General features: G+C 39.9%; 1 protein-coding gene across 1 annotated transcript; it reads left to right on the forward strand.

Moving 5' to 3' along the window:
* The first annotated feature begins 22,512 nt into the window (after positions 1 to 22,512).
* On the forward strand, positions 22,513 to 118,462 carry LOC149169321 (uncharacterized). Its single transcript, XM_089425155.1, has 4 exons — positions 22,513 to 22,763; positions 22,862 to 22,954; positions 115,345 to 115,484; positions 118,277 to 118,462. The coding sequence occupies exons 1-4, from the start codon at positions 22,688 to 22,690 to the stop codon at positions 118,460 to 118,462; spliced, it is 495 nt and encodes a 164-aa protein (XP_089281281.1). The 5' UTR covers positions 22,513 to 22,687.
* Positions 118,463 to 144,179: the final 25,717 nt, after the last annotated feature.

Raw genomic sequence — 144,179 nt, forward strand, 5'->3', positions numbered from 1 at the left:
ATATGTTATGCAGTTAACCAGCTTTCACAAGCTATGGTTAAGACTACCAAGCTCTTCTGGAAGGCGGGCAAGCATGTATTGCGCTACTTGAGAGGCACATCGGGATATGGTTTATGGTACAGACAGGAGGATGAGGTGAAGCTATGTGACTTCACGGATGCAGATTAGGCAGGGAGCCCAACGGACAGAAAGAGCACATCAGGAGGGGTCTTCAGTATTGGATCGACAACAATTTCTTGGTACAGCAAGAAGCAGAGATCCGTGGCACTCAGTTCAGCGGAGGCCGAGTATATGGCAACAAGTTTGGCTGCACGCGAGGCTATATGGATGAGGAAGATCCTGGTTGGTTTGTTCGGTTCTCATTTGGATCCTACTGTGATTTACTGTGATAACCAGAGTTGCATTAAACTCTCGGCTAATCCTGTATTTCATGATAGATCTAAGCATATTGACATCAGGTACCATCATATCAGAGATTGTGTGCAGTGAAGGATCATGTTGCTTTCATACATTCCAACGGAGGATCAGGATGCTGATATTCTGATGAAGGCTCTCACCAGGAGCAAATTCGAGTACCACCGAGGCAGGATAAGGGTTGCTGATAATCCATATCTTGTCGAGAGGGAGTGTTGAGATTGCAACAAGATGATGGAGCTTAGTGAAAAGAGTCGCCTTCACTAAGTGGGCCCGCAGGCAAATTATGGCGCAAGTTCTATTTTTGATCCCAGCAGGGATGATCACAGTGTGGGTGACCACAGTATGAGTGATCACAGTGTGAGTGATCAAAGTCTATTTTTAGACTGGCTGTCAAAAATAGAAAAGTCAAATATTATTGTCTCATAATAATATTTGGACTATAAACTTGATCTTATTCTCTTGGAGCACTTCAGGATGAGCTACGGATGTGGTACATGTAGATCCCAGAAGGAAATACGTGGTTACCTATGGGATGACTAATATTTGCATGCAGGACTTCAGTTAGAACTCAAGTGAGTTGAGTTTAGTGGACTGGAGGTGCAGTTGATGGAGTTGTGTTCAGTTTAGCTTTGTTAAACTGGTTGTATTTAGTCTAACTGGAAAATAGACTAGAGATGAGTTGGGTGAATTAGTTATTAATTAATTCACAAGTTATTAACTCATAATGCAACTATAGAATACATCAGTTAACTTAGTTGCATGTCAGTGCATGTTCAGTTCAGCAGGGACTGGTGTTAGAGGATCAGATTGCTATCAGTTGTGACTATAGTTGTGCATTATGATTTGCACAATCAGAGGGATTGAGTATGCCAATGAATTGGCCAATATCAAGAATTGTAGCCTGTGCTCACATCCAACAGAGTGTGAGTGATTCTTTGCAGGTGAAATACGAGTTTGGTAAACCATTCTGATCAGTTCTTGAGCAGGTATTGAGCTGGAGAGGCAAGCAAGCAGTGGAATAGATTTGGAGATCAGATCTGAGCTGTATTGTGTGTAACAGGTGGAGCTGGTACTAGATTGCTTGTGATAAGAATTGTACTTTTTAATGTTACATGGTCTCAATCATTAATATACAGATAGTGTGGGGTTTTTAGCGAGATGCTTTCCCCGGGTTACATACTGTGTTAATGTGTGAATGCTCTTGATGTTTTATTGTTATTGATGTTGTTATATTGATGATCAACGTAGAGGAGCTTATGTATTGTGTATGTATTCCGCAATAGTACATGATCAGGATAATCTCTGTTGAATATGTGTTAAATTATTCAAAATTTCTACATGGTATCAGAGCTGTTGATCATCAGATCTACTATTCAGGAAGTGTTTACATTCTATTTCTTCAGGCAGAGTCTGTAATCAGGCCAAGTAGCCTCTGGATTCATCCTTCCTTTGGAAGGTGAGATATCGGGTGAATGCCCATACAGTCAATCTCTGTATGAGAAATATTGTGTTCTCACAAATCTTAGATCCGAGGCGGTTGAGTTGGTCGCTGGTGGAATTCGAATTTGCAGCAGTGTTTTCTTGGTGACAACGCAGCAATGTCTTTCAACGAATTGCGATTGGAGTATGCTCTTGAGGGCAACTCAAACTATATTGCATGGAAGGACAGGATGGAGGCAGTATTGGATGATAACGGGCTGAAGGAGTTCATAGAGACGGATGTCCCAAAGCCTACTGATGCTACTCAAGCTGATGCTTGGCAAAAGAAGACCGCAAAATGTCGAAGGATTCTGTTGGAGGGCGTGAAGGATCACATTGTGTCCAGCCTCCATGGAAAGGCTACTCCATATTTGATGTGGAAATCATTAACAGAATTATTCCAAAGCAAGAGCGATCAGAGGAAGCTGGCGCTCAAAGATAAACTCAGAAACATCAAATGCGAGAAGGGTGACAGTATACCCAAGTATCTCACGAAGTTCACTCAGTGTCGAGATGAGATGGGAAGTGTGGGGGTTACTGTCGATGATGAGGACTTGGTGAGCTTGGCTCTCCTTGGTCTTCCGAAGAGTTGGCATTCCTATCAGGACTCTGTCAATGGTCGGGAGAAATTGCCAGGATGGGAAAGACTATGGTCAAATCTTGTGCAGGAGGAGATCAGGCGAAGTACCAGGGACGGATATTCGTCAAAGGGAGCTGATGAAGAGAATTGTGCTTTGGCTACCAAAGCAAAGAAAGGGAAGAGCAAGAAAGCTTCTCAGTCTGGTGCGAAAGGCAAGAAGCAGGATATGTCCAAGGTGAAGTGTTTTCATTGTCACCAACACGGACACTATGCCACTAATTGTCCACAGAAGAAGAAGAACAAGCAGGCTGCTAGATCTTCAGCAGGAGAGGCTCTAGCCTCACAGTTTGAGCTTGATTTTTCATTGATCACATGCTTGGTTTCAAGTGTGATGGGATCAGTGTGGTTCTTGGACAGTGGTGCGTCTTTTCACATGACGGGAGATAGAGATTTGTTCTCTGATCTGGAGGACAAAGATCTTGGAGTGCACATTGAGATGGGCAATGATGGTAGATACAATGCGACCGGTATCGGTACCATTTCCTTTGAGAGGAAGTCTGGTAAACCCTTCGTATTGAAGGAAGTCATGCATGTTCCAGGATTGAAGAAGAATCTCATCTCAGTGGCGATGTTAGAAGACAAGGGGTATGATGTTGTTTTCAGCGAGGGAAAGGCTTTCCTGCGCAGCAAGACAACTGGTGAGACCCGGAAGATAGGGGTTCGAGTGAGGAACCTTTATCAGTTGCATGTAGATGGATGCACAGCAATGGCGGGCAAGGCAGAAGGATTGGTGAGCCAGGATGATGGCGAGTTGTGGCACAGGAGATTGGGTCACCTTCACCATGGAGCCTTGAAGATACTGCAGCAGATCACTACAGGGCTTCCTAAAGGCACACTTGCGCAGTCAGATCAGTGCAAGGGGTGTACTTTGGGGAAGTTTGTGAAAGCCACCTTTCACGAGAAGGATAGTCGCGCCACGACGATCCTTGAGAGAATTCACACAGATGTGTGTGGACCTTTCTCAGTTGCTTCGAAAGCAAAACATAGGTATTATGTGATTTTTGTTAATGATTTCTCTCGTAAGTGCTAAATCTTCTTCATGCAGAAGAAGAGCGAGACATATTCAAAGTTCTGTGAATTCAAAGCACTGGTGGAGAAGGAGTCAGGGAAGAAGGTGAAGGCTCTTAGGAGCGATAATGGTGGTGAATACATCTCGGACGAGTTCAAGGATTTCTGCAAGGCAGAAGGGATTCGAAGAGAGCTCATAGCTCCCCATAACCCACAGCAGAACGGGGTAGCTGAGCGGAAGAACAGAACGATTGTGGGTGCTGCACGGGCAATGTTGCATGATTAGGGCCTACCCCTTCACTTGTGGGTGGAAGCATGCAATACAACAGTTTATGTGCAGAACCATTGTCCTCATAGGATACTTGACATGAGTACACCCGAGGAGGCTTATTTTGGTAAGAAGCCTGATCTTTCTCATTTGAGGATTTTTGGTGCTAACGTTTACATGCATGTGACGAAGGATGCCAGGAAGAAGTTGGAGCCGACCGCAGAGGTTGGGATATTTGTGGGGTACACTGATATGCCCCACAACTATCGTGTGTATTTGCCAAACAGTGGTAAAACTGTTGTGCGACGGGATATAAAATTTCAGGAGGAGAAAGCCATGAAGTGTTCGCTTGAGAGGGAGCTACACTTGCATGCAGATGAGGAGCTATTAGTTCCTAAGGATGAGCTTCAGGACGTGGATCAGCCACAGGACGAGGTTCATGGAGTGGAAGAGACCACTCATGCAGCGCCAACCATCAGAGGGCGAAAGCGCTTGACAGAAGCTGAGCGACTGGCTCAAGATGCAGAGAAAGTTGTAGGACCACCTACAGCCCAACGCAGGCAGAGACAGTCACCTGATCGGTACACTGGATAGATGGCTCTGATGAGCAAGTGTGTTGTGACTGAGCCATCCTCTTTTGAGGAAGCTGTGGAGGATCCCGCATGGGTAGACGCCATGGTGGAAGAGTATGATTCTATTGTCAGAAACAGTGCAAGGGAGATTGTTCCTAGACCGGAAGGGAAATTAGTGGTGCGTTCGAGATGGATCTACAAAGTTAAGCAGGCAGCTGACGGGAGTGTGGAGAAGTACAAGGCAAGATTTGTTGCCCGAGGCTTTTCACAGATAGAGGGGATCGATTATGAGGAGACCTTTGCACCTGTCGCAAGGTATTCTTCCATACAGACGATTCTTTCTCTCTCAGCGCAGATGGGATGGCACATTCATCAGATGGATGTGAAGACTGTGTTCCTCAACGGAGTCATTGAGGAGGAGGTGTACATTGAGCAGCCCGAAGGCTTTGAGGTCTTCAGCAGCGAGTCGCATGTGTGCAGGCTCATGAGAGCGTTGTATGGGTTGAAGCAAGCACCACGTGCTTGGTACCCACGGATAGACAGCTATTTCACAGGACTTGGATTCTCCAAGAGCGAGGCGGATCCTAACCTATACCAGATTGTGGTGGAGGGTACGTTGCTTATCGTTGTACTGTATGTTGATGATTTGATTCTAACGGGTGATGAGCTGTTGATACTGTCATGCAAGAAGGATCTTGCTACAGAGTTTGAGATGAAGGATTTGGGCCTCCTTCACTATTTCCTAGGATTGGAAATATGGCAGCGCAGTGGTGGACTATTTGTTTCTCAGGGCAAGTATGCTCGGGAGATACTGGAGAAGCTCAACATGCATGGCTGCAAACCTGTTGATACTCCTCTTCCTGGAGGTTGGAGGAAGGAGGATGCCACTTCGGGAGAAGAAGTGGATGCCACTGTTTATCGACAGTTGGTGGGGTTGCTAATGTATTTGGTCAATACACGACCTGATATATGTTATGCAGTTAACCAGCTTTCACAAGCTATGGTTAAGCCTACCAAGCTCTTCTGGAAGGCGGGCAAGTATGTATTGCGCTACTTGAGAGGCACATCGGGATATGGTTTATGGTACAGACATGAGGATGAGGTGAAGCTATGTGACTTCACGGATGCAGATTGGGCAGGGAGCCCAACGGACAGAAAGAGCACATTAGGAGGGGTCTTCAGTATTGGATCGACAACAATTTCTTGGTACAGCAAGAAGCAGAGATCCGTGGCACTCAGTTCAGCGGAGGCCGAGTATATGGCAGCAAGTTTGGCTGCATGCGAGGCTATATGGATGAGGAAGATCCTGGTTGGTTTGTTCGGTTCTCATTTGGATCCTACTGTGATTTACTGTGATAACCAGAGTTGCATTAAACTCTCGGCTAATCCTGTATTTCATGATAGATCTAAGCATATTGACATCAAGTACCATCATATCAGAGATTGTGTGCAGCGGAGGATCATGTTGCTTTCATACATTCCAACGAAGGATCAGGATGCTGATATTCTGACGAAGGCTCTCACCAGGAGCAAATTCGAGTACCATCGAGGCAGGATAGGGGTTGTTGATAATCCATATCTTGTCGAGAGGGAGTGTTGAGATTGCAACAAGATGATGGAGCTTAGTGAAAAGAGTCGCCTTCACTAAGTGGGCCCGCAGGCAAATTATGGCGCAAGTTCTATTTTTGATCCCAGCAGGGATGATCACAGTGTGGGTGACCACAGTATGAGTGATCACAGTGTGAATGATCAAAGTCTATTTTTAGACTGGCTGTCAAAAATAGAAAAGTCAGATATTATTGTCTCATAATAATATTTGGACTATAAACTTGATCTTATTCTCTTGGAGCACTTCAAGATGAGCTACGGATGTGGTACATGCAGATCCCAGAAGGAAATACGTGGTTACCTATGGGATGACTAATATTTGCATGCAGGACTTCAGTTAGAACTCAAGTGAGTTGAGTTTAGTGGACTAGAGGTGCAGTTGATGGAGTTGTGTTCAGTTTAGCTTTGTTAAACTGGTTGTATTTAGTCTAACTGGAAAATAGACTAGAGATGAGTTGGGTGAATTAGTTATTAATTAATTCACAAGTTATTAACTCATAATGCAACTATAGAATACATCTGTTAACTCAGTTGCATGTCAGTGCATGTTCAGTTCAGCAGGGACATGTGTTAGAGGATCAGATTGCTATCAGTTGTGACTATAGTTGTGCATGATGATTTGCACAATCAGAGGGATTGAGTATGCCAATGAATTGGCCAATATCAAGAATTGTAGCCTGTGCTCACGTCCAACAGAGTGTGAGTGATTCTTTGCAGGTGAAATACGAGTTTGGTAAACCATTCTCATCAGTTCTTGAGCAGGTATTGAGCTGGAGAGGCAGGCAAGCAGTGGAATAGATTTGGAGATCAGATCTGAGTTGTATTGTGTGTAACAGGTGGAGCTGGTACTGAATTGCTTGTGATAAGCATTGTACTTTGTAATGTTACATGGTCTCAATCATTAATATACAGATAATGTGGGGTTTTTAGCGAGATGCTTGCCCCGAGTTACATACTGTGTTAATGTGTGAATGCTCTTGATGTTTTATTGTTATTGATGCTGCTATATTGATGATCAGCGTAGAGGAGCTTATGTATTGTGTATGTATTCGACAATAGTACATGATCAGGATAATCTCTGTTGAATATGTGTTAAATTATTCAAAATTTCTACACTTCTAAACATTTAATCACAATCTCAGTGTTCCCATCGGAATGAGGATGGTAAGATGAACTTTGAGACAATTGAGTATCAAAAAAGGAAAATAATTTAGTCCAAAATTTTCGAAAGAAAATTGGATCTCTATCACATACAATAATATTTAGTATTCCATGTAGTTTTTGGACTATTTCCATGAATAGTTATGCCATATTACTTACTTTAAAAGCATGAGAAAGAGAGCAAAAGTGGGCATACTTTGTCATTTAATATACCACTACCATAATGACACTCTTTCCTTGACATTTGGGTAAACCTATAATAAAATCCATTGAAATTTCTTCCCAATGTTGGCTTGGCATGGATAATGGCTAAAGAAGTCTTGGGGACTTGATAGTCTCTCCTTTATTTTGTTGGCATAACACACATTTTGCCACAAAATTTTCGACATTTGCTTTAAGACCTTCCATTTTTTTCTTGATCCTATAGTATGTATTCAAGAACCCTGAATGTCCTCCTACAAGAGTAGTGTGTAATTCCAAAAGGACCTTTTTTTTATTATTTTAGAATCCTTACAAAAATATAAGTGATCTTCATACAACAAAAAATCATTTTTCCACATAATTTTTTCTACTACATCGAGATTCTCCTATAGTTTTGAATGATCCTTCATATCTTCTCATCTTGCTTTCATTCTATCCTTAGTTATTCCACTCAGTTAGGTTGTGGAATGCAAATAACACATGGTAAACCATTTGTGTCTTCCTCCTTCCTTAAGAGTACATCTGCCACTATATTTTATTTTATTTTTATTTTGTAAATAATTTCAAATTCATAGCCCAACATATTCGTGACCCATTTTTGTTTCTCTTATGAATACAACCTTTGCTCCAAGAAGTACTACAAACTATCATGATCTACTTTTATTTTGAAGTGTCCTCCTATTAGGTATGGACATCATTTCTTAACTAAATGTAGTATGACCAACATTTCCTTTTCATAGATTGGTTTGAGTGGTTTCATTCCTTTAAGTTCACTACTTTCAAAGGAAATGAGCCTTCCTTCTTGCATCAAAACTACACTAATGCCATGGCCTGAGGCATCACATTCCCCAATGAAGATTCTTGTGAACTCTAGTGTCACCAAGACAAGAGTTGTACATAACCTATTTAAGCTATTTAAACACTTTGGTTGTTTCTTTGATCCAAGGAAATTCTTCCTTATTCAATAATTTTGTTAGGGGTGTTGTTATTTGACCACAATTATTGACAAACTTGCAGTAATATCTTGTTTCCTATGAATCCTATGAGTTTCCTCAAGGTATTTGTGATTGGTCATTCCCTCATAGCTTTGATTTTGTTAGGATCCACCTTGACACCATCATGTGATACAATATGACCAAAATATTCCACGTCTTGAACCCCAAAGGCACACATGGAAGAATTTGCATATAGTTGTTTCTCTTCCAGTAGTGTCAAGACCCTATCAACATGTTGTGCATGCTATTCCTAGGATTTGTTGCAGATTAGTGTGTCATCAAAAAATACTAGCATATATTTTCTAAGTGTTAGCTTAAAAGGTCACCCTCTTGGGTCTATTAGAAGGGAACAACATTTGGAAGACAAGATGTGGAAATTGGTCAGTGGAAATCTCCAGAAACCCATAATTGGTGCCTTCACTGCTCCCTTTCCATTATAAGCTAACAACACTAGGCCCAAAAATGCTCTATGTAGTTTGGCAAGGTACGACAATTGGATAACAACGCACTAGTTGCACTACAATAGAGCACTAGAGAAAGAATTTGCATGGATAAGCTTAAACTAGGTCAAAGTTGATCACTCTAAGAGGATAATGATCAAATGAAAGAACATGGTAAAAAATATGTATAGGTTCAATGTGATCAGTACATAGATATGTCTATAAAAGAAATGCCTCCATAGATTAAAAAAGAGAGGAGGAAAATAACATGTGTTGAAGTGCTGTTAGATTGTAAACCTAGAGGCTTCTTTATGATAAGCCATCATCATTGTTAGAGTGAACAGTGAGTTTTTGGTGAGAGTAGGACCACACGAAGAGACCATTGAGAGCACGATGATGTACCACATTTCTTTTGGTATACTATAAACATTACATGCTTCCCCCCCCATTATTTCATTCTCTCGTGTTGGTTTGATGCTAATATGTTGATTATGAATATGTGCTAATGCTGACAGGTTTTCGTATAGCATAGGTTTGGTAAAAAAATTCTTCTGTGCAAGTATTCAGTATAGGAGCAAGAACGGAGAAAAGATCTCTGGTGTTCCCCCAAGTTAGATGCACCAACTAACGAGATCTCTCAATAGAAGGTATGTTTCCTTCTCCCTCTATATGATTTTTGTATAAGCATGCATGTTTTGGGATTGGCTTGTTTGACACCTTGATTGCAACTCTTCTAGTCTCGGCAAGTCCTCAAAAAAATTTCTTGGTTAAAGTAGCTTACCATTATAACTAAAATTTCACCTTAAATACAATTAACAACTCCACCGGGGATAGTGGAGTGGTTTCTTTTTTATAGTCATTGTTTGATTTTTTAACAACATTTCTTTAATTTCCTCATCATTATATAGTGTCTAAGATTCATAGGATAACTTTGGATCTGAAGCCCTAGTGCTGGAAAACTCCAGATCTAGGTTTTTCCCTGCTAGTTCTCTAAGCTAAATTAATCCACACAAAATCCATATGAATTCTAGTTGAACCCTCATTTTGGCCAAAAATATGAATCTCCTTCTTTGGCAATGAATCCTTGTGAAGAATTTGAGTGATTCTTCCTTATCATTAGCTAGGGCAGATTTGTTTCACCATCCAAACCAATTATCTTAAGGGTTTTACCCCCTACACATACAAACTACAATAACTCTCCAAATTGACTTGAGAAAATAATAATGCATAATGAAAGAGTGCCCTCCAATCTCTTTTATCATCAGAATACCATGGGTCACAAAATACCATGGCTCATCAAAATACCACAGATCTCTCTTTTATAATTTTCATGCAACTGACATTTAAATAGTAAAATTAATTGATCCCCTTTTTTATCATTTATAGCCTACGAGAATCAAATAGGTTACTAAATCGTTCTCTTAGAGTAAACATTCAGAGAGGGACATTAAAGTCCTCCCTTCCTACGATTTCTTGTCCTCAAGCAATTGCAAACTAGGATGTTGAAAAATATGCTCTCCTTCCCATGTAGAATCCTCTACTCGCAAGTCTTTCCACATGATAAGATACTCTTTGATCACTACACTCATTAATTTCCTTTCCCTAATGTCCAAAATCTCCTTAGGGATTAAAACTACTTATTCCTCCTCATCCAATGAGGGTAATTCTGCTCAAGTAATAACCTATTGGCCCAACTCCTTCTTGAGGCATGATACATGGAAAAAATTATGAATCTTGCTCCCTTATGGAAGCTCAAGCTTGTAAGCTACTTCCCCCACTCTCCAGACTACACTGTTGGGGCCATAAACACATGGTTTCAACTTTTCTACACCACTTTTCTTTAGAGAATATTTTATGTATGGTTTAACCTAAAAAAAACCAAGTCTCCTACCTCAAAACTACGTTCGACCTTGTGCTTGTCTACATACAAATTTTGTTGGTTCTAGGAAACCTGCAATTTTTCCTTAAGAACCTTGAGGATATCTTGTCTCTCCTAAGTCCATTCTTTGGTTTTGGGAGCCCTATTGTCCCTAAATGCCAAATCCATAAATGAAGGAGCATCACAGCCATATAATGCTTCGAATGGGGTCATACCAATGGACATGTAGTAGTTGGTGTTGTAGCAATGTTATCCTAGATGCAACTACTTAATCCAAGCATTTTGTTGTCCTAACACATAGTTATGCAGATTTACATCAACCCACTTATTCACAATATCTATTTGGCCATCCTTTGAGGGTGATAACTGGTACTAGGAGTTAACTTGATGCCATCCAATTTGCACTGCTCCTATGAAAATACATAGAGAAACTTGTTGTTGTGATCACCAACAATGTACTTAGGAATTTAATGGAGTCTAAACACCTACCTAAAAAACAAATCTACCACCTTTGTTTCCTTGTGCACCAATGAAATCATAAAGAAATTCAAGAACTTGGATAACAGGTCAACAACTACATAAATTCAATCTCAGTGCTACACCTTCGGTAAACTTGTGATGAAATCCATCGACACACTCTCCCACTTCTATTTTGGAACAAGAAAAGGATGAAATGAAACCGCGAGATGGATATGCTCTTGTTCTACTGACACATTGTACACTCCCTCACATGTTACAACACGTCATCCTTGAAGGCCTTCCATGAGAACTTCTCTCTAATATGTATGTAAGTTTTGAAGTATCCTTGGTGCCTTGCTAATGGTGTATCATGAGTAGCCCTCATAATATTCTCCTTAAGTATGGACTTATGGACTAAGTATATTTTGATCTTGTAGATGACAGTGTCATCCACCACTCTATACCTGTCATCATGAATGTGCCCATCCATCAACTCACAAGAAAACTTATTCTTGGAGTATTCGCTAATAGTTGTGACTTTCAATCAGTGGAAATATCCATAAGGAACATGTTGCCAGTTCTCTGGAAATGGCATTAGCAACAATATTTTTCTTTCCCTTCATATACTCAATGTCAAAATCATAATCTTATATCCTTCTCACCCATTTTAGTTGCCTCTCATTCAGGTCCTTCTATTCTAGGGAATACTGCAAATTTTTGTGGTCAGTCCTAACCACAAATATACCACCTACCAAATAGAATATTCACTTCGCCAAAGTGTAGATAATGGTGATCATCTCCTTATCATATAGATGGATTAGAGCCTCTATAGTCCCCTAAACTCATGACTCTCAAATTCTATCAGATGTATGTTTTGCATCAATATGGTGCCTATACCCTCTCCCAAAGCATCACACTCAAGCACAAAGGGCTATGTGAAATTAGGAAGTGCCAGTATTGGACACGTGCTCATCACCTCCTTGAGATTGTCAAATGTTTTTTGTGCCTCCTTAGTCCACCTAAATGCCCCTTTCTTCGAAATATTATTTAAGGGTGCACCCAACTATGAAAAACCCTTAACAAAGCATCTACAATAGCTACATAATTGAAAGATCCTTGCAACTTTGTAAGTGTCTTAGGTGGTGACCAATCCAATATGGCCTGGATCTTCTCTTGATGTTCTTGCACACTTTTTGCACTAATCACATGGCCTAATTATAGAATCTTTGTCATACTGAATTCACATTTTCACTCCTTGGCATAAAATAATTCTCCTCCATAATACCTAGTATCTCATTTAAATGCCTTAAGTGTTCCTCCCATGTCTCGTTGTAGATAAGGATATCATGAAATACGACCAACATAAACTTCTGTAATTGCTTGTTGAAGATGTGGTTCATGCGGGACTAGAAAGTGACAAGTACGTTGGTCAACCCAAATGGCATGACCAAGAACTCGTAGTGCCCATAATGACACCTGGAAGTAGTCTTGTGAACATCTTTCTCCTTGACCTTGATTTAGTGATATCTTGATCAAAGATCAATATTTAAGAAGTATATTGCCCCATGTAACTTGTTTAGTAGTTTCCAATCCTTGGAATGGAGTACCTATTTTTTATTGCCTTATTTTCCACAACTTGGTAGTTAAAACAAATCCTCATGGTTCCACCCATCTTCTTAACCAAAACTACTGACAATGTGAATAAACTAGAGTTAGGTGTGATATATCCCATCTTTAACAACTCCTTGATTGTTTTCTTTATCTCATCTATGAACTTTTTTGGATTCCTATAGGGAGTAGTAATGATGAGTTTGGCCCCTTATTCTAACTCAATGGTGTGCTCAAAGCCTTTGTTAGTAGGCCTCCCTAGAGGTACCTCTCTAAAAACTCGACCATGTTTTCTCATTAGTGACTGAATGTCTTCATGATAGCGCTAGTTGCTATTAGGTTTCCATGTTGTAATCAGACACTATATTTCCCAAGATACATCACCATGATTGCATATGATTGCCATATGCTTGGTTGTAACAATCCTAGTATCACCATTGGACATGCCCCTCAGAACTACCATCTTACCGTATGCTACAATGAATTCCATCTTCATTGTCTAGTAGTCCTTCCAATGTTTCCCTATAGAAATAAGCCAATTAACACCCAATACGACATTAATGTTTGCCAACTCCACCACATAAAAATCATCGGTCATATTGTAGTTGCCCGTCTTTAGCTCCAACCATGGAACCCTATTTTTGCATGTCATACCATACTGATTAACCACGACAACATCGAATCCCTCAAAGTCTTCTATAGGAATGCCTCTCCTGGCTACCAAATCCAATTCAATGAAGTTGAGGATTACCTAAACATCAATCAAGATAGTGACATTTTGTCCCTGTACTAATCCTCTAACCCTGAAAGTGTGGTATCTAGGGTCATTTGATAGAGCGGATATAGTTCCAGCCTTAGTCTCCACACAAAGCTTCTTAACAGTTGTAGTGTTATGCTCATCAACTTGAGCCTGTCTTGCCTCTCCTTCCCTATCATTGTTTGAAATCACCTCTATGCACTACACCTTTCCCTTCCCCGTGCACCTGTGACCTAGTTCCCAAGGCTCTTTATAGTTAAATCATAGTTTCTTCTTTCTCAATTCCTTCTAAATCTCATTATCCAATTTGTCTTTCTCGGTCCACTCCTTTGGGAAGGGATTATTTTCTTTGTTTTTATGAGGAAGGAAAGGTTTAGGAGAATATTTATTCTTTGGTACTACATCCTTGGTGTCCTGAGTTCTAATAATAACATATTGTAGAGTATTTGTTTTGAGGGCCTTAACTTAACCACATAGGGGTTCAAAGAATCCTTCAATGAATTACATAATCAAACTCTACTCTAACATATTTGTCACCATGATTGGGAGCCTTTGAAACTCTAAAATGTAGGCATCTATTATACCTATCTGCTTGAGTTGTGTCAATTATCTAAAATGTATATATGGGTCCTTCTTATCAAATCAATCAATCAACCTTTCTGTGAAGTCTAGGAATGAGATAATGCTAGAATGCGCCAAAGTGACTAGCCCATGGTACCACTACTCATGAGATTCTCCCTCCAAATGAAGTGTAGTGAATTTAATGGCCTCTGTCTGCAACATAGGGTTGAGCTGGAAATAAGTGTCTAAATTTTGAATCCATACTCTTGTAGTGCATTGGTATGAACCATCTAAGAAAGGGATGGCCAATTTCCCCAAGTTCTATGAAAGATCATAATTTTGTGAGCCCTTGTTGTACTCTCTTAACACGTTTTTGTAATTGATGGTACAAAAATCTTGTAAGGACATGGCTACGTGGAATTCCTCACCAAGAGCTCAATACACCCTCAAATCATTAGAAAACCCTTCACCTTGTCCTTGCTGAACCTAATATCTTGTTGGTTGTTCCTCCACTAATTATGGTAAGCAAGGTCTAGGAGCTACTCTACTTGTTGTTCAAGGGCTATTCTAAATTGGGGTATGGGTGTTGCTCCCTCTAGTACGGTTCCCATTATTACTATTCAACCCTCTTGACCCATTGTTGCCCTAATTGTTTTGTTTCCCTTGATTGTTTGTTATAAGATAGGTGATAATTTGAACCAACTATTATTGCCCCCTCGCAAGGTCATTTAAAATATTCATAGTGCTTCCCTCACGTTGTTCATTCATATCCCCTATGTATTCCTCTTCTTCTAATTCTGAGTGAAGATGGTTATCACCCTTTCTTTCTCTCATGTAGGTGATGTATTCCCTATCCTTGGAAAGCATCACGATAGAATGCACTCATAGGCAAGCAAGACAACTAGCTATGATATCACTTAAATGTACTAACTAAACTTGCAATTTCTTGATTTCTAACTTGTATATATTTCATCAAACACTTTACATGTAATCAAATATGAAGCATTGCTAACACAACAACAACACAACAAATGTTCCACAAGAAAAAATACCATAGTAACTGTAAAAACCCTTTTGTCACAATAATAACACAATAAATATTTTACAATAAAATTTTATAGTAGTAAACTCACAAATAAAATTAGATTTGTTTATTAATTGGGTAATGAAATTACATGTTAAGCAACCCTTTAAGATACAAATTGATCTTTGGGAATCTGGCATGATTTTACAAGGAACAAAAGATGAAGATGATGTCACTGAAATATCCCTTACAAATTTTTTAAGATGACTTTGTTGGAACAAAATTATTGAGTTGATTCGACTGTGCTTCTTGATGCCACAACCAAACAATTATTAGCTTAGTTTGCTGGGCAAAACAACGTTGGGCTTAAAAAATAAAATTAGGCTTGTACGACCTATAAAAGCCCACAATTTTTTGTTGATAATCTAATAGATTCAGCCTCCCTTGATTTCCATGAAATGATAATGGCTAAATTGGCCCGCACAACCTTTTGAATGACGATACATTGATAAGCTCAATTTCCTTGGCTTCCATGAAATGATGATGGTTAAATTGACCCACACAAACCCTCTGAATGTTGGTACATTGATAAACTCAACTCCCTTGGCTTCCATGAATATTTTAAAGCTAAATCGATCCACACAAAATGCACACAAATTCTGGGTGAACTCTCGTTTTGGCTAAAAATATGAATCTACTTCTTTGGCAATGAATTTTAGTGAAGAATCTGAGTGATTCTTCCTTATGATAAAGCTAGAGTGGGTTTTTTTCATCACTGAAACTGATTACCTTAAGAATTTTACCCCCTTACACACACAAGCTACAAGAGCTCTCTAAATTGACTTGAGAAAATAATCATGCATAATGAAATAGTGAGCTCCAATCTCTTTTATCATCAGAATAAATTGATCTATACCATGGGTCTCTCTTTTATAACTTTCACCCAACCATCATTTCAATAATTAAATTAATTGATCCCCTTTTTGACTGACTATAGCATATGGGAAGTAAATAGGATATTTAATTGTTCTCTTGGAGTGATCATTCAGAGAGGGGCATTACAAATATAACACTGCAAAACTTATATTTGAAGAGAGGAATCTAACACAATTCTCACAATCTTGTCTCATCACAAGGTGAGATTTCTTTCTTTACTAAGTTGGTAGAGCATATCCCATTACATTGTTTTATCTTGAAATGTTAGTGGCATAATTTCAACAACAAAATATGAGGATTAGTAATGTTTAATGATGTGATATTGTTAAGGGATTAAGTATAAAGCATATAAAGAATACCTTTAAAATTAACCATTCACACATGGAAAGTGGACCCATTACTCTAATTTCATGGTTAAATATATAAAATAATTAATGATTGTAAAATCACTCTGTAGATTGACCCAGAGGGCAACCCAATTAGTGATCAAAATAATGTGAATCTGTGATAACTATGAGATCCAAGGTTCAAATCCTCCTAGTTGCTGATTTACGGAGAGGAGGACAGGCCGTAGACCCCTAGAGGCTTATTGGTAGCCCCATGTCACGTGCGTTGCCAAGTTCCTTTCGGTTACAAAAAAAATCACTTGGTAGATTTCATACATAGATTGCATATATTTTGTATAGATAACACTTCATAAATAATACAATACCAAGATATTCAAACTTTGATGCCTCATTGGGCTTATAGGGATTACTCGTCACAATTTACAACATATTTAAATTTTTTGTCACACATGCTAACATACCTTTAGAGAATAGAACCCAACTGAAGAAAAAGTTAAACCTACCAACTACCATTCAAATTATTGTCTTTCAACTATTTTTTTACTTTTATAAATATAATATTTATAAATAAAATGTAATGAAAAACAATTCACAATTACATCTTTTATGATTTAACACTCTTATAAAAAGGTGCCCATTTAGAAATGTATAGAGTTTTAATGTACATACCAATCCTTCACATTAATGCTAGTCTTTTATGTGTTAAAACTAATTATTGCAAAAGAGTACTTGTATGTTTATTTTATATGAATAATATTTTGACCAAAAAAACACTCATTAGCTGTACATTTAATCATTTTAAGTTTTACTAATCATCATGTATTTTCAAATTTCTATGACAGACATTAAACTATCATAAAACAAACTTATTAATATCAAACTTTAATATATTAAAATATTCACATAATAAAATTTAGTATACTCTAATATAAATAATATGGTATAATAATCTTTTTATAAATATTATTATATAATAATTCGAGCATGTAACAAAAAGCAATGATCCGCTCATTTATTATTTAAAATGTACAATATTTCTTTTCAAATATATAATATTTTTATTTCCAATTTGAGTTGTCTTTAGTGCGACTTTTTGGAAGTTTTTCTGGTGGGTTCTTCAGGTCTAGTTTCTTTAAAATCTGGTAGGAATTTATTGAAATCACAAGTTTGATGCGTAACCCCTATACAATCAAAGTGCTCTAGGGTTTTTCAGGGTGCTGAATCCATATATACAGTAAAAAAACTAGTTTAAATAACACAAATCAAGATTTCACCTCAAATTTTTTCTGCTAGATTCCAGCACCGGAAAGTCCAAAAAGTCGCACTAAAAACAACTCCTTTCCAATTTACTATTTATTAATACTATTATATAATAATTCGAGCACGTAACAAAAAGAAATGGAAAATAAATCAATATTAAATCTTAAAAATGGCAAGGAAATCTCAGATTTTGTGGAAACAAGTCATTTAGGCCAAGTTAAAATTGCTTCAGCAGACAAAACATGGAAATGGATTTGGGTAAATGAAAAACAATATCGAGGCATTTTAAAGCGCGGGCTTGCTTGCTTTAAATGGGAACAAAGAAGAAGAAAACAATCTCAGAGAAAGAAAACAAATAAGAGGAGCAAAAATAAAGAAGAGTCAACCATTTACAGTTCCACATATACACCTCTTACTTGGTCATCAAATCTCTATGTCTAGGAACTGATGAAGGCCATGGAAAAACTGGAAACTTTGGAAGCCAAAGAACAAGGAAGAGACCGCAAAATTTCAAAGATCACACTTGCAAATCGATGTTTAAGGGATGGTAATAAGATTTTAAAAGAGTAGGTAACAATGCTACAAGAGGCTTTAGAGATAAGAAAACAATAATGGGAAAACATGAAGACAACATAGCAAACCATGAAAGAATCAATAGCATCAAACACGGAAGTGATAATCTCTAAAGCAACTCAGGTAGATACAAAAATATCTCAGCAAGTAGTCCTCGAAAAGAAGGAAAAAGAGAACAAGAGGACAAACATTCTAAAAGAAATCCAAACCAGAGCTAATGACTCTAATGGTTACATAAGGATGGAGGAAAAATAAGATGTAAGTGCTCGTAGAGCACATGAAAGAGAACACAAAGAAAGAAAAGATAGAGAAACACACTTTCTTATCAGGGGAATAAGAGACTATGGAAAGAATGAAAGCACTCTCAATTTGACAAGGGACTTTTTGAAAGAGAAATTACATTGGAGAGGGCAAATTTTCCAAGCAAGGAGGGTGGGAAAGATATGTGAAGAGAGGCCTCGACCCATAAAAGTCATCATGGCAAGTGTGCAAGACAAACACCATCTCTTAAGCAAAAAGAAACTCTTGAAAGGCTCACACTTCTTCTTAGATGAAGATTTAACTAGCAAACAACAAGAGGAGAGAAGAGAAGAAGTGGAGAAAATTAGAGCAGCAAGAAACGAAGGGAAAAGAGCATGGTTGTACAATGGTAAAGTTGTTATTACAGTGTTTGGGCCTCATGACAAAACAGTGCAACAAGATGGCAGTAAAGAAAAAATAGTTAATTCTATAATAGGGAGGAAAACAACAAGATCAACATGGATGAAAAGGGGTGAAGACTCAAATTTGAGTCTTGTGTTCCAAACCACATAACAATCAAATCCTACCCAAGTATACCTAAGTCTAGTTTGTTGGAACTGTAGAGGTTACCCTTGGAGGAGGGGACTTGGGATAGGGCTATTGCATAAGGTAGAGACATAATTTGTCTCATAGAAACTCATGAACATGATGGTTGCAAAACTCCTACGTTTGATGCTTATTTGAAATTAGCAGTTTGGAACAAGGCAACATGAAATGGCAAAGGGTACAAAGGAATACTGGTTTTAGTGAAAGAAAAAGAAGGTCGTCATATTTAGTTAGTGAAAGAAGATACAAATAAACAATATTTATGGTTCAAAATAACATAGAATGAGAACCACATAAGAATTGCAACAAACTATTTTGCACCTCAAGTCTCAAAAACTTACAAAAATAAGGGGCTAGACAACAAAGACCTATATGCAACTTTAAAGCAAGATATTGTCGCATATTCTTGATAGGGAGAAGTTCTTTTAGTGAGAGATTTCAATGCTAGAACAACAAATCAACAAGCTAGTATTATTTGTTGCAAAGAGGATCACAATCCTATTTGGCTCATTCAAGAGGAGAATCCACAACGGTTGAGATGTTCAGAAGATGAAAAAGTTAGCAATCATTTTGGAGAGGAGTTGCTCACATTGTGTGGTTCTTTCAACTTAATTATATGCAATAGTCTAGATAGATGGAAAATGTTTGGGAACTTCACTTGCAACACATACAATGGGGCAAGTGTCATTGACTATGTTATTTGTTCACAAAGCTTAATAGAAAGGGTATATGAAGTTAAGATTGGAGAGCACATGTGGGACTTAAAATCATTCCATAACCAAATTTATATAAAGCTATCTTGGTTAGAAGAAAGACAACACAAGAGGAAAACCCGATGTTCTTGACAATCGATATCAAGGGGCAAAATTTTTCTAACACAAGAAAATTTCACTATCTTCAAAACAATGCTGAAAAGATAAATTCAGAAGGAGAAGATTGGTTCCCAAAGCCTCAACATTCATGAGTTAACAAATATAATTCAGGGTGCGCTTGAGAAGTGCAAAAGAGAAAAAAAATAAGAAATCAGAATCAAATTGTTTTCTTGTAAATGCTTGGTTTAATGAAGAATGAAAATGACAAGGAAAACCTTGAAAAAGGAAGGTGAGGAGAAGACAAATGTAAAGTTATATAAGCAAATTTTAAAATGGAAAAAAGATGAGTTCATGCAAATAAGGCAAGAAGAGTTAATATATCCAGGCAAAAATAACCCAAAGCTTTTTTGGCAGGAACTTCAACCAAGGAATAAGTAAATTGAAAATAATATTACAACCAATCAATGGTTTGACTATACAAGACAACTCTATGAGAAAGAATCAGAGATTGAGCCTCCTCCCAGGTTTGGTAGGAACTTCAACCAAGGAATAAGTAAATTGAAAATAATATTACAACCAATCAATGGTTTGACTATACAAGACAACTCTATGAGAAAGAATCAGAGATTGAGCCTCCTCCCAGGATCAACACAACCACAAATATTTTCACATTACAAGAAGTGGAGGCAGGAATTAAGAAGTTGAAAACAGGTAGGGCAAAGTACTTGGTTGAAATTCAAGCAGAATATCTAAAGTGGTGAATGAGCATTCTTACTCTGCACATCATGGAAATATTCAACAATGTCATTTGACAAGGATTCCCAAGAGATTGGACAACTAGTTTAGCAATACCCCTTTTTAAAAGTGGAGACATTAATAATCCTTCCAACTATAGAACCATTATGATCAATCCTTTGTTTGTAAATCTCTTCAACGACATGGTAGAAAATAGAATCAGTAAGTGGGCAGAAGTAAAAGAAAAGAGGGCCAAAGGGCAAGTAGGTTTTAGGCCAAACATCCTACAGTAGATCATGGTATCATGTTGAGACACATTATTGAAAAGGTTTGGGGGGACAAATAAGAAGTATGTTGCTGCTTTGTTGACTTTGAAAAGGCATTTGACACGATCCCTAGAGATAAGTTGTGGAGTAGAATGGAAGAACTTGAAATTATTTTGCATTATAGAGCCACTGTCCATAGGCTTTATGAAGAGGTGAAAGTCAAAATTAGAATTTCAATAGGCATTTCAGAAAGCTTTAGAAGTGACATCGAAGTCAAGCAAGGTTGCCCTTTATCCCATACTCTTTTTGGTTTATATATTGACAAATTGGAAGAGTGGCTAAATCTGCAAGGTGGGGATGGTGTTTGGTTGAGGGAGTTTGTGATAAAGCTTCTTTTATATGTTGATGACCTTGTATTGATTGCTAAATCGGGTCAAAGATTGTAGATGCACCTATATGCCCTTGAGAATTTTTTGTAAAGCAACAGGGATGCAAGTCAATACCAAAAACCAAAATAATGATTTTCTCTAGTAAAAGGAAGTAGAGCCAACATACATTCTTTTTTGAAGGAAACATTCCCGAAGAAGTAAATGAATACAAGTACCTTAGGATTGATTTCAACAACAAGCTTAATTGGGAGGATTGCAGAAAGAAGAGAATTTGAGGAGGGTGGAAAGCATTATATGCTCTTCAAAACAGATGTAGAGAGACAGAGTTATGGGATTGGAAAACAATTAAAGTGCTTTTTGGGCTCCTAGTTTCTCTAGTGATATTATATGGGTTAAACTATGGGCTAGCAATATCCTTGTCTCAAAATGGAAGCAAATTGAGAAAATCCAAAAATGCTTGATCATGAGCAAGTTCAAAATAAAAAGTTCAGTTCCTTATGAGATAATGTTGAGTGAAACAGGAGCAGCTCCCATAGAAGCAATTGCTATGGTGCGTATCATAAGGTACGTAAAAATAATTGAGCAAATGAGAGTAGGTAGATGGCCTAAAGTTATCTTCAATGAAGGTATGAGTGAAAGAAAGAAATCATGGATGAGACAAAACAACAAATGGATCCAAAAATGGAATATTTACCTCAATGCTTGTTCCACTAATAGCAAAGAGTTAAAGAATTTTGTTATGGAGAAGTTCCGTAAGTGTATATGGGGAAAAGAGTTGGGCAGAAAAAAGAAGTACTATGTTCAGGAATTCAACCCCACTTGTGATCTCCAACAAAAAGAGTACATTGGAGCTAACATTCCATGGAGAGCAAAGATTCTTATTGCTCAATTAAGAACTAACTTGCATCAACTTCGGTGTGAAACGGGTCGATGGAAAAGACCTAAAGAAGCTTGGGAAGAACATGTGTGTACTTTTTGCATTTCTGGGGCAGTGGATATGTTGGGATCGATTTTTTGACATTATCTTTTCAATAAAAAAACTATTAGAAAATTGAGTCAATTCATCATTAATTTGAGTAAAAAAATGAATGAATAATAAAGACTAAAAACAAAAAATAATAATCCCAAAAACTATTTTTAATTTCACCATCATTAAAAATATAGCCTATCTCATTTATTATTTAAAATTTACAATATTTCTTTTCAAATATTTACTATTTTCATTTCCACTTTACTCTTTCCTAAAAATTTAAAAGAAAATTCAAACCATTTCCAAAATTCCCATGTTCAGAATACTCATACAACATCGCAACTAAGCAAAACTAAAAAAATTAAACTGCTTAAAATTTTCCAGTCGGATCTTTTCAGATATCCTCACCTGCATATGTTTTAGTTGTGGAGAATGATAACTCGCTGATAAAAGTTTGGAACAAGAGAGGAGATGAGATGGTATCCTGCGTGCTTCGAAGTTGGCGTCTACCATTTGCCATGTCCAATCAACTAAGTGGGAATGATTGTACAGGTTGAAAATTGCCTCTAACCAAATAATGTCTCCAGTCATAGTTGTTGATATGCTCTTACATTGACGACCGTCCGTCCAAATAAATTGTGTGCTTGCAGAAGACTTTGGCAACAGCGCCGAAAGATGTGCCCATGTCCAAGACCTCTGGAAGTGGCGACTTGTCCTTGCTTACGATGGTACCAAATATTCAGGCAAGGTCTCTTTTTTAGATTAGTTATTAGGTCCAACTTGGAAAAAATGCACCCACTGTAGTTCGTTTTGCTGTCTGAAATTGGCTATCAGACATCAGTGAAAGCCTAATTACAACCTTCAACGAAGAAAACCCAAGTCCGTATTTACAATGGCTTTGCGAGACAATCTCATATAACAATGGAGGGCAATAGGAGAGTAATGATGATGGGTATTGTGATGAGCACTAATGGATAAGGGTAGTTAGTTTTATTATTCCAACATGTTATCTTGAAGACTAGAGTAATTAAGGATTGGCATTGTGGATTAAAGACCAGTACCACATACCCTTTTTTTAACCGTAAGTGCCTAACGTTAATCACCTTTTAACATTTCAAGGGTTAGGCTCTTCCATACACTGTACGCGGGAATTGAACCCTGATGGGACTGTACCAGCACCCTGCTTTCACCGATCAGGCTTGCTTCTTGTGGCTTGATTAGAATAGTTAAGATTCTGTTGTTACTGTAACATTATAGGATGTGACTGTAGCAGCAACCTGCTTTCACATATCAGGCTTGCTTCTTGTGGCTTGATTAGAGTAGTTAAGATTCTGCTATTATTGTAATATTATAGGATGTGCCCAAAGGTTCCAGCTTTTGTAGAAATAAGTCCCTCAAGTCTCATATGGACAACACTGATTGGTGTTTGTATGGTGCCTCTTAGGCTTTCATCTCACAAAGCAATTTTTATATTCACATCTGTTACATGGCATATCTCTATGATGGGATTTGATTCCACGTTAATACTCTCCTTTTGCTATATGGATAAAGTTTTCTTGAAATTTCGAGTTATATCTAGTCTAACTAGTTCTATTTACAATGGAGAAATTTCACCGTGAAAATTTTGCTACATTGATGCTTGGAAGCTCTTGCAAATATTTGACAACAATAAATCCAACATAGACATGGGTCAAGAAACCGCATCTGTTTACTAAATAGAAGTCAGGGAAACATATATAGCAGATTACTTTTCTTATATTCATCAATTTCCTTACCATGCTGGCCGGGGAAACATAGCCAGTCATGATGTTACTGAAATTTTGCTGAAGTCTCTCTGAATTCCTCTCTTGAGCATCCTCAAGCAAGAATATCTCATGTCAGAGTCAATTTTTTTGTTGCCACTTGTATTATTCAGGAGTTACATTGTTCTAGGCTTCCAGCCTCTTCCTTACTCTCAGATAATTTCTGAGAAATAAGGTTGTCATGTTCATGCTTTACTATCCGTGGATTGGATAGAAGATCTTGGGTCCTCGGGTCCCTACTTTAGTGATCCTTTTTTCTACCTTTTCTAGCTACTGCTTTAGGGTCCATACAACAAAGCAACGGTAACGTTCTGGTTCTCATTCATGTCAACTAGATCATTGTCTTGTGTTGACTCAACACTTTTCTGTTCCTCCCGTTCTCATCAAGAATACTGCCTACAATAGAGAGCTTGTGACAGCTTGACATACATCTGCCTCAGCTTGCTTCAAACCGACATCCATTTGCTTTATCTTGTAATAGTACTTTATAGTGCAAAATTGGGTATGCGATTATAATCCATCTACAGCCTATCTCTTATTGGAGCTAGCTCAAAACAAGTAGATGTTGTCTTATAAGTTGTTGCTTATTTTTGACCTTCAGGTCATTGTCATCCTCATCTTTATCAATAATATCCTTTGTTAATTCTATAGCCCATTTCTTCACTGTCAGTGCTGGTCTTTTTACCAGTTGTCCTTTGTAGTATGTACATCCACTTGCATTACTACATTATTTGCATTTCATCCATTTGAACAACTCCCTAGCAAACAAGTTCAGTCAATTCAGTAACTGCCCATTATGCTGAATTGTGACCGTCTGTAATTGAGATCAATGGGTTGAATGGGGTTTAAGGGATTGATTACTCTTTATCTGAGTCAACCTTTCTAGGTAGGTTCTTTATAAGGACGAGCTCTACCAAGTGTGCATGAGTGATTCAAACACTATGGCAAGTTACCTCATGATTATTGATCTTGGAGATGAGGTCCTTGCCATTTGTACAAATATAAAAAGTGAGGACTTTACTTATTGCGCGAAATGGCTTTTCCTCCTATTTGTGAAGCCTTTGTTCAAGCCTCAAGGTGTCTATGTTTGAGAAAAACTCCTAACTAATGTGAAACTTTGGGCTATCTTTACTAAGGAAGAAACAAGATGGAAATTGTTTCAACCCGAATAGAAGATGCCCAAGACCTTGCTCTCATCAGGAAGATGAAGAAAGGCAGAAAGAAAAAGAGACTTGTCAAGGGTGAAGAGGAGGGGACATCCTCTTTTGACTCTGCTGCAAAGATTTTGAGTCATGTGAATTGTTACAAGTGCAATATAAAAAGGAACTATGCAATCAATGCTTAGAGGAGAGAAAAGGGAAGAATAAGCAACAACATAAGCAATTTTAGGGAGCCTAGACACCTCCATTGAAGTGGACAAGCTGGCATCCAAGTTAGAAACCTCCTTTTCTATGGGTTTATACCTTTCTAGTTTCTACCAACACTATCTTAGATGTTGTTTGGTAGGTAGACAATGTAGCCTTGAAAATAATGAATAATAACAATTATGATTGTCTTTCAAGTTTGTACATTGAACATTTGATTGAACTTGCCCTTGGACTATTAAGTTTGATGTATGGAGGGTTGTCCACTGCTGAGAGTATTATTGATAGAACTGAGTGTATCTTATCACAAAAGGGCTGGATGCTTGATTAGTAAATTGTGAGAGCTTTATGTATTGAGTTAGTTGGCCATTTAATTTGTTGTCCCATTGATTGAACTAAAACATGGATGAAACTTTTCTAAATTCCCTTAATAAATTAGCAGCAGCAAACAACAGACCCTTCTCAAAAGGGGTCTATGCCATTCTTCAAAAAGAAGAACCAAGGGATCTGCAGAAAGAGCTGGAGATTGGACACAAAATCCTTGCACTTGGGACAGATTTAAAACACATGAGGGTCACATGGAAGGTCCTTTTGAAACTAGATGAACTGGATGCACTCCTTTCCGACGTGAACCAGTCAGAGGACGAGAAACTAATTTGGCTCTAAAACCAGTTATGTTTGCTCTCATACAACACAAGTTCTTGGAGGAACCTTGTGAAGGGGCCAGACTTCTAGTTGCATCCTGTCTCAACAACATTATGAGATTGACCGCACCTATACCTCTTTACAACAATGATGTTATGAGGAGAGTTTTCAGATTGATAGTAGATACCTTTCAGGACTTGGATAACACTGTGGGTCTTACCTTTGGGAAAAAGCTCCAGATTTTGGAAGATATGGCCAAGCTCTGAACCTATGACATCATGTTTGATCTAGAGTGTGATGACCTGATTTTTCAAATGTTCCAATACTTCTTCAACATTAAGAAACATCATCCAGACATGGTCAAAGCACACATGCAGTCCATCTTGTCTTCAGTTATGGGAGACCGTGATGCCATCTGCAAGAAGTTACAATCTAGGTTGTTGGCCATTTGAAGAAAGGAATAGATGGTCTCACTCGCTGCTTATGAGCTAGCCGAAAGGTTGGTTGAGTAGAACATTACACTGTTCCAGAGACAGTTGACCAGGAAGGAGTTGCTTAGGATTGGAGGACTATGTAGCAAGAATGAGTTAAGGAGGAAGGGAATTTGCTTCACCTGAAGGGAACCTTGGGGTCCTGACCACTCATGCAAGGTTGACACAGAGGAGATGGCAGGGGCAGATCAGGAGGAGATTCCTTCTGACTTTCCAGTTGAGGATTCTTCTTTTTTAGTTGAGTCCATGGATTCTTATGGGGATGCCTCTGAGGAGCACGAGAAGTCATGTGGAGTTGATGAAAATAGCCCAAATATGCATCCATGTGTGGTAGAGGAGTATGATGAGTAGCCGATTCTTCCCATGAGGGAAGGAGATCAGGGAGTAGATGAGCGACTGGTGTTTTAAATTTTAGCATAGAAAGCGCATAGAGGAGCATGAGTCAAATGATATAAAAAGTGTGCAGGATGGGACATTTTTGGACAGTCAGCTAGTGGCTCATGTTGAGCCCATGATGGAGGATGAGCAGACACCCTTGGGCCCAACCATTGCAGAGAGCATGCAAATGTGTAGGCAACCACCAGGGAGGTAGTATTTGCAGATATTGGTCATTAGGAGGTGTTGGGACCCGACAGGACGATTTTGCAGGGGACGAGTGGACCGATGGAGCATGGACTTTCTGTTCAGATGATGGAGGAGATGTTGGAGATGGTGGTGCATCCATCTTTGGGCCTACCCATTGATGAGGTGCAAACATGTGCAGTGGTGTTCAAGAGAGCTGCAGTATTTCCAGGCTGCAACCCTCTCCAGGAGTACATAGACATGGCTTGTAGCACATCTTGCCCACTTTTGCCTATTATAGAGAGAGGGGTAGGTTTCCTTAGACAAATCTTGTTGATTGACCAGGTAGAGCATCTTGTGTTGAGCAGGGACCCATATTAGCCTAGTAGACTTGTTCCTTACACTGGTGTCCATGCATTGGATTGGCGAGAGATCATGAGTTGGTATCCTATTGATGGTGCAATTTTCTTAATTAGGGGTGTAGTAGAGCGGGGACCCCTAGACATGTCAGATACTACATGCCCCAGTTGGCAGCGGGATACAGGTCGACAATTCTTCAACATTCCATCCTGTCATCAGGAGAGTGGGATTGGCATTGGATTGAGTCAAGGGTTGGATTGGAGAGAAGTTCTAGAAGGGTCCATAATAATTAAAGTAATAATAAAATGGGAGGTTCTAGAAGGGTCCATTAGATCTATAAAAAGAGGAGGGGGAGGCCATTAGAGGACATCTTGGATTTGATATTTCTACTTGTATGAGAGGTTGAGAACTCGGTTTTCTACTCCATTGGTAGCCCCAAGGTGGAAACACTCGGGTGATTCAGTGAGATTGGGCGAGTTCACATCTCCCCTTGGTGAATTCATCCAGAATTCACAGGAGAGCTCAACAATGCAATTTAGTTCAGATTGGAGGGCCATTATAGCATTGGAGCATTGGAGCATATTCGCGAGGCCAATTTCTCATCTCAACTATTTTGTGTATCAATATGTAAGTCCCAGCCTCTAGTATAATAAAAGCTGAGATTGTTCCTGTTCATTTTGTTGTTATTTTTCCGTATGCTAATGGTTACATTTTTACATGGAAATGTTCTATTAAAATAATGGAAATTTTTATGGAGTAAATTTTGTGCAGTTAGTTTTCTACAAAATATCCCATTTGGCACATTACAACAGAGAGTGTGGTAGCAGTTCCCCAAGACCTTGATCAACAGACGGAGTATAAGAAGGAAATGGCGAAGGCGAAGAGGCTGATTCTGGATGGTGTCTGAGATTGCCTAGTCTCACATGTGGCAGAGAAAGGGACGACTAAGGAGATGTGGGATGCCTTGTCTGAGCTATTTTAGAGTTCTTCCGAGCAGTGGAAGATGTACCTCCAGGAGAAGCCGAGGAACACCAGAATGCAAAAGGGCGAGAGCATTGATGCTTTCTCACTTAGATTCAAGAAGTCTGAGATCAACTGTCAACTGTTGGGTTAACACCTCAACCCACAGAGCTTGTACGATTGACACTAAACAGTGTCTCGGAGGATTGGCAGGTATTTGTGTAGAGCATCTTAGGCAGGGATACCGTACCAAGGTGGGACAAAATGTGGTCTGATCTACAACAGGAATTGAGGTGGGCTTTGTTGAAGAGTAACATTAGTGGCAGCAATAGCGAGGGTGTGAAGAGTGAGGAGGAGAATGTGGCCCTAGAATCTAAGGGTCCTAGTCAGGGGCAGGGGGAGTAGAAGAAGAAGAAGGACCTGCTAAAGGTCAGTGTCCTCTTAGGAAGAAGGACAAGCAAGAGAAGTAGGACCAGGCAGCAACGTCTGTGAAGATTGACGAGATTTCTTCCAGGTTGGAAGAAGAGTTTGTCGTGTTTGTAGCCATACCTCCAGGAGAGAGGTGGGGTGACTTGGAGCTGTAGTCCCAGAGATTGCAGGGATTGGGCAGGGTCCATTGAGGTGTCCACCTCATGGATCATTACTTGGCTATTGGGGCCCACATATTCAGTAGCAGGATGGATCAATGTTAGTTGATGTAGTCAGATTCTAGGGTGACAGTTGCAGGCTAGAAGCAGTTAGGTGCTGAGGAGCACAATACAGTGTTGGCAACAGTGTAGAGTGGCATAGTGCAGAGTCAGCAGCAGCGCAAATTCTTCAGTGACAATGCAAAGACTAGTAGCAATCAAGACTCAAGAGATAGATGCATCATACTGATCATAGTTGATTTAGTGTTTTGGATGCTTCTCAGTTGCATTTGTTGCAATTGCAACAACAACAACTGAGAGGGCGTTGCAGTGCATATGTAGAGTTGACAACAATATGCCAGTGTCATCAGCAACATGGATGCAACATCAAAGTTGTGCAGTGGTTAGTGGGTAGTAGCAACCGAACATCAACATCGTCAAAGAGGATGATACAGAGATAGAGTGTGCAACACTAGAACACAGTCCTCGCTAATGAGTGTTAGTTTTTGTAGCATTGGATTTGTTCTAGTCACAAAACTTGGTGGGGAGGCTAGAATACATGAGATCTCCATAACCCAAACTTCGATCCTGGAAATTCCACCCAGAGATGACTTAATTAGATTATTAATCTATTTTTTAATGTTTCCTAAGTCTAGACTCTAAACTTAGGAAAACTAGTTAATTAAACATAATTAATTAAGTCAAGGTGAGAATTCTCTAGAAACTCACACGGATCGACTCTGATATGATCTTGACCATTGGAACCCCAACAGAGGATTATAAGAAGAAGTCGATGGGCACTTGGAGAATACGCCAGGGACCAGTGAAGCACCACTTGTTTTAAACCCGCAGGTAAGGGCAGGTCTATGGCTGGGCCGGGTCAACTGCATAGAACCCGTGGTCTAGACCTGGACCCAATGGGTTTTCCCCAAGACCTGACTACTCGCATCAAACCCGTGGGTAACCTATTAGACCCCTATTGGATCTGTATAGGACTCATCAGGCATGAAAACCCACAAACTGTCCAAAATTTTGATTTTTTCTTTTCTTTTTTTGGAAATGAGGTGGAGGAAAAGGGAAATTGGAGGGAAAAAAAATGCTTTATAAGCACCTCTCTCCCTTCCATTTCTCATTCACTTGTCATTTGAGTGTTTGCCTAATTTGTGTGAGTGTTGAGAGTGAAGCTAAAGGAGCTTGAAGGAGTTGTTGGAGGAGGCTAAAGGAGGCTAAAGGAGGCTTCATCGGATCAAACTAAGCTTCAGGTAGGCTTCATGAACCTAGTTAGAATGTTTTCCATGTATTCATTTTTGTTTTTAATTTTTTTATGTTTGCAATTTTTTCTTTTTTGTTTTTTTGGGGTGGCCTGTGGCTGAGTTTCTCAGCCACATAGGGCTATTGTGTGTGGCTAAGAAACTCAGCCACACAACCAAAAATATTTGCAAATTAAAAACCAATTTTTGTTTTTGTTTTTGTTTTCTTCCAGATTTTGTGACCATGCCACCAAAGGGTTTCAGACAGTCTCATGATCTGGCATGGGCACATGGTCAACGAATAAATGTCGGTAATGACCACAATATCAAGTGCAATTATTGCAATGCCACAATGCATGCATGCATAAACAGGCTAAAATACCACTTAGCGAGAATTCATGGGAATGGTGTGGGATGTTGTCCAAGTTGCCCTGATGAAGTCACTACTGAAATGGTAGCTGCTTTGGAATCCATTAAAGAATAAAGTTCTAATAGGGCAAGAAGGAAGGATGAGATTGTTAGGATAGGTAGATCTTCATCTTAGAGTGAAACACAATTTCAAAGTCCAGGTATTGGTAACTCCTCTTCAAGTGATGTGGCAAACAGGTGTATAACCTCTTCTTTCTTTAGTCCTTGTACAACTCTAGGATCTCAACCAACCTTGGACAATTTCAATGAAAAGAAGAGGAAGGATGCAGATATGGCAGTGAGGAGCTTTTGGTACCATAACAGTCTTTCATTCAACTATGCAAAGTCTTATTTTTATCAGCCCATGGTGGATGCCATTGCATGTGCTAGCCCTGGATACAAAGCCCCATCTTATAATGCACTTAGGGGGAAAGAGCTAAATGAGGAGCTTGAGTGTGTCAAGGAACAATTGGAGAGCATTAAAAGTTCATGGAAATTTACAGGCTGTACAATTATGTTTGATGGGTGGACAAATCAGAGAAGTAGAACAATAATAAATTTTGTTGTAGTTTGCCCTAAAGGAACCATGTTCCTAAAATCCATTGATGCATCTGCAAATGTAAAAGATGCACATTTTATTTTTTCATTGTTGGCTGATGTGGTGGAGGAAGTTGGAGTTGCAAATGTTGTCCAAGTAATCACGAGCAATGCGGCAGCTGGAAGGTTGCTTTGTGCCAAATATTCCACCATTTTTTGGACTCCATGCACTGCTCATTGCATAGACTTGATGCTAGAGGACATTGGGAAGTTGGAGTGGGTGCAAGATGTTGTGCAAGAATGAAAGCATATTACCAAGTATATTTATAATCATGCTTGGGTGTTGAACCTTATGAGGGAATTCGCACAAGGTGAGCTTAGTCGCCCAATTGTCACACAGTTTGCTACAAACTTTCTTTCCCTCCAAAGCCTTTTGTATGAGTACCAAGCTTTGAGAAGAATGTTTTGTAGCCAACAATGGGTATTCTGGAAAGATAGCACAAAACTAGAAGCAATGTCTATGAAAACATCTGTCTTTGTTGATAGTTTGTGGGACAAAGTGACTGAGATTGTCAGCTTCACTGAGCCCCTCGTGAAAGTCTTGAGATTGATGGATGGAGAGAAACCTGCAATGGGATATATTTATGAGGGCATGGACAAGGCCAAAAAGGCCATCCAAATTTTCTATAAGGGAAATGAATCTAAATATCTCCCTATATGGAAAATTATTTATTCCAGGTGGGACAGGCAACTACATTCACCATTGCATGTGGCGGGAGCATATCTCAATCTGAGCTTATTCTATAATGAGGGGTCTAGCATTCAAAGAGATCCCGAGGTGATGAGAGGTGCCATGATATGCATTGAGAAGATGTTTCCAGATCAAGATATTCAAGACAAAATCAACATACAACGAGATATGTACAAGGAAGCATCTGGCATGTTTGGATTAAGCTCAAGCCAACATCTCAAGGACAAGAAAATGCCTTGTAAGTGCAAATTGTTAGAACTTAGCTTGTAATTTTTCTAGTTCTCTTTTATATGTTTGGCATTGCAAACTGATAACCTTTGTTGTTATTTTTTTACAACTCATTGGTGGATAGATTGTGGCACTGAGGCACCACAATTACAAGAATTCGCCATCAGAGTTCTGAGTCAACCTTGTAGTGCTTCTTCTTGTGAGCGCAATTGGTCAGTGTTTGAGCACATCCACAACAAAAAGAGAAATAGGTTGGAGCATGAGAGGTTGGAGAAGTTGGTTTTCATCTACTACAACCTTCGAATGCTCACAAAACAAGTGCAACCAAAGGATATAGATCCAATTTTATTGGACACTATTGACTTAGAGCCTGATTGGGTTGTGGAGGAGAAGGCCCTTGATTTGAGTTGGCTTGATGAAGAGACTGAGGATCTCTCTCGTTTGCCATCTCAAATGGAAACTCCAAATACACCCACCTCATAGTTTCTTCAACCTTTCGATGTTACCACTAGCTCCACGAGGGCTTATTTTAGGCGTGGTCGTCCTTGAGTAATGAGACTCAAGGTTGTTATGAGACAATCATTTATCATTTATGACATGTATTTGAATTTTGAACTTGCTAACATTTTTTATTTTGATTATGGAATCATGAGCCATTTTCTTATTCAATATCTAAATGTTTTGCAGACAAAAATCAAATATGTTATGTTGTACTTTTATAGATATGAGATGATGTTATTGCATATATTGTGGTTTTTATAACTTATAAGGATTGGAATTGTCATTAGTTTATTTTTTGTGCTTAAAATTTACCATATTTAAAGATTTTTTTTTGTATTTTGACGAGTCTTATAAGGGTCGTTCCCGAGTTTTATACAAGTCTTATAAAGGTCGTTCCTGAGTCTTATACGAGTCGACGAGTCAATGCCGTGATGAGTCTTATATGAGTACGAGTCGTGCAACATTGCCAGGGACACTGGTGGGGTTCGATTTCCTTGGAAGTTCGATTTCCAGAGAGCAGCAACAATTGCTGGAAAGCCAGAGATTGAAGCAGAGACAGTGAGGGGTAGGGACAGTGAGGCTAGAGGAAGTTTTCCAGACCCATCGAGTGTATTTGTAGAGAGGCCGAAGTTTCTCCAGGTGGTTGTGCAGTCCTAGTGCAGAAGCCTCAAAGGGAAGTTCTATTTGCTGAAGAGGGAAGATGTTTTCAGATCTAGAGGCTGGGCAGAGGTTCAAGAGTGTCAGAGAGACGTTTTCTCAATCAACAACAGGCAGGACGACTTGATTAGTAGACGATTCGGGCAACATGTGTGGCAGGCAGCTTCAGAGTGACGTAGAGCCGACACAGGCCCAGTTGGACGACTTGCTTTTTAGAGGCAGTCTAGCGTCGGAATTGCCCGGAGAGAGTAATTTCCCTCTAGATATTTTTGCTAGTATTTTCTCTGCAGGTTAGCCAGATTTCGACATTCAGATTATCGTACTCAGAATTTCTCATTGTCGCATAATAATAAAATCCTCAATTGCTGCATCGATTTCCCAAGTTGGGTTTTTCTGGGGACAATTGTGCAAAAATAACAATGTAAATTTTATGTGTGTTCTAGATTTTCTTAGTTTCCAACTGTATTTTCTTCTGCAATATTTTTGTGAAGTTTGCAGTAGTGATTAATTCGTTGTTTTCGTAAGCAATAAACTGCATAATTAAATTACAGTTAGGAGAATTAAGTCCAGTCGCTGCAATAATATTTTGTAGCGAAATTTTCTCAGCTGCAGAATAATTTCGTAGTGCGAAATTTTCACATCAACATAAACCTCCAACTAGGTCTCCACAAAAGGCTCATAATGCATACTGTGCACATCATTCTCGCAATGTTACTTGGGAGCGGGAGCGACATTTTCAAAAGCTCTTGGTTTGGGAGCGAATCCCGGAGCGATTTTTTAAAAATATATATTTTTTATATTTTTTAATTTTTGATACATATATGTCAACAAAAACATGTAGAATGATGAATTAGATATAAAAAACATAAAAAAAACCTAGATTGATCATTGCACCATATCGCATCAATCATCTAGAAGTTATAATCTTCATCAACCATGTCCACAAGTTAGTAACATACATATTACAACTGCAACATATTGAGTCTCGTGAATCATGATTCATCAAATTCAATCTTAAAGTTTCAACTTCAAGCTTTCAAAATTGAAAATTCAATATATAACATTTATCATCATTGATCGCCAAAGTTGTACTTGTAAGCTAAGTTTAACCATTACAAGAAATAATATCTTAGATATTTCTAAGTTCTAACTTCTAACTGTTAACATGAAATGAAATGTTATAAAATGAAACATGAATAATGAAATGAAATGAAACAACTTTAGTCTTTCACGAAGCATCATATTCATAATTCACAATCATTACCAATGAGTTATAATTGCCAACTTCAAACTTCAAATTTTCATTGTCACAGTCATATATTGTTTACAAAAAATATCATTATGATATGAAAGAGTCAAGAGTCAAGAGTCAAGAGTCAAGGACTCAAGACTCAACAGTTATGAAAACTAATAGAAACTAGAAAAGACAAGTAAACTGTAAATCTACATGTGGCCCTTGCCACGAGAGTCTCCAGGAGTATAAGCAGGTCGTGGTGGTCTTCTAGGAGTCTCCTGCATAGACCGACGACCAGAACTAGAAGGCACATGCCCTCCACGTGAGGGTGTAGATGGAGGTGGCGACAGCAAAGGAACAAGACTCGGAACTCGAGCACTGCTACTGGATGGTGGAGGTGGCATGGCTGCTGCAGCTGCTTCATCTTCATCCCTTATAAGTTCCTCTTCCAGTTCTTCAAGATGTATAGTGCCATCCTCCAAATTGTCTTCCTCTGGGTGGTTGTCCCAAATTCTATATGTGGGATCCTCATAAGCCTGATCACAGTAATGACTCAACAACCTCAAGTTGTAGTCCACATAAACCAAGCTTTCTGCTCGATTTTCATTGAGTCTGTTTCTTTTCACATTATGTATGAAGCTGTAGGTGCTCCAACACCTCTCTGTAGAAGAAGTATTTACAACCTGTGATAGAACTTTTTTTGCCAATTTTGGCAAAAGTCCCTGCCAGCCATATGTTTCCCACCATGTGAGAGAATCAAATCTGTCTCTGTCTTCCATTGCATGGAAGTTACCAAACAAACCAGTGCCACTGAAGTATTTGCCTATTTCAAGGCACGCAGCGGCACATTCCTCCCTGTCAGGTATCAACTTTTCTAATGCTTGCAAATATCCACTAGTTACCTCTGCATCTAAATGGGGTTTGGTCATAATCCCACCCCCTGGTGCAGGCTGGCCCAACCAAGATGCAGAGTAGTATTTTGGCGTAAGGATATACGCCAAGCAATGCAGTGGAAGATTAAGTCTATTCCATTGTTCACACACACAATCGTGAATCAGTTTGTACAAGTCGGGATCTCTGTTATGAACAGTGTCTTTTATTTGCCCCAACATGGTATCCATCTGCTCATTCACCTCGCCAATCACTGGTTTGTCTGTATCTGCAAACCAAATCATGTGATAAATGGGCTTGGTGAAATCCAATACTTGCCTCACATTTGTCCAAAACTGACCATCAAGAGCGGCCTCCTCCACCAGTTCAAAACCTCGCCTGTCAGCTGCATTTGTAGCCCTTTCCTTTAGTACCTGCCAATGTGGACTTGATACCATGCTAGCCAATGGTTCTCTTACCTTCAAAAGGCGCCTGAAGGTGAGGTAATAGCTACCAAATCTGGTCTTCACAATCTTCAACAACTCCAATCTTGAGTGACTGCGGAAAAGGCCATGGGTATTGCTATGATTTGTAATAAATTTTATCATTTGTTTGCCTTTCTTGTACAAATCACCAATCCATTTGTATTGTGCATTTTTGTTTTTGACAACATCATGCATCAGAAGGTTCAATGTGTGAACCAAACATCCAGACCAAAATATGTTGGGGTATTTATCCTCAATAATTGCTCCCGTTGCCTTACAATTAGGAGCATTATCAGTGATGACTTGGATGACATTGTATGGCCCAATACGGTCAATTGTTTCAAGTAATGCTTCTGCAATGTTGATGGCGGTCTTGAACTTGTCTGAGTAATCATGTGCAGTTAGAAAGATGGCACCACTAACAGACACAACAAGAACACTTATCAATGGCTTGCCTTTTACATTTGTCCATCCATCAGATACAATGGACACCCCATGGTCAGTCCAAGAACTTGTCATTCTATTCAAAGAATGTGATATTTTTGCTTTTTCATGATCAAGTCCAACGGTTCTTGCCTTGTCATACCCAGGGCTCTTGTATCCTTTAGGGGCATCATTTATGGCAGAAACCATTTCGTGCCAATAAGGTGAGCGAAGAACATTGAATGTTATCCCACATGCATAGAGAAACCTGTAAACCTTTGAATCCACATCATTCCTACACCCCTCATCAAGGAAATATGATATGGTTCTACGCCTTAAAGCTGATGACCCTGTGCCTCCATATCCACTGCCTTGGGAGGATGCTGAAGGAGTTCTTTGTGCTTGTGATTGTGAGCTTGGTTCAAAGAAACCCCTTGATCTTTTAGATTTGTATTGGGCTTCCCTCTCTTCCCTTATGTATTTGGCTCTATCTACCGCTGACACAGCTGCACAAGTTTTGATCCCTATTTGTTTATCTCCATCCCATGGCCTTTTCCCGCAGAGGTGTTTTCCGGCACGGGTGTATGAACCTGTGTAATTATTGTTGCAATGGGGGCAATGAAATTTAGTGGTTCCACCCCTTTCCCTGCTTCAGGCCTGTTAACATATTTCAACAATGGGGTTTGGTCTTGTTTAGTTTTTTGAGAGTCATGTTCACCCTCCTCCAGCTCCTCCTCACCGGGGTTTTCATCAAATCCACTTTCTCCAGCATCTTCATCCCCCTCTTCATTTTGGCCCCTCCGTTTCCTACTCTCCAGCACCATAATAACCATAAAAGGGACCAAGAAGAGGAAAATGCCAAGAAAAATTGCCAGGTCCATGATGTTTGATATTTGTAGGCTTTTGAATCTGCAAAATTTAATGGGAATGGGAATGGGAATATGAATGAGAAAATTAATTTAATTTATTTAGATTAATTAATTTAATTTATTAATTTTATTTAGATTCATGATTTTTTTACTAAATAAATTAAACTAAATTAAATTAAACTAACTAAACTATACTAAATTACTACCTAACTAAGGTTTAAAATACCTAACTAACGTAACTAACCTCTTTGCAGGCTTGCTCCTCGCTTCTCCTCGCTCCTTTGCTCAATCTCCTTCGCTCTCCAGCTTTTCCTCAACTCATTCAAGTGACAATGAATTTGTTTTTTGCCCCCAAGTCGTTTTAAAACAATTTTTTTTAAAATGAATTTTTTTTCGCGTCTGTGATTTTTTTTGCACCCGAATCGCTCCGGGCGAGCGTGTCGCTCCTGGAGCGATAATTAAACGCTCGAGAGCGATCGGGAGCGATCGTTCCCTGATCGCTCCCGAGCCGTAATTTTCGCTCCGGGAGCGATGGGAGCGACGCTCCCGAACTCGCTTCCGATTTTGGCAGGGAGCATAATTTTTTTTTTTCGGGAGCGCGCTCCTGACCCGCTCCTGCCCGGAGCGCGGATTGGGAGCGGGTTCGAAGGGGGGGGGGAGCGCTCCCCCGCAACTCTGCATCCTCCTCAACTGACTCATGCTCCACCATATGCTACTCATGTTGAATTGTCTCTGGTGACTCATCACCCTGAATGTCTCCCATAGGGTCCACTACCTGCTCACTATCCACACTGAAATATAAATCTGGCTTGCTGTCAACAACTCCACATGACTGTTCATGCTCCTTAGAGGCATCCTCATATGAACCCGTGGGCTTGTCCAAAGAAGAATCCTCATCTTGAAAGTCGGAAAGAATCTCCGCCTTATCTACCCCTGTCATCTCCTCAACGTCACTCAAGCATGAGTGGTTAGGTCCCCAAGGTTCCTTGCACATGATGCAAAGACCCTTCCTCCTTAGCTCATTCTTGTCATTACCAATCTTCTGCATCTCCTCCTGGGTCAATTGTCCCCTAAACAAACCAATGTTTTGCTTAACCAACATTTCCGCTAGTTCATAAGTAGTAGGTGAGACCAATTGTTCTCTCCTCCGAATGGCCAAAAATCTAGATTGCAACCTCATGTAAATGGCATCATGGCCTCCCATACATGCGAACAAAATGGAGTGCATGTGTGTTATGACTGTGTTAGGATGATGTTTCCTAATGCTGAAGAAGCATTGTAATATCTACAGGATCAAGTCATCACACTTCAATTCAAACATGAGGTCATAAGATCTAACCAAGGCCATGACTTCTAGAATATCTAGCCTCTTCCCAAAGGTAGGGCCCTCACTATTATCCAAATCTCAAAAAGTCTCTGCTATCAGTTTGAAGACTCTCCTTATATTGTCATCACTGTAAGGGCGTATAGGTGCGGTCAACATCATGATACCATTGAGAAAAGAGGCAACTGGAAGTTCGACTTCTATATAAGGGTGCTCCAAATACTTGGATTGTACTAAAGCAAGCATGGCTGGCTTTAGAGCCCAAATCAAGCTCTTCCCATATTATTGATACACCTTGGAGAGGAGTGAAGCAAGTTCTTCCAATTGTTGAAAATCCTGTGAATCTCAAATATGTTCCAAGAGTAAAGATTTTGTATCCCGTCTCATGTTTTTTCTGTGGCAGTTGTTGTTGTAGCATAGTAAGTATCTCCTTGGAAAGGGTTCTGTTAATTGCTGTTGCTAGTTTATTAAGAGAATTGATGAAGGTCTTATCCATTTTTTTGTTCAAACAAGCTGGCGTACCTTATCCAACCAATAGGACAACAATAAACTTTTGATTACATGACCATCTGACTCAATACATCGACCTCTCACATCAAAAATACTCATCCCTAACGAGTCACATTCAACAATTACATAGAGGTCCAAATATAATATGAACACCTCATGTAGACTCACCATACTCTCACTAACTTTGCAAATACTAAAAACTTTCTTTGAGAAATTTTAACAAACAATCAACATGCAATACCTTTGTCAAACACTTGCAAATAAAGTGGAAACACTTGTAACATAAATAAATATGATGCCACACTGCATGCATGCAAAACCCATGTGAAATGAAGTAGACCCAAGTGATGGAAATGACCCAAATAGATAGCACGCACTGCCCAGAAAACATTTTTGTTGCCGCTGAAGAAGGACAAGAGTTTCTGCCCTCAAAACTAAGAAAATATTGAAAATTTAACCCGAGGCTCCTCACAACAAATCCATAAAAACCTAAAAATGGTTTGGCTTAACTCCAAGCCAAGATCAAGCCCACCAAATGGTGTGAATTACCTAGTTTACCAATAAGGCGCATTGTTGAAGGAATGTTGATTTAGAACCCAAATACTGCCCGAAAAGTTCAAAAATTTTAAGCACAGATTCCTCTCACAAAACCTAGAAAAATCTTGGGCAAATTCCAGCTGACCTAGAAAGCCCCAATTAGTGCATATTCCCCTATCTGCCCAACTTTGTGCACTGCTCAAAATAAGATAGATTCGTATCACAATGCTCCAACTTTTCAGTGTTGCAGACCCATTGCAAAATCAACAACGCAAGTGAGAGAAATCTCTTGTAAAACCTCCGGAAAATAAACTAGGCTCTGACAAATAAATTGGGTTCTAGCAAATAAACTCAATCCAACAGATAAACCGGCCCCAATAGATAAATCTGGCTCTGGCAAATAAACTTGGCTTCAGCAAATACACTGAGCCCAACAAATAAACTTAGCCCCAATAAATAAATTTTGGATCCGGAAAATAATTATAGTAAATGGAACAATAATACGACCTTAGCAAATAAATTTCTTCAGAAAATATCTAGAAGTAATTTTGCTAAAATTTTAATAAATTCCAGCAAAAATTGGACAACCAGTGAATCACAATTTTTTATTGAAAAATGTCACAACAGGAAACCTGACCAAATTTATTAATAATACTAAGGAAGAACCTCTTCACCAATAAATTCAATTGCTACAAAATAATTCAACCCAACAAGAGGAATTCAACCCGACAAGAGAAATTTGGCACGCCAAGATAATTGTGGCCCAGCAAAATAATCTCAATCTAGAAAGATAAATTCATCCCAACAAAATAATTTTGGCGCATTAAAATAAATATTTCCCAACAAGATCATTAATTTCGTCCGTGCAAGCCAATATTACTCCATCTAATATGTTTTCTTCGGCACTTTGGGAAATCACTTGCAACAATTATTCTCCAGTAGATAGATTAAAAAATTTAACCCACAAACTTTGCTCCTTGTTCTTTAAGAACAATACAACAACTTTGATATTAACTCACAATTGGCCAAAATCATGCTCTGATACCACTGTAATATCCCAAATATAAAATTTTGCAGACAATTGCTTGAAAATTGAAACTGTCAATTCCTTAAACCATTTGCACAAATTGAACCATAAAATCAACAACAAAAACATGAAATAAAAACTACAACTAAAGATTTGACAAGATAATCATGTAAAAACTTAGCCTTATTTTATTAAATAGAAGAGTACATATAATGCCAGAAATGGCTAAGAGAATGGCCTCCCACAATTATCTGCTACAAGATGAAACTGGGCCTCCAAAATCTCAATGGAAAATAATAGTTGCAACCTATGAATTCTGGATGAATTCACCAAGGAGAGAGATGGGTGCTCGCCCCCTCTCATTGAATCACTCGAGGTTTTCCGTCCTGGGGCTACTGAAGTTGAGAGAGAGTAATTTCCCTCTAGATATTTTTGCCAGTACTTTCTCTGCAGGATAGCTCAGAATTTCTCACTGTCGCATAATAATAAAACCCTCAGCTACTGCATTGCTTTTCCCAAGTTGGGTTTTTCCGGGGACAATTGTCCAAAAATAACTGTGTAAATTTTATGTGTATGTGCTAGATTTTTTTAGTTTCCAACTATATTTTCTTTTGCAGTAATTTTTGTGCAGTTTGGTGCAGTGATTAATTTGTTGTTGTCGTAAGCAATAAACTGCATAATTAAATTACAGTCAGGAGAATTAATTCCAGTCGCTACAATAATATTTCGTAGCGAAATTTTCTCAAATGCAAAATAATTTCGTAGTGCGAAATTTTCACATCAACATAAACGTCCAACTGGGTCTCCACAAAAGGCTCATAATGCATACTGTGCATATCCTCCTCCTCAACTGACTCATGCTCCACCATATGCTGCTCATGTTGAATCATCTCTGGTGACTCATCACCCTGAATGTCTCCCATAGGGTCCACTGACTGCTCACTATCCACACTGAAATATAAATTTGGCCTGCTGTCAACAACTCCAGATGACTGTTCATGCTCCTCAGAGGCATCCTCATATGAACCATAGTTTTAAAAACCGCTCAGAAAAACCAGTAACCGGTCAAACCGACCGGTTAGCTAGCTGGCCGGTCCGAACCGGCCTAAAAACCCGGTCAGACCCTTCATTTGCCCGATTTTTGGCCCTAACTGGTGAAAACTGGTCGGTTTAGGACGGAACCGGCCGGTTCCGTCCTAAACCGGCCGGTTTATGGCATGCCCACCGAATCTTGGAAAAAGGCGTTGGTGGTTTGTGGTTTAGTGGTTTTGGGGGGGAAGTAAAGGTATTTTCCCTCCAAAAATGGTTAAATGATCTTGTTTTTGTGCAATACAACCTTCGACTGAGGAGGAACCAAATGATGAGCAAATCACCTGATCTAGATCCCATTGTGTTGGACGATATTGATCCAACATCAGAATGGGTGGAGGAGACTGAAGATCCTGTGTTTGAGGCTGATTTTGATATCGACATGGCTTTAGCGGGGGATGAGGCAGATTATGTGGCGGCATCAGAACTAGGATCAGTAGCGGCATCAAGGAAAGGCAAGGAACCAATGGAAGGCACTAGTCGTGCAGGTCGACAAACTCGTGCTTCCATTAGGTCCACTTCTATTGTCATTGGTGGCATTGATACTGATGTTGCAGATCAGGCTGAGGCATCCTCAGACTCTGAACCAGATGATGTCTATGTAGCTCCTGATGATGATCCTGTGTCTAGTAGTGGTGATGGACTTGATGATTGATCATGTGTACATTGTAGACTTGTAGTAGGCCAATGGCCTCATAGCTTGCAACATTGTTTTTGGATTTTATAGGCCATTTAGAGCCTCATTTCTTATGTATTTTGCTATTTTGTCGATGATATGTATTGCACTCTGTGCCATTTTGATATATTCACCTTTGCATGGTATATAAATGAGCAAACTTTGCATATTTTGTCTCTATTGGCTTGGAATCATGGTTTTACATCTTAAAAATAGTTTTGTTTCATTAAAAATTAATTATTTAATGTATTTTTTTAAAACCGGTTCGTTTAGACCAAACCAGTCCCGGTTAGATCGGTTCCGGTCGGTAAACCGGTTCATTAGGTGGACCGGTCCGGTCACCGGTTCCGGTTTTAAAAACATTGATATGAACCCATGGACTCGTCCAAAGAAGAATCGTCATCTTGAAAGTCGGAAAGAATCTCTTCCTTATCTAGCCTTGTCATTTCCTCAATGTCACTCAAGCATGAGTGGTCAGGTCCCCAAGGTTCCTTGCACATGATGTAAAGACCCTTTCTCCTTAGCTCATTCTTGCTGCATAGTTGGTCACTACCAATCCTCTGCACCTCCTCCTGGGTCAATTGTCTCCTAAACAAACTATTGTTTTTCTTAACCAACCTTTCCGATAGTTCATAAGTAGCAGGTGATACCAATTGTTCTCTCCTCCAAATGGCCAACAATCTAGACTGCAACCTCATGTAAATGGCATCATGGCCTCCCATACATGCGAACAAAATGGAGTGCATGTGTGTTATGAATGTGTTAGGATGATGTTTCCTAATGCTGAAGAAGCATTGGAATATCTATAGGATCAAGTCATCACACTTCAGCTCAAACATGAGGTCATAAGATCTAACCAAGGCCATGACTTCTAGAATATCTAGCCTCTAGCCCTCACTATTATCCAAATCCCGAAAGGTCTCCACTATCAGTTTGAAGACTCTCCTTATAATGTCATCACTGTAAGGGGGTATAGGTGCGGTCAACATCATGATACTATTGAGACAAGAGGCAACTGGAAGTTTGACTTCTATACAAGGGTGCTCCAAATACTTGGGTTGTACTAAAGCAAGCATGGCTGGCTTTAGAGCCCAAATCAATCTCTTCCCATCTTATTGATACACCTTGGAGAGGAGTGAAGCAAGTTCTTCCAATTTGAGAAGGTCTTTTATTGAAAATCCCATGAATCTCAAATTTGTTCCAAGAGTAAAGATTTTGTATCCCATCTCATGTTCTTTTTGTGGCAGTTGTTGCTGTAGTATAGTAAGTATCTCCTTGGAAAGGGTTTTGTTAATTGTTGTTGCTAGTTTATTAAGGAATTGATGAAATTCTTATCCATTTTTTAGTTCAAACAAGCTGGCGTACCTTATCCACTCAACAGGATAACAATAAACTTTTGATTACATGACCAACTGACTCAATACTTAGACCTCTCACATCAAGACATACTCATGCCTAACAAGTCACATTCAACAATTACATAGAGGTCCAAATATAATATGAACACCTCATGTAGACTCACCATACTCTCACTAATTTTGCAAATACTAAAAACTTTATTTGAGAAATTTTAACAAACAATTAGCAAGCAATACCTTTGTCAAACACTTCGCAGATAAAGTGGAAACACTTGTAACATAAATAAATATGATGCCACACTGTGTGAATGCAAAACCCAGGTGAAATGAAGTAGACCCAAGTGATGGAAATGACCCAAACAGGTAGCACGCACTGCCCAAAAAACATTGTTGTTGCCGCTGAAGAAGAACATGAGTTTCTGCCTTCAAAACTACTCAGAAAATTCTGAAAATTTAACTCGGAGCTCCTCACAACAAACCCATAAAAACGCAAAAATGGTCTGGCTTAATGCCAAGCCAAGATCAAGTCCACCAAATGGTGTGAATTACCTAGTTTACCAATAAGGTGCACTGCTGAAGGAATGTTGATTTACAACCCAAATACTGCCCAAAAAATTCATAAATTTTAACCACGGATTCCTCTCACAAAACCTAGAAAAATCTTGGGCAAATTCTAGTTGACCCAGAAAGCCCCAATTAGTGCATTCCCCTATCTGCCCAACTTTGTGCACTACTCCAAATAAGATAGATTCGTACCGCAATGCTCCAAGTTTTTAGTCCTGCAAATCCATTGCAAAATCACCAGCTCAAATGAGAGAAATCTCTTGTAAAACCTTCGGAAAATAAACTAGGCTCCGACAAATAAATTGGGTTCTAGCAATTAAACTCAATCCAACAAATAAACTCAGCCCCAATAGATAAATCTGGCTCTGGCATATAATTCGGGCTTCGTCAAAAAATTGAGCCCAACAAATAAACTCATCGCCAATAAATAAATTTTGGATCCAGAAAATAATTACAATAAATGGAACAATAATATGAACTCAGTAAATAAATTTCTTCAGAAAATATCTAGAAGAAATTTTGCCGAAATTTTAATAAATTCCAACAAAAATTGGACAATCAGCGAATCACATTTTTTTTATTGAAAAATGTCACAATAGGAAACCCGACCAAATTTATTAATAATACTGAGGAAGAACCTCTTCACCAATAAATTCAATTGCTACAAAATAATTCGACCCAACAAGAGAAATTCAGCCCGGCAAGAGAAATTTGGCACGACAAGATAATTGTGGCTGAGCAAAATAATCTCAATCCGGAAAGATAAATTCGGCCCAACAAAATAATTTTGGCCCAACAAACTAATTTTGGCGCATTAAAATAAATCTTTCTTGACAAGATCATTAATATTGTCCTTGCAAGCCAATATTACTCCATCCAATATGTCCTCTTCGACACTTTGAGAAATCACCTGCAACAATTATTCTCCAGTCGTTAGATTAAAAAATTTAACCCACAAACTTTGCTCCTTTATTCTTTAAGAACAATACAACAACTTTGATTTTAACCTGCAGCTGGCCAAAATCATGCTCTGATACCACTGTAATATCCCAAATATAAAATTTTGCAGACAATTGCTTAAAAATTGAAACTGTCAATTCCTTAAACCATTTGCACAAATTGAACCACAAAATCAACAATGAAAACATGAAATAAAAACTGCAACTAAAGATTTGACAAGATAATCATGCAGAAAACTCAGCCTTATTTTATTAAATAGAAGATTACATATAGTGCCAGAAATGGCTAAGAGAATGGCCTCCCACAATTATCCGCTGCAAGCTAACACTGGGCCTCCAAAATCTAAACGGAAAACAATAGCTGCAACTTGTGAATTCTGGATGAATTCACCAAGGAGAGAGATGGGTGCTCGCCCCCTCTCGTTGAATCACCCGAGGGTTTCTGTCTTGGGGCTACTGAAGTTGAGAACCTCGTTCCCAAAACCTCTCCACAGAAAATACTCAAATCCCAAATGTCTCCAAATGGTTTCCTCCTCCTCTTTTATAGATCTCCATAGATAGATCCCCAAGCCTCTAGAAGCATCTCATTTTATTATTTTGTTGTTATTCTAGAAGCTCCTCCATTGACTTTATCTTAAGTGACCTTTTAATTTATTTTATTTCACTTAAGTCACTTTTGGCCTTTTTGCCTCCAATTAATTATTTTTCCTTAATTAAATTACTAATTAAAGTCATTTTTAATCAAGGAAAATGGTAAATCTCCCACCATACTCTCTTCGATCACTGGAAGTCACTTCTTAGCATCCATCCTATAGATCTTCTCATTCCGGTTTCAATGAGCTCTTACACTTGAGGTATTCCATCAAACATTTCTCCCGGAATGCCATCTCAAGCGAAATTAATTAAGTCAGGCTCAATAATAACCCTTTTTTTTGGAAGTTGTTGGAATGCAACAAAACAAAAGGTAAATTATGTGGATTATAGAATATGCTAAGCGAATGCCATCAGATCTCGTAAAAACTCCTCAAAAATCCCCAGGAACCCTTGATGACATAAACCTGCTCCGATGACTTGATCATCCTGTGCCCTGGAAATCCATCCTGGTTGTACTATAGAGGAAAATAAAAGTGGGGACACAACAACCACAGACTTGAGAATTAGGATTTTGCTTATTAGCATTGTTGGGTTCATCTCATGGATGTTGTTTAGTTGATTTTTCTAGATAGGATTATGGTTGAAGATATGGATCATTATACTCTCTTTTGCTGAATCATTCAATGATAATCTAAGAAGAAGAAGAATTTGAAAGGGTTTTTCCTGTAGTGGTTTTTCCCCGGTCTCCGACCAATCCTGGTGTCTCTATGTGTGAATGCTTTTCTTTTATTGTTTTTTATGTTCTGCTGCGTTGATGATGATGTTGTTCTTTCTATATAATTGCATATGTTGCTGAATAATGTTGTAAAACTGAATAATGATATGATGTTATGGGGTGAATTTAATATGCAAATGAAGAAATGAAATTATCTAAAGCAAAGAACAATATAGTCGTAAGAAAATTTAACACGTGGAGGCATGAGTTACCTTGTTGGGCCTGCATTATCCATCACTCTAGTGCACCTTCTTTTTGATAATGCTTTGTGTTACCGCTCAAACTAGCAGGGGACCTAAAGGGGATTCCTAAAGGGTCAAATGCTAGACCAAGGGCAACAAATGGAGACTTATCCCATTGTCACCTTAGCTAAGGCGCCCTACTATTTACGGACTTTCACCGATGGGAGGAGACCTGATATATGTGGAGTCACAAATGAAGGATAAATCAACAAGTGGATATGAAGTGACCCAAATAATCCCTTTCCAGAAGAGGTTCAAGAATGGAGTTTGCTTGCTTTTTAAGCAAGGTGAAAGAGTTTCCCAATCCCTAAAATCCTTATTGAAATTGGTATCCCAGATGGTTCTTGAAGAATTGTCTTTTCAAAGGAGTGGAACCACACGGGACCAGATGGGCCCGACCCAGGTCAAGAGGCAAGGATTTAGCAACCAATGATGTTCTTAACCCAGACAAGGAGAGGGAAAGGATCAAAGAAATAATTTTCACTTAAAGGTGTTGAATTGATCCTATGAGGCACTAGCCTTGGGGATACTAGGGCAAAGTTTGATCTCGGAGCTAAGGCTTGGCTTTTATCACAACTCCACTATCAAAATGACTTCAAAATTGGAGGAAGCCTTGAGGACACACCAGCGTAGGAGAGACTAGGAGACCAAACTTTTTGGAGAGCTACTTTGCCGGGAAAATGATGCCCTTGATGACCCAACTTGGCTAGACCTAGGAAAAGGTGAAAAAGAGTTGATTTTTGTGTGATCACCGCTTGGTAGATCAATGTTTTAGTATTGGGAGAATGGAGTCTATGATAAATATGAATGAGGACCTTGTTTCTTAGTCAAGGAGGCCTTAAGATTACCTCGCTAGCCTTCTAGGGCAAAGGGAAGCAACCTTACAACTTTTATACTTCGACTTGCAAAAGGTGATGGCTTATCAAGATGAATTCGTTGATAGAATTATCCCTAGGAAATTTCATTCAAATTACATGGCCCATACATTGAGAGATGCTATATAGAGACAAAATTCCACAATTTAAGTAGTAAATGCATGCAACAATTAGCCCTAAAAATAGCAAAAATCCCAATCCAATGTATATGACAAAGTAAAACAAGAATAACATTAAAAGCATGTACTTACATGTAATAGAACATATCCAACTATCCACAATTTGACAATAGAGAAGCTCCAAGATAAGATAAACCAAATCTAGACATCAAAATTCATCCATAAAGCTCCAATTCATCCTCCAAGAAAAGGTGCTAAATTCTCAAGAGAGAGAAGAGATCCAATTCAAAGTGATGGTGAGAAAATGAACTCATCTCACTTGTATTTATACACTAATGAGGAGTTCAAATTAGTGTAATAGGCCTACATAAGCCCCAAAAATAAAATAATATGCTAATATTCTAAATTTTGGTGACAAGCCCACCAAACTGGCTTACAAATGAAATAATAAACCTCTTAAGAGGTCAGATGATGAATAACACATCGTAGGGCCCTCCAAGTGGCTTGAAGAGGTCCATAGGTGCCATAATGAAGAATATGACCCTCAAAAGTGATGGACAAGGGTTTGGCCCCTTGTTCTCCAAACAATAAATGTGTGGTGCACAATAACAATCTCATGGGTCTCCAAATGAGTCGAAGATGCATGTAGATCATCTGCAAGGGCTCTGATGATGCCACATCATCCTACAAGTCCAGTGTCAGCTACCAAGTGTATGGTACATTTGTGGGGCTGGTTGGGCAAAGGTGAACCAGGTGCATATTCCTCGTCCAATAGGTGAATATCGAGCATATTTGAACATCTTCGAGGATCCATGGAGTTTTGTCTACTGTTGTGGAGGCCCATGGCTCTCAACACACATCCTACTTGTGCCAATGTAGCCCTCTAGAGGATTAGGACCCCGTATAGAGAGACCAAATCCAAGATGGAGACTATCTGCAATCCTGCATAAGATCCAATGCATCCCCTAGCCTTCCAATACAACAAGTCATTAGAGAAATCGAGTAAATGAGCTTACCAACCATGGACCACAGGTGGGGACTTCATAATGGCCTGTCCATCCAGAATGGGCTTTGGGATATGCCAATGTCTCTCAAACTCCAAATGCAGTTAACCAAGTACCCTATTAGGTGGTTTCAACTTCTAAAGGGGATAATATGCTCAAGGCACATCCTTTAAAAGGTGGTGGTATGTGATATATAGGTGAATGAAGTAGGGGATGAGAAGGGGCAGCCTTGGGCAACATGTTGGGTTGCAAGGGTAGCTACTAAAAGGGAAGCCAACACTTGGGCTTATAATATATAGGAGGGAACAATCGTGGTACATGAGGTGCCCCGACCTTGATTTTTCCATCATTCTTTATATGCCTTTTGCTTTTTTATGATTTTTCTTTGATTAACTGCTCGGGGCTCAAGGGGTAAGAACATGATGAATGAGATGTAGCAGTGGATACCCCCTTTTAGGTTAGGGCGGTTCATTACCCACCAAGGGTTGGGACAATCATGGGTTCCTATATGATGAAGGAGGCTCCTAGAACTTGTAGGAACCAGGGTGATGGCCATGATGATGGGGTAGAGCTCATGTATTAGCTTTTGCCCACATGCTAAATGTGTTTGTCCCCACCATATTTTGCAATTTGTGGTACATTTTCTTGTTGAACGTGGCCAATTATGCTTTTATCTTTCTTTTTAGCTGCATCAACCTTTGGGGCATCATTCCAAGCCTGACCCAAGGTGTGGGCAAGGGGAAAGGGGTGAGCTAGCCCTATGTGGACCTAGTGGGGAAATGTTGACCCAGGTGGGAGAAATCATGAATGGAAAGGGGGTAATATATGCAAATAAGGGAGCGAGACCACACAACCAAAATAAGGGTTTCCTGTGAAATACCATCCCTAAAGCCAAATGGTTAGTAAAAGAGATCCCATGAGACTCGATTCCAAGGTTAATATCTAAAAGGGGTCTAGGGGACAAGAGCACAAACCTAGCCCATTCTTTCTGCCGAATCCCCCCTTTAATCCATGCCCAGAAGTGTCCATGATAAGCAAACTACAATACTCAGTTACCAAATGACAAGGCATACCTTTAGGTTCGGGAGGCCCACCTACCTTCAAACATATGATCATTGCAGATGTGTGAGGGACCAAATGGCTGGCTCAGGTGGCAGAGAAATGGCACAATGAGCTAGCTGGTGACTGCAAGGTGCTTCTGGTTGTCGTCTGAGGACCATTTTAGAGATTTCTCCTAAGGATATCACCCACAAAATGGTGGGTAACATCTGGCTCCAACTGGGACGTGATCTCTCGAAGAAGTGGACGAAGCTACTCGAATGGGAGGTGATGAGAACTCCAACAATCACTTGGTTACCGTAGACCTGGCATCTGCACATATAATAGATGAAGAACATAGGGCAACATGCTTTCACGACGTCTCATGATTGCACATGCTAAATATTAGGCCATAAAAGCAACAAAAAAATAAAATATGCAAAGATGCATCTGTTTACCATGAGAAATATCATATGATGTTAATTCTAATGCAAAAATCATGATGCAATGCATCCTACTCTACCATGCATATGATACAATGTCAAGTCTCAAGGAAAGAGGTGATATGACTTAATTTGACCGGCTCGGGCCAAAGTTCGTTGTTAAGTTTGGCAATGTAGTAATAATCCTCCCCAACCTTTCCATGAATCCTGACAAGTATTGGATTCCTATCAATCAAGACTAAATCCCCAACCTTATATTCTTTTTTAGGCTTGCAATTTTTTCTTGTTTTAGAGATTGGTCGCTTGAGGATACAAACTTCTTGAGTTGGGAGAATAGGAGAAGGCTTCTTGATTTCACATATTTCGTAGTAAGTTCCAGACTTGATCGCATGATGCAAGTAGGTTGGTTCCCTATAAAGGATAAAAGGAGTGCCATCGGATTGTGGAATGGTCGCATATGATAAGTCCACTTGAACATGGCCTCCAATGGTAGCCCCCCATTTCCTAGATAATAGCATCCCCCACACATCAGGAATATCAATGACAATAACATCCATGAGGAGGGATATATTGGGATTCCTAGCTAAAGAAACCTTAAGGTCTTTGATGATACCTTCCACTTCCACAGGTTTGGAATTAAAACCACACACCTTCTTGTACGGTCGAGTGATGCTGAGACCCAATTGCTTCATAACTGTTAAAGGCATGATATTTGCGGAAGCCCCTGAGTCTAACATACAATTGTGTAAGAAGAGGTCATTGATAGCCAAAGTAAGCAAGAAAGGTTCATGCCTAGGGTTTCGGTCAAGAATATGAATGTTTTGCAATTCTTCAGGTAGTTCTTCTTCCTGAATTCCCAGGGACTTCTTAATTTGTTGTTGTTGCTTGGGAAGCTTAGCAATCTCTTTCAAAGGAATGGGTATAGTCATTCTTCCTACGACAATTCCTATGTCGATGTTGAGTTTAACTTCTTTCCCTTCTTCCCTCTTCTTGATATTTTCTTTTCTTGGAGGATCCTTTTTTGGATTGGCTTTTGTTGGGGGATCCTTCTTGGGAGGAATTTCAGGGAGAGATTCTTTGGGAGGGGCTTGTTTAGGCGATGGATCTCCTTTAGATGGTTCCTTGGGAGTTGAGGGGTCTTTGTTATTTTCTTTTCGTGAGTATTGGACCTCTTTGAACCTTCCCTTGCTATCAGAGTTAAGAATGGATTCTTCCTTTTCCTCTTTAAGGGTGACTTGACTAATGGGAGGATGTGTATACAAACCCCCTAGCAAAATGTTGAAGATATCAAATTCCACAACGTTGGCCTGCTCATCAGTTTGTTCTTCCTCATTCTCTTCTCCCTCACTTTCCTCATCCGTAGATGAAGACTCTGGCTCAACAACATTAGTTGGAGCCAAAGTGTTTGGGATTTGTTAAGAGCTTGGCCTATCTTCTTCACTTTGCGTTTTGGGAAAAGACTTTCCTTTCAGGATATAACTAGATTTTTGTGCCCTTTTCGAGGCGGTGATTTTGTTCATGATAACCCTATCACGCGCATTGGCTTATTCGGTGAACTTCTCCATCTTTTTAAGGATGGCAACAAGAGTTTCCTCATGTTGATCTTCGGATCTCTCCTTTTTGACCTCATCTTTAGCTCTAAGATGGTCATTGATATCAACCTTTGAGATTCGTATGTTCTCTTCAACTTCCATTGCTATCTCTTTAGCTTCAGCCAAAGTGGAAGGTTTCTTATCCCTTAACACATAGGTGAAGTGGCCACCCACCGCTTTTATGAACTTATCAAGAATATTGGCTTCGGATGGCTTCAAATGATCAGGTATATCTTTGACTACCCTATCAAATTTTTGAATGAATTCTTGCACATCCTCCCTTCCCTTGGTTATTTGGTAGAATTTTTCGATATTGAAGGTCCCTTGGGCATTGCATGACCACCTCTTCATGAATAGGTCTTCAAATTCATCGGAGTCTTGTATGCATGCAGGGGGAAGGCTAAGGTACTAATCTCTTGCTTGTCCCTCAAGTGATAAGGCAAAAAGCATCATGGGCCTATCTTCATGAAAGATCATTCTGGGGGACATTTGCCGATAAAATTCTTCAATAAAGCCATGACCACCTTTTCATGAATAGGTCTTCAAATTCATTGGAGTCTTGTATGCATGTAGGGGGAAGGCTAAGGTACTAATCTCTTGCTTGTCCCTCAAGTGATAAGGCCAAAAAGCATCATGAGCCTATCTTCATCAAAGATCATTCTGGGGGACCTTTGTTAATAGAATTCTTCAATAAAGCCATGAGCAGTCCAAGTAACATCCCCTTTGAATTTGGGTAACCATCGGTTATATTTTTCAGGTAGCGTTTGGGATCATCACTCAATTTCAAAGGGGCAAAGACACTAACCAAGTTTCTTTCACTCTTGGTCATCTTAGGTTGATCTTGTTTTGGGTCAGTGTTAGAACTAGATGGCATTTTGGAGATGGATCACTGACCTTCTCAAATTCAGGGAAAAGAGTGGTTCCAACAGGTGATGGAGTTCGCTTTCCCTTTTTTGTAGCAACCCTAGTTAAAGGAGAAATGTTATCGCCTTCAAGTAAACTAGGGGTTTGGACAATGAGTGGAGTTGCTAGAGGAATGCTTTATAGATGTTGTCAATGAATCAATTCCTCAATGATTCACTAGGGAGGTAGATCTGCTTCCTCCCCGACAATGGCACCAAAATGTTACCGCTCAAACTAGCAGGGGACCTAAAGGGGATTCCTAAAGGGTCAAATGCTAGACCAAGGGAAACAAATGGAGACTTAGCCCACTGTCACCTCAGCGGAGGCTCCTTACTATTTACAGACTTTCACTGATGGGAGGAGGCTCTGTTGTCGCACAAAGTGTCTAGGCACTGCGACAACGCTCAGAGTAAGGGCTGTGACTCTAATCCTTACTCACTTCGTTTAGACTCTCTCCTAGACAAGTCAAGGGGGGTAGTCCCTAAGACGAATGAATGAGGATAGCTTGTGGAACACAAGCTCTAGGAGACTTAAAGATGAACAACTTGATGAATGTAAACAAGTCCTGGTTAATTGAGATGAATAGATCAAACAATCAATACGAATAAGACACAACCTCAAGATAGAAATGATTTTAAACCAGTGCCTTTATATTTTATTAATCATAGACTAAATAAAAACAGGTTATCCAGATCAATTTATAAATGTGGCGAAAGTGACGATTATGATGATTAAATGTAAATGCCCAAAATTGCAATATATTCTAGCAATTAAATCCCATGAAGAATTATGAAAATTCACTGCTAAGCAATGATTCTAGATTAAAAATGATTTTCTTCAATAACCCAGATCTAGAATTTATCTTTCTCCTATAGTCAATGATTTTAAAACATTAATCGCACTTGACAATAGAGAAATCACTACCACAAAATTTAAAATTTTACACTTAACACAAAAGACACCAAGGAACTTCAAATTAGAATTTAATTATCCCTTAGGTAAGTTTAATGCGCTAAGCTTATGAAGCAAAGTTTAATGTGGCAATTAAATTTTTTAAATGTGACCAAAGATTAAAATCAAAAGTACTTAATTAATTATTATTATTATTTTTTTTTTTTATGGGCCATAGGCCACATAAAAATTAAAACTTCTTAAATGTGAAAGCTTAGGTTCCCCTTTTGATTTATTTCATTGAATTTCAAAGTCACCAAATATTATTTTTTTAAATTTTAATTTTTTTAGATTTGTTAATTTTTTTTTTTTTAAATGAAATCAAAATATTAAAAATAAAATAAATCAAAACACAAAGTCATAAGAAATAAAATGAAAAAAATATAACCCAAAAAAAATAAATCAAAATAAACAAATCGAAAAGTCAAAAACAAAATAAAATAAAATCTAATGCAAATCCTAAACTAAACTAACAAAAACAATAAAAATCAAAGCTAAACCCTAAACCTAGCACATAAACATAATTCAAATGAACAAAATAAAAAAAGGTCGAATGTTTTGAATGCATTGAATGTTTGGTTGCAGGTCTGGCGGCGGAAGGGAGGAACGACGACAGTGAGTGAGGAATGAGGGTCGAGGGAGCTGCGGCAAGAGTTTGACGGAGGAAAGAGTTGAGGGTTGAGTCTTGCAGGTATACTTGACGGCGGAAGGTGGCAACGACAGGTAGCGTTAAGAAGTGGTTTGACGCAGGCTTGCAGGAAGGAACGTGGGAGAGCAGGGAGCAAGGAGTCGCGGGTGGCAGAGAAAAAATTCGAAAATTTGCAGCAATTCAAAAAACTCCAGGCAATAGAGAAATGGTAGCCCAGAATTTTTTTTCAGAAAATTTTGATTTAAAATGATGTATCCTTTTATTTGAAACCCTTATAAAATTTCTAGATCTAAGAATTTTTAAACCCTTGGACTGCAAAAAATTTGAATAATATCCCTGCAAAGTGACATTGAGGCCAGATCTTACCCTCTAGGGCCTAGATCTGGCTTCAAACAAAAAATCTTCCTTCAAATCTGCACCTGTAATGACAAAAACGAAACACCCAGAAACGATATATACAATGATGAAATTTAAAAAAAACCAAAAAAACTAGTTAAATTACAATAGTATAAGCTGAAGGCTCTAAGTAGCCAGATCTATCAGAAATTAAAAGATTTTTTAAATATTAAAGGAGGTGCTAACTCGAAACCCTTTATGCATAACCAAAAAAAAATCTTATGATAAGCCTATAGCTAATTTAGATGGGCTCTTCAGAAAATACGGATCGAGAGTTAGCTGGTCAAATTGAAAACTTTGCCTAACGCCCGATGATTTAAAATCAAGATTTCCCTGCAAAACTCGATCCAACCATTAAAAATAGAGCAAGAAAATAATAATTGAACTTAGACAAATAGAGATACCTGCTATTACGTTCAAAATTTAAGTTATTATTCAAACCCCAACTCTTTAGAAGCTACCATCAATGGCTTTAGAAACAATTATGCATGAAAACAACACATCTTATAGTATTCCCATGAAGAGTAACACCAACAAAATTTAACCCCAAAGACTTTCTTTATTATCCAGAAAAAGATTACATCAGAGCTTCTTGCTAAGCACACGACTCAGAGATTGGATGGATCGACTGACAAATGACCTCCTATTTAAAGATAAATCCTCCAACGGCTAGTTCGAGTGATTCTCGTCAAATTAATCTTGACCGTTGATGAAGATCAAAATGTCTTTTAATTTCATCCATTGAAATATTTAATTTTTTAGGAAATTCGAAATTTTCATTTAAATGCGTTTTAATTAACTCAAAAATTTAATTTTTGAGTTAATTTCTCAAAAAATTTGACTTTGACTTAATCCCAGGGATCAAAGATTTAAAGTTTATCAAAATAATTAATTTACCTTAGTCCGTGGCCCTCTTAATTTTTTTTTTTTAGGACCGACGAATTTTGTCTTTCGAGAATTTAAATTTACCTAAGACCTAGAATTAATTAAATTTCTGGCTTAGGATTTTAATTAGTTTTTGGCCATAAAATTTAATTAATTAACCTATAAGTGGATAAATTATTTTTCTAGCCCTAAAGACACTTTACATCATGAGTTTCATACTTTTTTAAATCATAAGGGGGAAAACCCATTTGTAAAAGACCTTCACAGACTACCCATTTCTGCGACACAATTATAATCCAACAGACCAAGCAATTTTTAATAAAATAACCTAACCAAATAGTTAGGATTATTCCCAAATCACTTTTACATAGACTTGATCTAGAATATTAGGACTTGCCTAAGATCCTAACGACAAAATCCCATTCCAACTTTGGAGTAAGACTAGAGGGGAAAACTTTGCCAACCATCTGAGAATGGATCGATGAGACAAAAAATCTCCCAAAATGGAGATCGTCACTAGAAAGGTAGGTTTACCTAGGTCGTTACATACATGACACAGGTCTGCTAAGATTATTTACATTATACACATGCAGAATGGGTTTACATAACATCTTGGAAGTCAGGCTGATGATGATAGTTGGACAACACAAACACATCGATCAGGTGCTATCCTTTTTGTGAAAAAACGGGGTGTACTGCTATGGGTAGTTGACACGTAGTGGTCAACATCTGGCTCTACTTGGGGACACGTTATTGCACTAGAGCAATGTGAGAATCCAGAATCTGCATCCATGCAACACACAATATAACATAAGTAGCGTCCATCTAAAAATCATCATATAACATTAGGCACAGGAAGATATAAGCTCTTCATTTATTAACTATCCTAATAACATGAAAAACACAAATCTATTTTTTTGCTTAAGTATGGATCCTTCTATATCATTGAGTCAAAAAATATTTTACAGCATAAACAACTGTCCTCTTATCGACGAAGAGACAGAAAGTATAAAAAACAAAAGCCTCCAAGGGCTACCCACTACAGCATTACATATAAAGAATTAAGTCTAAGGCATTATTGACAAGACCCCCGACCAACCTATGGAAAGCCCGCCAGCTATCGCGCGGCCTCCCTCCGGAAAACCCCTGTCCAACAAACCGACCCATCAGAACAAGAAGATCGACGGCCGAGAAAAAGACACGTTTCAAAAGAGCCCGAATTATACCAGCCCTGCCCCACTAAGTTGCACTTTGTCGGACCACCGTTGATTCGCCGCCCCCGAATCCAACGGATGAGAAGGATATCGCGACTGATAACAAGGAGGAAAGATAGTCCGCGATGGAGGGCGGTTTTCTGCCCCCCCTTCCCTGCCACGTGTCGCCAGTTGAATGGGATCGCTGCGAAAATGCGAAAACCATTCCCACTCTGAGTGCCGCGCGATCAGCCCGAAACCACCTGGGAGGTGGTTTTGCAAACTGGACACCATAAACTGAAACCCCTGGTTGCCGAAAGACCTGGTTCCTTTGGCAAATGCCGAACTATCTCGCCTTGGATTGGGAAAAAGCCAGGGTGAATGTGTTCCATCGGGCCGAGACTTAAGAAAAACATCTGAGATCTGCACCACCCATACACCTTGAGTCTGGTCTACCAGACAGGGTTCTGTTTCATCTGCCAACATTACCCAAACAGAAGGTTTACCCACGGGAAATTCAAATCAAGCTATTCCCCATGGTATTGAGTCTAAACACCTGCCTATCATCTTCCGCCTGATCACAGCATAGAGCTTTCAGTCTGCTAGGTCTCAAATCCTGCCACTTCGTCAACCCATTTTTCCTTGTGCAGCTGACCCCCTGGTTGGCCAGAATATCCGCCAGCTTGTTTGCCTTCCTGTGAACGTGGTGGAAACTGATAGTGCGCAGGCCCTGAAGATGGCTTTGAATTCTTTGGCAAACACGAGTTAGTTTCCAATGTTTAGAGACTTTATCCGGTGTGGTTCCATTGTGAATTTTTTGCACAGTGTTGATAATTAACTCTGAATCTGCCTCTATCATGACATTTTGACAGTTATCCTGCTTCAGCAATTCCAGGCATTGTTCCATAGCCATAAGCTCGACCATGTTATTGGTGGCTGTACCTAGGTGGTAATGAAAGATGCTAACGATACCTCCCTCTGAATTTCTGAGTACACCTCCATACCCTGCTGTTCCTGGGTTCCCCTTTGAAGCCCCATCAATATTGTATTTTAAATAGCCTTCTGGAGGAGGATGCCAAAATTCCTTTTCCGTGTCCGACGAAATGATCCTCCTGTCAATGCCTAGGAGTGTGAGCCTCTGTAACCCCAGCTGCCTGAGAATCTTTAAATCTGCGTCTGAGGGGGGATTTTTGGGGAGGGTGCGAACAGTGGTACTTACAGTCTCCTTGAGCTGTTTCAGGATTAACTCCAGCAGGTGTTGAGGGGTTTTCCTTTCACCCTTAAAAATTCTTTTGTTCCTCTCCTTCCACACGTTCCATATGATGAAGCTTGGAATAAGAGCCCACGCTGAGTTAAGAATTTCATTATCCGAAAAAAATTTCCTCCAATTGGTGAGGGTATTAATGATGCTCCTTCTGTCCCTATCAGAATGTTGAAAGATTGCAGCAAATAAATCCCATAACCAGGATGTGAAAATGCAATTGTTGAGTAAATGTTCCAAGGTTTCTTCTTGAGCTTCACATAGCAGGCATCTTGAAGGCCCCTGTACACCTCTCTTTCTTAGGTTATCCCAAGTCAGAATTTTCTTGTGATAAACGACCCACATGAAGAGTTTGATTTTCATCCAGCCTGGATGTTTCCAAAGGTTTTGCCAGATTTTATCTGGAACCAGGGGATCTAGCTCAAGGAGAATGTTTTTTGCTTCCTTAAGATTGAAGGTGCCCTCTTTGTTATCTCCCCATCTCAGTTGGTCTTGTCCCTCTGCCACTAAGATCTTCCTGTGTTCTATAATTTTCCTGAGCTCCTCTGCTTTAGTTTTCAGGAGAATGTTATTGCTGCAATCTATGTTTCTCTAGATTCTCCACTTTTCTGTAAGCTGAGAATGTATCCAGAAATCCTTAACCTTTATTAAACCTTGTGAATCCGACTCCTGTTTAAGATCTAGGAAATCTTCTTTTACCAGAATTGATTCTTGCTGCCATTTATCTTCCCAGAAAAGAGCAAGATCTCCGTCTCTGATTTCCCAGAAGCTATTCTCTTGTACTATTCTTCTATTTTCCCAGGCTTTGTTCCAAATATAAGAACCTTTTATATTTCCTGACATTCTTATAAGATCACTGTTCTGCCAGGAATTAGCATATTTTTCTTTCCATATCTTTGCCCATTGAGTATCTGGTTGCTGAACCTAGCGCCACCAAAGTTTGGCCCCTAGAGCCTTACTGAGAATCTCCTGATCATCCAATCCTAGCCCTCCATGGTTCTTGGGCTTACAAATTTTATCCCATGACACCAAGGGCCATTTCCTCTTAGTCTCCTCCCTACCCCAAAGGAAGTTTCTTTGAATATCCCTAAGTTGCTGAAGGACCCCTTTTGGGGCTGGGAGGGCTGATAACATGAAGATGGGGATTGCTTGAAGCACTGCTTTTGTAAGAACTAGTCTACCAGCAAGGTTTAAAGATCTGATGGTCCATTTACTGACTTTATCCTGTAACTTGTTGATCAAAGGTTCCCATATACTTTTGTGTAATGGTTTTGCCGTTAGAGGGACTCCTAAATATTTTGAAGGAAGGGAATCCCTTTGGAAGCCAAGAATTCTGGAGATATTTTTCTGAATAGCAATATTGGTATTGAAGAAAAAGATTTTTGATTTGGAGAGATTTACTTCCATACCTGAAGCCGAGGCAAAAAGATTCAGAATTCTTTTGTAGTTAGAAGCTTCTTGGACTGTGGGGAGTCCCTGAAGCATGGTATCATCTACAAATTGTTGGTGTGTCAGAGCTTGCCCATTATCAGTAAGCTTCAGGCCTTTAATCTTACCTGAAGATTGTGCCTGCTTAATAGCTCTCCCAGCCCTTCCATCAAGATAATAAAAAGAAAGGGGGATAGCGGGTCTCCCTATCTGAGGCCTCTAGAAGGACTGAAAATCTTTGAGGGGGAGCCATTGACCAAAATAGAAAAGCTGGAGGAGGTTACCAGAGCCATTACCCATCTAACCCAGATATGATCAAATCCAAAAGCGATCAACATTTTCTTGAGGTAGACCTAGTTTACCTTGTCATAAGCCTTGGCAATATCTAATTGCATGATCATACCCGCCTGCTTCTTGCTAGTTAAAGAGTGCACCACTTCTTGCGCTTGAATGATGCTATCTAGAATTTGTCTGCCTTCCACATAACCTGATTGCTCCCAGAAACTAGGACTGGAAGCAAAGGTTTGAGTTTGTTAGCCACAACCTTTGATATAATCTTGTAGATTACGTTGCATAGGGCTATGGGTCTGTATTTATCCGGAGTAAGAGCATTCTCCTATTTGGGGATCAGGGCTATGAAGGAAGTATTGAGGGCTTTCAGAAAGGTTTTATATAAAAAACACAAACCTAACTACAAAATGAAATACTGAAATAATAGGGTATAAGGTTAGAAATACAATACAAAGATGCCCCATGGCATCAAATGCGTTCAATATAGTGCATACTGAGCATTTGCCTGCTTTCAGGCAAATTTGTTGGCTGTTTCTCGGATGTGCCATGTCCAATCCTGCACACGGTAGGACTTTTTCCTATCCGAAAATCAAGCTGCTCGCAACCATCAGATGCATCCAGCCGCTTTCTCATTCTCTTTCTCTTGCGCTTTTTCTTTGTGGCAGGCTGTATCACTAATGATGTAGAACATTCTGCTTGAAAGCCCTCTGATGAAGTATGTAAGATATGCATAACATGTCTTTCTTCATTCTGCATCTGATCTGTCAAGAATGATGGATCAGTCTCACAGGTGTCATGAGTTATAACTTGATCTTTTTTAATTTCTTCTTTGATCATGTCATTCTTAGTTAAATCTTCGTTAATGGAGTTAGCCTCTTTCTTGGGATATTCACAACAAGACGGGACCTGTGATTTCCTCTCTTCCAGCCTCTTATGTAATGAACTCATTTCTCTAGCATGTCTTACTATTAACTTCGCTTGATTGAGTTCAGTTTTCACGAATCTTTCTTGTAGAGTGACATGATTAGCTTGCATAGCCTTTATTAGATTCTAAATAATGGACATCTGATTAGAATGATTAACTTCCATTATTTTTAATCTGTTTTCGATGATATCTATTCCCTCTGTATTTATGACACATGGTACTTGCTTTTCCTCTATGGCCAATAATCTATTCTAAAGAGATATTTGACCAACTTCCATGTCCTTTATAATTTTATCATTCTTTGCTTTCATGCCCATGAAGCAATTTTGCATATAGTTTATCTCTTTCTTATGATTTGCTTGCATGGTAGCTAACTAATTATTATAATCGAATCTCATGATGGTCATTTCTTCATCCATAGTTGACAATCTGTTCTGAATCGAACTTATTTCTTCTTGATAATGTGCTTCCATGGCAGTCACTTGATTTGAATGATTGAATTCCATGGTCGTCATCTTTTCCTCTAGGGCTAATAACTTGCTTTGCATAGAATTAATTTCCTTGGCATGATCAACTGTTAATCTTGCTTGATTAAGTTCCATATCTTTAATAAGTTGAGCCTGATTAACTTTTGGATTCTTGATTACTTTAGCCTGATTTAACTCTATGTCTTTAACCATTTGAATTAACTCCTTGAAATTATCCTCAACTTCTATAGTTTCCTTTACTTCAGCTTTCGCTTTGACCTTTTCTTTATCTCCATATCTATCTTCAAAGGCATCAATGATTGATTGTAGAGAATCAAAAGTGTTCTTAGGGAACTTAATTAACTAATCTAAATCATCTCCAGATAAGGTGAGAACGAAAATCTTCATCTTCACATCTTCATATTTAGAATATGGGCGACACTTGCTTATACAAAGGATGACATTCTGAAGGTGAGTTTCGACAGTGAAAGCATTGTTACCTTGAAAAGGAGGAAATTCATTGATGGCTTCACCCAAAACATAAGAATAACCATGCGGAGCTCCTTGAACGTTAGTAAAATCACAAGGAGCAAACAAGCCAAAATCCATGATGACCTACTTAATGGGAAAAAGATGGGCCAAATGGATATCAGAGAGAGAGATCCCTACTCAAGAACATCAAAACATCTACAAGAAGAAAGCTTCTAGTAGAAATTCTTGTAAGAAATGGAAGAAGTGGAGTCGCTACTTGAACATGAATCTCTCACAAAGTTTCCAAAGGCGAAACCGAAAAGTTAGTGGATGGAGGCAGATGGATATTCAGGGAGGGCTCCTTGTCTGGGATTAAATGAATGAATAAGTGGAGTCGCCACCCAAACAAGAAACCAACTGGAATGTCTAGGTGCAGAAAGTGAAGATGAAAGGATTAGATGAGAGAGATGACGAGAGTTAGGATGGTGAGAAATGAAGAGACAAAATGACGCCAGAAAAATGAGATGAAATGTTGTAAAGCCAAGGTCCAATAAATTGGTCCTTGGTGGCAATGCCAAGAAGTGTTGGCTTTGCCGACTCGAATGAGAGATGAGAAATGAGAAGAATGATAAGGAAATGTCGTTGAAACGCTGAGAATAAAATACCCCGGGCAACGGCGCCAAAAAATGTTGTCGCAAAAAATGTTTGGGCACCGTGACAACACAGTGAGTAAGGAGTAGAGTGACATCCCTTACTCAAGTGTTTTCGCGGTGCCTAGACACTTTGTGCGACAACATGCCCGATATATATGGAGTCACAAATGAAGGATAAATCAACAAGTGGATATAAAGTGACCCAAATAATCCCTTTCTAGAAGAGGTTCAAGAATGAAGCTTGCTTGCTTTCTAAGCAAGGTGAAAGAGTTTCCTAATCCCTAAACTCCTTATTGAAATTGGTATCCCAAATTGTTTTTGAAGAATTGACTTTTCAAAAGAGTGAGACCACACAGGACAAGATGGACCCGACCCAGGTCAAGTGGCAAGGATTTAGCAACCAATGATGTTCTTAACCCAGACAAGGAGGGGGAAAGGATCAAAGAAAGAATTTCACTTAAAGGTGTTGAATTGATCCTATGAAGCACTAGCCCTGGGGATACTAGGGCAAAGTTTGATCTTGGAGATAGGGCTTGGCTTTTCTCATAACTCCACCGTCAGAATGTCTTCAAAATTAACGGAGGCCGCGAGGACACGCCAATGCAGGAGATCGAACTTTTTGGAGGGCTACTTTGTTGGGAAAATGATGCCCTAGGTGACCAAACTTGGCTAGACCTAGGAAAAGACGAAAAGGAGTTGAGTTTTGGGTGATCACCTCTTGGTAGATCAATGCCTTAGTATTGGGAGAATGGAGTCTATGATAAATATGAATGAGGACCTTGTTTCTTAGTCAAGGAGGCCTTAAGATTATCTCGCTAGCCTTCTAGGGCAAAGGGAAACAACCTTACAACTTTTATACTTAGACTTGCAAAAAATGATGGCTTATCAAGATGAATTCATTGATAGAATTATCCCTAGGAAATTTCATTCAAATTACATGACCCATATATTGAGAGATGCTATATAGAGACAAAATTCTACAATTTAAGTAGTAAATGCATGCAACAATTAGCCCTGAAATAGCGAAAATCCCAATGCAATGTATATGACAAAGTAAAACAAGAATAACATTAAAAGCATGTACTTACATGTAATAAAACATATCCAACCATCCACAATTTGACAATAGAGAAGTTCTAAGATAAGATAAACCAAATCCAAACATCAAAATTCATCCATAAAGCTCCAATTCATCCTCCAAGAAAAGTGCAAAATTCTCAAGAGAGAGAAGAGATCCAATCCAAAATGTTGATAAGCAAATGAACTCATCTCACTTGTATTTATACGCTAATAAGGAGTTTGAATTAGTCTCCTAGGCTTACATAAGCCCCAAAAATAAAATAATGTGCTAATAATCTAACTTTTGGTGACAAGCCCATCAAACTAGCTCACAAATGAAATAATAAGCCTCTTAAGAGGTCAGGTCATGAATAACACATGTCGTAGGGCCCTCCAAGTGGCCTGATGAGGTCCATATGTGCCATAACGAAGAATTAGACCCTCAAAAGTGATGGACAAGGGGTTGGCCCCTTGTTCTCAAAACAATAAACCTGTGGTGCTCCCAGTGGGTGTGGGGGCACAATAACAAACTCATGGGTCTCCAAATGAGTCGAAGATGCCTGTAGGTCATCTGCAAGGGCTCTGATGATGGTGTAGGGAATGCCACATCATCCTACAAGTCCCGGGTCAGCTACCAAGTGTATGGTACATCTGTGGGGCCAGTTGGGCAAAGGTGAACCAGGTGCATATTCCTTGTCCAATAGGTGAATCTCGAGCATCTTTGAACATCCTCAGGGATCCATGGAGTTTTGTCTACTACTGTGGAGGCCCATGGCTCTCAACACACACCCTACTTGTGCCAGTGTAGCCCTTTGGAGGATTAGGATCTCGTACAGGGAGACCAAACCCAAGATGGAGACCATCTGCAATCCTGCATAAGATCCAATGCGTCCCCTAGCCTTCCAATACAACAAGTCATTAGAGAAATTGAGTAAATGAGCTTACCAGCCATGGACTATAGGTGGGGACTTCATAATGGCCTGCGCTTCCATAATGGGCTTTGGGATGTGCCAATGTCTCCTAAACTCCAAATGGGGTTAACCAAGTAACCTATTAGGTGGTTTCTACTTCTAAAGGGGATGATATGCTCAAGGCAAATTTTTTAAAAGGTGGTGGTATGTGATAGATAGGTGAATGAAGTAGGGGATGAGAAGGGGTACCCTGGGCGACACGCTAAGATGCAAAGGTAGCTACTAAAAGGGAAGCCCACACTTGGGCTTATAATGTATAGGAGGGAACAATCGTGGTACATGAGGTTCCTCGAACTTGATTTTTCCACCCTTCTTTATATGCCTTTTGCCCTTTTATGATTTTTCTTTAATTAACTGCTCGGGGCTCAAGGGGTAAGAACGTGATGAATGAGATGTAGCAGTGGATACCCCCTTTTAGGGTAGGGCAGTTCATTGCCCACCAAGGGTTGGGACAATCATAGGTTCCTATATGATGAAGGAGGCTCATAGAATTTGTAGGAACCAGGGTGATGGCCATGATGATTGGGTAGAGCTCATGTATTAGCTTTTGCCCACATGCTAAATGTGTTTGTCCCGACCATTTTTTGGAATTTGTGGTACATTTTCCTGTTGAACGTGGCCAATTATGCTTTTATCTTTCTTTTTAGCTGCATCAACTTCCAGGGCATCATTCCAGGCCTGACCACAAGGTGTGGGCAAGGGGAACGGGTGAGCTAGCGCTATGTGGACCTAGTGGGGAAATGTGGACCCAGGTGGGAGAAATGATGAATGGGGAAGAAATGAATCGAAAGGGGGTAATAGATGCGCATAAGAGAGCGGTACCACGTAACCAAAATCACGATTTCCCATGAAATACCATCCCTAAAGCTAAATGGTCAGTAAAAGAGGTCCCACAGGACTAGTATCCAAGATTAATATCCAAAAGGGGTCTAAGGGACAATAGCACAGACCTCGCCAATTTTATCCGCCAAATCCCTCCATTAATCCATGCCCATAAGTGTGCATGATAAGCAAACTAATACTCAATTACCAAATGACAAGGAATACCTTTAGGTTTGGGAGGCCCACCTTCAAACATATGATCATGGAAGATGGGTGAGGGACCACATGGCTGGCTCAGGTGGCGTAGAAATGACACAATGAGATAGCTGGTGATTGCAAAGGGCTGTCGGTTGAGGCCCATCTTAGAGAAAAATTTCTCTTAGGGATATCACCCACAAAATGGTGGGTAACTCTTTGTATTACAGTGCATAGCTCAAGGGTTAGGGATTGCTCTTTATGATGTACTATTTAATTTTACCCCTTAAGATGAGGCAATTTATTGCTCATCAGGGTTGGGACATGCAATGTTTCATTTTGATGTAATGGAGCATCAAGTGCTAAGGAATCGGGTGATGGCTAATGAGGAGGGTAGAGCTTATACTAGGCTTTTACCCATGTGCTAACTTATGTCTCGACCATCTTTTGCGTTTTGATTTTCTTCTTTTTCTTTCATTTTGGTTGTAATATGTTTTTTCATTCTTTTAGCTGCATCAACCTCCAGGGCAATGTTTCTTGGCCAGACTCAAAGATGTGGATAAGAGGGTGCCAAATCTGGATAAACCAATGACAAGTTAGACTCGAAGAATGTGTAAAGCACTATTTTTCGGGAAATTTACAACCTTGACAGATTGAAGCTTAATTATTCACACAGTGACATCTTAAGACACAATTTTCCAATTAAATGCACAATACATACCTAGTTTTTTGTTGTTGAGGTCAATTCTGAGCTGTTGACGCTCCAAATTTGCTCTTGCTATCCAAAAGACCAACACGTCCCTGCCAAAATGGGCACAATCTTGGTACCCAACTCTAAAATACTTCAAATTTTGAAGTAATTTGGCCCCGTGCCCAAAAGCTTCAAGAAAAATCAAGGCTGCTCTATCTGTGATTCTTTACTGTAAGTTCTCTCTTCCTACATTGCGCTCGAAAGTCAAAAGAAGACCCCTTCTTCGTCGCACTCCCTTCTCCTTTTATTTCTTAAAGCCACCTTTCATTCATCCTCCCCCGCCGTGGCTGTGAGGCGAGGATTCTTGCCCCCTGTCCATTACATGGCTCTTCACTGTGATTTAAGGAGGTAGTCACATTTTATTTGACACTCATTACTTTATCAAATTACGTAGTGTCCTTTTCATTAGGATTTATTTAAGATTGTATTATATTATACTTCTTTTAATGTTTGACCTTTAATTAAAAGTTAATTCTTTTATAACAATATAGTTCTCTTTTAACTTTAATAATTTAATTTAGAAGCTTTAGGTTTACATAGTCCTTTTTATTTGATATATAATATATTAAATAATTTCTTTTATTTAATTAAAATCTTTTGTATTAATATATTTGGAATAATGTATTAGTTATTTTATGATGGTGGTATAACAAGTATTCCATATATATATATATTTATTCTAGCGAGTTTAGGTATTTACCTCGTATGTCAATAATTCATTCACTGGACTTTTCATAAATGGTTTGCATATATACTAATGCAATATATGCGATATATGCATATGTAGCTATCATATGCATGCTAATATTTACATTCTGTTTTTAAATTGTAGGTGGGTCATTACAGAATGGAGGTGGTATAAGGGCTGGTAAAAATGGAAGATGTCAAATATGATGTAGGGGATGTTGAACACTATCTCAATTTGGGTTTTCCAAGTTGTGCCCCTTTTATAACCCTAAGACCTCAAGGGAGGTCCCACTGGACTAGGGCTAAATATTAACCCCCCTAGTAAGGTGAGAGAACCGATTTATAGTTAAGATCGGTCAATCTTCCGGATCACCCCTTTATCCATAGTAATACCACATGCCCAAAAAAAAAAGGTATAAGCATCCGAAGATCACCCCTTTATCCATACCACATGCCCAAACAAAAACAAGTATAAGCATTTGATTGCAAAATGATCAAAATGCCTTTTGTAGATACACAATTTTCAAGATAATGAAGATGTCCATATGAATATGATGAAGGAAGCTATAACGATGATGATGATCAAGATGACCTTGATACCGTAAGAAGGAATGGAGCCATGAAAGACTCTTTGATGTTATAAGGAAGTAGTTGATCTCTTTAAGTTGAGAGGGAAGGCATATTATGATAGTCTTGATGGATACTCTATAGAAGAAATTGTTGATTTCGGGTAGCATCGGATGTGCTCTAGCCATGAAAATTGGTGGAGAGGCTAAAGCACATGAGATCTCCAAGACCCAGAAATGGTTTGGGGAAATTCAACCCGGTTAGAGAGATATTAAAATAATTAATATTTTTAATGGAGTTCCTAAGTCTAAACTTAGGAAAATTAAAATATTAATGGGTATTAATATAAAACTAGGTGAGAAGGTTTTGAATGACATGGATCAAGCCAAATCTAATCTTAGCCGTTGATTAGAGATTTAATATCGGCTGTTGAAGACTCAACAAAAAAAATATAAGTGGAGGCTTGAGGGTTAGTTGGAGACACAGTGGAGTGTTCAGTCAGTTCGATTTTCTAGAGCGGGGTTTGATAAGAGAAATCGAACAAGTGATCAGTTGCAGTGAGGGGCAGTGAGTGCATAGCAGAGAGGCAGGGATAGTGCCGAAAGACCAGTGCAGAGGCAGACGCAGAGCCGGAGGAAGCTACGCAGAGGCCAACAGTGACTGCACAGAGGGTCAGAGGGCATGCGTGAGTGATCCAGAGGCTGCAGAAGTGACGCAGAGGACCAGAGAGGCTACGCAAAGCCTCTTTAGGCTGACGTAGAGGCTAGGAGGGCTGATGAAATGCCTCAGAGAGGCGTTGGAGAGGGTTTTGTGGAGCAGGCTTTCAGAATATCTGCTTCCAAAGAGAGGTATTACTACCAGATTAGTTTCTCTTTCGGGTGAGCCAGTTTGGCACCCAGTTGTATTCAGAAAAACTGCATAATAATAAAACCCTCAAAATTATTGCACCAGTTTTCCCAAGTTGGGTTTCTCCGGGGACAATTGCCCAAAAATAACGTTGTCCCTTGTGTGTTTGTCTATTTCTTTCAGTTGATGATCTGTAGATGGTTGAGACTGCATTGTGTTTATTTCAGTATTTATATGGTTAAATAACTTGTTCAAAAATTAAACAAGTAGGAGAAATAAACCAGATAGTGTAGGAAAATTTCTAACGGGTTAGACTTAGAAATTTCACCAGAAATCAGAAAATGAATGTACTACAATGTATTGAGGATGTTTTGATGTTGTTGAAGAAATGAAAGAAGAAAAGCTTCTGACTAGTTGCATATGAATAACTTGATATAAGTAGCATCAGGATGATTGAGGACCCCGAAGGTTTGTGTTTACTTATATATGTATTTGAAAGTTTATTATTGATTGGGGTTGTGTTTAAACAGGTAAATCTCTCTATGAAGAAGGTTGAACACTCTGGAAGCATGCTTGGACAAATGGATATATCTAGTTTATTAGGGAAAGTTGAACCATCTAATGGTGGATGCTTGGGAGGATATTTGGCCAACTTGTGTGTGTTTGATGTCTAGATCTCGAAGAGGGAGGGTGGCGTTGGTCTTGGACCTCTGACCTTGGATACACACCTAGATCCTTGGGTTGATGTTTAGTTAGTAAACTTGATGGTACCTAGATTCGTTGAGAGCTTTAGTCCATCTTAGTCCCACCCAGATAGATAACCCTGGTCATGTATCTAGTCTGCAACACTGAGTGTGCTAGTACTCTTTGTAGTTCATTTTGGAGATCTTCCATGTACCTCTATAAATATAGGTAATTATGAATACCTCCCTAGTTAAGAGGGAGTGTTGAATAATGTAACTAGTGTTTGTTTTCATAATTGTATTTGAATATATTTATTAAAGAAAGAAAAAGAAATTTATTATTAAATAAATTGACTTATTAAAGCATGGGTTTTGTTACCGCTCAAACTAGCAGAGGTCCTAAACAAAGATCCTTGAAGGGCTACTACTAGGCTAAGGGCAACAATGGAGCGATAACCCACTGTCTCTTCGGCTAAGGCTCCCTACTCTTTACGGACTTTCACCGATGGGAGGAGACTTGTTATGATAAGGATCATGAAATGGATGGACCAATGATAGGGCGAGGGGTGGTCTTGGAAGCCTATTCACAAGAGAGGCTCAAATATGTGGCTTGCTTGTCTTGGAAGACAAGATGGAAGGCTCTCAAGGAAGGGCTCGGGGAGAATTTCAAGGGTTAGGTTTTGAGCATGTGTCTTATAAAGGAGATCCCTAAGCCCTGGAATTCTTGTGGAAACTTGGGTTCCAGATGATCTTTGAAGAATTAACCTTGATAGAGCATGGGACCACATGGGACCAAATGGACTTGAGTTTAGGTCAAGGGGATAGGATTTAGCAACCAATGATATGCTTGACCTAATTAGGGAGGGGAAAGGGACCAAGGACTAAATTTTCAATGTCAGGCAATGCAAGGATCCTAGTGAGGTTTCTAGCCTAAGGGAAACCAAGGGAAAGAATTGGTCTTCGAGCTAGGGCATGCGATATCTCAAGATCCCACTGTCAGAATCTCATGAAATTTGGAGAGCTTCTTGTGGGCACACCAGTGAAGTTGTGGACCAAACATTGAAGTATTTGGTTGGCTAGATTGTGAGATAATTGATGCCCTAGGTGACCTAGAGGTCTAGACCTAGAGAAGAGGAGAGGGGAGAAGGAAAATAGGTTTAAGGTGATCACCTCATGGTGGAATAGTGCCTAATCCTTTGGGGATATTTGGAGTCAAGAGTAATTATGAATATGGACATTGAATTTTCTATGTCAAGGAGGCCTCAAAGACAACTTCACATAGCATTAGGGTAGCAGCAAAAGCAACTTCAAGAACTTTATACTTTGTTTTGCAAGATTGATGGCTTATCAATATGAATTTCAATGAAGAAGCATCTCTGGGAACATTCATTCATAATACACGACCCATATATGACGCATCACTATCTAGAAACAGAATTTCCACAACTTCGCATAAATGGATGCAGTAAATTAGCCCTAGTATAGCAAAATCCCAACAACAATGTATGTGACAAGAATAGAAAAGAAAATAGCATCAAATTGTACTTACATATATCAAGAGTATATCCAACCAACAAGAATTTTCCAATCAAGAAGCTCCAAGAGTCCAAGACAAGAAAATAATCCAAACATCAAAATTCATTCCATGCTCCAAAATTCGTCCTCCAAGAAGGATAGCGAAATTCTCAAGAGAGATACAAGTCCAATCCAAGTGATGATGCTAAAATGAATCCTCATCACTTCTATTTATACACTTCTAATGAGTTCGATTTAGCTACTTGGGCTTACATTAGCCCCTAGAATAAAATAATATGAAAAACAACTAATCTTTTGGTGACAAGCCCACCAAACTAGCTCATAAACAAAATAATAAGCCTCTCAAGAGGTTGAATGATCAGTAATACATGTCGTTGGGCCTTCTAAGAAGCCTGATGAAGTCCATAAGTGCCACAATGATGAATATGACTCCCAAAAGTAGTGGACAAGGGGTTGGCCCCTTGTTCTCCAAATAATAAACCTGTGGTGCTCCCAATGGGTGTGAGGGCACACAAGTAACCTCATGGGTCTCCAAGTAGATCGAAGATGCCTGTAGACCATCTGTAAGGGCTCAGATGATGGTGTAAGTGATGCCACATCAGCATACAAGTCCTAGGTCATCTGCCAAGTGCATGGTACAATTGTGGGGCCGACTGGGCATGGTGAACTAGGTGCATCTTCCTCGTCCAATAGGTGAATATCGAGCAATCTCTAAATATCTCTGGGGATCCATGGAGTGTTTTCTACTATTGTGGAGGCCCATGACTCTCTACACACACCCTACATGTGCCAATGTAGCCCTCTGGAGGGTTAGGACCCTGTATAGGGAGACCAAACCCAAAATGGAGACCATCTGCAATCCTGCATAAGATCCAATGCGTCCCCTAGCCTTCTAGTACAACAAGTCATTTAAGGAAATCGAGTTAAAGAGCTTACAAACCATGGACAACAGGTGGGCACTTCATAATGGCATGCCCTTCCATAGTGGGCTTTGGCATGTGCTAATGTCTCCAAGCTCCAAATGGGGTTAACCAAGTACCCTATTAGGTGGTTTCTACCTTTAAAGGGGATAGTATGTCCAAGGTACATCCTTCAAAGGGTGGTGGCATGTGATAAAGAGATGAATGGAGTAGGGAATGAAAGGGGCAACCTTAGGCCACATGTTGGGGTACAAGGGTAGCTAGTAAAAGGGAAGCCCACACTTGGGTATATAATGTATAGGAGGGAGAAATCGTGGTGCATGAGGTGCCCCGACCTTGATTTTTCCACCCTTCTTTATATGCCTTTGCTTTTTATGAATTTTCTTTGATTAACTGCTCGGGGCTCAAGGGATAAGAGCATGATGTGTAAGGTATAGTGGTGGATATCCCCTTTAAAGTAGTGTGGTTTATTGCCCACCAGGGGTTGGCACAATCATGGATACCTGAATGATGAAGGAAGCTGATCTAGGGCCTATAGGAACCACAGTGATGGCCATGATAATAGGGTAGAGCTCATGTATTGGTTTTTTCCCACGTGCTAAATGTGTTTGTCTCAACCATCTTTTGCATTTTGTGGTACATTTTTCTGTTGAATGTTGCCAATTATGCTTTTACTTTTCTTTCAGCTGCATCAACCTTCAGGGCATCATTCCAGGCCTGACCTAAGGTGTGGGCAAGGGGAGGGGGAAGGCTAACCCTATGTGGACCCAGTGGAGGAATGTGGACCCAGGTGGGAGAAATGATGAATGGGGTTATAATGAGTGGAAGGGGAGTGATATATGTGGATGAGGGAGCGGGACCACGCAACCAAAATCAGGGTTTCCCATGTAGTACCATCCCTAAAGCCCAAAGGTCAGTAAAAGAGATCCCACGGGACTAGGGTCCAAGGTTAACATCCAAAAGAGGTTTAGGGGACAAGAGCACAAACCTAGCCACTCTTTCCGCCGAATCCCCCCATTAATCCATGCCCAAAAGTATCCATGATAAGCAAACTACAATACTCAATTACCAAATGACAAGGCATACCTTTAGGTTCGGGAGGCCCACCTTCAAACATACAATCATGACAGATGGGTGAGGGACCACATGGCTGGCTCAGGTGGCGGAGAAATGGCACAACGAGCTAAGTGGTGGCTGCAACAGGTTGCTAACTGAGGACCATCTTCGAGAATTTTTTTCTCCTAGTGATATCAACCACAAAATGGTGGGTAATAGGTTTCATGCTTGGGATTGTTTTTAGGTCAAAGGCTCCATTGAAGGCTTCTAGGGTTTATGTCAAGTGTCCTTGTCCATGTCATATTATAAAAGACCCTTCTTGGGATTTATTTGTCAAAGAAGAAATTTATTTTATTGTCAAATAAATCAATTAGGCCTCCTCCACCAAGTCAACGTCAAACAGGACAAGTCGTCCTAAACTGGGCAACAAAATCACTATATATAGGCAACAACTTGACCTCATTTGTCACACAACTCAACAAGTTCGATCTGCAGTTTCTGGGCTAAGAAAAAGTGTGAATTTCAAGGAAAGAAGAAGAAAAGGATAGCGAAGAAGAAGGAGGTCTCTCACAAGCATAAGAAGTCAAAATTCTCTCTCTTTCTCTCACACGTGTGAAGTTGTTGGAGGGGCCGAAATCTGTGGTATTGAAGCTGGGCTGAAATTTTGTAGTTGGGGTCGAAGTTCTGTTGTTGGGAAGTCGAAATTTTTGATTTGATGCTGGGTTGTAGCTGTTGGACAAGAAGAGACTATTGAAGGTTGTTGTATCTCATTGGAAGGCTGACTTGGTGGAGGAGGAAGGTCTGTATGTCTAAGGTCTTGACCCATCTCATTTTGAATTATTGAAGGAAGAGTTGTTGACTGGGTTCCCCCTATATAGGGGTTTTTCCCTAGCTGTGTGCCTACATCTGGTGTCCTTGATCTTTGTGTTTTGGTTTTGGTAATTTCTTGATGAAGTAAGATAAAAGAAGAACGTAGGAAAGATAATAATAACTCAAAGAAATCACAAGTAATTATCAACAAGAGAAAATATTTTTTCCTTTTCGATTTTCCAACAAGTAGGTCCCTAGGGTTGACTATTAGGTTGCCCCACTCATTTTTTTTTAAATTCTCGTTTCAAGGGTCCTTAGTCACATTGTACAAAACTGACCGCTTTGGTGAAAAAAGGTTGGTTCAGTGATAGTTGTTTTTGGTTCTATGCCATTGGTCGGTCTGGTTGGGACCTGAAAATGATTAGACCGACGGTTCAATTGGTTTTGGTAACCAACGAGTTATGTTAACACAAGCAGCAATATAATGTTTTGAGATTTCCTTGGTTTCTATTTAAGGAGACTAATTCACAAACTTATTGCATTGGTTGATTTTTTAATTGGTTGTTGTGGTTATACTTTTCACACCAATCATATTTGCTAATGGTGTTAACAATTAAGCAATATGATGTTTCCGCATCTTCATCTCTTAACATGATAGTTTATCGACTAACCTTATCCTAATTGCCCCTTTTAATACATACTTACTCTAGTTAGTCTCTATTGCCACAAAATCTAGCAGGCTTTGTGAGGGGACTCGTAAGGTGAGGGCCAGATCCTATGACAACAATGAGGAAGGATTTCCATTGTCACCTCAACAATCTTCCTCCTGCTGTTTAGTGTAATTTCACCACAAGGGAGGCTTCCATATATTCACTATTTAGGGTATTCTAATTAGAGGGCTCTAAGTGATATGATTGATCTAGGGACAAATACCTTGAAGCTGAAATATGCTCAAGTCTCATTTATAAAGGAGAAAGTATCCTAGCCCTAGACCAGCTAAGGATTACTACAAGTTAGGGTTTATATATATGCAAAACTAAGGAGTATCTAGACATGTAGAAGTCAAAGAAAGGATTCCCTTGATGATTAAAGCCAAGAAAGAAATAGGGGAACCCTTAGATAGGCTTCAAGTTGAAGCTTGGCTAGGGACTAGGGTTTTAATGACACAAAGAAGCTTGGAAAAGATGACATTAGCACAATTAGGGAGGTTTCACCACAATCAATGCTATATTTTGCGTTTAAAAAGTTTATGAAGGCAAACCTTGGAATTTCATCCACAAGCATCCAAGCATCCACCCAAACTCAACTCTATGGAAAATCAACTGTACAAAAGCCTTAGCGACTTGCCTTAAAAAGCCTAGGAGATGTAAGAAAAGAAAAAGATATTTAGGTTTTGATGTTTTTTTATCAACATAACCTTAGCTAGTTCCTACAATGAATATAAATGCATCATAGTGGACCATACTTAATTGTTAAGGGCATAATAACACTTCAAATTGAGATCACCATCAAATATCTAGCTAGACCAAGTCTCGTAAAAGTGTTTCCTACTTGTGTTGGGGATAGCTAGATAGTCAACCCTATTAGGTGTTTCCAACCCCTAAGGGAGGTGACATGTCCTAGGTCAACCCTTCTATTCATAGGTGTTGGTGATAATAGTGGCAAGGGAAGGGAAGTACTTTGGGGCAAGGTGCCATAGCCATGGAACCAATTGATGGGGGTCCATCATCTTGAGTGTATAGATGTAAGGAGGGAGATTTCATGGAGGCATGAGTTACCCCTTACCTCAACTTGCTTTTTCCACCCCTTTGGTGTGCCTTTTACTTCTTTCCGATAATGCTTTGAATGGGAAGATAACTTAGGAGCCCAAGCTTGATTTTAATGATTTAGCATTTATTTACCCCTTAATGATGAGTCAATGTCTTTCTCATCAAGGTTGGGACATGCAAGAGTTCCTTTATCATGTGATGGAGCATCAAGTCCTCAAGGAGTTGGGTGATGGCTAATGAGGGCGATAGAGCTCATGCTAGGTTTTTGCTCACTCACTAATTAATCTCTCAACCATCTTTTGCAATTTAAATTTCTTTTTCTTTCATTGTGGCCATTTTATGCCTTTAACATTCTTTTAGTGGCATCAACCTCCAAGACAAAGTTTTCGGCCCATACTCAAGGATGAGGATAGGAGGGTGCCAATCCCAATGAACTAATGACCACAAACCCGAAGAATTGACATTGAATATGGGGAATGATGAAAAGTGGTATGGAAAATCATGGACACACTACTTCAATCCAAGTCTCCCAAGTAGTGGCCCTCCTAAAGCCCTAACGCCCCAGAGGAGGTCCCACTCGACTAGGGTAAAAAACTAACCTTCCTAGTAAAGTGAAAGAACAGGTTTGCAGTTAATATTGGTCAATCATCCAGATCACCCCTTAGTCCATGTTAGAATGCCCAAAACATTAAGTAAAAGAACATGATTGCACAATGATTAAAGTACCTACCGAATGATGACCCACCTTCCTTAAAGAGGAATGCGAGATGGTGAAAGGCGTATGACCAGTGCAAATGGTGAAGGATATTGGCACAATGTTGATCGTGAGAGGCATATGACCAGTGCAAATGGTGAAGGATCTTGGCACAATGTCATGTATTGAACAATGTAGGGCTTGCTACCCACCACTAGTGGGTGACACCCATAGGAGAAATTTTTTCCTAGATTTTGTCTTCAACCAACAATTGACAACCCCTTGCAGCCACCGGATAGATTGATGTGCTAGTTTTCTTCGCCACCTGAGCCAACCATTATGTGCCCTCGACCGTCTGTTATGATCGTAAGTTTGAAGATGGGCCTTCCAAACCCAAAGGTTGTAAAAATTTCTCATTTCCCACCCCGGTTTTCAGTTTCACCTTATTTCTCCAAAATAGTTAAATGCCCTTTCCCATCCATACATTTAACAACTGAAAAATAAATTTTGCTGAAAACACAAGTTCTGGAAATTTTACAGAATGCTAGAAAATACAGAAATATAAAAATCAGCACATATAAACAGCCATTCAACACATTTAAACACAATGATTTTTGGTCAAGGTGACCCTGGAAAAACCCCCCTACAACTCTTGGGGAAAATAGTTCGAGAGCTCTTTCTTATTTCTGAAAAATGCTTTTTACAGTGAGAAATATTCAGCAAAAATCAGCAAGCAAACTTTTACAACTTATCTCGTTTTCCGTGCCTCACAGCCAACTGGGAAAACTTGCAAACAGCAAAACAGAACAGCAATAAATGTTGTACGGCCTCCTCGAAAAAATAGCAGTACAACTGTACGGATTTCTGCCCTCGACTTGCTGAAACTCAGCTGTACGGACTTGCTGAAACTCCGCTGTACGGACTTGCTGAAACTCCGTTGTACGGACTTGCTGAAACTCCGACTTGCTGAAACTCCGCCTTGCTGAAACTCCGCTGTACGGACTTGCTGAAACTCCGCCTTGTTGAAACTCCGCTGTACGGACTTGCTGAAACTCCGACTTGCTGAAACTCTGCCTTGTTGAAACTTTGCTGTACAGACTTGCTGAAATTCCGACTTGCTGAAACTCCGCCTTGTTGAAACTCCGCTGTACGGACTTGCTGAAACTCTGCCTTGGAATGTGTGCCAAGCTGTTGCCTCCTTCTCCTCACTGTCCAGAAATCTCCCTTGCTCTCTTGCTCTCCTTCTCTCAATCTGCTCATGAAAGAATGAATGACCTTTTCCTCATTTTCCTCCCTTAATCTAACCCTAAGTGACTTTTGGGTAATCCCTAAATCCAATGGCTGAAATAGATTGAGATCTAGGGCTGAGATTAAATGCTTATTTAAATCTCACTTTCTATTTTTTAATTCACCCCACTTTAATAAAAACCCACTTAGTCATTTATTTCCAAAGTCACTTTTCCTTTCTAATTTCACATTGACTTTATTAAAGTCACTTTAAAATTAGACTTTAGTAACTTTATCACTTAAAGTCACTTTTAAATAAGATTTGACTTTATAAAAATTATAAAGTCACTTTAGGAGAAAAATTAAATTCTTTTGTGACGCTTTTCCCTAGGCCAAAGATCAAAGCCTTGGGAACCCCCTGTCCTCCGGTACCAATTTCAACACTCCCTCTTACCGAGGAAGGTGTTCCTCACCACACCCATCTTGTCTCTGAAGTAGTCATGCTTGCCCCGTGGTAAGGCTTTGGTAAGAACATCTGCAATCTGCTCATCTGTGGGAATATACTCAAGCTTCACAACGCCCTTCTGAACACAATCTCTGATGAAATGATATTTGATCCCGATATGCTTTGACCTGTCATGAAACACTGGATTCTCCGTGAATTTAATGCAACTCTGATTATCACAGTAAATCACTGAAGGTCTCAATGGCTGACCAAATAAGCCAAACAACATCTTGCGAAGCCAGATGGCCTCACAACTAGCTAGACTGGCTGCCATATACTCTGCTTCCGTTGAACTCAATGCTACTGACTGCTACTTCCCGCTGAACCATGACACTACTGCTGAACCCAACCCAAAACAACACCCTGAAATGCTCTTCCTATCAGAAGCACAACCTGCCCAATCATAATCAGTATAACCTGCCAATCTCACTCCATCCCCCTGCCTGTAGTCTAGACCATAATCCACTGTCTCCTGCAAGTACCGCAAAATGTGTTTTGCAGCCACCCAGTGAACCTTCCTAGGCTCACACATAAACTGACTCATCGTGTTGACTGCAAAACAAATATCTGGTCTAGGGTTGACCAAATACATCAAGGAACCAATCAGCTGCCTGTACAATGTGGGATCCACCAACTTGGAATTCGAAGCATGAAGCTTCTTCTAGTTGGTAATCATCGGTGTCGACATGGGTTTACAATCCTCCATGTGGAATCTACCAAGGATGTCCACAATATACTTCCCCTACCCCAGGAAGAAATGCCCCTCCTCCTACCACACCTCCAAACCCAAAAAGTAATGCATCAAGCAGATGTCCTTCATCTCAAACTCCGCCGCAAGATCTCTCTTGCAGTGTTCTATGAGTCTCTCTGCACCTGTAATGACCAAGTCATCCACATACAACACCAGAATGAGAGGCTCCTCACCTATCACAATATAGTAAAGGTTCGGATCTGCCTCACTCTTTGTGAAACCCATCCCCTGCAAGTATGTATCTATCCTAGAGTACCAAGCTCTCGGAGCTTGCTTCAGGCCATAAAGGGCCTTCTTTAGTCTGCACACATGGGACTCCTTCCCATGCACCTCAAAGCCCTGTGGCTGCTCAATGTACACCTCCTCCTGTATGAAGCCATTGAGAAGTGCAGTCTTCACATCCATCTGGTGGATCTTCCAACCCACTCTGCTGCTATCGATATAATGGAGCGGATCAAAGTATATCGAGCCACGGGAGCGAAGGTCTCCTCATAATCAACTCCCTCTACCTGGGAGAACCCTTTAGCCACAAACCTCGCTTTGAATTTCTCAATGCTGCCATCTGCAGCATGCTTTACCTTGTAAAGCCATCTGGAAGTAACCACGGATTTTCCCTCAGGCCTCGACACCACCTCCCAAACATCATTCTTCATGATAGAAGAATACTCCTCCTGCATGGCCTCTCTCCAGACCTGCTGGCTAGCTGCCTCCTCATAGCTAGAAGGCTCAGAGTCAAGGATGCTGGTAACCATTGCCATATAGCTACAAAACCTCTCAGGTGGTCTACTCTCTTTGACCGGCCTCTTAGGCTCAACAATAGATGTGGCATCTCTCAAGGTGTCCTGAAGCCACCTGGGCTTCCTCTTCCCTGAGCGTACTTCTCCCATTGGAGAATGAAACTCTTCCTCCTCCTCATCATCAGGAGCCTGAACTCCTGACTGTCTGTCTGCTGTCCTCCTACCTGCACCTGAACCTATAGAAGCTGAGGTACCGTGTGAACTGTCCATCAGTGGACTCCCTAGTGAACTGCTCTGTGAACTGCTCTGCATGCTGCCCAGAGCACCACCCCTCTGGCTCAGCGAGCCACTGCTCACTGACGGAGCTGACATCCTCATAGATGTACCTCCGAACCCTCCTGATCCCTGCCCACTGGATCCCTGTGACTGACTCAACTGCTGCTGAGGGTCTGGCTGATCCAGATACTATAACTCCCGTGACCTCCTAAAGGCCCTGTCCTCCTCGAACTTCACATCCCGCTTGAAAACAACTTTCCTCTGTGCAGGAATGTAAATCCGAAAGGCCTTTGAGGTGTCACTGTAGCCCACAAAGATACCCTTCTCTGCGGTGGGCTCTAGTTTGGTCCTCTTCTCCTTGGGTATGTAGGAGTATGTAATGCACTCAAAGATACAAAGATGACCCATATTAGGCTTCTTCCTAGAAAAAGCCTCCTCCGGAGTCATGTGCCCCAAGGCACGATGCGGACTCTTGTTCTGCAAATAAACAGCTGTGTTGCAGGCCTCTGCCCACAAGAACAATGGCAATCCCTGATCATGTAACATGGCTTTGGCAGCCCCTACAATGGATCTGTTCTTCCTCTCCGCAACCCCTTTCTGCTGGGGGCTGTAAGGAACAGTGAACTCCCTCCTAATGCTTGCCTCCGCACGATAGTCAACAAACTCTCCAAGGGTGTACTCTCCCCCATTGTCCGATCTCAGGGACTTGATCTTCCGACCTGTCTGTGTCTCCACAAGAGCTCTAAACTCCTGAAACCGCTTGAAGACCTCACTCTTGGTCTTCAAGAAATATATCCAGGTCCTTCTGGAGTGATCATCAATGAATAAAACATAGTACTCATATCCATTCAAGGAAACATGAGACATCCGACCGCTCACATCGGAATGAATCAAATCAAGTATCCCAGTCGCTCAGCTCTCACTGCTGGGAAAAGGGGATTTGGCAAACTTGCCCATCGCACATCCTCTGCAAGTATCAAAGTGATCAGTACTGAAATCTGGCACACCTGTAGTGATCTCCCGCAAGGTCCTCAAGGCTCCATGATACATATGCCCCATTCTGCGGTGCCAAATCTCACACAGCTCAGAATTGCTAGCTCTGCTGTCGGTACTACTGCTCAATGCCAAAAGGGGTTGGAATGAAAACTTGTACACCTTTGCATGGCGTACACCTTTCACTCTAGCTAAATTAGCTGGAGTGCCCCTGGGATACATCAACACCTGTCCTCCCCTGAACAGTACCTCATATCCTCTGTCCTCCAAAGCTGATACGGATATGAGGTTTTAGGTCAAAGGCTCCATTGAAGGCTTCTAGGGTTTATGTCAAGTGTCCTTGTCCATGTCATATTATAAAAGACCCTTCTTGGGATTTATTTGTCAAAGAAGAAATTTATTTTATTGTCAAATAAATCAATTAGGCCTCCTCCACCAAGTCAACGTCAAACAGGACAAGTCGTCCTAAACTGGGCAACAAAATCACTATATATAGGCAACAACTTGACCTCATTTGTCACACAACTCAACAAGTTCGATCTGCAGTTTCTGGGCTAAGAAAATGTGTGAATTTCAAGGAAAGAAGAAGAAAAGGATAACGAAGTAGAAGGAGGTCTCTCACAAGCATAAGAAGTCAAAATTCTCTCTCTTTCTCTCACACGTGTGAAGTTGTTGGAGGGGCCGAAATCTGTGGTATTGAAGCTGGGCTGAAATTTTGTAGTTGGGGTCGAAGTTCTGTTGTTGGGAAGTCGAAATTTTTGATTTGATGCTGGGTTGTAGCTGTTGGACAAGAAGAGACTATTGAAGGTTGTTGTATCTCATTGGAAGGCTGACTTGGTGGAGGAGGAAGGTCTGTATGTCTAAGGTCTTGACCCATCTCATTTTGAATTATTGAAGGAAGAGTTGTTGACTGGGTTCCCCCTATATAGGGGTTTTTCCCTAGCTGTGCGCCTACATCTGGTGTCCTTGATCTTTGTGTTTTGGTTTTGGTAATTTCTTGATGAAGTGAGATAAAAGAAGAACGTAGGAAAGATAATAATAACTCAAAGAAATCACAAGTAATTATCAACAAGAGAAAATATTTTTTCCTTTTCGATTTTCCAACAAGTAGGTCCCTAGGGTTGACTATTAGGTTGCCCCACTCATTTTTTTTTAAATTCTCGTTTCAAGGGTCCTTAGTCACATTGTACAAAACTGACCGCTTTGGTGAAAAAAGGTTGGTTCAGTGATAGTTGTTTTTGGTTCTATGCCATTGGTCGGTCTGGTTGGGACCTGAAAATGATTAGACCGACGGTTCAATTGGTTTTGGTAACCAGCGAGTTATGTTAACACAAGCAGCAATATAATGTTTTGAGATTTCCTTGGTTTCTATTTAAGGAGACTAATTCACAAACTTATTGCATTGGTTGATTTTTTAATTGGTTGTTGTGGTTATACTTTTCACACCAATCATATTTGCTAATGGTGTTAACAATTAAGCAATATGATGTTTCCGCATCTTCATCTCTTAACATGATAGTTTATCGACTAACCTTATCCTAATTGCCCCTTTTAATACATACTTACTCTAGTTAGTCTCTATTGCCACAAAATCTAGCAGGCTTTGTGAGGGGACTCGTAAGGTGAGGGCCAGATCCTATGACAACAATGAGGAAGGATTTCCATTGTCACCTCAACAATCTTCCTCCTGCTGTTTAGTGTAATTTCACCACAAGGGAGGCTTCCATATATTCACTATTTAGGGTATTCTAATTAGAGGGCTCTAAGTGATATGATTGATCTAGGGACAAATACCTTGAAGCTGAAATATGCTCAAGTCTCATTTATAAAGGAGAAAGTATCCTAGCCCTAGACCAGCTAAGGATTACTACAAGTTAGGGTTTATATATATGCAAAACTAAGGAGTATCTAGACATGTAGAAGTCAAAGAAAGGATTCCCTTGATGATTAAAGCCAAGAAAGAAATAGGGGAACCCTTAGATAGGCTTCAAGTTGAAGCTTGGCTAGGGACTAGGGTTTTAATGACACAAAGAAGATTGGAAAAGATGACATTAGCACAATTAGGGAGGTTTCACCACAATCAATGCTATATTTTGCGTTTAAAAAGTTTATGAAGGCAAACCTTGGAATTTCATCCACAAGCATCCAAGCATCCACCCAAACTCAAATCTATGGAAAATCAACTGTACAAAAGCCTTAGCGACTTGCCTTAAAAAGCCTAGGAGATGTAAGAAAAGAAAAAGATATTTAGGTTTTGATGTTTTTTTATCAACATAACCTTAGCTAGTTCCTACAATGAATATAAATGCATCATAGTGGACCATACTTAATTGTTAAGGGCATAATAACACTTCAAACTGAGATCACCATCAAATATCTAGCTAGACCAAGTCTCGTAAAAGTGTTTCCTACTTGTGTTAGGGATAGCTAGATAGTCAACCCTATTAGGTGTTTCCAACCCCTAAGGGAGGTGACATGTCCTAGGTCAACCCTTCTATTCATAGGTGTTGGTGATAATAGTGGCAAGGGAAGGGAAGTACTTTGGGGCAAGGTGCCATAGCCATGGAACCAATTGATGGGGGTCCATCATCTTGAGTGTATAAATGTAAGGAGGGAGATTTCATGGAGGCATGAGTTACCCCTTACCTCAACTTGCTTTTTCCACCCCTTTGGTGTGCCTTTTACTTCTTTCCGATAATGCTTTGAATGGGAAGATAACTTAGGAGCCCAAGCTTGATTTTAATGATTTAGCATTTATTTACCCCTTAATGATGAGTCAATGTCTTTCTCATCAAGGTTGGGACATGCAAGAGTTCCTTTATCATGTGATGGAGCATCAAGTCCTCAAGGAGTTGGGTGATGGCTAATGAGGGCGATAGAGCTCATGCTAGGTTTTTGCTCACTCACTAATTAATCTCTCAACCATCTTTTGCAATTTAAATTTCTTTCTCTTTCATTGTGGCCATTTTATGCCTTTAACATTCTTTTAGTGGCATCAACCTCCAAGACAAAGTTTTCGGCCCATACTCAAGGATGAGGATAGGAGGGTGCCAATCCCAATGAACTAATGACCACAAACCCGAAGAATTGACATTGAATATGGGGAATGATGAAAAGTGGTATGGAAAATCATGGACACACTACTTCAATCCAAGTCTCCCAAGTAGTGGCCCTCCTAAAGCCCTAACGCCCCAGAGGAAAAACCTTCCGGGATGTAGATTATCATTAGAAAGTTAGGTCCACCTAGGCAATTTTACATACATGACTCTGATCTGCTAAGATTATTTACAATTCATATATGCAGACTGGGTTTACAATTAAACTGATCAAGCCGCTGATGACTGCAGGATGGTACGGACACGTCGATCAAGTGCTGCCCCTTTCTGCCAAGAAAAGAGGGGGAGTACTGCATGGGTTGTTGACCGGTAGTGGTCAACATCTGGCTCTACTTGGGGACACGTTTCTGCTTGCAGGAATGTGAGAATCCAGAATCTGCATCCATACAACACAAAAATAAGTAGCGTCCATCCAAAAATCATCATATACATTAAGCACATGAAAGATAAAAGCTCTTCATTTATTAACTAATCTAGAAAAGCAAATCTAATCCTAAAACAGAAATAAAAATGCGGAAAAAACAAGGAGTAGGGTTAGAAATACGATACAAAGGATGCCCCATGGCATCAAATGTGTTCAATATAGTGCATACTGAGCATTTGCCTGCTTTCAGGCAAATCTGTCGGCTGCTTATCGGATGTACCATGTCCAATTCTGCATATGGTAGGACTTTTTCCTATCCGAAAATCAAGCTACTCGCGGCCATCTGATGCGTCAAATCTTCTTCTTATTTTCTTTCTCTTGCGCTTTTTCTTTCTGGCAGGTTGAATTACTGATGACCTGGAACTTTCTGTTTCAAAACTATTAAATGAAGTATGCGTGATATGTCTTTCTTTAGCCCGCATCTGATCTTTATCATTCTTAAATCTATCCGGATCACCTTCAATTAACCATCTTTCAATCGAATCAATAACCTCCTCATAATAAGATGGAGCTTGTTGCAGCAAATGAGAAGGCTCCTGATCTATTGATGTTTCCTGGTTTCTCTTATTATCTGACCATTGTTGAAACCTTTGAACCTGTATTCTAATGGCATTTATCTAACTAGAGTGTTCAACCTTTATAGCACTGATTTGTCTGGCATGATGTTCTTCCATGTCTTTTATTACTTTATCGTTCTTTTCCTTCATGTTCATCAAGCAATGCTGCATGAAATTTATTTCTTCTTTATGATTCGCTTGCATGTCAGCGAACTGATTATTATGATTGAACGTCATGATAGTCATTTCCTCATCCATAGTTAATAACTTGTTTTGCATAGAGTCAATTTCCCTATCATGATCAGCTTTCATGGTCACCATATTTTCCTCTAATCCTGAGATCTTACTTTGCATGTTTCCAATTTCTGTTTCATATTTAGTTTTCATGGCCTCAATTTCCTTAGCATGCTGATTTTGCGTGACTTCAATCTCCCTATTACGTTTTTCCAGGTGGGTGCATAAAGTTTTCACATCATTGACATAATTAGTTTGATTGCTTTCCATATTTTTTATCAGCATCATTAGATCTTGTAAAATTTGCTTTTGCTCTTCCTTTTCATTGTCATTTGTCCCTGATTTCCTGTGGACTTGATTTGAAATAGTACAGGTGGATGACACATTTCGATGTGAAGAATCGTCTTGGGATCTTTCACTGTCAGCTGGACCTTTTATCAAATTGCTTTCATTCTGTTGCACATTTTTAGGGGCAGAAGGCAAGCTGTTTGGATAACCATATCTATTTTTAAAAGCATCGACAATGTCTTCTAAAGAAGTGAAAGATTCCTTTGGAAAATTGTTAAACCAATTCAAAGCATCATCTTCTAAAGAAAGGACAAATAGACGCATTTTGATATCTTCATGATTAAACTGAGGGGATCTACAGTATATGATCATGATGCGAGTAAACAAGCCTAGATGCCTTCTAACAGCGATTGGATCACCACCCGAGAAAATAGGTAACTTAGGAATGGCATCTTCCGGAAAATCATGGAGACGTTCAGTAAAACGACATGGCTTAAATGAATAATCCATGATGAATGATAAAGGATTAAAAGGATGATAGAACTAGATATCTGCTCAAGAAAATCAATAGATGAAAACAGTGGAGTCGCCACTTGAACAATGAATCTGATTCTAGGATCTAGGAAAAATGAGAAAATGGAGTCGCCACCCAAACAAGAAACAAACCGAAGAGATGCTGATGATATGACGAAAAATAAGACAATGAAAGATCCAAATAATAATCCCAAAGGTTGAGTCTGCCGGCTCAAACGAATGATAGAAAGATGTACGATGAATGATGAAAAGTCGTTGAAACACCATGGACAGAAAAACTCTATCCCCGGCAACGGCGCCAAAAAATGTTGTCGCGCGGAATGACACGACAACCCTCAGACTGGGGGCTGTCACTCTGATCCTCGCTCCCTCCGTTTAAGCCTGTCTCCTGCGGCTAAGGGGGGTAGACCCTGCGAGATAATGAAGACCAACTGTCGACCAGCTGGTTGGGAGACACGAGACACGATATGATAAGCACTAAAAGGATTTGATTAATTTAGCAGACCAGTGCCTTAAGAGATTGTTGTTAAAATGATTACTTGTTAGATGATATAGAAAAGTAAACCGTGAACAGCAATCATTTGTCATCGAAAGGCATCAACTAAATCACAATGCTTTAAGAATGACCAAAACGATATCCAGCAACTGAAAATTTCGAAAAAGATGAATGCTTTAAACCACCACGAGAGTCATGAATCATTAACCAGATATCATATTCGTATCTCGACTTGAAAATTTTAGATCTCAGCATGAAAGATATAAGGTGACAATTCCCGAAAAATAACTGGATCTGCTAAACGAGAGAAATTTCCACAAAAATTTAAATTTTTTTTTTAAATTTTTTTTTTTTTTTTTTTTTTTTTAAATAAAATCTAAAAATGAAAACTAGAAATTATTCTAAAAAAAAAACTAAACTATATTAAAAAAATAAAATAAGCTAAGCCTAAAATCTAAATATTATATTTTTTATTTTTTATATTAATTTAAAATCCCAATAAAGTCCTAAACTAAAAAAACTAAAGATTTAAAACATAAACATTTTTATTTTTTGATTTTTTTTTGAATCTACAATTAAAAGAAATGAAACTATTTTAAAAGAATTAAAATCTAAAAAAATAAAATAAAAAATGAAATACGTAACTGTTAAAACAAATTAAAATCTAATTGAAAAAACACATCTACGCTAAACTAAGACTAGCCTACGCAAAACATTAAAATCCAACGAAAATGCTAATACGGTGAGACTCAGCACGCAAAAAACGAAGGCGCTAGTGAGAACGAGGGTTCGCGTGATGACTGAATGCGTAAACCAGTGAACTAACTTGGAATCCTGCGTGGGCCGGTGAGGGAAGAAACCAGCAGTTTTGGGCGGCTTGGTAATAATCGACGAGGAAAAGAACGGATGAAACAAAAGCCTGGGAACCGAGAAACAAATGTACTGTAACCAGTCCACCGCTTGACAAGTCAATGAATGCTGAAGACCAAGGCTGAGGAAAAAGATTTAACGCAGGCAAAACACTGTGCGATACAGTTGCATGTGCAATATGGCGACAGGAAAAAAAATAAATCGATTCAGTGTTGCGTATGCGAAGATGACAGCGATGACAGATACGACATAGTGCTTACCTGAAGACGAGCTCACCTGATAATACGTTTAACGCGTGAAGCTGCAAATACCCTGACGGCGGCACGTTCGGATCAATTCTTTGATGTGCAGTTGAACTGAGCGTGATTTTCCTGCTGATCTGAACAATCCTGAGCCGGATAGTGACGTAACTTCCTCCTTGCAACCACGCGAGTTCAATAGCAGAATGCTGATATACAGTTCGATGGTAATGCCTGACCCGTGGTATGACGGTTGGCTGGCCTTTGCACTGTGCTGCAGGCTCTCACAGGTTCATGTCATTATCTTTTGGCGACCTGAAAAGGACAAGCTCACTGAAAACCCTAATTAAATCTTCAGAAGAAACCCTAATGAAAACTGCAAAAAATAAATTTGAAACCCTAGAACAGCTAATTAATGTACAAATTTTTGGCCCCTTAATAGCCAGATTCAGCGATGAGCACAGAAATATTTTAAAGAAATAAAGATTTCAGGTTTTTCACTGTGAAAAACTTCAGAAAATATCTCATGTAAACCAGAAAAATAGATTCAAATGATTAACCCAGAGCAAAATCAGCTGGGCTCAGCAAAAAATGCTTGTGGGAGTTGGCTGGTTCAGCTGAGAACTTCCCCTAACGCCCACCAAATCTTCTTCAATAAGGGTTTTTCTGCACAGCTCAGAACAACCATCAGTAAAGAGGGCAAAAATGCTGCTAGATCTCAGAAAGTAATGGAGATACCTGCCATTACTTCAGAAACCCTAACAACACTCAAACCCTAGCAAGTGAACAAGATACTTGTGCTCACAATACTCTACAAAAAGCTATTATTAATGGCTAAAAATAACATATGCAGAAAATTAAACAATCTCACAGCATTTCAAGAGAGTAACACCAGCAAGATATGGGCCCCAAAGTCTTCTTTTATTAACCAGAAACAGATTTACAAGAGAGCTTCTTCAGTATCAGACTCACAGATCTTCCACCCTTTGAAATGACCCCTAGCACCCTATTTAAAGGAAATGATCCCAACGGCTAGTTCGAGTGATCCATGTCGAAATGATCTCGACCGTTGATGAGGATCAAGACATCTCTTGATCTCATCCGTCGATTTATTAAAAATAATATTTTGCATTCATTCACTTAAAATATTATTATTTTATTAGTTAGGGTTTTTGCTCTATTTTTTATTTTTATTTTTAATTATTTTTTAATTTTTATTTGTTTTATTATTTATTTTTTATTTTTTCAATTCATTTTAAAATGGATCATTGAACTAAGCCTTTGGAAACATCACCTAGGACCTAGGACTTAGGACACATGAGGGGATTTAAAACATTTCAACCCTCAAGACACATTTCATCATGACTTTTACAATTTACATCTTAAGGGGACAAACCCACTTAACATAGACCCTCATAAACCACCCAGTTTCTGCGACACAACTATAATCTAGCAGATTAACACACTAGGATTCTCCCAAAATTCGAATGACAAAATCAATCCCGGCTTTGGGGTCAGGCTGAAGGAAAACTCTGCCCATCGTAGATCGGTGAGACGAAAAACCTTCCGGGACGTAGATTATCATTAGAAAGTTAGGTCCACCTAGGCAATTTTACATACATGACTCTGATCTGCTAAGATTATTTACAATTCATATATGCAGACTGGGTTTACAATTAAACTGATCAAGCCGCTGATGACTGCAGGATGGCACGGACACGTCGATCAAGTGCTGCCCCTTTCTGCCAAGAAAAGAGGGGGAGTACTGCATGGGTTGTTGACCGGTAGTGGTCAACATCTGGCTCTACTTGGGGACACATTTCTGCTTGCAGGAATGTGAGAATCCAGAATCTGCATCCATACAACACAAAAATAAGTAGCGTCCATCCAAAAATCATCATATACATTAAGCACATGAAAGATTAAAGCTCTTCATTTATTAACTAATCTAGAAAAGCAAATCTAATCCTAAAACAGAAATAAAAATGCGGAAAAAACAAGGAGTAGGGTTAGAAATACGATACAAAGGATGCCCCATGGCATCAAATGTGTTCAATATAGTGCATACTGAGCATTTGCCTGCTTTCAGGCAAATCTGTCGGCTGCTTATCGGATGTACCATGTCCAATTCTGCATATGGTAGGACTTTTTCCTATCCGAAAATCAAGCTGCTCGCGGCCGTCTGATGCGTCAAATCTTCTTCTTATTTTCTTTCTCTTGCGCTTTTTCTTTCTGGCAGGTTGAATTACTGATGACCTGGAACTTTCTGTTTCAAAACTATCAGATGAAGTATGCGTGATATGTCTTTCTTTAGCCCGCATCTGATCTTTATCATTCTTAAATCTATCCGGATCACCTTCAATTAACCATCTTTCAATCGAATCAATAACCTCCTCATAATAAGATGGAGCTTGTTGCAGCAAATGAGAAGGCTCCTGATCTATTGATGTTTCCTGGTTTCTCTTATCATCTGACCATTGTTGAAACCTTTGAACCTGTATTCTAATGGCATTTATCTGACTAGAGTGTTCAACCTTTATAGCATTGATTTGTCTGGCATGATGTTCTTCCATGTCTTTTATTACTTTATCGTTCTTTTCCTTCATGTTCATCAAGCAATGCTGCATGAAATTTATTTCTTCTTTATGATTCGCTTGCATGTCAGCGAACTGATTATTATGATTGAACGTCATGATAGTCATTTCCTCATCCATAGTTAATAACTTGTTTTGCATAGAGTCAATTTCCCTATCATGATCAGCTTTCATGGTCACCATATTTTCCTCTAATCCTGAGATCTTACTTTGCATGTTTCCAATTTCTGTTTCATATTTAGTTTTCATGGCCTCAATTTCCTTAGCATGCTGATTTTGCGTGACTTCAATCTCCCTATTACGTTTTTCCAGGTGGGTGCATAAAGTTTTCACATCATTGACATAATTAGTTTGATTGCTTTCCATATTTTTTATCGGCATCATTAGATCTTGTAAAATTTGCTTTTGCTCTTCCTTTTCATTGTCATTTGTCCTTGATTTCCTGTGGACTTGATTTGAAATAGTACAGGTGGATGACACATTTCGATGTGAAGAATCGTCTTGGGATCTTTCACTGTCAGCTGGACCTTTTATCAAATCGCTTTCATTCTGTTGCACATTTTTAGGGGCAGAAGGCAAGCTGTTTGGATAACCATATCTATTTTTAAAAGCATCGACAATGTCTTCTAAAGAAGTGAAAGATTCCTTTGGAAAATTGTTAAACCAATTCAAAGCATCATCTTCTAAAGAAAGGACAAATAGACGCATTTTGATATCTTCATGATTAAACTGAGGGGATCTACAGTATATGATCATGATGCGAGTAAACAAGCCTAGATGCCTTCTAACAGCGATTGGATCACCACTCGAGAAAATAGGTAACTTAGGAATGGCATCTTCCGGAAAATCATGGAGACGTTCAGCAAAACGACATGGCTTAAATGAATAATCCATGATGAATGATAAAGGATTAAAAGGATGATAGAACTAGATATCTGCTCAAGAAAATCAATAGATGAAAACAGTGGAGTCGCCACTTGAACAATGAATCTGATTCTAGGATCCAGAAAGTAACCACAAGAAGATATGAGGAAAGCTTCTTGTCTGGGAAAAATGAGAAAATGGAGTCGCCACCCAAACAAGAAACAAACCGAAGAGATGCTGATGATATGACGAAAAATAAGACAATGAAAGATCCAAATAATAACCCCAAAGGTTGAGTCTGCCGGCTCAAACGAATGATAGAAAGATGTACGATGAATGATGAAAAGTCGTTGAAACACCATGGACAGAAAAACTCTATCCCCGGCAACGGCGCCAAAAAATGTTGTCGCGCGGAATGACACGACAACCCTCAGACTGGGGGCTGTCACTCTGATCCCCGCTCCCTCCGTTTAAGCCTGTCTCCCGCGGCTAAGGGGGGTAGACCCTGCGAGATAATGAAGACCAACTGTCGACCAGCTGGTTGGGAGACACGAGACACGATATGATAAGCACTAAAAGGATTTGATTAATTTAGCAGACCAGTGCCTTAAGAGATTGTTGTTAAAATGATTACTTGTTAGATGATATAGAAAAGTAAACCGTGAACAGCAATCATTTGTCATCGAAAGGCATCAACTAAATCACAATGCTTTAAGAATGACCAAAACGATATCCAGCAACTGAAAATTTCGAAAAAGATGAATGCTTTAAACCACCACGAGAGTCATGAATCATTAACCAGATATCATATTCGTATCTCGACTTGAAAATTTTAGATCTCAGCATGAAAGATATAACGTGACAATTCCCGAAAAATAACTGGATCTGCTAAACGAGAGAAATTTCCACAAAAATTTAATTTTTTTTTTTTTTAAAATAAAATCTAAAAATGAAAACTAGAAATTATTCTAAAAAAAAAACTAAACTATATTAAAAAAATAAAATAAGCTAAGCCTAAAATCTAAATATTATATTTTTTATTTTTTATATTAATTTAAAATCCCAATAAAGTCCTAAACTAAAAAAACTAAAGATTTAAAACATAAACATTTTTATTTTTTGATTTTTTTTTGAATCTACAATTAAAAGAAATGAAACTATTTTAAAAGAATTAAAATCTAAAAAAAAAATAAAAAAAATGAAATACTTAACTGTTAAAACAAATTAAAATCTAATTGAAAAACACATCTACGCTAAACTAAGACTAGCCTACGCAAAACATTTAAATCCAACGAAAAAGCTAATACGGTGAGACTCAGCACGCAAAAAACGAAGGCGCTAGTGAGAACGAGGGTTCTTGTGATGACTGAATGCGTAAACCAGTGAACTAACTTGGAATCCTGCGTGGGCCGGTGAGGGAAGAAACCAGCAGATTTGGGCGGCTTGGTAATAATCGACGAGGAAAAAAACGGATGAAACAAAAGCCTGGGAACCGAGAAACAAATGTACTGTAACCAGTCCACCGCTTGACAAGTCAATGAATGCTGAAGACCAAGGCTGAGGAAAAAGATTTAACGCAGGCAAAACACTGTGCGATACAGTTGCATGTGCAATATGGCGACAGGAAAAAAAAATAAATTGATTCAGTGTTGCGTATGCGAAGATGACAGCAATGACAGATACGACATAGTGCTTACTGAAGACGAGCTCACCTGATAATACGTTTAACGCGTGAAGCTGCAAATACCCTGACGGCGGCACGTTCGGATCAATTCTTTGATGTGCAGTTGAACTGAGCGTGATTTTCCTGCTGATCTGAACAATCCTGAGCCGGATAGTGACGTAACTTCCTCCTTGCAACCACGCGAGTTCAATAGCAGAATGCTGATATACAGTTCGATGGTAATGCCTGACCCGTGGTATGACGGTTGGCTGGCCTTTGCACTGTGCTGCAGGCTCTCACAGGTTCATGTCATTATCTTTTGGCAACCTGAAAAGGACAAGCTCACTGAAAACCCTAATTAAATCTTCAGAAGAAACCCTAATGAAAACTGCAAAAAATAAATTTGAAACCCTAGAACAACTAATTAATGTACAAATTTTTGGCCCCTTAATAGCCAGATTCAGCAATGAGCACAGAAATATTTTAAAGAAATAAAGATTTCAGGTTTTTCACTGTGAAAAACTTCAGAAAATCTCTCATGTAAACCAGAAAAATAGATTCAAATGATTAACCCAGAGCAAAATCAGCTGGGCTCAGCAAAAAATGCTTGTGGGAGTTGGCTGGTTCAGCCGAGAACTTCCCCTAACGCCCACCAAATCTTCTTCAATAAGGGTTTTTCTGCACAGCTCAGAACAACCATCAGTAAAGAGGGCAAAAATGCTGCTAGATCTCAGAAAGTAATGGAGATATCTGCCATTACTTCAGAAACCCTAACAACACTCAAACCCTAGCAAGTGAACAAGATACCTGTGCTCACAATACTCTACAAAAAGCTATTATTAATGGCTGAAAATAACATATGCAGAAAATTAAACAATCTCACAGCATTTCAAGAGAGTAACACCAGTAAGATATGGGCCCCAAAGTCTTCTTTTATTAACCAGAAACAGATTTACAAGAGAGCTTCTTCAGTATCAGACTCACAGATCTTCCACCCTTTGAAATGACCCCTAGCACCCTATTTAAAGGAAATGATCCTAACGGCTAGTTCGAGTGATCCATGTCGAAATGATCTCGACCGTTGATGAGGATCAAGACATCTCTTGATCTCATCCGTTGATTTATTAAAAATAATATTTTGCATTCATTCACTTAAAATATTATTATTTTATTAGTTAGGGTTTTTACTCTATTTTTTAATTTTTTTTTATTATTTTTTAATTTTTTTTAAATTTTTATTTGTTTTATTATTTTATTATTATTATTTTTTATTTATTTTTTATTTTTTCAATTCATTTTAAAATGGATCATCGAACTAAGCCTTCGGAAACATCACCTAGGACCTAGGACTTAGGACACATGAGGGGATTTAAAACATTTCAATCCTCAAGACACATTTCATCATGACTTTTACAATTTACATCTTGAGGGGACAAACCCACTTAACATAGACCCTCATAAACCACCCAGTTTCTGCGACACAACTATAATCTAGCAGATTAACACACTAGGATTCTCCTAAAATTCGAATGACAAAATCAATCCCGGCTTTGGGGTCAGGCTGAAGGAAAACTCTGCCCATCGTAGATCGGTGAGACGAAAAACCTTCCGGGACGTAGATTATCATTAGAAAGTTAGGTCCACCTAGGCAATTTTACATACATGACTCTGATCTGCTAAGATTATTTACAATTCATATATGCAGACTGGGTTTACAATTAAACTGATCAAGCCGCTGATGACTGCAGGATGGCACGGACACGTCGATCAAGTGCTGCTCCTTTCTGCCAAGAAAAGAGGGGGAGTACTGCATGGGTTGTTGACCGGTAGTGGTCAACATCTGGCTCTACTTGGGGACACGTTTCTGCTTGCAGGAATGTGAGAATCCAGAATCTGCATCCATACAACACAAAAATAAGTAGCGTCCATCCAAAAATCATCATATACATTAAGCACATGAAAGATTAAAGCTCTTCATTTATTAACTAATCTAGAAAAGCAAATCTAATCCTAAAACAGAAATAAAAATGCGGAAAAAACAAGGAGTAGGGTTAGAAATACGATACAAAGTATGCCCCATGGCATCAAATGTGTTCAATATAGTGCATACTGAGCATTTGCCTGCTTTCAGGCAAATCTGTCGGCTGCTTATCGAATGTACCATGTCCAATTCTGCATATGGTAGGACTTTTTCCTATCCGAAAATCAAGCTGCTCGCGGCCGTCTGATGCGTCAAATCTTCTTCTTATTTTCTTTCTCTTGCGCTTTTTCTTTCTGGCAGGTTGAATTACTGATGACCTGGAACTTTCTGTTTCAAAACTATCAGATGAAGTATGCGTGATATGTCTTTCTTTAGCCCGCATCTGATCTTTATCATTCTTAAATCTATCCGGATCACCTTCAATTAACCATCTTTCAATCGAATCAATAACCTCCTCATAATAAGATGGAGCTTGTTGCAGCAAATGAGAAGGCTCCTGATCTATTGATGTTTCCTGGTTTCTCTTATCATCTGACCATTGTTGAAACCTTTGAACCTGTATTCTAATGGCATTTATCTGACTAGAGTGTTCAACCTTTATAGCACTGATTTGTCTGGCATGATGTTCTTCCATGTCTTTTATTACTTTATCGTTCTTTTCTTTCATGTTCATCAAGCAATGCTGCATGAAATTTATTTCTTCTTTATGACTCGCTTGCATGTCAGCGAACTGATTATTATGATTGAACGTCATGATAGTCATTTCCTCATCCATAGTTAATAACTTGTTTTGCATAGAGTCAATTTCCCTATCATGATCAGCTTTCATGGTCACCATATTTTCCTCTAATCCTGAGATCTTACTTTGCATGTTTCCAATTTCTGTTTCATATTTAGTTTTCATGGCCTCAATTTCCTTAGCATGCTGATTTTGTGTGACTTCAATCTCCCTATTACGTTTTTCCAGGTGGGTGCATAAAGTTTTCACATCATTGACATAATTAGTTTGATTGCTTTCCATATTTTTTATCGGCATCATTAGATCTTGTAAAATTTGCTTTTGCTCTTCCTTTTCATTGTCATTTGTCCCTGATTTCCTGTGGACTTGATTTGAAATAGTACAGGTGGATGACACATTTCGATGTGAAGAATCGTCTTGGGATCTTTCACTGTCAACTGGACCTTTTATCAAATTGCTTTCATTCTGTTGCACATTTTTAGGGGCAGAAGGCAAGCTGTTTGGATAACCATATCTATTTTTAAAAGCATCGACAATGTCTTCTAAAGAAGTGAAAGATTCCTTTGGAAAATTGTTAAACCAATTCAAAGCATCATCTTCTAAAGAAAGGACAAATAGACGCATTTTGATATCTTCATGATTAAACTGAGGGGATCTACAGTATATGATCATGATGCGAGTAAACAAGCCTAGATGCCTTCTAACAGCGATTGGATCACCACTCGAGAAAATAGGTAACTTAGGAATGGCATCTTCCGGAAAATCATGGAGACGTTCAGCAAAACGACATGGCTTAAATGAATAATCCATGATGAATGATAAAGGATTAAAAGGATGATAGAACTAGATATCTGCTCAAGAAAATCAATAGATGAAAACAGTGGAGTCGCCACTTGAACAATGAATCTGATTCTAGGATCCAGAAAGTAACCACAAGAAGATATGAGGAAAGCTTCTTGTCTGGGAAAAATGAGAAAATGGAGTCGCCACCCAAACAAGAAACAAACCTAAGAGATGCTGATGATATGACGAAAAATAAGACAATGAAAGATCCAAATAATAACCCCAAAGGTTGAGTCTGCCGGCTCAAACGAATGATAGAAAGATGTACGATGAATGATGAAAAGTCGTTGAAACACCATGGACAGAAAAACTCTATCCCCGGCAACGGCGCCAAAAAATGTTGTCGCGCGGAATGACACGACAACCCTCAGACCGGGGGCTGTAACTCTGATCCCCGCTCCCTCCGTTTAAGGCTGTCTCCCGCGGCTAAGGGGGGTAGACCCTGCGAGATAATGAAGACCAACTGTCGACCAGCTGGTTGGGAGACACGAGACACGATATGATAAGCACTAAAAGGATTTGATTAATTTAGCAGACCAGTGCCTTAAGAGATTGTTGTTAAAATGATTACTTGTTAGATGATATAGAAAAATAAACCGTGAACAGCAATCATTTGTCATCAAAAGGCATCAACTAAATCACAATGCTTTAAGAATGACCAAAACGATATCCAGCAACTGAAAATTTCGAAAAAGATGAATGCTTTAAACCACCACGAGAGTCATAAATCATTAACCAGATATCATATTCGTATCTCGACTTGAAAATTTTAGATCTCAGCATGAAAGATATAACGTGATAATTCCCGAAAAATAACTGGATCTGCTAAACGAGAGAAATTTCCACAAAAATTTAAATTTTTTTTTTTTTTTTAAATAAAATCTAAAAATGAAAACTAGAAATTATTCTAAAAAAAAAACTAAACTATATTAAAAAAATAAAATAAGCTAAGCCTAAAATCTAAATATTATATTTTTTATTTTTTATATTAATTTAAAATCCCAATAAAGTCCTAAACTAAAAAAACTAAAGATTTAAAACATAAACATTTTTATTTTTTGATTTTTTTTTGAATCTACAATTAAAAGAAATGAAACTATTTTAAAAGAATTAAAATCTAAAAAAAAAATAAAAAAAATGAAATACTTAACTGTTAAAACAAATTAAAATCTAATTGAAAAACACATCTACGCTAAACTAAGACTAGCCTACGCAAAACATTTAAATCCAACGAAAAAGCTAATACGGTGAGACTCAGCACGCAAAAAACGAAGGCGCTAGTGAGAACGAGGGTTCTTGTGATGACTGAATGCGTAAACCAGTGAACTAACTTGGAATCCTGCGTGGGCCGGTGAGGGAAGAAACCAGCAGATTTGGGCGGCTTGGTAATAATCGACGAGGAAAAGAACGGATGAAACAAAAGCCTGGGAACCGAGAAACAAATGTACTGTAACCAGTCCACCGCTTGACAAGTCAATGAATGCTGAAGACCAAGGCTGAGGAAAAAGATTTAACGCAGGCAAAACACTGTGCGATACAGTTGCATGTGCAATATGGCGACAGGAAAAAAAATAAATCGATTCAGTGTTGCGTATGCGAAGATGACAGCAATGACAGATACGACATAGTGCTTACCTGAAGACGAGCTCACCTGATAATACGTTTAACGCGTGAAGCTGCAAATACCCTGACGGCGGCACGTTCGGATCAATTCTTTGATGTGCAGTTGAACTGAGCGTGATTTTCCTGCTGATCTGAACAATCCTGAGCCGGATAGTGACGTAACTTCCTCCTTGCAACCACGCGAGTTCAATAGCAGAATGCTGATATACAGTTCGATGGTAATGCCTGACCCGTGGTATGACGGTTGGCTGGCCTTTGCACTGTGCTGCAGGGTCTCACAGGTTCATGTCATTATCTTTTGGCAACCTGAAAAGGACAAGCTCACTGAAAACCCTAATTAAATCTTCAGAAGAAACCCTAATGAAAACTGCAAAAAATAAATTTGAAACCCTAGAACTGCTAATTAATGTACAAATTTTTGGCCCCTTAATAGCCAGATTCAGCGATGAGCACAGAAATATTTTAAAGAAATAAAGATTTCAGGTTTTTCACTGTGAAAAACTTCAGAAAATCTCTCATGTAAACCAGAAAAATAGATTCAAATGATTAACCCAGAGCAAAATCAGCTGGGCTCAGCAAAAAATGCTTGTGGGAGTTGGCTGGTTCAGCCGAGAACTTCCCCTAACGCCCACCAAATCTTCTTCAATAAGGGTTTTTCTGCACAGCTCAGAACAACCATCAGTAAAGAGGGCAAAAATGCTGCTAGATCTCAGAAAGTAATGGAGATACCTGCCATTACTTCAGAAACCCTAACAACACTCAAACCCTAGCAAGTGAACAAGATACCTGTGCTCACAATACTCTACAAAAAACTATTATTAATCGCTGAAAATAACATATGCAGAAAATTAAACAATCTCACAGCATTTCAAGAGAGTAACACCAGCAAGATATGGGCCCCAAAGTCTTCTTTTATTAACCAGAAACAGATTTACAAGAGAGCTTCTTCAGTATCAGACTCACAGATCTTCCACCCTTTGAAATGACCCCTAGCACCCTATTTAAAGGAAATGATCCCAACGGCTAGTTCGAGTGATCCATGTCGAAATGATCTCGACCGTTGATGAGGATCAAGACATCTCTTGATCTCATCCGTCGATTTATTAAAAATAATATTTTGCATTCATTCACTTAAAATATTATTATTTTATTAGTTAGGGTTTTTGCTCTATTTTTTATTATTTTTCATTTTTAAATTTTTTTTTTTTAAGTTTTTATTTGTTTTATTATTATTATTTTTTATTTATTTTTTATTTTTTCAATTCATTTTAAAATGGATCATCGAACTAAGCCTTCGGAAACATCACCTAGGACCTAGGACTTAGGACACATGAGGGGATTTAAAACATTTTCAACCCTCAAGACACATTTCATCATGACTTTTACAATTTACATCTTAAGGGGACAAACCCACTTAACATAGACCCTCATAAACCACCCAGTTTCTGCGACACAACTATAATCTAGCAGATTAACACACTAGGATTCTCCTAAAATTCGAATGACAAAATCAATTCCGGCTTTGGAGTCAGGCTGAAGGAAAACTCTGCCCATCGTAGATCGGTGAGACGAAAAACCTTCCGGGACGTAGATTATCATTAGAAAGTTAGGTCCACCTAGGCAATTTTACATACATGACTCTGATCTGCTAAGATTATTTACAATTCATATATGCAGACTGGGTTTACAATTAAACTGATCAAGCCGCTGATGACTGCAGGATGGCACGGACACGTCGATCAAGTGCTGCCCCTTTCTGCCAAGAAAAGAGGGGGAGTACTGCATGGGTTGTTGACCGGTAGTGGTCAACAACGTGCCTCACAGCCAACTGGGAAAACTTGCAAACAGCAAAACAGAATAGCAATAAATGCTGTACGGCCTTCTCTAAAAAATAGCAGTACAGTTGTACAGATTTCTGCCCTCGACTTGCTGAAACTCAGCTGTACGAACTTGCTGAAACTCTGCTGTACGGACTCGCTGAAACTCCACTGTACGGACTTGCTGAAACTCCGACTTGCTGAAACTCCGTTGTATGGACTTGCTAAAACTCTGACTTGTTGAAACTTCGCCTTGCTGAAACTCTGCTGTACGGACTTGCTGAAACTCTGACTTGCTGAAATTCCGCCTTGCTGAAACTCCGCTGTACGGACTTGCTGAAACTCTGCCTTGGAATGTGTGCCAAGCTGCTGCCTCCTCTTCACTGTCCAGAAATCTCCCTTGCTCTCTTGCTTTCTTTCTCTCAATCTGCTCATGAAAGAATGAATGACCTTTTCCTCCCTTAATCTAACCCTAAGTGACTTTAGGGTAATCCTAAATCCAATGGCTAAAATAGATTGAGATCTAGGGCTGAGATTAAATGCTCATTTAAATCTCACTTTCTATTTTTTAATTCACCCCACTTTAATAAAGACCCACTTAGTCATTTACTTCCAAAGTCACTTTTCCTTTCTAATTTTACATTGACTTTATTAAAGTCACTTTAAAATTAGACTTTAGTAACTTTATCACTTAAAGTCACTTTTAAATTAGATTTGACTTTATAAAAATTATAAAGTCACTTTAGGAGAAAAATTAAATTCTTTTGGACATTTTTCCCTAGGCCAAAGATCAAAGCCTTAGGGAACCATCTGTCCTCCGGTACCAAATTTCAACAAAGGTATGGCTTTTCATTATGTAATTGGGTATTTTTGCTTACTTATCATGGACACATTAGGACATGAATTAGTGGGGGGATTCGACAAAAAGAATGGGCTTGGTTTGTACTCTTGTTCCCTCTTCCAATTTGGTGGTTAGTCTTGTATCCTAGTCTCATGGGGCCTCCTCTATTGGCTACTAGTTTTAGGAGTGGCACGACATGGGAAACCCTGATTTTGGCTATGTGGTCCTGCTTCCTGACACCATACATATCACTCCCCTCCACTCATTCTAACCCCATTTCATATTTTTCCCATCAGGGTCCACATTTGTCCCTTGGGTCCATAAGGAGTTAGCCTCCCCCTCCCCTTGTCCACATTTTGGGTCGGGCCTGGAATGACGCCCCAGAGGTTAATGCAGCTAAATTAAAGTTAAAAGCATAATTTGGCCACTCTCAACAGGAAATGTACCACGAAATGCAAAAGATGGACGGGACATATAAATTTAGCACGTGAGCAAAAGCTAAACATGAGCTCTACCCCTTTTCATCATGGCCAACACCGTAGTTCTTAGGGCCCCATTTGAGCTCCCTGCATCATTAAGGAACCCATGATTGTCCCAACCCTTAGTGGGCGATGAATTGCCCTACCTTAAGGGGGTATCTGCAATTATGTCATTCACATCATGTTCTCATTACTTGGAGCTTCGAGCAGTTAAAAGAAAAAAAAATCAATAAAAGGCAAAAGGCATATGAAGAAGAGTGGAGAAACAAAGGCCGGGGTAATTCATGTACCACAATTGCTCCCTCCTACATTTGTACACCCATATGTGGGCTTCCTTCAATATATCTACCCTTGTACCATGGTATGTGGCTTGGAGCCTTCCCCTGCTACCCCACTTTGTTCCACCATTATTTCACATGATACCTGCCATCTGACGGATGTACCATGGGCTTGTCATTCCCTTAGAGGTGAAGCCACCTAATAGGGTCCTTTATTAACCTCCCCTGGGGACACCCATACATTCTAAAGCCCGGTATGGAAGGGCATGCTACTATGAAGTGTTCACTTGGTTCCCTGATTTGTAAGCTCATTTACTCGATTGCACTAATGAAATGGTTGTATTGGAAGGTGAGAAGACACATTGGATATTATATAGGATTGTAGGTGGGTCTTCATCTTGGGCTTGGCCTCCCTATACGGGATCCAAGCCCTCTAGAGGGGTCATGATGACACTTATAGGGTGGGCGTTGAGAGCCATGGGCCTCCACCATAGCAAAGAGCAGATAGCCACACCATGGGATCCTTCAACGCCACCTATTGCTTGCTCGTGTCCTAATTATTTGATGATGATGATGCACTTGGACCACATTGCGGAGCTGGCTACACACTTGCACCACACACTTGGCAGTTGGTCCTAAGCCCAGATGGGGTTGTGTCTCACCTAGGGAGTGTTAGTTTTTGTAGCATCGAATGTGTTCTAGCCATGAAATTTGGTGGAGAGGCTACAATACATGAGATCTCCAGGAAACCGTTTCTTGAAATTCCACCTAGAAGTGACTTAATTATATTATTAACCAATTTTTTTAATGTTTCCTAAGTCTAAACTTAGGAAAACTGGTTAATTAATTAGTATTAATTAAGTCAAGGTGAGAAACATCTAGAAACTCACACGGATCAATTCCAAGATGATCTTGGCCATCGATTAAGTTTTGATCTTGGTCGTTGGTACTCCAACAATGGATTATAAGAGGAAGTCGATGGACACTTGGAGAACACACTTGAGAACACCAGAAATTTGATTTCCTTGGAAGATCGATTTCCAGAGTAGCAACAGTCAGCTATGAGAGAGCCAAAGATTGAAGCATTGAGTGAGGGGCAAGGATAGTGAGTCCGGAGGAGATTTTCTAGATCTGGAGAGGCAGTAACAAGTGACAGAAGTGATCCACGCAGAAGCAGCGCAGAGACTGCGCAAAGGCTGACGTAGAGCAGTTCGATTTAGCTCAGGAGGAGGCCGATTCAGTTTCCAGAGGCCAGGAAAGTCTTCTAGAGGACCGAAGAGTCACTTCTAGCAGCAGAGACAACATAGACGGCTTGATCAGAGGTAGTATCGAGCCACATGTGTGAGAGACATTGCAAAAAGTCTCACACTAGGCTTTGGATGACCAATTTTCTATAGAAGCCAGTGCCTGGATTGATTGTGGGGTGAGAGAATTTTTCTCTCTAATTATTTCTATCAGATACTTGTTGATTGGATTGCCAGTTGGGCATCCATAGATTGTACTCATATTTTCTGTGAAAATTCTATCACTGCAACAACTGATTTATTTTACCTATACTTATTTTCCCGATAAGTTATTTATGAAAATCCTTCAGGAAACATTAAAATAAATTCTGCTGCAGATATCACACCATAATAGAGAAACAAACACATGCACAAGAATTAACACATCGACACAGATATTTTGGACAATAGTCCCTAGAAAAACCCAATGTGGGAAAACCGGTGCAGCAAGGGAGGATTTTATTATTCATCAATTTTTCAGTACAATTGGGTGCCAAACTAGCTTATCCAACAGAGAGAAAATTCTTCAGCACTTCTCCTAGTCTCAGCGTCAGCCTGGCTAACCTCTGCATAGCTCCCAGACCCTCTGTGTCAGCACTGGGCCTCTCTGTGTCACCCACGCAAGCCCTCCAATGACTGCGCAGTCTGTTGCCTCTGCGTCTGCCTCTCCAACCTCTGTGCTGTTCCCCCGGTGCTGTTCCCGACTCTCTGTTCTATACTTGCTGCGTCCTGCTGTTTTCTAGACCACTAGTTCAAATTTTTCAGCTAACCCCGCTCCAGAAACGGAACTAACTGGTCTCCCTCAGTGCGTTCTCCAACTGACCCTCAAGCCTCTTCTTATACTTTTCCTATTGGTCCTTCAACGACCGAGATTAAATCTCTAATCAACGGGTAAGATTAGATTTGGCTTGATCCATGACTTTTGGAACCTTATAACCCAGTTTTATATTAATATCCATTAATATTTTATTTTTCCTAAGTTTAGACTTAGGAACTCCATTAAAAATATTACTTCTTTTAATATCTCCCAAACTGGTCAAAATCTGCCCAGACCATTTCTGGGTCTTGGAGATCTCATGTGCTTTAGCCTCTCCACCATTTTTTTATGGCTAGAGCACATCCGATGCTACCCCAATTCAACACTCCCTCTTAGTGAGGACTATGCTCTGGTAATACTCCACACTGAGTATCACACCGATTATACGGCACCGGTCCCTGTGCTGATGTTAAGCCTCCCCGCCCAACATCCTCTACACTGCTGCATCTTGTACTGCTGCCCATGGCTCTATCACTGCCATTGCGACGTCTCTACTGCAACTTCTTGTGCATCCGCGCTGTTGCTGGTTCATCTTCCCAACACTGCATCTACACTGCAACTCCCTCTCATCATGTTGCATCGTGCTACTGTTGACTGCTACTACACTGCAACATCATACCCATTTTTGCTACTGAAATGGATCCTTATCATCCCCATCTTCCCCTTAAATAATCAAACTTGGTTCTTCCAAGGCCCTTAGTAAGGATGTCTGCCACCAGTTCTCCTATAGGAGTGTAGCTCAACTGTACAACTCCTCGTTGGACACAGTCGCTAACAAAGTGACACCGGATATCAATATGCTTTGACCGATCGTGAAACGCTGGATTCTCAGAGAGCTTGATGCAACTCTAATTATCACACATGATCCTGGTCGCCTCCATCTTTCTTCTGAATAGGTTCACAATCAGTTTTCTAAGCCATATGGCCTCGCACGACGCTGTGCTTGCGGCCATATATTCTGCGTCAGCTGAGCTCAGAGCCTCAGATTTCTATTTCCTACTTCACCAGGAGGTCATTCCTGATCTAATGTTGAAACAGTACCCAGAGGTACTTTTCCGATCCATTGAACGTCATGCCCAATCTGCATCAGTAAACCCATTCAATCTGATATCCTTATCCCTGGTGTCCAAGAGTCCATAATCGACTGTTCCCTGTAAATACCTAAGAACATGTTTGGCTGCTGCCTAGTGCGCCCTCTTCGGCTCCACCATGAATTGACTGAGGGTGTTGACTGTGTAGCAAATGTCTAGCTTGGCATTGACCAGATACATCAGGGACCCTATGAGATCCCTGTATAAGGTGGGATCAACATCTTGTCTTCTGATGCATCAATGTTCTTCCAGTTGGTTATCATTGGAGTAGCCATGGGTCTACAGTCCTCCATCCTGAATCTCTTCAGGATTTCTATAGCATATCTCCCTTGTCCAAGGAAGATCTCCCCCTTTTGCTGCCAAACTTCCAACCCCAGGAAATAATGCATTCGTCCCAAATCCATCATGTCAAATTTTGTGGCTAGATTTTTCTTGCCTGAGCCTGGATGATCTTGTCAAGAAGAGATCATCCACATATAATACTAAGATTAGAGGCTCATTCTCTACAACCTGATAATAGAGATTTGGATCTGCGTCTCTCTTGACAAATCCCATTTTCTATAAGTAGACATCGATTTGCCCATGCCATGCTCTAGGCGCCTATTTCAACCCATACAAGGCTTTCTTCAATCTGCATACATGAGACTTCTTCTCATGTGTCTCAAAGCCCTCTAGTTGTTCAATGTATACCTCTTCTTCTATCACACCATTCAGAAATGTCGTTTTGACATCCATCTAATGGATCTCCCACCCCATCTGTGCTGCAAGAGATATCACGGTTCTAATAGATGTACACCTGTCTACCAGGACAAAGGTCTCTTCGTAGTCAATTCCTTCCTTCTGAGCATACCCCTTAGCCACAAACCTGGATTTGTATTTCTCAACACTGCCGTCTGCAACGTATTTAATCTTGTAGATCCATCTCGAACCTACCACTTATCTGTCTTGAGGCCTTGGCACTACCACCTAGACATCGTTCACCATTATGGAGTTGTACTCCTCTACCATCGCATCTAGCCAAACCTGATGTTGAGCTGTGTTCTGAAAATTGGTAGGCTCCCCATCCTGAGCTACTAATGCCTGATATCTATCTGGCTGTTTTCGCTCCCTCTTATTGTTCCTTGGCGCACCGATGAAGTCCTCTGCATCTCGCAGAATCTAACAAAGTTCCCTGCTCATTCTTCCTCTGCCAGCAGGTGCTTCTGTTATCTCCTCCTCATCTTGTGATTCTTCCTGACCCGAGGAAGAATTCTTTTCTTCTGTTGGTTGAAGAGGTTTGACCAACGGTTCCTCTTTTCACTGCTCCTCGGAAGGCATTTGTCGAGATTTCCTGAAAGCCCTGTCTTCCATGAATTTCACATCTCGTTGAACTACTACCTTCTTGCTCCCTGGAAGATAGATTCTGTATGCCTTAGCGTTCTCGCTATATCCCACTAGATATCCTTTCTCTGCAGTTTGATCCAGCTTCTTCCTCTTTTCCTCGGGTATGCGGCAATATGCTAAGCTCCCAAATATCCTGAAATGACTGACTTCAGGCGTCTTCCCTGTGAAGACTTTCTCTGGAGTAATCTTGCCCAATGCCCGATGAGGAGTTCTATTCTGAACATAGACTGTTGTGTTGCATGCTTCTGCCCACAGGAATTTTGGCATATCTTGATCATACATCATGGCCCTAGCTGCTTCTACAATAGTCCTGTTCTTTCTTTCTGCTACTCTATTTTGCTTCGGATTGTAAGGCGCTGTCCACTCTCTTCTGATGCCCTCCCTAGCGCAAAAATCAGTGAAGTCCTTATCGACATACTCTCCACCATTATCTTAGCACAAAACTTTTATTTTCTTCCCAGTTAGATTCTCCACTAGAGCCTTGAACTCTTTGAATTGACAAAAAACCTCGTCCTTTTTTTTCCAGAAAATAAATCCAAGTTTTCCTTGAGTGGTCAGCAATGAAGGTGAGGAAGTACTCGACACCACTAAGAGCTTTAGTGGACATGGGTCTGTAGATATTTGAGTGTATCAATCCTAGTACACTCTTGGCCCTACTTCTGGGAAATGCTGCTTTGGCATACTTTCCTAGAGCACATCCTCTGCATACATCATCTCGTTCCGTACTAAGATCCAGAACCCCTGTTACAGTGCTCCTGAGAATTCTCAAAACCCCATGGTACAAATGTCCCATTCTTCTATGCCATAGTTCGTTTAAATCCTTGTCCCCATGACTGCCTATTTAGTGCCATTGGTGATTCTAGTTGTAGTCTGTACAGCCTGTTACTTTTGATCCTGATCTGCTCTTTCTTTTTCTAGCTCGGGTGTTTGATGTATACTTTCTCCTTTATGAAGAAAGCGTCATAGCCTTTGCCTTGAAGTTGCGACATGGAAAGTAAATTCATCCCCAATCCTGGTACATGCAGCACACTGGCAGCACGGAACCGCTCTCCCGTTTCTATTTGAAAAACTATGGTACCCCTCCCTACTGGAGGACACTCTGCCTTGTTCCCCATGGTGATCTGAAAGTTCATCTTCTCCTCCCGATGATCTGAGAAACATTGCCAGATTCCCGTCATATGCCAAGAGGCTCCACTGTCTATACACCACACCTCTGATGATGCAGAGCTAGTCACACAAGACACTTCTTCTTTTAGCCTAGAAGCCAACATAGAGAAATTGAAATCACTTTCTCTTGTGCAATTTTTTTTAAATCTGTGAGAGTCTCCTGACGTAGATGCCTCTACATCATGGTCTCGACCCATAATTGATTTTCCCTTCCTGTCTCTGGTTGCTTGCTCTGATACCATGTGAAAATTCTATCACTGCAACAATTGATTTATTTTACCTACTTTTTTTCCCAATAAGTTATTTATGAAAATCCTTCAGTGAACATTAAAATAAATTCTGCTGCAGATATCACACCATAATACAGAAAAAAAAACACATGCACAAGAATTAACACATCGACACAGATATTTTGGACAAAAGTTCCCGGAAAAACCCAATGTGGGAAAACCGGTGCAGCAAGGGAGGATTTTATTATTCAGCAATTCTTCAGTACAACTGGGTGCCAAACTGGCTTACCCAACAGAGAGAAAATCCTTTAGCACTTCTCCCAGTCTCAGCGTCAGTCTGGCTGACCTTTGTGTAGCTCCCAGACCCTCTACGTCAGCCCCTGCCTCTTTGCGTCAACACTGAGCCTCTCTGCGTCACCCACGCAAGCCCTCCAGTGACTGCGCACTCTGCTGCCTCTCCGTCTGCTTGAGAGGCTCTGCGTCCGCGTCTCCAACATCTGCGCTGTTCCCCTGGTGTTGTTCCCGACTCTTTGTTTCGTACTTTATGCCTTCTGCTGTTCTCCAGACCACTAGTTTGAATTTCTCAGCTAACTCTGCTCCAGAAATCGAACTGACTGGTCTCCCTTAGTGTGTTCTCCAACTGATCCTTAAGCCTCTTCTTATACTTTTCATGTTGGTCCTTCAACGACTGAGATTAAATTTGTAATCAACGGCTGAGATTAGATTTGGTTTGATCCATGACTTTTGGAACCTTATAACCCAGTTTTATATTAATACCCATTAATATTTTATTTTTCCTAAGTTTAGACTTAGGAACTCCATTAAAAATATTAATTATTTTAATATCTCCCAAACCGGTTAGAATCTGCCCAAACCATTTCTGGGTCTTGGAGATCTCATGTGTTTTAGCCTCTCCACCGATTTTCATGGCTAGAGCACATCCGATGCTACCCCAAATCAACATTTTCGCTGCTGCATAATATAATAATACCCTCATCTGCTGCACCGGTTTTCCCGCATTGAGTTTTCCGGGGACTTTTGTCCAAAAACAATTTTCTTAGTTCCAACGCTACTTATTTTCCGCAGTTTTATTTGTGAACGTTGCAGTGTGTTTATTTTGATGTTGCCGTAGCAATAAACTGAATAATTGATTTATTAGTTAGAAGAAATAATACCAGTTGCTGCGATATGATTCCATTTTCAAAATTTTCACATGGTATCAGAGCATGATTAATTAGCCGGGAAGCTCAGAAGCAGAGAAAAAATTTCGCTGTTTAGAAGGAGCAACAGGCCGAAATTCTTGAGGCAACGCATTTCATTGCCAGGCAGACCGAGTTGCTTGGGGAAGTTTGGTTTTTTCAGTGCAAGAGGCAGAAAATGTTTGAATTTCCCAGATCAATGATTCCTGCAAGCAGAGGGAGCAGTAGTAGCTCAGTTTTTCGCTAAGAAGATTCCTGGTTGGACGCAAAGGGTTTTGTTGTAGGTTGTAGAAGCAAAATCCGCGTCGGGTGGAAGAGAAAAGCACACACAGCAGAGGGAAAATTTTCCTCAGGGAACTTCGAGTCTCGGAAGTTCAAATTTCTAGTTGCAGATTGGCAGTAACAGCTTGCAGGACCACACATTCCAGAAGGGAGTGTGAGTAGCAGCTGAGCATAGGGAAAGAGGAAGTTTTCAACTTGATTAGAGATGGCCACAACTGGGCTGAGAGATCAGGATAGGTTGGAGGGTTCCTCCAACTATGTCATCTGGAAGGCCAGGATGTCCTTCCTGTTGGATGAATATGGCCTGAAGCTCTACATAAACAATGTTGTGGCAGTTCCCCAGGATGCGGATCAGTTGAAGGAATACAGGAAGGAAACAGCGCGGGCGAAGCGGTTGATCCCGGATGAAGTCTGGGACCATATAGTCTCACACATAGTTGGAAAGGATACTGCCAAAGGGATGTGGGATGCTCTTGCCATGCTATATCAGGGCACTTCTGAGCAACGAAAGATGTTCCTGGAGAAGCTGAGATGCATCGGGATGCAGAAAGGGGAAGGCATAGATCTCTTCCTCACCAGGATTCAGGAGGTTCGAGACCAACTTGCAGTTGTTGGGGCAGTGCCTCAACCAATAGATCTAGTGAGGTTGGCACTGAATAATGTCTTTGAGGAGTGACAAGTATTTGTCCAAAGCATATTGGGCAGAGACAAGCTACCAAAATGGGATAGGATGTGGTCAGACTTGCAACAAGAGGAGTTGAGGCGAGCTCTGTTAAGGAGCTCCATCAATGGCAGTAGTAGCAGCAGATCGAAGGTGGTGAAGGAGGAGGAAACTGTGGCCCTAGTGTCAAAGGGTCCCAGTCAAGGGCAGGGGGAACAAAGAAGAAAGAAGAAGGACTTGTCAAAGGTCAAGTGCTTCAGGTGTAGTGAGCTTGGTCACTACAGCACGCAGTGTCCTCTTAGGAAGAAGGACAAGTCAAAGAAGTAGGACCAACAGACAGCTTCTGCAGAGATCGACAGGTTGTCTTCTAGGCTAGAGGAAGACTTTGCGATGTTTGCAAATATACCTCCAGCAGTGAGGTGGGGAGATTTGGTGCTGTAGCCCCAGAGAACTACAAAGATTGGGCAGGGTCCTTGAGGAGTCCACCTCATGGATCATTACCTGGCTACAGGGGTCCACAGTATTCAATAGCAGGATGGATCAGTGGCAGTAGATGCAGTCAGTACCAGAGTGATAGTTGCAGACTAGTGGCTTAGAAGCACAGTGCAATGTTGACAGCAGAGTAGGTGGCTCAGTGTAGAGTTGGTAGCAACGCAGATTCTTTAGTGACAATAGAGGCTAGTAGCAGTCAGAGACCAGGGAGACAGATGCATCATACTGAACACAGTGGATTCAGTATTTTGGATGCTTTTTAGTTGCAACAACAGATGAGAGAGAGTTGCAGTGCAAATGCGGTGTTGGCAGCAATATGGCAATGTCAGTAGCAACACAAATGCAACATCAGGGTTGCGCAGTGGTTGGTGGAGAGGCTAGAATACATGAGATCTCCAAGACCCAAAAATCGTTTATGGAAATTCCACTTAGAAGTGACTTAATTAGATTATTAACCAATTTTTTTAATGTTTTCTAAGTCTAAACTTTGGAAAATTGGTTAATTAATTTGTATTAATTAAGTCAAGGTGAGAAATCTAGAAACTCACTCGGATCGATTCCAAGATGATCCTAGCCATCGATTAAGTTTTAATTTTGGTCGTTGGTGATCCAATAGTGGATTATAAGAGGAAGTTGATGGGCACTTGGAGAACACACTTGAGAACACTAAAAATTTGATTTCCTTGGAAGATCGATTTCCATAGTAGCAGTCAGCTGTCAGAGAGCCAAATATTAAAGTAGTGAGTGAGGGGTAGGGACAGTGATTCCGGAGGAGATTTTCCTGATCTGGGAGGCAAAATAAGTGACATAAGTGATCCACGCAGAGACTGCGTAGAGGCTGACACAGAGCAGTTTGATTTAGCTCAGGAGGAGGTTGATTCAATTTCCAGAGGGCTGGAGAGTCACTTCCAACAGTAGAGACATGCTAGACAACTTTTTCAAAGGCAATATCGAGCCACACGTGTGAGAGACAACGCAGAGGCAACACAAAAGGGCTCATGTTGGGGTTTGGATGACCAATTTTTTGTAGAAGCCAATGTTGGGATTGCTTGTGGGGTGAGAGAATTTTTCTCTCTAATTATTTCTGTTAGATACTTGCTGATTGGATTGCTAGTTGGGCATCCATATATTGTACTAAGATTTTCACTGTTGCATAATAAAATAAAACCCTCATCTGCTGCATTGGTTTTCCCACATTGGGTTTTTCCGGGGACTTTTTTCCAAAAACAACGGTGTTAATTTTTATCTGCGCTAGTATTTTCTCAGTTCCAGTGCTATTTATTTTCCGTAGTTTTATTTGTGAAGGTTGCAGTGTCTTTATTTCGATGTTTCCGTATCAATAAACTGAATAATTAATTTATTAGTTAGAAGAAATAATACCAATTGCTGCAATAGGATTCCATTTTCGGAATTTTCACAGCGAGACAAGGGAGGGCTTGTATCACCATTCCATCCCTTATAGATGGAGCACAAACTTGCTTGATTCAGTTGGAGACCCATGAGGCCATTCTTTGTGCCCCCATAGCCACTTGGGAGCACCACATGTTATTTGCTTGGAGATTAAGGTGCCACCCCCTTCATTAATGTTATTGGAGCCCTCCTATTATGGCTTATGAGGGACTTGATTAGGCCTTCCAACGACCCTATTAGCTATTGTACTATCGTTTCGGCCCTCTTGAGAAGCTTATTGTTCATCTTTTGGAGCTATTTGGTGGGCTTGTCACTAATAGATTTATTTTTTGGTACATTAGGCTAGTATTAGGGGCTAGTTCATATTTTGATATCACATGACATGTATAAAGAGAGGAGGCCTAGCCTCACTTTAAACCATCATCATTTGGATTTCGACTTCTCTTTTTTGAGAATTCTGGACCTACACTTCTAGACAAGTTTTTGGAGGATAAATGCACTTACAATGTTTGGAAAATTTTCACACTATTGTCTTGGAGCTTCTTTGACAAGCTACTGATGGATGGATATATTCTTGTTATCTTGTAAGTACTTTAATGCTATATTTTTCCTATGCTAAATGTCTAATGTATGGAATGTCATTTCTATATCTTGATTGTGCCCTAATTTAATGCGAATTTGTGATAAGCACTAAGATTGTGAAAGTATTGCATGCATTATTCATGGATAATGAGAATGAATGTTCCTAGAGGGCTATTATGCATATGGTATCCTTGAAACTCCATAACATGTCAACAAGTATAAATGTCTAGGGTAGCCCTTAAGCCTTCTTGTTAGGGTTTGCAATGTTGTAATAGGCCTCCTTGAGATAACAAAGGTTGAAGAACAAGGTCATTTTGACTCCAATTCTCCCAAAAGGACTACACACTGGTCTTAATCCTAGGTGATCACCTAAAAATTCTTACCTTTTCACCTTTCTTTTCCGATTCTACCCTAACCCTAGAAGTTCCCTAGGGCTCCCTGTGAAATCCATTAGAGAGCGACTCTTCTTGAGAAGATTGGAAAGCAACTGCGCTGGTGAGTCTCTTAGAAGCCCTCAAATTTTGAGGCCAATCCCATGGTTGGATTGAGAGATATACCAAGCCCTAGCTATACGACTGAATTTCTCTAGGTTTCTTCTAGATAGTGGTAGAATCAAGGGTCTTCTATGCTTGAAAACTCATTTGAAGTTAATATCTCTTGTACCCTCATTATCCTTGCTTGGCCTAGCCTTCCCATTGTCCTTGAAATTTCATAAACCCTAGGCCTTGCTAGGTCTCTCTTGTGGTCCTAAACCTTTATATGATCTCTATTTCACAAAACCCTAAGAGAGGTCCTTTATTCCTCTAGGAAGCCTTGATTTAGGCATATCTCTTGTATTGATTATCTTATCCTCCTAGGTCTAGGCTTTCTCCCATAAACCTTTCTTGGAGAGACTTTTATCTTGCCTTTGAAGCAAGAAAGCTATTATTTGAGCCTTTCCTTTGAATGGGCTTTGGAAATCACATTGTACCTTGTTATTGACCTTGTCCTCCTAGTGATTTCTCTTATATTGGGACTCCTCCCATCGGTGAAACTCTGTAAAGGGACATTGATTGAGGTGATAGCGGGTCCTTGTCCCGTTGTTTCCATTTGGTCTAGTAGTTGTCCTTTAGGTACCCCTCCTAGGACCCTTGCTATATTGTTTGGTAACAGGGCTGTTGGCTGGTTGGTTGTCTAAAGAAGGAGATTTTTTTTCTCTTATGGAGTATACCCACATTTTGGTGGGTAAACAATCTCCACTAATTTGGATATGTGATTTTGTGCATGCACATAAATTCATTATTATGGGCCTTGCTCAAATAATTGATATGATTTGCTTGTATGTGAACTACTATATTTTAAAGGTTGTTTGTTCATCTCTGCATTGCCCTTCACTCTTAGAGACTTGCCGTGCTTATGCTTTTCAAATATGTAAGGGCGCATGCCTTGCATGACTTTTGGGCATTGTGGTCCTCTATGGAATGAGCTGTTTGGGTCCACACGCTCATGCGATGCGAGCCTATATATGGATGATGCCTTTTGGTGTACATGGTGAGCTCATATGAAGGAAAGGTGGGGCCATACAGATGGGCAATTGAGTCTTTTGTGGCAGAAGATTGACGCTTCCTAATCAAGTTGGAAAATCAAGTTCTGACTAGCAGCATTGTAAGTATCAATGATATATTGTCAACATTGCAATATATTATGATTCTCTTAGCTTTGGCGATAATATCGCTGGAAAATTTGTGACTTTTTCAATTTTGAATATATCGCAATATATCTCCTGAAAAGGAAAAATATTGGTTGACTAGAGAATTTTGAATATCTTTTGCTCAATTTGGAGAGGGAAAGTAAAAGATTGAGAACAAAGGGGTTTCTCACTATTACATTTTCCCATAATAAGGCCGGAGGGAGGGCGTTTCTTTAGATGTTTAAAAAATTTAAAAAATGAATATTTTTTTTTGTATTTTTAAAAGTTTGCTGATATTTTTTGATATTTTCTCAGATGTTGCCGTTAAGTTAATTTCTAGATCCTCAGTGATGTATTTGTGGACACGATGTCTGCAACATTGCAGACTAGACTTCGTCATTGTCTACATTTAGTCCTTTTATGACTTCCAACATGGTTTTGCCAAGGAATTTACCATATTCCCTTTCAGGCCATAATTCCCCATCAATAGATAGGCATATTTAGCGATTAATCTTTAAGCTTTATTATGAAAGGGATCAAATGGATCTAACCTTGGTTGTTTCTTTTGTATGTTTACCCTTATTGTATATGTGACATGAATCTTGTGAAGTAAAGGCTATGGCATTAACTCGATCATTCCCCTAGACCATAATTCCCCATCAATAGATAGGCATACTTAGCAATTAATCTTTAAGTTCTATTATGAAAGGGATCAAATGGTTCTAACCTTGGGTAGTGCTTTCGCATGTTTACCTTATTATATATGTGACATGAACCTTGCAAAGGAAAGGCTATGGCATTAACTCCAATATAATTGCCACTTGTGCTAAAAAGAGGGAAATAGTGTCACTGGTATGTTCACAATTAAGTCATTTCCCTTATTTCAGATATTTCTGGTTAGATGCTTCTATTTCATGGTTTCGTTTTTGTTGTGAACAGATGTAAAGATGTTTCTGTCTTCATGACCTGGTTGTAAAAATTAATAGCTCTGGTTTGTTGTGGCTCTGTCTGCTTGATTGCATCCCTTTAGAGATTTCATTACGATTACTATCTACAAGTTGTCCACTTCTTTCATTATATTGAAATTTATATGTGCTCGTTGTACCAATGGTGTAATACATGTGATGCCTCCCAGTTTCATGTTTGAACTATACAAATTCATAGAAGATAATTGAAGCATTGGTGTCTGCATGTTATATATTTCGGTAGTAATATATTGAGAATTGAGTTATGTGGTGTATTTGAGAAGCAATTTAGTGCCCTAAATTACAATTAAATCAAACAATTCCAGAAAAATATACCCAGGCTTTGCAATTTACTCGGACGTTCAATTTAACTAGAATTTAACAATTTAAATGCGGAAAAATACCTGGATATCTGTTTGAAGGTGTTTCTGGTCTGTTATTGTCCCTGCTCCTCTTACAAAACTGACCCTTTTTCTCCAGCCCTATCTGGGAACAACCTATCCGGTTCCCAGACCCAAAAGACTTCGAAATAGAAGTCTTCTGGCTCCCGTGCCCAAAAATCCGAGAACAATTACCCAAATTATCAAGTTTCTCTCCATAGAATTACTCTGACTATTGCTTCTCTATATATCCTCCTGTCTTTGCTTCCCGGAAAGGCCCAAAAACCCTTCCCTCCTCTATGCCCTCTTCGCCCTCATTATTTCCCCAATCATCATCGCCTTCTGAATTATAAAAATGATTTCCTTGCCTTCTGCCAGTCACTTGGCATTTTGAAGGGTCTGAAGAGGCGGTCACACTTATATAAGTGTTAATGGTCAAAGGTTTATATCTATTTAGTTCACGAGACAACGAATTATTAAAGAGTTTCAATTTTTATTTAAAAACTTTAATATTATTAATTGAACTTACACTTTTATTAAAGTTTGTTAATTTAATTCATATCTTATAAATTTAATTTAATTCATAATCCATTGTATTTACTTTATTTTTGAATAATGTATTAATTATATATTATGATGGTGGTATACATATCAAGTACCCCACTCGATATATTCATTATATTCTGGCGAGTTAGGTATTTACTTCAATAATAAATTCATTACCCTATACTTAGACATTTTCAATATTAGCTAGTATGTATACTAGTGCAGTGCATGCGATGCATGCATATGTAGCTATCATATTCATGCCTCCTATGCCTGCTAATATTCCTATGCTCCCTTTAATTCGAGATGTGTCATTACAAGCAATTTTGCATTAATCTTATGTATAAATCATAATGCTTGGGATATTCCTTTGGCTTATTGATTTACTCAAGTTGCTGAGTTTTGTAAGTTGTATTTCAGGATGGCAGTATCAGGAAAGGCCGGCAACTGTGCAATACATGGTTGAGAATGCCTTATTAAAGATCACAAAGCTAGGAAGAAAGGATCTTCACTTGGTTGGTGCAAGTCGAACCGATGCCGGTGTCCATGCTTGGGGTCAGGTATGTTATAACATGCTTTAGCTTTTCTTTATATTAAATAAGCAAGCTTGGTTACTTATTTCTTTTTGTTTTTCTTTCAAATTAATCACTTTTAGCAGGAAAATTCATGAGTGCTTCTACTATCATCTTCAATGTGTTCATATAGTATTCAACAACTAGATTGCATTAACTATATCATGTGATAAACTACTACAATAACTAATGTTATCATGATCTTCCTGGAGTATCCACTCATAATGGCAATAATTTGGTATAAACTACGAATAGTTATCTGGAAAAATTTGCTAAGAACACCCAGAGAAATTTTCCTTTGCTGTAGGTGTTCTTGGCCTCAACTGTATACTAAATCTTTACTTAAAATTGGGAAGCAAAAGATGATATCATTTTATATAAGATGAATTTATTAATGACCAACAAACTTGTTATATCACTGGATTTTTCCAAAAGTATTTATGCCATGTTTGTGGGTGCTTCATGAGTTTTGGTGTACATGGTGTATGTTTAGTGCTTGGATGGGTCCAAGATGGATTACAACATGAGATATGGTCCATGATGGGTGATTTTCCTTTGGGTGTTGGAGATCTCTTGGTAGTTTGGTGGATGCCCTTCTTTGAAGTCTCATGGACGAGTCACTTTCTTGGAGAGCACCCTACGAGTGATGTGGAGCAATGTGCATCATTGAGGAGGGCTTCAACCCTTGGCTGGCATGTGGCCACTTGGTTTTCTTTTTGAAGGATTGGAGATGGCTTGGGGACACTTGGGGCTTTGATAGTGTTCTTGTAGGGGGTAGCTAACCCACTAGAGGGCTTTCCTTTGTAGGATAGATTGAGTCCATGGAAGTTTGTGTTGCCGCATCACTTTGGAGTCATTCTTGTGCATGACATCCCCATTGGAGTGTGACACTTGTAATCTAGAGTGGATGTCTCACATGTTTGGCCTACAAATGTTTTTGCAGGTTGCTTGTAAGGGCTTAGGCTTACATAGTATTGTTAGACTCCCTTACCTCTCATATGAATAGAAGAAGAGAATTTTTCCATAACATATTCATTCACTCACTTGTATTTAGTCATGTGATGAGATGTGACTAAGAGAAGAGAGTGCACGCTTTCTCTCTCTTTGTCAAGTCTTCACTTGTGTTGTATTCTATCTCTCTGTTAAGTCTTCCCTTGTATTGTATTCTCTCTCTTCTAAGGGGCTAGTGTTTCTTGGTCTTCTTGGAGTTTCCTGGAGCATATTGGAGTTCTAGGGTTGTGGTTTACCACATGGATATTAGAGATTAGGTTTTGAGAGAAAACCGAGGGTGGATTTGTGAAGAAGACGAGAAAAGGAGAACGTTTTGCCTTTGAGATTTTGTAGGAGATATTCTTGCACTTGGATCTTCTTGGTTGAGCCACGATTTCATGAGTTACCTAGTTAGGGTTTTTTTGATAGTTGGAGTTACCTCCAGGGAGGCCGCCTAATAGGGACAAGAAGCATACCCTTGGGTGTAGATCACTTAGGATTGATGGGGACATTGATGATCATCATTGGATGATATTAGGGGGACTTGCATCCCTGTCTCACTGCCACATTGTTTGCAGGCACAATGAAATTGGGTGTTGTCCCTCAATACCTTCATCACGAGTAGCAAGACGCGAGAGGCTCACTCGAGACAGTTAGTTGGGAAATAGAGTATCTAGAGAGAGAATTTTCAACGTGGCATTTGATCAGGGCTCAAGCTGACAGGTACAGGCTTGGGGAATACGTGGTTTGTTGCAGAGGTAGCGTGTGCTCCACCCCTGAGTTCACACTTAGGGAGGTGATCGTGAGTGAGCTACAGGGTGCACTTTCGATAGGACAACCCGAGGTGTTATGTGAGCATGAGGTACAGGGGATGATAGTCCTCATTAGCAGGAGGATGCCTAGGCTCCAGGCAGTATCTAGGTACATCATCAGGAGTTGGGATAACAAATTTCACTGTGTGGTTTGGCAGGAGCAGAGCAATTTGTCATACGCAGGACAAATTCTTGATGTTGGGTGCCCATCCATTGGATACATACAGGGGTCAGAGATGAGGCACATATGGGTCCCAACATCTAGCAGCATATTACAACAGTATGCAATGAGGATTGGGAGTTGTGGACTTCCAGTATGGTTATGGGATCTAGGGATCCAGTTGATTGGTGGGACACTCCATTACTTAGTGAGTATAGTCAGGATAGTAGGTGATCTGGTTCATTATCAGGTTGACACATGGGGGATCACCGAGGTCTTCATCATATGGCGAGGCAGGTTGTTTTTCAGGATTGGGGCCAACCATGGAGTGATAGGCGCGAGCATTGCTAAGTCACCTTGGCAGGTTGAGCTTAGCCTCGATCATCACATATATTATGGCCGAGAGTTACAGGAGAAGAGGTTCTGGTACGAGCGTAGTAGGCAGTCAGTCATAACCAGAGTGTTGCAGGGTTAGCAGGACAATTTCTTTCTGTGATGGGCATGGGACCCTGGCATCATAGTACTTGACAACTCAACGAACTTTAGGGATGAGATGGCTACTATAGGGGGAGACCACTCAGATCTTCCCTGGGGATTTAGTGACTTGCTGATAGCATGGGAGACTTCCTCAGCATGGTAGGTTGGTCAGCAGGAGGATACTAGGGAAATTTCATACGAGAGAAACTTCATTGCCACATGGATTGTGCTGTGCCTTTAGAAGTTACCCTTGGAGTGCATGAGGTGGATTACTTGGCAGGGTAGCTTCATGGGGAGTTGGACAGAGTCCTACATTATCATGATGCTCTACTTATTGATAGTATGCAGAGGGCTTCTGGTACCTGTGTCTAGTTGGACAACGAATGGAGCAAGGTGTGCGTCACATTGATCAGGATGGCTTAGGATCTGGGTATCGAGGGATTCCTTCATGTCAAGACAGTGTTGAGATTGGGGATGACTCAGTGGCACATTTGGGACCTTGGTATTATTCGTGGTTACAGTGGTGATCAACAGTCAAAGAGGGCACTTGTTTAGACATTTCTTGAGGACAACAATTTTTGGCGGGGAGGACTGTCATGTCCCCAATTAATAATTTTGTTAAGGGAAATTCTCAATTTTGCAATTTTGGCGAATAATAAATATTTTTGGCAAATAAACTTAGGAAAATGGGTTATGAGGGCTCAATATAATTTTTGGAGAGAAAAGAAGGCCAAACTTAGGAGAAAAGAAAAATTAAAGTGAAGTTGTGGAGGTTACCAAAATGGAAATCGAACCATGGGAAGAATCAAACCATGGTATCAAAGCATAGTGTGAGAGAAATCGACCCATGGTATGAGGAAGGGAAAGCAACAATAAAAGGAAGGCTAGAGCCTCATTTTGATTATTCTATTTGGCATTTCATTTCAGAATTGGAGAGTTTGCTTGAGCTGCTTAGCCAAGTCAACTAGTGCTATTTAGCACAAGGAATTTCCAAGTGAAAATTCCACCCTCATTTCAGAGAACTTTGAGTGTCTCCCTAGTGAGGTAATTTGGGGAGTCCAATTCAAGATTTCCACAGAGCTTTATTGCAGGTATTCACTCAGTTTTCCACTCCTTGGGCGCAAAGGTAGTTTGAGTTGCTCATTAGGGAATCAACTATTGTGGGTTGGAGTTCCAACTATTTTGCAGGTGATTTTCCCTATTGATGTCGGTGATTTTGTAGAGGATTTGCAGGGCAGAGATCAACATTATTTGTGGGCTGCAATTTCTCTTTTTGGAGTTGCACTGGGGTTTACTAGTTATTCTCTACGCAGGGGTTGAGCAATAGTGTTTTGCCAAGTATTGGAGCTGATTTTGGCCGGTAGTTTGAGGAAGGAATTTTGTTGGGATTTGGAGGAGTTTCCCTTTGGGGAAATTGTGCATTCTTGCAGTAGTTTGATTTTTGTAGCTCACTAGCAAATTGTGAAGGGCCACACATTGATTTTGGGGTTTCATTGACTGGTGGATTCAACTTGATATTTTTTCTGGGTTTTTTTCTAGGTTTTATGAGAGGAGTCTGTGGTTAAAATTTTAGAATTTTCTGGGTAATATTCGGGCCTGAAATCCTCATTCTTATAGCAGGGTGAATTGTTGGTTTAGCTGGGATTTTCGCACTATTTTGGGCATTCCGGGTCAGCTGGAATTAGCTCAAAATATTTCTGGGTTTTATTGGTTGGGGTGTGAGGAGCCTCTCTCTAATTTTTCAGAAATTTTGGAGCAGTTTTTGAGGGTTCATTTCATAGTTTGCCTCCAGCAGCAACAATAGCAATTTAAGGGCAATGCGTTTGGATAGATTGAGCCATTTCAGTTGGAGATTTCACTTAGTTTCTCACCTGGGTATTGCATGCTTGTAGTAGCAAGCCCAAGTTCTATCTATTCACTCCATTGTATTCAGTTCCAACTTTAAAATCAATAAAATGGCTTAGTTTTATGGCTGCTATTCTATGGCTCTCTGATCTATTTCTATTTGTGTAAATTTGTGCATGCATGTGTGAAAATTCTTGGTTGCAATTTAGTGTATGTTTTGATATTCATTGTATTTTCTAGTTTGGAACATTACAATATATCAAGTGGGGTACTTGATATGGATACCACCATTATATATATCTATATCTATATATATATATATATGTATATGATTAATCCTTTAATAAAAATAAATAATAAATATAATGAAATTGTGAATTAAATTTAATTAAAGTAAATAAATAAATTTATTTAATTTTTAAATAAGGTGATTTATTGAAACTTATAAATAAAGATTTAATTAAATTGAAAATTAAATAAAATAAGATATTTTTCTGTATTCAAGCTTTTGTGATCCATAATGAATTAAGCAAAGTCTTTTGGTAGAAATCACATAAGAGAATTTTTTGGCCGACGCGTTTCGAACCAAGAAGTGTGGTTCATCATCAGGACCAGATGAAGAGGCAGACCATGGCAAAGGCTTAAATAGAGAGGAATGTAGAGACATAATTTCAAGTAACGGATTTATGTCTCTACATTCCTCTCTATTTAAGCCTTTGCCATGGTCTGCCTCTTCATCTGGTCTTGATGATGAACCACACTTGTTGGTTCGAAACGCGTCGGCCAAAAAATTCTCTTATGTGATTTCTACCTAAAGACTTTGCTTAAAAAATAAGATATTGCTAGCTCCTAAAAAAAATAAATAAATTTATCCAACGTTTCATTACATTTATGAATGTAACCACCTCTAAACAAAGGGAAAAGATGATTCTAGAAGGTAGGAGACCGACAACAGAGGTATTTGGAGACGGTGGATTTTGGGCATATAAAGGAGTCGAGGAGACCATCACAGGGGAGGATGAAGAACACTGAAGGAGGGTTCTATTTCTAACTATGGGAGAAGCAAAGAGAGAAACACAAAGTCTTGAGCAATTGTTCTTGGTGTTTTGAGCATGGGGGCCAGAAGACCTCTATTTTGAAGTCTTTTAGATTTGGGAACCAGACAGGTTGATCCTAGATAGGTTGGGAGGAAATAGTCGGTTTGGTAACGGAAACAGGAGCAACAACAGTCCAAAACGCCTTCGAACGGATGACCAGGTATTCTTCTGCATCCCAGTTATTCAATTTTGGCTTAATTGAATGTATGAGTAAGTGGAAAGTCTAGGCATATTTTCTGTAATTGTTCCTAAATTTAGGGCACAAAATTTGCATTTCTGTTTAACAGTTAAAGATGGGTAACACAATCTGGTATTAGAGCTGGTTCTCAAACCCTTGGGATCTTCCAGGCCTTAGAAGTAACTAATCCCTGTAGCTTTGCATAATTATTCATCGATTAATTGGTCCAGGCTACAACTAGATTAGCTCCATACTATAATCGCGTTACTAGTCTTCTTATTCTCCTTGTCTAAGAATGATCAATAGTGCTTGTTAAATTTAGAAGACATAAAGGTGGATTTACTTATAAGTAAGTTTTCAGACCTCTTCGAAGTTTTCCTCTACCCGAGCCCATACCTCAAGGTTTGAAGTTTGTGCCCTTCAGGTATGCAACTGGAAAAATATTAGGCCATATGCTTAAAGTTTGTTCCATTTTTACAGTAGTCGGTCCAAGTTTAATAATCAAATCCACAAATTCTATAGCTCTTTGTTTCTCATTTTTCCTTAACCTTAGTAATAGCACCATCTAATGCAAGACCAAGTGCAATGTATGAGCAATCCAATATGACTTCGAGCAGACAAGAAACAACAACCAAGGGTCTTTTTTCAAAATATGTAACGATGGCTTCTGGATCATATCACAATGGAATCGTGTCTATATGATTTGAACTTCTATTATTATTACTATTTACTGTAACAACAAAACTACCAACAACAGTTGCAAGAGTAGTGGCAACAACAATTTGAAGATAAGCTGTACTGGTACTCATAATACCCAGACTTAGCTTGCTTGGATACATCCCTAGTGCGCTCCCTATTTTCCTAGCTGATCAACCACTGATAAGTTGCTTAATTGAGAGCTTAAGTATGTGAGTAAAACGTTGAGTCGATCCAAAATGTTTAGTACAACATGGCTAAGTTCTAATACATTTTGACCACTGCTAAAATGGTTCATGTCAATTGACACTTTCTGCAACAAAATTGAAGCCGAATTTCCTAATGATACTAGTAAATTTTCCGCTAATTCCCCCCCATGAACCAAACTATCTTCAAAAGTATTTTCTAGTTTGAAATCGATGTTCTCCATGAATTGCCTTGTTTTTCCACCTACACTAGGTAATTGTGCATTGCAGTGAACAACCCTACTGTGTACTGTACATCATGCCAAATAAAAATTGAACCCTCTTTGGCCCAGTTGTCAACAGATATTCGTCCCAGGAACTAGACGAACACGAAGGAAAAGGGTCGGTGTGCATCTCGACTTTCTATCCACAGGTCGATAGGGTTTGGCCTTTTGATGATACACTATTAATCTCCGTGTAACTTGATCTAGTCCATAATGTTTATGTCTTCAAGCCTTGGTATTTGAAATCAATATTAGATTTTATAACAAACTCATATATTATGCTAGTGCACTCATATTTAGCAACGCTTATGTCTTCGAGCCTCCTACCAACACTTGTAACTTTTGACAAATATTTAATTGGTGGTTTAATACTTGCTATTTAATAGTTTCTTGATATATAATGGGGATAATTTTGTTATTTAATACTATATTATACTTTAGTGTCATCAAAATCAATAAATATTAATGATTGGTTGATCATATAATGGGGCTAATTTTTCATCAACGTTTTGTACCCATAGTTTGTGAAAGGAACTTCTCGTACATACCCAACATTGCTCACCAAGAAACATTACTATTTCAACATTATTTGTGATTTTTTAAAACCAGAATGAGTAGTGTTTTTATATATATAAATCGCGCCCGCTCGTGTGCAAAATCGGGATTTTACATCATATTTTCGAGCCTGCTAAGGGCTTCTGATACATCAATTGTTTCCCATCCCTTCCCTGATAGTTTTTCCCATGCTTCTTACAAAAAATTCTCATTTCTGGTAGCCTATTGCTATACAATCGATAGAATTGAAATAGTAAATATATACATTTATAGTGTGCCATTCAAAAACATTTTGCAAAAACAGAGTGAGAGATCAAACTATTCTTCCATTGGCGCTGGGCTGTTCAAATCCAGGCCAGTGAATTATTCTTCATTGCTCTTGCTGCTCTCCTCCATCTTGAGTTTCAATTGTTCAATTTGCTGACGCAACGCATCCACCTCGTCTTCCAATTGCCGAATGCGCTCCTTCTTTTCCAATTGTTGCTCTTGCATGGCCAGTCTCAAATTGTTGCTGTTGGATACATTGCTGCAGAATTGCCAAACCTTCCCAAATCAACAAATGTCCCTGAACACAGTCATTGCAGCCTTGCCTATTGTTGTCACCTTCCCGAGCTTTGCCCTCCCCCGACCCCTTGTCCTAGGCCTGCGGTGGCTCCAGGAGTCGGACAAAGAGCTTTCCTCTGCTGTATTGCTATGCACGCTCATGATTTTGTCCAAAATGCCATAGACGCCCCACTCCAGAATGCCACAAACCCACAACTCCAATATAACACAGACCCCCAACTCTAGAATTCCCACAAAGTTCTGTTCCAGATCCCCCACCCGACTCTGCTTATCCTCACAATTCGTGGCCTCACTCAGACAACCAACACACTGTAAATCGACACATAGAGGTAAATCGACACCCAGGTTCCCTTTGCGACAACAAAATCCTCAAGGGACCCCTTTGGAGGCTGACACTTTGACCCAGAACCCACAACAGATGCTCAGAGACCCTAGCTTCAGCCGCTAGGCCTTCGCAGGGGCCACCTGAGCAAAGATTAACCTTAAACCATAATAGCAGTTCAAATCGTTACTCCTTAAATAGAAGGTGCAGGTCTAGATATTGATCCTGTACTAGAGATCAATACTCATGGAGCTGAGATCCCCATGGTCCTCCTTAATTTCCCAACTAACAACCATGATTTTCCAACTCTTCTCTTGGTCCTTCATCCTCACCCACATCTTCTTCCCACGAGCAACCAGAGCAATTATGAGCAGTGGAAATAAATGTTTCTCCCAATCTCCCATTAACTTGCCTTCGCCTGTACTGGAACGTCGACCTTTGCAACAAAATTCATGCCGTGGGGGCTGGATTCTCACGCTGTGTGATCTCCCAAGCCCATGTGTAGTACCATCATGAAGGACACATACATGTTGCGACAACAGACTAAGATAACCATTGCCACGAGGCACAAGGACAGGCCGGGCCAAGCAAGGGCCGATGCGACAGGGACCAAGAAGTGGGAGGGGACCATTATGAAATGGAGAAGAGGAGGAGTGATAAGAAAGTGAGGTTTAACGGGATGAGAGGATGAAAGGTGATGGAGGATAGGGAGGATAGGTAATAACGGAGAAGAGGGGAGGGGGAGGAAGGGGCAGGTGGGGGGGGGCAAAAAGAGAGAATGAAGCGGGGGGGGGGGGGGGGGGGTAAGGAAAACTTAAGTGCAACTAACCTTGCAAAATCCAACTTGTTGATACTTTCTAACCTCTTGGATGAGCCAGGAATGCCCTCCTCATGTGAAAATTTCTAAATCGAAATCCAACTGCAGTGATTAATATTATTTATTCTACTTATTAACTCAGAAATAAGTTATTCACAGTGTTCTTACGACAAATATCAAAATAAATTCTACTGCAGCCTTCAAAATTAAAATACCGTGGAAAGTAAATGCAAAGAAAAATACTAGCACAAATATAACCATGATGACAGTTATTTTTGGACAATCATCCTCGGAAAAACTCAATGTGGGAAAATCGGTGCAACAGATGAGGGTTTCTTTATTATTCTTCAGCAAAAATCTCATGTACAAGATATAACCAACAAAATAGAAGAGGATTCTCTGTGAGAAAATTTACAGACGCTTCCTGACAAATTTCTGATCCAGGAGAAGTGCTTCTCTTCCCTCTGCGTCTCATTGTGTCCCAACGTCAACCTTCCCACACTGTCCCAACGTCAAACTGCCCATGTAGTTCCAGGGTCAAACTGCGACTGCGCTGTCTCTCTTTGCGTCACAGCTTCTGCGCTGTCCTCCCTCTTCTCTGCGTCTTCTTTTCTTGCACTCCGGACTGATGCTGATACCCTCTATATCTTTCTCACCTGCAACTCTCCTTTTGATTCAATTTTCTCTTGCTGAACTTCGACCGGCGAGAAAATTGATCTTACTCGGGTAAATGAGTATCTGCCTCTGGTGTGTTCTCTAAGTGCCCATCAAGCCTTCTCTTATAATCCTCTCGTTGATCAATCAACGGCCTAGATTAGATCCTAATCAATGTCTAGGATCATATTGACTTGATCTCCGCCTTCTTCTAGAAGTTTCACCCACAGTTTAGTTTAACACCCATTAATTATTTTAATTTCCTAAGTTTAGACTTAGGGACCCATTAAAAATAATTAATTATTTTAATAAAACTGTCTCCAGATAGAATTTCCCAAAACGATTTCTGGGTATTGGAGAATGCATGTGTCCAAGCCTCCATGCAAAATTTGAGACTTAGAACACATCCGATGCTACCAGAAATCAACACTCCCTCTTAGCGAGCAATGTGCTCTAGCAATGGAACCTGCTGAAGCATCACCTTGTTCTGTAACATCTCCCTTTGCGCTTGCTAATGTCTGACATTCTGCCCACCAACTACTGCGCAAATTCTATATCTGTACTACTACTGACCCTGCCACTTGTCAACACTACATCCGTACTGCAACTCCCTCTGCCACTGTAACTGAGAAATCACTTGTTTCTACTACTGAAACGGATTCTATACCATACCCATTTGCTCTCTGAACTGAATGAACTTAGCTCTTCCTAGAGCCTTTGTGAGTATGTCTGCTACTTGATCTCCTGTGGGGACATACTACAGTTGTACTGCCCCACGCTGAACACAGTCTTTGATAAAGTGACATCTGATATCAATGTGTTTCGACTGATCATGAAACACTGGATTCTCAAAGAGTTTGATACAACTCTGGTTATCACAGTAAACCCTGGCCGCTTCCATCATTTTTTAACAAACTTGCAAGCAGTTTTCTAAGCCATATAGCTTCGCACGTAGTTGTGCTGGCTGCCATATATTTAGCTTCTGCTGAGCTTAGAGCTACCAACTTTTGCTTCCTGCTGCACCCAGATATCATTCCTGATCCAACACTAAAGCAGTACCCAGAGGTACTTTTCTGGTCTGCTAAACTACCTGCCCAATCTGCATTTGTGAACCCATTCAATCTAACATCCTCCCCTTGGGGGGTATTTTAAACCATATTCGACTGTTCCACACACATACCTAAGAATGTGTCTAGCTGCTGCCCAATGCACCTTTTTCGGTTCCACCATGAACTGACTAAGAGTGTTGACAGCAAAGCAAATGTTTGACCTAGTGTTGACCAGATACATGAGCGACCCACTGAGCTGTCTGTACAAGGTGGGGTCCACTTCCTTGTCTCTTGATGCATCTATTTTCTTCCAGTTCGTGATCATGGGACTAGCCATGAGTCGACAATCCTGCATTCTGAATCTCTTCAGAACCTTTGTAGCATATCTTCCTTGCCCAAGGAAGATCTCCCCATTTTTCTGCCAAACTTCCAACCCTAGAAAATAATGCATCAACCCCATATTCTTCATGTCGGATTCAACTTCAAGATTCTTCTTGCAGTCTTGTATGAGCCTAGACGACCCTGTTAAAAACAAGTCATCCACACATAATACCAGAATAAGTGGCTCATTCTCTACCATCAAATAGTAGAGATTGGGATCAACATCACTCTTGACAAATCCCAACTGTTGCAAGTAACTATCAATCCGACCATACCATGCTCTGGGTACTTGCTTGAGTCCATACATGGCTTTCTTTAATCTGCATATGTGAATTCTCTTCTCATGAGTTTCGAAGCCTTCGGGCTATTCTATATACACCTCCTCTTCTATAACCCCGTTCAAGAATGCTGTCTTGACATCCATATGGTGAATCTCCCATCCCATTTGAGCTACTAGGGATATAACAAATCTGATAGATGTATAACAGGAAACTGTGGCAAAGGTCTCGTCATAGTCTATTCCTTCTTTCTATGCGTACCCCTTTGCCACGAACCTAGCCTTGTACTTCTCTATACTGCCATCTGCAACATACTTGATCTTGTAGACCCATCTTGATCCTACAATTGATCTATCCTCTGGTCTAGGTACTACTCCCCAGACATCGTTCATCATGATAGAGTTGTACTCTTCTACCATGGCATCCACCCAAACTTGGTGTTGAACGACTTCCTGAAAGCTAGAGGGTTCTTCAACCTGAGTTACCAATGCCTGGTATTTGTCAGGTTGTCTACGCTACCTTTTCTCGGTTCTAGGAACTCCAACAAACTCCTCTACGTCCCTCAGTGTCTGTTGTACTTCCCTGCTAGTTCTACCATTGGTGGTGGGAGGCTCAATCAACTCCTCCTCCTGATCCTGTCGTTCCATCTACTGAGAACTATCTGGATTTCCTTCCTCTATGGAAATACTAGTACTAGTCATTGTACTTGATCTAGGTGTCTGTCCTCCTGCTTGTCCTCCTTGCTGCCCCTGCTGTTGCTAGACTAATGGAACATCCACTCACTGACCTTCTGCTGGCATCTCTTGAGATTTCCTGAAATCTCTATCCTCCATGAACTTCGCATCCCGTCTCACTACAATCTTCTTGCGGCTAGGAATGTAGATTTTGTATGCCTTTGAGGTCTCGCTATATCCTACAAGATACCCCTTTTCTGCACTCTGATCCAGTTTATTGCGCTTCTCGTCTGGAATGTGACAATATGCCACGCTTCCAAATATCCTGAGATGACTGACTTCCGGCTTCTTCCCTGTGAAGACTCCTTTTGGCGTTTTCTTCCCCAATGCTCTATGAGGAGTTTTATTTTGGATATACATTGCCATGTTGCAAGCTTCTACCCATAAGAACTTAGGTAGATCCTGATTATACAACATAGCTTTCGCTGCCCCAACAATAGTTCTATTTTTCCGCTCTGCTACTCCGTTCCGGATTATATGGAGCTGTCCACTCTCTTTTGATGCCCTCCTTTGCGTGGAAATCTGTGAAGTCTCTGTCAATATATTCTCCACCATTATCAGAGCGCCATACCTTAGTCTTTTTCCTTGTCATATTTTCAACAAGAGCCTTAAACTCTCTGAATCGATCAAAGACCTCATCCTTGGTCTTTAAGAAATAGATCCAGGTTTTTCTAGAGTGATCATCAATAAAGGTGATGAAGTATTCGCCACCACTAAGAGCTCTTTTGGACATTGGACCACAGATATCTGAGTGTATCAATCCCAATACACAATCTGCTCTATTGTTACTTTTGGAAAACGCTGCTTTAGCGTACTTCCCTATCATGTATCCTTTGCATAAGTCATCATGTTCACTATTAAGGGTTGGTACTCTTATAACAGTGTCTCTGAGCATTCTCAGTGCTCCATGGTGTAAGTGTCCCATTCGCCTATGACAATTCATTTCGTTCCTTTTCACCATTATAGTTGCTGCCTATCAGGGCCATTAGAGACTCAAGCTGCAACCTATACAATTTGTTGCTTTGAGTCCCAATTTGTCTCTTCTTCTTCTAGCTTGGATGCTTGACGTATAATTTCTTTCCTATGAAGTATACATCATATCCCTTGTCCTGTAACTGGTAAACTGATATCAGATTCATTCCTAATCCTGGCACATGTAGAACATTGGTGGCTCGGATGTTGGTCCCTGCTTCCGTCTGAAATGCTATTGTGCCTCTTCGTATTGGAGTACATAGTAATTTGGAAATCCATTTGTTCTTCTTGATAGCTCGAGAAATGTTCTCGTACTCCAATCATATGAGCTGAAGCCCCGCTATCAACGTGCCAAACATCTGCTGACGCTGAATTTGCTAAGCATGTGAATTCTTCTTCTAATTTGGAAGACAATTCTGAGACACTTTGAGTATCCATCTTTGTGCTATTTTCAACTGATTTCAGACACTACCTGCCCTAACAACTGATGTAGGAAAAAATGTGTCCCACCAGAGAAACCCCTCTTCGCTGACTCTTTTGCTACGCTGTTCCTTCTGCTACTTACAAATTTTGATTGGAAATCTTCCCTCTCTGTCGATTCACTCAGAGAGAGATTTTACCATGAAAATCTAGTCCTCCTTGCCTGAATTGCGCAAACCCTCTGGGGATTCAAATTGCTGCCTCTACAAGAATTTCGAATTCCTTTCTTTCTTCAACACTGGGTCCTCCGACTCTTTTCTTCTTGCTTCACCTTACCTCTGATACCATGTGAAAATTTCTAAATCAAAATCCAACTGCAATGATTAATATTATTTCTTCTACTTATTAACTTAGAAATAAGTTATTCACAGTGTTCTTATAGTAAATATCGAAATAAATTCTACTACAACCTTCACAATTAAAATACTGCGAAAAGTAAATGCAAAGAAAAATACTGGCACAAATATAACCACGATGACAGTTATTTTTGGACAATCGTCCCCGGAAAAACCCAATGTGGGAAAACTGGTGTAGCAGATGAGGGTTTCTTTATTATTCTTTAGCAAAAATCTCATGTACAAGATACAACCAGCAAAATAGAAGAGGATTTTATGTGAGAAAATTTATAGACGCTTCCTGACAAATTTCTGATCCAGGAGAAGTGCTTCTCTTCCCTCTGCGTCTCACTATGTCCCAGCGTCAACCTTCCCACGCTGTCCCAGCGTCAAACTGCCCACGCAGTTCTAGCGTCAAACTGCCCCTGCAATGTCTCTCTCTGCGTCATAGCTTGTGCGTCGTCCTCCCTCTGCTCGCGTCTTCTTTTCTTGCACTCTTGACTGATGCTGATACTCTCTCTCTCTTTCTCACCTACAACTCTCCCTTTGATTCAATTTTCTCTTGCCGAACTTCGACCAGTGAGAAAATCGATCTTACTCGGATAACTGAGTATCTGCCTCTGGTGTGTTCCCCAATTGCCCATCAAGCCTTCTCTTATAATCCTCGCGTTGATCAATCAACGACCCAGATTAGATCCTAATCAATGGCTATGATCATATTGACTTGATTTCCGCCTTCTTCTAGAAGTTTCACCCACAATTTAGATTAATACCCATTAATTATTTTAATTTCCTAAGTTTAGACTTAGGGACCCATTAAAAAAAATTAATTATTTTAATAAAACTCTCTCTGGGAGGAATTTCCCAAAACGATTTCTGGGTATTGGAGAATGCATGTGTCCAAGCCTCCCTACAAAATTTGAGACTTAGAGCACATTCAATGCTACCAGAAATCAACACCTTAGACCAATAGTTGAAACCCATAAATGAGATTAGGGAACGCATATCATTTCTGCTACCTTGTTCACTGTACTTTTTTCTGCGTTCCACTGGCAAGCCAAATTTGCGTGCTTATTTGCTCCTTGGTTATTCCCTCTTAGGATATGAAAAAATGACACAAAATCAAATAAGGGAATCATCCATTGGGATCTCTTAATAATTTGTAATGTTCCTAAACATGAATGTAAGTGATATACAAAGCATGCAAACAATCCAGCAATCAGAAAAACGAAATATACATTAAGCACCCATGGAAACACTGGAAATAGAGAATTGCTGAGCCATTTTATTACTTCTTTGGGAGAAAATACAATAGTAAAATAGAATGGTGCACCTGGGCTTGTCTCAATGGACAAGCATGACAAATCCCAGGTGAGAAAATGCTGAACTGAAGGCTGCTACAACTGCTGCACCAAACTGAACTGTGCTGCCCTAGAAAAATGCTCTGTCTGCTGACTTAGAAGGGCTGGAATCACTGCTTCCTATGCTCAGAAATTTATGAGATTTCAGCTCCTTGATCCTTGGCCTAAACCCCAAAAAACCCATGAAGGAATTGGCCAAATGTTGACCTCAGAATTTTGGCCCAAATTTCCCTTAGCTCCTCTAACTGCTGGCTGAGTTCATGTTTTTTGTTGATGAAATATAGTTCATATGCTTTATGATCAACATTGAGTCTCCTAAGACCTAGATCTCTCTGATGCCCTTTTTTTGAGCCAATGTTAGACCGAGAAACAAACCATAAGCTTCAGCTTGATTGTTTGTCTTCCTACCCAGGCCCCAATTATATCTGTCTTCGATTATTCCTTCGGGATTAATGAGAATCTCTCCCCCTCCTGCCACCCCATATTTATGATCTTAATTATGCCCTTTTAATCAGTTAAAATATCATTTTGAATAAAATAATTAATCATTTAAATAATTATTTAAAAAAAATAAATTCCCCCAAAAGAAAAGAATACTTGAAGTCTAGGATAATGTGAAAATTGAATTGCATTGAAGTTGATTATGGAACTCGTAACATTATTGTATGGTTTTATATAGGCAATGCATACCTATGGGTTAGTTGTAAAGGTGTTAATATGGAGAGAGTTGTATCTAGAATATAATACAGGAAGGTAGGAACAAATTATTCTAAATAAAACTTAATAACTTATATGATTTATATAATTCAAATATATAATTGAAAATAATTTTACCTTGGACCTCTCACATTTTGTGGTTACTCCAACGGTGTTTCATCTTTCTAGGATGACCAGGGTGTTGGATTCAAACTCTAGGGTGCTAACCTTTACACCATAGAATGTATAGAGGCCTGACTTTTATAAGTTGTATTAAAAGTCTACATTAGTGAAATATAAGATGGTGACGAGCTATATTTTTCCTCCCTTTCTTTTATGACTCTAGGCATAATTGAGAACCCAAAATTGAGAAAATTAATCTACATTTAGGACAAGGAGGTAATGATACCACCGTCCTTGACCTCAGTATTTGTAACACCTGCTTGCAGGTAATAATAATAATAGCAGAAAACCTATACCCGCATGTGAGCTTGAATTTACAAAGTTTTATTTGCTAATATAAATTGCACCTCAGATACTTATAACCTTATTGTGTAGCCAAGAAAAAGCTGCAATGGTAGACATATCAACAACGATGTCATCTAGTGGCGTTTCCATCGTTATCGATACCACCAACACCGTCATCAACACCAACTGCTTCGACGCTTGGAATAACAATTATAATGTGCTCATTAGAAGCAATCCTGCGAACACTAAAAGGACCACTGACAGCCAATACCAAGGAAGAACGACCTCACCTTGAGGGGGGAAATCCAAAGTGGTCCAAAGGTTTAGATGATAGACAACGACAAGAGGATATTTCTAGGGAGCTACAAAAGATTAAGCTTCCAGAATTTTTAGGAGGGCGAGCCGGAGAGCGTGCTGAAGCATGGCTAGAAGGAATGACAAGGTGTTTCACGCTAAGAGAATATTCTTCTACCTCTAAGACAAATATCGCTATATTTCAACGTAGGGAAAGTGCTTTGATTTGGTGGGGAAATCTAGAAAAGCAATTACATCTCACATTGGACAACGTTCCTTGGGAGTTGTTTGAGGAAAGGTTTTGCGCAAAGTACTTGCCACCCTACTTTCAAGAGCAGCAAGCTAAAGCTTTTCACATGTTAGTCCAAGGTAACAAAACAATGGAAGAATATGAGATGAGGTTTATGGAACTCATAAAATATGTTCCTTATCTAGATACTGATGAATGTCAAGCTGAGCATTTCGTGTATGGATTAAATCCTCGAATCAGGGCCATGGTTAGAATGTGGAAGCCATCATCAATAGCAAAGGCAGTTGAATGTGCCCAATATGCAGAGGAGCATCTAGGGATCAAAAGGGATATCAGGTTGACGGACCCCCACAGCTAGGATTTCCAAGGAAGACTCCCTAGAACTTCTTCAGGGAGAGTAGTTTGAGACCACCTCCTTATGGTAAATGATTTACTCCAAGAGGAGTAAGAGCAATGGCTCCCATGGCAACTTATGCTATATCTGTAGAATTGTCAAGATCTAACGCAAGTCAGTGGAACTCTCGAGGAACTACTAATAGAGGAAGAAGCGCGAGAGGAAGTAGCACAAGAGGACGGAGCTCCTTTTCTAGAAACTCACAATTTGACACAAGGGGATCACCCCAGGTTAATTGTTGGGGATGTGGAGGACCGCATTTTCAACGTGATTGTCCAGAGGCCACGTCAAATATAATACAACGAGAAGGAAAAGAGCCATCATCAAATACCGAAGGCAATCATAGAATCCATGCAGTAGTCAACGAGAATCGGGCAAAACATCAATCCACTGTAGTTAATGGCATAAAACTCAAAATCTTATTTGATACTGGTGCTACTGATAGTTTCATTTCGTCATATGCATTAAATAAATGTGGGTTGGCAGCCCGCAATAAAAATGATTTCAGACAGGTAGAAATGGCTTCAGGAGAACTTCAGTCTGTAGATTTAAGTGTTGAGTAATGCAAGGTTGATCTAGGAGTTTGTTCAACTAAGTTAAAAGTATATGTCACAGCGATAAGAACTTACAATCTCGTCATAAGGATGGATTGGTTAGAAGCTCATCAAGCTTGGGTAGATTATTATGGAAAACAAATTCTTTGCATAAATGATGAAGGAAAGACAATCCAAATCCAGAGTATTAAGAGGAAGGTATCTTTACGCTTCATCTCAACAATGCAAATGAAGCGTTGCCTAAGAAAAGGTTGTCAGGTGTATGCAATTAGGGAAGTAAACAAGGAAAAAGGGCCGTCCCTAGAACAATATCTGGTGTTATCTGAATTCCCGAATGTTTTTCCTAAGGAACTACTAGGATTACCTCTTGAAAGGGAGCTTGATCTCACAATAGAATTGAAACCTGGTACAAAACCAATCTCTAAGACACCCTACAGAATGACGACTCTGAAACTTCAAGAGTTACAAATGCAACTGAAGAAACTACTGGATATAGGACACATCTGACCCAATTTTTCACCTTGGGGAGCACTTGTAACTTTTGTCAAGAAGGATGGTTCGTTGCAGCTATGCATAGATTATAAAGACTAAAACCGAGCTACAGTAAAGAATAGGCATCTAATGCTTCGAATAGATGACCTCTTCGACCAAATGAAAGGACCTTCGGTCTTTTCAAAAATCGATCTACGATCAAGTTATCATCAATTAAGAATTAAGGACAGTGATATTCCTAAAACTTCATTTTGAACTCGCTTCGGGCATTACAAGTTCATGGTAGTACCATTTGGGTTGACCAATGCACCAAGTGTTCATGAATCTTATGAATAGTATTTTCCGCAAATATCTTGACCATTTTGTACAAGTTTTCTTAGATGATATTCGCATCTACTCCAAAAATGAAAAAAGGAGCATGAAGAACATTTGCGGATAGTATTATCTTGTCTCAGGGAACACTAGTTATATGGAAAGTTATCCTAGTGTTCCTTATTTAAAAAGAAGTTTCATTACCTAGGTCATATTATGTTAGTTTCTGTAGCATCGGATGTGTTCTACCCACGGAATTTGGTGGAGAGGCTAGAATGCATGGGATCTCCAAAACCCAGAAAACATTTCTAGAAATTCCATCTAGAGATGACTTAATTAGATTATCAACCTATTTTTAAATGTTTTAATGTATACTTTTAACTTAGGAAAACTGGTTAATTAATTAGAATTATTTAAGTCAAGGTGATAATAGTTTAGAAACTCACACGGATCAATCCAGAAATGATCTAAGCAATCGATTAAGATTTAATCTTGGTCGTTGGAGTCCCAATAGGAAGATATAAGAAGGGATCGATGTGGTGGAGAATACACTTCAACAGTTCGATTTCCTTGGCAGATCAATTTCTAGAGAGCAACAACAGTTGTCGGAGAGCCAGAGATCGAAGCAGAGTCAGTGAGGGGCAGAGACAGTGATCCAGAGGAAGTTTTCTAGATCCGGAGAGGCAGTAGCAAGGAGGCTGAGTTATTCCCAGTGAGGCAGCGTAGAGGACTGCGCAGTTGCTTCAGAAGAGTGAATCGATTTAGTTGGAGGAAAAATCATTTTCAGTGCCAAAGGCCGAAGTGTCGGAGAAGCGATTTCCTCAGCAAAGACAGGCGGAACGACTTCATAAGAGGTAGTTCAAAGGCTAGACGTCATAGGTCCTGCACAAGCACTGCACAAAGGCTGACGCAAAGAGTCCAGGAGGACGAGTTTTTTGAAGGAGAGTTCTGCCAGGGTTTCTTGTGGAAGAAGGGTAATTCCCTTAATAATTTTGGCCAGATTTTCTTGCTATTTGGATTGCCAGTTGGGCATCCATAGATTGTACTCAGATTTCACTGTTGCATAATAATAAAACCCTCATCTGCTGCACTGATTTTCCCACATTGGGTTTTCCGGGGACAATTGTCCAAAAATAAGTGTAATTTTTATGTGTGTGCTAGTATTTTTCAGTTTCCAGCACTATTATTTTTTTGCAACTTATTTGTGAAAATCACAATGTGAGGTATTTGGTATTTGCCGTAAAAGACAATAAATAAATTAACAATTAGAAAAATAATTTCCAGTTGCTGTGATAGATGAAATTTTCACATGGTATTAGAGCGTGAGTGATCAACCGGGAAGCTCAGAAGCGAAGAAGGGAATTTCACTGTTCAATAGGAGTAGCAGGTCGAAATTTCTAGAGGCAACGCAGTCCATTGCCAGTGAGGCCGAGTTGCTTGGGGAAGTTCGATTTTTCAAGTGCAGTGTGGCAGAAAAATTCGACTTTCCAGATTGAGTGATTCCAACAAGCAAAGGGAGCTGTAGCAACTCAGTTTTTTTCGCTGAGCAGATTCCTTGGTTGGAAAATTTATCTCAAGGAACTTCAAGTCTTAGAAGTTTGATTTTTTCCAGCAGCAGATTGGCAGTAGCTGACTGTAGTTTTTCTCACTCCAGAAGGGAGTACGAGTAGCAGCTAAGCAGAGAGAAAGAGGGGGATTTCGACTTGATCATAGATGGCCACAACAGGGCTTAGAGATCAGGATAGGTTGGATGGTATTTCCAACTATGTCATCTGGAAGGCTAGGATGTCTTTCCTTCTAGATGAATATGGCTTGAAAGCCTACATAGATAATGTGGTGGCAGTTCCCCAAGATGCAGACTAGCTCAAGGAATACAAGAAGGAGATGGCGAGGGCGAAGTGGTTAATCTTGGATGGAGTCTGAGACCATAGAGTCTCACATTTGGCCGATAAAGGTACAACCAGATAGATGTGGGTAGCTCTCTCCACGCTATATCAGGGTACTTCCAAGCAACAGAAGATGTTCCTGGAAGAAAAGCTGAGATGCATAAGGATGTAGAAGGGTGAAGGCATAGATCCCTCCATTAGGATTCAAGAGGTTCGAGATCAACTTGATGCTATTGGGGCAGCGCCTCAACTATCAGAGCTAGTTCGATTGGCACTAAATAGTGCCTCAGAGGATTGACAAGTGTTTGTCCAAAGTATATTGGGTAGAGACACTTTGCCAAGATGGGACAGGATGTTGGCCGATTTCTAGCAGGAGGAGTTGAGGCGAGCTCTATTAAAGAGCTCCATTAGTGGCAACAGTAGCAATGGATCAAAAAGTGTGAAGGAGGAGGAGAATTTGGCCCTAGCATCAAAGCGTCCCAATCAGGGGCAGGGGGAGAAGAAGAAGAAGAAGGACCTATCTAAGGTCAAGTGCTTCAGGTGTGGCGAGTTTGGCCACTACAATACCCAGTGTCCTCTTAGGAAGAAGGACAAACAGGAGAAGCAGGACCAGGTGACAGCACATGCTGAGATAAATAGGCTGTCCTCCAGGTTGGAGGAAGATTTTGCGATGATCGCAGATATACCTCCAAGAGTGGGGTGGGGTGATTTGGTGTTGTAGCCACAGAGAGCTACAGAGATGGGCAAGGTCCTTAAGGAGTACACCTCATGGATCATAACTTGGCTACAGGGGGCCCACAATATTCAGTAGCAGTTGATGCAGTCAGTACTAGAGTGACAGTTGCAGACTAGTGGCTGTCAGATGCTGAGGAGCACAGTGCAGTGTTAACAACAGATAAGGTGGCTCAGTGCAGAGTTGGCAACAGCGCAGAGTCTTCAGTGATAGTGCAGATGCTAGTAGCATTCAGAGACTCAAGAGATAGATGCATCTTACTAAACACATATGATTCAATATTTAGGATGCTTCTAAGTTGCAGTATTTGCAGCAACAACAGATGAGAGGTAGTTGCAATGCAGATGATAGTAGCAGTCAGAGACTCAGGAGAAAGATGCATCATACTGAACACATATGATTTAGTATTTAGGATGCTTTTCAGTTGTAGCAACAATGAATGAGAGGTAGTTGTAGTGCAAATGTAGAGTTGGAAGCAGTATGGCCGTGTCAGCAGCAACACATATGCAACATCAGAGTTGCGTAGTGGTTGGAGGGCAGTATGGCCAGACATCAACGGCGTGACATGAGGTGATATAGAGGTATGGTGTTGTGGCAGGATGTGTGACACTAGAGAGAACAAAATCCTCGTTAATTGGGAGTGTTAGTTTCTATAGCATTGGATGTGTTCTAGCCACGAAATTTGGTGGAGAGGCTAGAATGCATGAGATCTGCAAAACCCAAAAATCGTTTCTAGAAATTCCACCTAGAGATGACTTAATTATATTATTAACCTATATTTTAATGTTTCCTAAGTCTAAACTTAGGAAAACTAGTTAATTAATCAGAATTAATTAAGTCAAGGTGAGAATAGTCTAGAAACTCACACGGATCGATCCAGAAATGATCTGAGCCATCGATTAAGATTTAATCTTGGTCGTTGGAGTCCCAACAGGAAGATATAAGAAGGGATTGATGTGGTGATGGAGAATACACTTCAACAGTTTGATTTCCTTGGCAGATCGATTTCTAGAGAGCAACAACAGTTGCCAGAGAGCCAGAGATTGAAGCAGAGTCAACGTGTGAAAATTTCACAACCGGAATCCTATTGCAGCAGCTGGAAATTATTCTCCTAATTGTTATTTTAATTTAACAATTTATTTATTGTTTCCTACAACAAATACTGAATAACTCACACTCCAACCTACACAAATAAAACTGCGGAAGAATAAAAGCTGGAAGAAATGCTAGCACACATAAAAGAACACAATTATTTCTAGACAAATGTCCCTGGAAAAACTCAACTTGGGAAAACCGGTGCAACAATTGAGGGTTTTAATATTAAGCAACAATGAAATAATCTAAGTGCAACTGGATGTCGAAACTGGCAATCCTACAAAGAAATACTGGCAAAAATCTAGAGAGGAATTTTCCTCACCCCACAAGCAATCTCCAGGCAAACTTGCCTTCAGAATTTCATCCTTCTCAAGCTCTGCGTCAGCCTCTGCGTAGTTGGATGGACGACTTTCCTAAGACTGGACTCTGATGAAGTCCTTCTCCGTTCCGTTCACCTGAAAAATGCTTCTCCAACACTCTGGGACTCCTTCCCGGCCTCTAGAACTGAAAAAATCTCTTCCAGCAAATCGACTTTGCCTCTAGAGCCTACTGCGCAACTCTGCGTTAGCCTCTCTGTGGCTTTTCTGCCCCTCTGCAAATGTACTCACCCGAACTGGAATCCTTCCTCTGGCTTCACTGTCTCTGCCCCTCTCTCACTGCTTCGATCTCACTGGGTCTCTCTCCGGCAACTGATTGTTGCTACTCTGGAAATCAATCCGCTCATGAAATCGAATAATTGAAGTCTTTTCTCCAAGTGCCCATCGAATTCTTCTTATAATCCTTTGTTGGGACTGCAACAACCAAGATTAAATCTTAATCGATGGCTAGGATTAACTTGAAGTCAATCCGTGTGAGTTTCTAGATCATTCATGCCTTGACTTAATTAATTATGATTAATTAATCATATTCCCTAAGTTTAGACTTACGAAATATTTAAAAACTGGTTAATAATCTAATGAAGTCATTTTTAGGCAGAATTTCCAGGAACTATTTCTGGGTTTTGGAGATCTCCTATATTCTAGCCTCTCCACAAAATTTCAGATCTGATGCTACAAAAACTAACACTCCCTCTTAGCGAGGAATGTGTTATAGTGCTACTGCTCACCCTGTAGCAACGCCTTGTCTTTGCATCATCTCCTGTCACACTGCTGATATTTGGCTGCTGCTGCCCACCAACCACTGCATAACGCTGATATACGTTGCATTTGTGCTGCTGTTGACCCTGCCATACTGCTGCTAACACTGCAACTCCCTCTCATCTGTTGCTGCTGCTATTGTAACATCTGCAACTGAAAAGTATCCTAAATACTAAATAAACTGTGATTAGTATGATGCATCTGTCACTTGAGTCTCTGACTACTGTTAGTATCATCACTGTCACTGAAGAATCTGCGTTGTTGCTGACTCTGCGCTGTGCCATCTGCACTGTGCTCCTCAGCATGTGATTGCTACTAGTCTCTGCAACTGTCACTCTGGCATCTGACTACATCAACTGTCATTGGTCAATCCTGCTATTGAATACTGTGGGCCCCCGTAGCTAGGTATTGATCCATGAGGTGGACTCCTCGAGGATCCTACCCATCTGTAGCGTTTTGGGGCTACAACACCAAGTCACCCCACCTCACTCTTGTTGGTATATCGAAAAACATAGCGAAGTCTTCCTCCAACCTAGAGGAAAGCCTATCGATCTCTGTTGAAGTTGCTTGTTGATCCTGCTTCTCCTCCTTGTCCTTCTTCCAGAGAGGACACTGGGTACTATAGTGACCAAGCTCACCACATCTGAAGCACTTGACCTTCGACAGGGCCTTCTTCTTTATTCTCTGCTCCCCCTATCCCTGACTGGGACCCTTTGATGCAAGCAATGTTTTTATAACCGGAACCGGCGACTGGACCGGTCCACCTAATGAACCGGTTTACCGACCGAAACCGGTCTAACCGGGACTGGTTTGGTCTAAACGAACCGGTTTTAAAAAAATACATTAAATAATTAATTTTTAACGAAACAAAACTATTTTTAAGATGTAAAACCATGATTCCAAGCCAATAGAGACAAAATATGCAAAGTTTGCTCATTTATATACCATGTAAAGGTGAATATATCAAAACACCTTTACTTCCCCCGCAAAACCCCTAAACCACAGTCAAAATCCGCCTTTTTGCACCGTCATTACTTGTATTGCTATGGTTTAAGAGCTGACCATTATTTTAAATTAGTTTAGGTGACTAAGGTTGCTGTAAGCACTGATGTGGGGTCCCATAACCACCTCATGGATGGAGACTGGAATAAATAGTCCTTGTTTATTACTAAGATTGATAGAGTATATCTGCAATTGTAAATTAAAATACTGGATAATGATTGATTGATAAGAATTTATTAAGAATGATATCAACATTGGGCCTCTTGACTGTGTATAGATATACAGTGATTGGTCACGAGGTGTCTGGCCTTTGACCTTTCATTGGCATAATTAGTACTGTTCCTACTACATTGCCACCCTCTTAAGAATGTTTTGTTCTCAAAGCATAGTAAATGAGATTTTCTCTTGCTGAGCATGCTTTCTTGGTAGCATCATCTTTATTTGGTTGTGAGAGTTTGACTCAGTTCTTGATTTGAGTGATGGTGAGGTTCCTTTGTAGTGTGCACATCATATTCTAAAGTCTTTTGGCCTAGTTATTCAATGTGAAACCTTGATAATCCATGGTAACATACTTTCTTTGCGGTTATATGTTTGTCTGTGTTTCTTGCCCCCTTTCTATTAGTTGTAGATCATTTGTGATGGGAACTTTCAACCCATATAGTTCATAATGTTGTCTTTTCTAGTTAAATTACTTGAACTATTCTTCAAGGTTAATGTTATAAGCAGTGTTGATAATATCGCCGAGATATCGGCGATATTCGGAAATATCGCGATATTTTCGGCGAGCCGATATATCGCCGACAAAATATCGCGATATTTTCGGCTTTTGAAAATATCGCGCGATTTCCGAAATATCGCCGATATTTCGGAAAATATCGCCCGGTGACTGTAAAAAATTTCTGCACAGCCTATAAAAATCCGATTTTGGTTTTTTTCATATCATTTTCATTTCTGATTGCTGGAGAAGGAAGGGGAGAGCTATGTGGTTGCTGCCAAGGAGGGTTTGAGCGTTCTAGGCCCTAGTATTGATATGCTATTCATGGTAATGTTAAATTCTTAAAGTAAAAGTGACATTCTCCTTAATCTTCATTTTCATCCTTTTACTTAAATTTTTAACATTACCATGAAATGACTCAGGATGTTTGAGAGTGGTTCCGGCCTCATTGGATTTCATATGGAGAAAGTAGAATTTTAGATTTCATTCAAAATGCAGCAGACTTATCAGTTTTTTAGGATTTTAGGATTGGGAGATTGTAATGTTTCCAGGTGACACCACCTGCCCAAGCTACCCCTGCCACCAGTAGAGGACGTGGTCTACCTTCTATAGCTCCTCCTTCTAGTTCTTCTGCTTCTAAAGCATAGCAAACTCCACTGCCAACTCCACTAGCACCAGCATCTACATCTAGAAGGAAAAGGGAAAGCTGTGGCATTTTCTCGCAAGAGGGGCAGAGGAAATCAATAGGATTAGACTTTAGTTATTTTCTTATGTGCTTGTAAGTTGTACATGAACAATGAACATTGAATATTCAAGAATCAAGACCAAGCATATCACATTCTAATTTCTAAATAGTAAAATTTGATTCTATTTATTTTTTTAAAGTGAACTATGAACTTTGAGAAGTAATTATATTTAATTTGATTAGATAAGCTGCAACCTGCAATTTAATATGGATAAAAAACTATATTTTGGTATATATATATATATATATATATATATATATATAAAACGTGTCTCCCGTGTCTTGTTTCCAGGTCGTTGTGTTTCGTATTGAATACTCGTATTTACGTGTCCTCCGTGTCTCGTGTCCTCGTGTCATGTGACTTAGCTTAGACAATATTCATGTATTGTCTCTGTGGAGGGTGGAGTCTGAGGAGCCCCTCTTGGAGGAGTCACCTTCATGGTTAGAGCCAGTGGCAGATGATCCATTAGAGCAGGGGCAGCAAGAGGAGGACTCGGAGTCAGAGGAGCAGCAACACTTAGAGGAGGAGCAGGAGGAGGAGGAGGAGGACACTGTGGGAGCATCAACATCAACACCATCTGCTATAGATATAGGAGAGCATAGCCCCATACCTAGCACTCATTATTTGACATTAGGTGTAGAGGCAGGGTCAGGGCCTCCTACTACTAGGGGCAGGCCTGGCAAACAGCCCATCATGTTTTCCTGTAAAAGGGGGAGAGGGCAGTGATTTCAAATAGCTAGCTGCTAGTTTTATTTGTTGTGCTATATATAACTCATGATGATGAGATACTTTTATATATGTGATGTTATTTTGTATTGGTTCTCCACATTTGAGTCCTTAAATGGACAATTATCAGGGATCAACAGGATTTGGTATCGCCTTTGATGTATCATTTCTATTTGACATCATATATATCAGTGTTCTTCATATTTATGTGCCAATGTGTTTATTTCATGTTGTTATTGCTTTATATGTTCAAAAATCTGGAAAAAAAATGAATATATTATGCATTTTTTATGCTTGCCGATATTTTGCAGATATTTTCGCCGATATTGCCGATAAGATATTTTTTGGACCCTCGCCGATATTTTCCCGATACCGATATTATCAACACTGGTTATAAGCACCCCACTGCATCAACTATTCAACACCTAGTACCCTACCCATCTCATTGAGCTGAAGAGCATAGAGTTGTGTTAAATGTTCCAATTCTTGTATTTGAACCATGACTTTATGGAATCTTTTTACTGTCTTGACCTTTTATCGATCAATGATTTTAACTATGGAGTGGGGTACACAATTAGGTTCAGTTGCTTAGCTTAGTTGATGTCTATACAGTTATGGGTACTGGTGGAATCTACAAGTATTCTTTTGCTGCTCTTCTAAGGTGCACCATATCTTTCTTTCTGTTTAAGCCAACAATCACAGCTAAAATTTCTTGGTTCTATGGTGTTTTGGGCTGGTTCTATTTTTAGACAGCCTACATTCATTTATATACCCTTACATTCATTTATATAGCCTTTTGGAGGGAAAACACCTTTACTTCCCCCCCCCAAAACCCCTAAACCACAGTCAAAATCCACCTTTTTGCATGTTTCATTGGGCGTGCCTAAAACCGGCCGGTTTAGGACAGTTCCGTCCTAAACCAAACCGGCCGGTTCCGTCCTAAACCGGCCGGTTTTCACCGGTTAGGGCCTCAAATATGGCGAAATGCAAGGTTGGACCGGGTTTTTTGGCCGGTTCGGACTGGCCAGCTATCTAACCGGCCGGTTTGACCGGTTACCGGTTTTTCAAAACAGTTTTAAAAACATTGGATGCAAGGGCCACATTCTCCTCCTCCTTCACCTGCTTCGATCTGTTGCTGTTGCCACTGATGGAGCTCTTCAATAGAGCTCGTCTCAACTCCCCCTATTGCAAATCGACCCACATCCTGCCCCACCTTGGCAAGGTATCTCTACCCGAGATACTTTGGACGAATACCTGCCACTCCTCAGAGACACTGTCAAGTAGCAATCGCACTAGCTATGTGAGTTGAGGCATTGCCCCAACAGCTGACAATTGGTCTTGGATCTCCTAAATCCTGGTGAGGAAGGGGTCTATGCCTTCCCCCTTTTGCATCCTGATGCATCTCAGCTTCACCTCTAAGTACATCTTCCGTTGCTCGGAAGTGCCCTGGTATAGCGTGGAGAGAGTCTCCCACATCTCTTTGGTAGTATCTTTGCCAGCTATGTGATCCCGGACTCCATTTAGGATCAACCTCTTCGCCTGTGCCATCTCCTTTCTGTACTCCTTTAGTTGATCTGCATCTTGGGGAACCGCCACCACTGCATCTATATACATCTTCAGGCCAAACTCATCCAGAAAGAAGGACATCCTTGCCTTCTAGATGACATAGTTGGAAGCTCCATCTAACTTGTCTTGCTCACGAAGTCCAACAGTGGCCATCTCAACAAATGTCGAAAACCTCCTCTTCCCTTCTGCTCAGCTATTTGCATTTCCTTCTTGAGTGAGAAAATGTGCTCACAATGACTGTTGATTTGCAAGGAAAATCGAACTTCTTGAGACTAGAAGTGCCCTAAGGAAAATTTTCCCTCAGTGTGTGCTCTTCTTCCTTCCACCCGACGCTAGCTATGCTCTAGTAAAATGCTACAAAACTACTGTGTCCAGCTAGAGATTTGCTCCGC

This window comes from Pinus tabuliformis, chromosome 4_2 (assembly GCF_031772625.1).
Source record: "Pinus tabuliformis cultivar Carrire ecotype Pingquan chromosome 4_2, CPIR1, whole genome shotgun sequence".
In the NCBI taxonomy this organism is placed as follows: domain Eukaryota; kingdom Viridiplantae; phylum Streptophyta; class Pinopsida; order Pinales; family Pinaceae; genus Pinus; species Pinus tabuliformis.

What these genes read in the sequence shown, in the direction of transcription:
- LOC149169321 (XM_089425155.1), top strand. Translation starts at nt 22,688, where the DNA reads ATGGTATCCTGCGTGCTTCGAAGTTGGCGTCTACCATTTGCCATGTCC. An exon ending in AAGTGGGAATGATTGTACAG is followed by an intron (nt 22,764 to 22,861) that starts GTTGAAAATTGC and finishes GTGTGCTTGCAG; the next exon opens with AAGACTTTGGCAACAGCGCC. An exon ending in CGATGGTACCAAATATTCAG is followed by an intron (nt 22,955 to 115,344) that starts GCAAGGTCTCTT and finishes GTTGTATTTCAG; the next exon opens with GATGGCAGTATCAGGAAAGG.